At 40.1% G+C, this 144,179-nt stretch overlaps 3 protein-coding genes across 3 annotated transcripts; 2 read left to right on the top strand and 1 right to left on the bottom strand.

Moving 5' to 3' along the window:
- The first annotated feature begins 42,515 nt into the window (after window positions 1-42,515).
- On the top strand, window positions 42,516-95,087 carry LOC131446475 (filaggrin-2-like). Its single transcript, XM_058617721.1, has 29 exons — window positions 42,516-42,879; window positions 44,088-44,819; window positions 57,685-58,328; window positions 75,685-75,857; window positions 77,468-77,497; window positions 83,101-83,148; window positions 85,162-85,386; window positions 88,554-88,646; window positions 88,734-88,829; window positions 88,943-89,047; window positions 89,204-89,311; window positions 89,434-89,544; window positions 89,781-89,864; window positions 90,120-90,215; window positions 90,324-90,425; window positions 90,712-90,834; window positions 90,960-91,073; window positions 91,231-91,404; window positions 91,622-91,729; window positions 92,157-92,255; window positions 92,419-92,514; window positions 92,727-92,822; window positions 93,001-93,096; window positions 93,179-93,325; window positions 93,443-93,562; window positions 93,677-93,772; window positions 94,153-94,248; window positions 94,337-94,447; window positions 94,577-95,087. The coding sequence occupies exons 2-29, from the start codon at window positions 44,601-44,603 to the stop codon at window positions 94,774-94,776; spliced, it is 3,810 nt and encodes a 1,269-aa protein (XP_058473704.1). The 5' UTR covers window positions 42,516-42,879; window positions 44,088-44,600; the 3' UTR covers window positions 94,777-95,087.
- A 234-nt stretch (window positions 95,088-95,321) lies between these two features.
- Window positions 95,322-102,602, top strand: ntng2b (netrin g2b). The gene is made up of 4 exons (XM_058617722.1): window positions 95,322-95,789; window positions 97,572-97,739; window positions 100,111-100,245; window positions 101,285-102,602. Exons 1-4 carry the CDS (start codon window positions 95,672-95,674, stop codon window positions 101,506-101,508), a joined length of 645 nt encoding a protein of 214 aa, XP_058473705.1. The 5' UTR covers window positions 95,322-95,671; the 3' UTR covers window positions 101,509-102,602.
- A 31,143-nt stretch (window positions 102,603-133,745) lies between these two features.
- On the bottom strand, window positions 133,746-143,027 carry dolpp1 (dolichyldiphosphatase 1). The gene is made up of 8 exons (XM_058618247.1): window positions 142,881-143,027; window positions 142,111-142,211; window positions 141,899-141,983; window positions 139,883-139,982; window positions 139,557-139,655; window positions 136,954-137,082; window positions 136,745-136,834; window positions 133,746-135,145 (listed from the first exon to the last, which is right to left on the bottom strand). Exons 1-8 carry the CDS (start codon window positions 142,954-142,956, stop codon window positions 135,109-135,111), a joined length of 717 nt encoding a protein of 238 aa, XP_058474230.1. The 5' UTR covers window positions 142,957-143,027; the 3' UTR covers window positions 133,746-135,108.
- Between the last annotated feature and the right edge of the window lie 1,152 nt (window positions 143,028-144,179).

Genomic DNA, 144,179 nt, shown 5'->3' with positions numbered 1-144,179 from the left:
GATTTCTGGACTCGATAGTATTGATATACATCACTGATTAGGGTTTCACTGCTGTAGCTGCAGAGCTAACTTGCCGGGGCCCTATAGTACTCGAATACAACACAGGAGATATCAGACAGGTCAAATCTTCCCACAAATAAATTATCCTTTAAAGTACAAGTGTGTGAGGTCATAAAGAGTCCAGCCTGAGATTTATAACAGCTTCCCGAAGCAATGCTTCATTTTTTTTTTCTCATAGTAGCCTGCCCCTATTCATATAAATCCATGAACAACCAGTGCCAGCGATGCTTAACCTCACTGCTGTGATTCACCTGAAGCCATTTAACACAAAGTTCAAAAAGGCAAAGTTCAAATAATTCATTTAGATGATAGATATTATTTCTTTGTCTTTGACACAACATTTAAATGAATTATTTTGCTGCTTAAACAGAAGCAAATGGCATTATTTTTGAAGATGATTGTGGGACTGAAAGAATGCAATTTAAACACTGATTGTATATAAAAAGTCGACTTAGCGCTCCTGGTTGGAAAAAGTCGTCAGATTCAATGGAAGTCTATGGGAAAATGACCCTACTTCTCACTTGATTTATAACGCCAATAAGCATTTCCACGGTAGATAAATGGTCTGAATCTTCTTCAACCCATTTAAAGGAAAACAGAAGATAAAGCATGGCACATACGAGTGGACACCAGTGTGACTGACAGCTGGTATTGTGACATAGGTGCCTGGTGCACTGACACAACGCTGGACGAATCATGAATCCTGAGGCTCTACAATGGTCATTCATTTTGAAACTGGAGGACTTCATCAATTTTTATATTGAGTCTATGAATTCAAGATATATATTTCATGGACCAAGACTTTGTCGAGACCACACATAGTGATTTGGCGAGGCACAGCTGTGCTCAATACTAACAGCAGCATGTTAACATGACTCACAATGGCTCAGTGAGCAGCTGAGCAGAACGTCATTATTTCTGCATATTTGGTCATAAACCTAAGTGCGCCGATAAATTTTAACTGATGATGAACTAATTCTCTGAAAACCACAAAAGTTGACCTCATGGTGTTGCCAGAGGAAAAAGCCATAAATAAAAACGTTCCTCCCCATCTTCATTATTATCCGCTCAAAAAATTCAATGACCGCTTATAAATTAAATTTAAGTTTCCTCCATGTTAACTTTCATAATGTCTTTGTTTTCTCCACCAAAGAGGTTAAACCGTCGGTCTCCGTGTTATGAGATAATTAAAAACAACTGATCATCATGAAATTTTGTGGAGGGGTAGATCATGGGCCAAAGAGGAACCTATTAACTTCTGATTCAATTAAAAATATAATATGTAACATTTCAGCATTCAAATCTGACATGACTAATGACCATATATATACACAGTATATATATATGTATACATATATATATATATATATATATATATATATGTATATATATATATAGAACAACTTCAAATAACATCATCCGCTTAACCATCTCTATTATAATTTTCTGGTAGCTCTCTCTTCAAAGCGCAAATGAAAAGGGGAAACAAACCTGACAACAATTCCCATGATCCCGCACTGCTTCCCAACATCATCAAACCAGGATTGTTTGTTACTGTTTGTTTGAGACCTCATAGCGGCAAAAACGACATATTGTGGGCAATGATGCAAAATACCCTATAATGCAAATGAAAAATAAATACAAAAGAATTATCCACAGAAAGATAGATAGACTGATCAATCCCAAAAAACTGTAACAGTTTCACGGTTTCAGACACTTGACAATTTTTAAATATAAGAAATAGAAAAATATGAGCAAAATATACATGTGAGGAAAACAGAATGTTAAATAGCTTGTTAGATAAGATAAAGACAGCTATACAAGAAGGAAATAAAAGAAAATATTAGAATTGAATAGAAGATATTACAATAAAGTGTGGTGGCATAAAGTGTAGTTGTACCAGGAAGGAACAAAAAATAATAAAATAATCTCACCGGATAGAAATACCAAATCAACAATGAGTAATTTGTGCAAATTAACACCGTTCATCTCACCGCTCACTGTTTCTTCTTCAGAAAAATGATTCAATATGCACTGGCTTATAGAGAGATACAGCGCCAACTACGGAGGCGGAGTCAAACTCAAAGTGCTCTGTCCTCCTCCTCCTCTAGTCCATCCAGGTGCAGGTGGCACAACTCAGTTGTACTAAAAATCAGTGGTGTATAAGGTGAAAAGGAAGGCAGACAGCACAGGCCCCTGTGGGTCTCCAGCACCACTCACCACTGTGTCAGACAGTTCACTGCTCATTCAGACAAACTGGGGTCTGTCAATCAGGTAATCAGTGATCCAGGAGATGGTGGATGCATCGACACCCATCAGCTGCAGCTTCTCACCCAGTCGCAGAGGCTGAAAAGTGTTGAAGGCACTGGAGAAATCAATGAAGCTGATTCTCACAGTGCAGCCGGCACCATCCAGGTGAGAATGGGCTCTTTGCAGCAGGTGAATGACGCCGTCATCCACCCAAAGAAATGGCTGGTAGGTAAAATGTAGTAGGTCCAGTGAAGACCTCTACTCACTCACATATGAACAGGTACAAAATATCTGGATAATGAGCCAGATTTTAGCCTTTGGCAGAGATACTCACGTGGGACAGTTCAGGGCAGTGACTAGTTCTCACAGTAATTGGATATAATCAATGTTTAAATCATGGAATCATCCAATTATACTACTACCAAACAAACAAGACCCCCCATTTTTACTGGTCAAAAAACCTATTTAATCCCAGCTTCAAATGGGTTTTTGACCAGTGGGAATGTGTTAAATCAGCATTCAGTCCTGGTACAGGTCAAATGACTCTGCAGTGCACGCAGGTTTTTATCAGCTTTGGCCCTGATCAGCATTAGTGGGAAGGCAAGATCCTGTTGAATATGCAGATTTGAAGCAATGATGCAAACATCTGCATCATTTCCAGTGCAACGGTACAGCCTACATTCATTTTGGGGCTGTTAGCATAGCCACTAACAGTGCTCAATATTTTTTCATCAGTCAAATAAACTGAATCGTTGTTTTAGATGTGAAATACACAGAATAGTATTTACACTGAGCTCCATGGTGATGTTGATTTATCTTCCTCCTACATGTGTTTCCAGCACGTTTGTGACATCACACGGGTGAAGAAAGAAAACTCCCCAGTGCAAAAGAACCACTGACAGTGCATATGGTGTTGATTGCGTTTTTTTTGCAGGCACAACTGGCTTCACAAACCCTGGGTGTTACTCACTACTTCGAGTGTCTTTAGCCCTGCAGAGTGAATATAAACAAAGAGTTACTTTTTTTAAGAGGAACTCACTGAACTTCACACAGCAGTACAAACACGTACACACATTTATGCAGCTTTTCCCTGGCTGGGATGGTCATTAAGCCCTCATAGAGGCGTCTGTCAGCGTGGCTGAGACACCTCTCCTAGACGTCAATAAAGGTTTGGCACACCTTGGCCCACGGTGCCCTCCGAGACCTCACCACTGTCCTGCACATGTCAGCAGAAACAGAAGACACTGTGTCAGGCTGCTGTTCCCTCCGTCGCTGCCTCGCTCCAAAGTGCTCCATCCATCCCTCGCTCCGTCCGGTCCCAGGGGCAGCAGGTCAATCCTAATTGTATGCTAATCAGGACATTGCACACGTCTCTCTAACTGCTGACAATCGATGAGTGACATCAAGGTATTGTAGCCAATGCAAAAGAGAGCCTCTGGAGTAAACAAGGAGGACAGGATATGGATGCAGAAGTGCCTGTCAGTCTGTCTGACTTTGGACAGTCACATTTTCTTAACTGATATTGATCTGTCATTTTGTGTCTGTATGCATGATGGTGCTCTATGTTTCCACTTGCTCAGAGGAAATGTTTCATTTCAGCGTGAACTTGAATGCCTCCATGACTTAACTAAACCTCTTCACTTCAATGGATTTAATGAAGACGCCTTCGTATCCTCAATGCAATGACTAATACAATGACTAATGAGTGATGGTGCAGGTTTTCATCCACTACCACAACTGTAGTGTCTCTCCGATTGCCTATGTTCCCTCACTCTCTCTCTCGCTCTCTCTCTCTTTCTGAAACATGATGACTCCCCCTCATCACTCTGATAAATCTGTCCACGCTTCCAGTTAAACCCAAACTGGCACTTCTAAATGAATGAAACATCCATAAGCAGAGATGACACAGAATCTGATGCGAATCTGATGAATAAATCCCCCACGATGGGATGTAGATTTGTAATAAGCCACTGCGTATGGCTTGTGTGCATATAAGAGTCTGTGCATGTGTTATTGCTTATGTGAGAAAGTACATTTACAAATGGGTTTTTTCATGTGTCACAATGAGAATATGAGCAGAACCTCAGTGACCACCAGTGATATTTTTGATTTGGACTTTACTAGTGGCTTTCTAGCATTTACACACGTTGATAATGGTAAACGGTTTGTATTTATATAGCAGTTTTCCAGTCCTGATGACCACTCAAAGCTGCAGAAATGTGCGTATTATAGGAAAACAGAGCATATAAACATGTTTTGGCTATTAGTAAATGTAATGTATTTAATTATGTGCAGTACAACTCATACATTCTGCTTTAACCACTGGGATCTTTATGGTTCTTATCCTATTTCAATAACATCATACTCATTGAGCAGGGCTGCAGCTACCAATTATTTTAATTATTGATCAATCAGCTGGATATTTTTTAAAGAGTAAATAAAAATCACAATGTCACTAAATCACAATGTCCCAGAGCTCAAGGTAAGACCTAAAATCTCACATCCAAAAGATGGAAAAACATTAACAAAAGATCAATCGAGATGCCAAAGATGTTTCTGTCAACCACCAAATTGATTAATTGGATAACCATTAGAGATAAAGCGTTTGACCCTTTGCTGAGACCGTGCAGTTAACAACTGCTACTTTCCTTTAGCAGTGTGTGACACATGCATGTTACAGGAACAGTGGAGGCAGATTTACTGAAAGTCTCCTTCAGGCAAAATTTGACAAAAACAAGTAACTCATTTCTGTCAGTGACCATCACTTTAGCGACCGCAATGACAACCGCCCCAAGCAGATTTGTACTTTGCAAGCTTAAGTCTTTCTGAGATACTGTATCATAAACGTACTGTATCTGAAAAATACTGCAAAGCTACAAACCAGGCAAACATTTGCAGTTTAGAGTAGAGCAGAAGAACAGTTTAATTCTTATTTTATTACCCAAAAACAAGTGCACCTAATACTTAGGGTATAAATGGTTATAACAGGTTATCAATGAAAGTTTGAGGAACTTTTGCTTCAAACGTCATCTCATATTTCATGACCTGTGTGACTATTTTTAGTAAGAATTTTACTAACTGAGTATAATTTTAATGTACCAATTGAAAGGATATTTAATACTAAAGAAGTTAGGAGTTAAAAAAAACATTTACTGTCCTTTCATGTAACTCCCTTTGCTTCTCATGTCTGTGCAGTGAAATATTTGATTTCATCTCCCCACCATCTTTTCCATTCCTCACACATCATCCATCCCACAAAATCGACTCCCAAATCCCTTCCCATCTCCACTTTCCCTTTACTTCCTTTCCATCTCTCTTTCTTGTCATTTATCCACCTTCATCTTCCCTGACAAGTCCCATGGTTCTCTACCTCTTCTACATCCCTTACTACATCTCTTTCTCACTCACACTGTCTCAGAGGGCTCCCAATATTGGGGTCAGTGTGATCCCACCATTGGTAATCTGCAGCTAAATCCTTCCAATCTCTCATGATTAAACAAAAAAAGATGTTGGAACAAGAGCTGGAAAATTACAACAGGCTTCATGGTTGCTTTGGGAGGAGAACGCAGGGGTGAGTGTGAGGTGAAAGATGGGAGGAGAGGTGACGAGACGGAGAATTGGTTTATCTAACTGGGTTAATTATAAGATCTGTACAGTCAAACTGCTCTAACTTGTGAGTAAACACCTTGAACTTGTGCTTGTCTAAACAGAATATAAATATAAAGTAAGTCTTGTGTTGTAAGTATTGTGAGTACTACTGGGGCCACAGACACTTGGCTGAGGTAATGGAGTGAGTGGGAAGCAGCGTGTTGTGTGAGGTTAACAGAGATCTTCCCCTACAACTACTACTACTACTATTACTGCTACTACTACTATTACTACTACTACTACTACTACTACTACAACTCCAACTACTACTACTACTACTACGATCTCCTTAGTAATTGTAGTAGTATCTCCTTGTGTTGTTCACAAGGAGACCAGGGTAGTGTGAGGTTAATAGTGCAGCGATCTTCACCTACTACTACTACATACAGTATAAGATCATGAAAGCCCTACATTGTTCCTGTTTTGGTTGTGCAATGACAGTTGTAGACTCTTCCTTTTGTGCTTTAAAATGACATATTTGACACATAAGTTCATCCCGTTTGCAAACAGGGCTTACAGGATGGAGTGAGTTGTTATTTACAAGCCCTTACATAACAAGCAGTCAACATTAACTTGAGTTTGTGATACATCACTTTCTAAGTTGCACATCGCACACGCCATGATCTTTCACGAGGAGTAACCCTGGACTGGTACGTCTGGTTTCACTGGTGATGCGTATGTGAGATTTTCTAATTATGCAATTCAAAGGTTTATACATAATGACTGGTGACTGGGGAAGCGTTTTAGTGTTGAGGACCTCTGTGTTGTAAAGAAAATCCTGGTTGCACTTTAGCTAGGTTTCCATTAAAATGTATGCTACATTTTAGAAATTTGCTGTAAAGTGCTATAAAGTGCTTGGTGGTTCAGTAGTTAGTTCACTGAGATATTGCACTTTCCACTAACTTTCCAATACGGCAAAATTCAGAAGCAGGAGGGACATTTCATTGCTAAACATCCTCTTGTTCACCGAAACTGTTTCAATTACACTCATTCGCATCTACCTTTTATTGATACACCAGCTTTTCCACTAAAAACTTTAATGGAAAACAAGAACTCGTAAAAAAAAGTTGCACAATGTGGGCCTTCTGTCAATTTACAGGTGCAAACAAAAAACAAAGTCCTAAACAGCTGCAAGAACACACACACACACACACACAGTCAGCTACTATGATCGTGTGTGCTGATTCTGCAAAGATGACAGCGGGCCGCAACACATACAGTATGTTCTGGAGCTGGGTGAATCTGGACCCTGATGGTGAGCTGGGGCTTTACAACCAGTTCTTACTAGGAACACCTGGATTCCCATCTGACAGAAGCATGGCAGGACCAACCTGACAGTGCCACTCTGGATCGATTCAGCAAGGACAAAGTAGCTGCTGGTGGAAATGGCCTCAGTGATTGACCCATTGGTGATTTTCCGACCACACAACTTGGAAGCAAGATTGTGTTGTTTGTCTCTGGGTTTCAGCAGCAGCAGCAGCAGCAGCAGCAGCAGCAGCCCCCTGCTCTTTCTGAGATTTCTGCCTTAAAGGCATAGTATGTCATTTCTGCTTATAGAGATCTTTTAACCCTTCTGTGACCATCCTGTCGTCACTGACAGGATTTGGCATGCATTCTTCTCATTACCGTAACTTCTAGAGCGTTTGTGATATCTAGAAAATCAAAAAGACTATGGACTGGGGAACTGTCCAGGGTGTGACCCCGCCTTTGCCCTATGTCAGCTGAGATTGGCACATCCCCCGCGCGACCCTCATGTGGAGGATAAAGTGGTAGAGGACGGATGGATGGATTACCGGAAAGCAGAGAAATAGAGCTTTGCGCCCATATACTTGTTATTACGGTAGCCCACAGGACTTCCACGGAACGACCGGCCAATCACAGACAAGAATCACCAGCACGTCGCACGTTTGCGACGTCAGCTTCTCAGTACCGTTATTGATAAACGGTTGAATCACAGCCAGATGTCGATGACGTTATCTTGGAAAAAGGTCCTAGTTTGATGATCTCAGGAAGCAGCATGGGATCATGGGAAATGTTGTTGATGTGTGCTTTATTGGGAGGGGGTTTGCCCTGGAGGTTATAGCAGAGACAGTAAATGTGACAGAACAGAAATACAGATTTCCAGAGTGTTGTAAATGGTTAATGTCAGCACACTATTCAACAAACCAAGACATGGTATCTTTAACTGAACAACCCCGATGGGTTTGCTTGTATTTATTCTGACTATTTTGTTATTGATTTAGCTACAGGTGTTTCTTGCTTCTTCTATTACAGGGAATTTGACTGCTGATGGTTTTTTTTTTTGCTAACCTTTTGATTTAAAAAAACAAAAACAAAAAAAACAATGATAAGGTCAGAGGTCTTTATACATTTGTAAACAAATGCCATGACATTTGAGTCATACATATACATACAGTGTTCTGCTGCTGTTAGTACTATCTAGTGGTCCAAATGTGTCATTATCCACATCCAAAAATAGTCCTCAGACTACACTGGTTTTAGAGCAGTTTACTTAAAAAAAATTAAAAAAATACAATGCTCGGGTGTTTTACAAAATGAATAAGCTTCTTTAGAAAGTGCAATCATACTTACTGTATGTGATATGTGTCGTATCATACAGAGTATGGCGGTCAGAGAGAGCTGGTCCTGACATAGACGCTGTGCCGTCAGCTTGTGTAACTCGGTGCAATCTCTCCTGCTGTAAAAGGCTCCTTTCATGATACTTTCACATGTCTGAGATTTACCACAAATATTCTAAAAACTAATCACCGCTAGACTACAGCTGACTTTAATGTCATCTATCCAGGATAACACTTGATATACATTATTTAGATGATTTTCCTTGAGCAAACGTTTGTTTAATAAACATTAATTTATTATTGGAAGCTTCATTCTTCATTTATGCTGACTTGTGTGCCTGTTCATAGTCATTACAGAGAAACTGTTGAATAGTTGGACCTTTGGAATGAAGCGTTACTGAATACACAAATGGTGTATCTATCTTTTCATTTGCGATGGTCTCCGGCTCTGGGTAGAGATGGCCCCATAGCACTTTTCATGCCAAATTCCAATTCCAGTACCACAGCCTTGAGTTTCTCCCAATACCATTAGAAATCCAATGCAGTATTTTTATTTTACAGTATATTATTTTCTCCTTCTTTTATCACAAAATTAGTCCACACAGCTCATTTGATCACTGCAATGTAGCAAACATGTAGATTTCTTAAATTTTGGTGCACATTTTCTTTACATCTTGCCCTTAGTGAAGCCCTAAGGGCTATTTCGAATTTTTTGGATTGTAATGTAATTTTTATTTTTCCTATCTGATCAATAGATTTTGACCAGTATCAGATTGACGGTGACAATGAATATCATATCCTCCCTAGCTTGGGGATGTATTTATAAAACTGCTTTGATTTATAGGATATGAATGTCCATTAAAGGTTCCTAAAACCTGAGACATTACATTAGTCACTCGTACGACTGACATTTATAAACATCAGTGCGATTCTCAGTGAGGTTTTCGTTCCCCTGTAGCACAACCTGGAAGTTTCACTTCAGCTCTCTTTCTAGAGACACACAAATGCATTGTTGGTAAAAAAAAAAAAAAATTCAGACTGCAGAATATTTGCCAAACAACAACATGTCTTTCCACAAACTGTGTACGTGTGAGTTGAGATAACACAACCCGAGTGTTAACAGTTTTCCCATGGACTGTTTCGTCATGGAAAGCAGTTCCAGTGACAACTGTTCACATGGTGTAGATGTCCTTGTTAGCCTTGGAATATCAGAGACAATATTTCTGAAAAGCAACATAGTGGTTTTATTTGAAGAAAACATGTATTTATTGCTGTGAAAGGAGGAAAAAAAAAAAAAGGCAACCCCCCCCGCACATAAAGAAACCTGCACTGTAGCTGTTAGATAACACTGTTGGTGTAAAAATCCCATTTGTCTCACCCTCAGTGTTTGAATTACACCATGACATTTGGGGGAGCCCTATATTCAGGTGGCATCGCTACTAAACATGTCACATGTACACACAAATGGAAGAGTGTGGCAGTGAGGTCATTTGCAGAGTACCACAGACACAAAGTGTGTGTCTCTCTCGCACACACTTCACATCACTCTCCTGGCATGTGCCTCCCTACTGTCTTACAACCAAGACAAGCACAGCAAGCACCTGTGTGTCCATCAGCGCTGCTGACACACAACAAACGATGCTGTCCAACTCTGTGAAGATGAGTTGAAGAGAGAGGGAACATTAAAATGTAGGTGATTTGAGTGCAGTGCCACCACACATGGGTGGCAACAGCAGAAATAACATGAGGTTTAATAATGGAGACACTGACAAATGAGTAATGAGCGAATAAACACATATTGATATATTTTACTATTATTAGTAAGGCAGTAACAGAAAAACTGGTGTCAATGGGTCGACGTCTGTGGCACAAGTCAACAAGGCTTTTTTTTCTACCCTCTCTGTGTGCGCTCGATCGATCGAGAGTTGGGTACGGGTCAATCTAACCCCAGTCAAGGTCACCGCACCGTGGTTTTTAGTGTGGCAGTGGGCGAGTCCGGTGGGGGTGTGTACCCGGGGGTGGAGGCAATGCGTCGTGTACCATCGGCCCCGGAAGCAGGTACGACAGGGACACTGAGCTTTGGTGGGGGGTTTCAAACGAGCATATTGGGGGGAAGCACATCTCATAGTGTGGACGTAGCCCAGACTAGAGCTGGGTTGTGCACTTAAAATGATCTGAAAATTCAAGGTATTAGGCTATGTTTTGTCTTTGAGAAGGCATGTTGTTTATTTTTTTTTTTTTTTTTTTTTTTTGAAAGTGCACTTTACTAAGTGTTGATTGTTAATGTTACAGAAAACTTTAATAAAAGTTGCTTATTGTTGTACAGCTGTGCTCCTCCGCTGTGTCGATGTAATGACGTCATCAAACCACTTCTCGCCTCGACTTTATCGACAGATAAAATGAGAAGTCATCAATGCCCTAATTATTAGGCTATTTATTTCAGGAACCTCGTTGTACAGAAAATCAAAGTCTGTAACTTGTGACACCAAAAAGGGCCGATGTTTCAGACTGAGGTCCCCCCGAATGTCTCAAAGTAGGCTACGCTTCCCCGTAATTTAAACCATGCTCACAACAAATACACATCAGACCACATCCACCTTCTTAAAAACAAACACTGCCTAATTGAATAGTTGAATGGACGATGCTGGACATTTATCTCTCTCTATTTTTCACAACAACTTATGCTGAGGGACAGGTGACTAACCCGTAAGACTTCCGCTTCTCTTCTTTCACACACTTATGAGAATGTGATACCACAACAGCAGCACTGGCCTTCTTCCCTTCCTCTGCTCCAACACTCCATCCACACGTCAGTAAGAGAGCGGCACCACAGACAGAAGAAGAGAAAGTGTGTGCAACGTCAAGACAAACATTAAGAGATGGAAAAGGGGTGAGCTGGTGCAGCGTGGAGCAGAAAAGGAGAAGCGTGGGGAGCCTGGGGGCAGCATGCAGGAGCGAGCGGGGAGACGTGGAGTTTCTTTTTTTAGGGGGGGGGGCAGCATGATTTAAATGAAAAGATAGGAGTGTTTGAGATGAGAAGATGAGTTTAAAAGAGTGAAAGAGAGAGTTGAGGAAAGTCAGAGGAGGAATAGAAAACAGCTGGCTTAGAGGAATGCAGCGAAGACGGAGAATAACCCCCTCATGTGAAGACGAACCTGCATAATTCATGTTCTGCTCCTTTTAGAAATAGCAGCTTCATCAGGACAGGGCTGCTTGACTGTAGCAATGCAGCTTCTGTGTGTGTGTGTGTGTGTGTTTGTAGGAGCATGTTTGTTAGATGTGCGCTTTCTCTGTGTGCTGTAGTTTTCACCGTGCTGGTGTAAAATATGCTTGTGTGTGTGTGTTGAAAGTGGAGTTGTGCCCCTTCACCTTGCTCTGCTCTTCACCCTCACTCTCTCTGACTGCACTCAACAAGGCCATTAGAACTCCCCGTGGCCCACGGAGGCTGCTCGTCTCTGTGTCTGCTTTCATGTGTCAGTGAGTGTGTGTCCGTGTGTGTGTCGGCCCCACAAAGAGCGCATGGTAAAGTTGAACCTTCGTGTGTTTTCCTCAAGCCACTATCAATGGATGTACGTGGGTGTGCAGCCCATGTGTACCTTCATGCTTCTGCTTTCATTATCAGAATGTGGACAAAGACACACTTCTGTTTCTGTGAGTGAAATGTTAATACGTGTGAGTGCGAGAGTGTAAGTGCATACAGTATGAAGCCATGTGTGTGTGTGTGTGTGTGAGGGACTACTCTAGCAGAAGCAGCAGCCTGTGCCAAACAGTGTGTATGCAGCTGCAAACAAGCCTCAGTAGGGTTGTGAAAGGGCTCAGCAGGCAGCGCTGGTCTGATCAAAAGATCCCTGGGTCTCTGAAACACACAACTTGGGCTTTATCACTGTTGACTGCTAGATTAGTATGCCAAGAATAAACACCGCCATACAAATAGATGGATAAAACAATATTCTTAAGATGAGTCGGCGCTCCCACCCACTCTTCTCACAGCCAACATGTTAAAATGTGACAATGTTGTTACTGCACTTCAAACAGAGACAAAAGGGAGAAACAGAGGGGGAGAGAGAACGAGAGGAACATCTTTACTGCTGGGAAGACCAATGCTTTCGTCACAGTAGTCTCAGATATACTGTATAATATCAATGTGGGGAATATTGGGAGAATGTTTACAAGTTTGAAAACCAATGACAAAAAAATACACCCAGAAATCTGAAGGACTCCACAATGCACAATGAACTGTGAAAACTATGACTGAAACACACTCATAACAAATTTCAGTAGAACCAAGTGAGGAACTCCCTTTCAAACAAGTTATCAAGTCTGCGATTGTAGTCAGTTGGGTTTATCTGATGATTCATTTAAAATATACATCCTTTTTGCATCACAATCAGTTTAGCAGTAACCAAAGTACTGCCGCGGAAAATCCTACCATATCATCTGTGGCTCTGGATGAGCTTTGACAAGTCATCACATCTGTAGCATAGTGATGACATCACAGTAACCTCAGTTTGTGCACGGAGGCAGAAATAAATTGCTGTCGATTGCATTATGGGGATTTCGGGATTCACAGTTTTTAGAGATTGATCCACACTGAGGGGCTGAAAGTCAGGATATGTTTGGCATCTTCGATTTTATTCAGCTTAAATAGAGAGTCTGTCTCCTGTGAGTCCTGTGATTTATCTGTTTAACATTCACTGTCCCACACGTGAGACGCTCTGGCCTTGGTAGCGGCTACTTCAGGTGTCTTTTGGTAGTCTGCTGGCGGCAGCTGCTGTCACATAATTGGTTCAGATTTGTGGCTGTAGCTTTGTGTTCCAAATAAAAGGTTTCAAAAGTCTCTGCTTCTCTTTTTTTGCAAATAGAAAATAAAACACAGCAAAAAGGGTTTGTAAAAAGGTCTGTTATGCCAGGTTTATTCAAGTCATGCTTGAGCATTTCATAAACAATGGATGAGTAGAACTCATTGTCAGTTTGCTACCAACTTTCAGTCACGGCAACGATGACAGAATTTGACAGATATGAAAACAAAAAAAGCTGCTGGTGCCCGAAGACTTTTGCACAGTAATGTGTTTTTTAGCCTTGATTTATGGGAAAAATCAGAAATCATGCTAAAAATGCTAAAACAACAATAAATAAAGAGTTAGGGTTGGGTCATACTGTCCACAGAGGTCCGCTATACTCCGCGTGACATACATTTGTTTTGTTTTTCCACATCGACCGACTGTACATTCCAGTCCAGGGGTGTGCTCTTGCTTTGATCAAAAGAAATGAAGAAGACAGTAACCGTGGAAACTTGCTTGAGATGATGTGTTCCACTGGTACCCACACGTGTACAACTCAGTGCTCAAAGAATACAACAAATAGCTAATAGGGTGAAGTCCTGGTGAGAAATCACTGCTTCTGGAATGGAATGTGAGCAAGAGTAAGCATGCTGGAGCTGGAGAGAGTATGACCCGCCCCTTATTATATTTTTACAACATGAAAACATTTGTTTTTACAAACGGCATTCTTTAAATTCATGCATACAATTCTGTTACAGGATTTGATGCTAACAGTTAATTAAGATTACCTTATTGAGAACAGAGCCAGAAGTCTGAAGTGGAAGGCACTCACTTGATTTGCCAGATTGAGATGGTGAAATATTTATTCTAGCAGCTGAACTGATGCATTCAAAAAGAACTGTGGACTTTGTTCCCCCTTTCATACACTGGAAACACATTAGGATTGGATCTATCTAAGCTTGGCCGTAACGACCGCTGGGGTCTGGGCCTCTATATAGTTTTGGACATGTAAATAATAGAGGTCATTAAATAACTGTGTACTTTGGTGCTGCAAAACACATTATACAACAGCAACACGGTATACCACTTTCTCATCTGATCAATAGCGTCTGTGTCGCGTGCGCATTGGAGGACGCAGTGAAAGTGAAATCTTGTCATTACTACAAAATCTTTAGTCACCGCAGTGGCTCTTTGATTGTGTCAACAAACTTGACTAAAGTCGTTGAATCTGCTGAAGAGTGACACAGGTAACTAGAGAAATGTGCCAACAGCCCGTATGCAGCACAGTGCCTTTCATCCCGAGACACCCTCTAACGAACAGCTCCTATGTGCTTGTGCTATTTGATGCCGGCTAATTGGATTTGAATAAGTGAATTTGCGAGCCAGATATAGTTAACATGAATTCCATGCGTCCAATGTCAGACTGATAAACTTTGAACTTTTTTCATTTTCTTTTTTTTTTATTCATTTTGTGTAAAGGTTTGAATTGCATGTAATAAGGAGGTACCCTATATATTTTCATTTTCATTGCGAGATTATTTGAGCTGGGAAACATTTGCATATAAATATCAATTGACCCTGTGTTGCAGATGTGCCCCAAAATAACTTTAGAAAAATGTCCTTGTGCTGTTCTACACAAACCAAAAGTGTCTTGATCATATTCAAACAATGTAGGATAGTATACATTGTTCTTAGATATGAACAGAGTCATGTGAATGTGTAGAATCTGTAGGTGAGAGACACAAACTCCGGGGCTGGAAGTCTTTGGGTTTCTGTTTCTAAGCTGACCTTTCATTTTTAAGGCAGGCTTTGGCTGCTCCATGTAAGCACAGTGGAACACATCAGCTTTGACATTATTTTTACATGAAAGATTAGTCAAACATTTGCTATTTGTATAAAATCTGAGCATATGTCATCTCTTCAACACGACGTGCAATATCAGAGCTCGTCGGACTGCGAGCACTGTACAGCGGGCAGGTCCAAATTCAGGCCAAAAGTCAGATTTTGTGCGGCCCCACTCATTCCCCATTCAACAACAACTAGAGAAAGCACTCCGAGAGTAAAACACATCCACCAAGGCTGCTCAATTTCACACTGTGTCAATACACTTAAGGGGTTGATCAGTATCACCACCAAAATCCAATCTATTCTTCCTTGGGCCATAACCTACATCCTCAGAAAATTTTAACCAACCTGTCCTTTACTAGTTGTGCTTGAAAAACTTGAAAAAGTATACCTGTCCTTTAATCTAGCCACTAAACCTTTTTCTTTTAAAACACTGTCACTGTGGCCAGGTGTTAACACTTACCCCAGGGTTTTAAATACGTATCTTAAAGGTTGTTTTGGTTTTTCTTATTGATCAACACAGTGACCCGATGAGGAATATTTCTCAGATTCCATCCTATTACTCTGGATTATGTTTCACCCAAATGCATTCATTATGCGGAACCCTTGAGTATTGATCTGGGACACAGATTATAGGATATTTACCACTGTTGCCCTTTAACCTGTGTAACATCCATACATGCTTTCATGCTGCAGAGAGTGCAGTGGAGGTCATGGGAGAACACAGCGCGGCCCTCCTCTGGGAAAATATATGCACCAACCATAAAAATCAACAGCAAGTCCGCGCGCTAAACAAGCAACGTTTTGATACTCACTAATTATGAAATGGTTAAACATTCTATGCGTGTTTCTCCCCCTGCGCTTGAGTTGAGGTGCCACACAGCTGCAGTCTTCCACCGACCCTCAGATGAGGCTCGTCAATTAGAGCACAGGCCAAAGCCCGGCATGTTAATTCACGGTAAAATATTCCTCCTCTAGCGCTAATTAGGTGCTAGCTGTGGTCGAGGAGAACCGTTCACCAAGCGAGAGCAGTCTGTGCTGCATAGCAGTCCCCCGGTATCATTTGGCTGACCAAAGCAGCCGCAATAACAGGGAATTATTTTAATTAACCGGTCCCGCCTTCTGCAGCTAATGAGCCAAGTTAAAACTAACCCAACATCTTGCTGTGCCATGCATGTTCCCAGCTCCAGAACTGTGGATGATAATACTCAACAAACACATTTGCAGATAAATAAATTACAAGGTGTATAAAGAGGAGTGCAAGAGGAGTATATGCATCGATAAATAAGTACTGTACTTTTATTACAATGTAGAGAGCTGGTGCCAATGTGTAAGGCTGAGAGAAATGTTACAGTCAGTGCATTTACATGCATGTTAAAGGTCTGATTTAAGTTGGACTAAGACAATAATTAGATTTTCTTAATGTCATGTAAACACGTTAGTCTGATTAAAATTGAGCTAGTCTTAGTCAAACTGACATAACTAAGCATATACATGCAGGAGTAATCACACTATGAATCACATTATCCAGTAGAGAGATACAGTGCCACCTATGGAGGCAGAGTCACACGCGACCAATAAATCGTTTTCTTTCCTCCGCATGTATACTCGGACTTGGCAAGTGGTCCGACTGCCTGACTTAGTCGGACTACTGCCTTTGCTCAATTAAACTGTGCATGTACAGTAAACGCACTGACTGTAAGAATGTGTGCATCAGTGTGTGAGTGAGCAATCCTGTGAAAAGGTAAGAGATGATGACCATGAGAGACACAAAGTCAAAGTGCACTGAAGAAAAAAGACAACAGACTGAAGCCTGATTTATATCCACTCAACACTTGATAATTGTTGCTCAACTAAACTTCAATTTATGCTCCACCTGTTTTAGTTGCCAGTTTACATTATATTGTCTAAATTGATACTGGAAGCTTGTTTATTTGTATCAATATCTGTGGTTCTTTCCCTTCACTTTGCTAATGGACGGATTTGTCGATACAGTTGAAAGAGAAGGAGATTTTGAATTTACTTTTACTGAAACGACGGCAAGAGTACAAGAGGTGGTCAGAAAGCTTCAGAAAGAAGATGATTTGGTCCGACACTTGAAGACGAAGCGTCCACATGGAGAAGGTGACAGCTAACCACATTGCGTGACAAAATACGACAATATCTGTGACACAAGGCGCATGACATAAGATAAGGAAAGCTTTGAGAAACATTTATTTCCTGTCCATGTCCTTTGCTCAACGCATTTGTAAGTGTTGCATGACGGAGTATAACTCAGGCTTCACTCTCCTGCAATCATTTAACCCGCATCTAGAAAAAAAAAAGGATATATTTCCGTGAATGTGTGAGAAGGACACATTTTTGTCGTCCTGAGTCAGAGTGTGAAAAGAGAAGGCTTTGAAACTCTGCCCAGTTTCCTACGTGGAGCAGCAGATGGGGGGGGGGGGGAAGCGAGTTGGCCCTTACTGTGGTTATAACTCTTCAGCTGTGTAACAGCGACATTTGCCCCAGTCTGATGCACATTCATCTCCACTGCAGAACCACCTGCATTCTCAGAAGTGCTGGCTATGAAAATTGCATCCTCACCTACAAAAATATCCCAGTCACACACGGTTGACATTTGTTTTATTAACAGGATCTACCGCATATGGTTAGGGGAGCTAGTGTAGTACAGTAGGGAAAGATGTTAACAAAGCTGCTGAGCTGGCGAGAGCAGGGACCAGCAGTATCACACTGTGACAGTGTGTTTTAAGTGTCTATGTATGCATTCAGTGAGGTGACAGCACATGTGCAAATATTGCCTTCCTTTGTAATTCCATATGCCTGGGGATGAGACCTTGGCATTCAGGGAGCTGACACAGGTTCACACTGATGAGGTAATCACCATCAGGCTGTGAGTGCGGTGAACTACACGGTGGTGAACTACCCTCATGTCTTCTCAGACAAAGAGCAGATATCTAACTGGTAATCAGTGGCCCTGGCCTGTAGTGAAACTGCTGTAACTGTGCAGTGCCTCTCATTACCCGTACAGGGGAACTCGACATTAAATTAGTCAGCACGGCACACTAATTAAATTTACCTTCTCAAAACCTGCTAATGTGCAACGCTATACTTTATCTGCACATCACACGTCTCACTATCATACTTAGCCTCTCATCTAAAACCAAGCGATGCCGGCAGTGACAGCAGTCAAGGTCATTTGATGAGAGCTGGAGGTGTATGTGATGTGAATTCACTCACTGGATTGATTCGTCCGCTACGTCCTAATGATCAAACCCTGGCGGATTTAGAGAATAGTCAGGCCCCTTAATGAGAGTGTGGAGGATCTCGGTGTACAGGGAAATGAGACACTGTAGGTACACACCATTACAGTAGAGAGGGCCAAATGAGAGGCTCTTTCATGGTTTGAACTGCAGATCATGTTTGTGGTAAGAGAGCAATAACCTAAATCATCTTATAAATATGAATTTGACAAGCTCGCCCTGGGAAGGCATTTCAGGTTTTTTTGCTTCTGTTGCATGAGCATTTTCTGTATTTCATATTTTCTTATATAACTTGAGAGTATGTGATTAAAAAAGGTTAGATAGCAAAAACAAAAACATTGAATACTGATACTTAACAACTACTTCAATATCAAATAATAATATTTTTTGCACAATGTATAAAATACTCCACATATTTCTCAATTATTGTTTTATTTCTTTGGTTTTAAAATCAAAATATCTTCTAACAAAGCCCACTAAAACTGAAATGAAGGCAAGTGAAGTTGCAATACTACTACACTCACACTTACACTGTATTAGAATTGAGCTGTGCTTTCATTTTTTAAATTCATCTTCAATGAATAAACATTCTGCTTACTCAGATTTGTTACAGAGGCTTAAACAAAAATGCATATTGCCCTAATAAATAGTCTTAAAGTACAGGTAAAGGCCTGGGATGCCCTTGAGCAAGGTACACAACCCCTGTTGGTTCCTGGCAAGGATAAAAGTGTGTATTAAAAAAAGAAAGAAAAAAAGGATGGGTTAAATGCAGAGCTAGACTAATTGGTGCATGTGCAAAACTAAACTAACAAACAAATCTTTATTCATCATGAAGGAAACACTCATTTTGAAAGAAAAGAAAAGAAAAGAAAAGAAAAGAAACACATTTGGAAGAAGATGTTAAGATTACAGAAAAAGAGGGCAAAAAGAGAGAGAATGGAGAGGGAAAAAAACAATTTCTAAGCATAAAAAATGGGGGCACAGAGACTGAGGTCTGTGGTATTTCCTGGGTCGCAGCCCCATAAATCAGACTCCTCTAGATATGTGGACGTGAGCAGTTTGTAGCCAGAAACTCATTTTGGATTTAAACACATCTTTGCTCGCTATGATTGAGCAAGGGGACGCGTATGTGTGACAGTACAACACGGCCTTAATGAGATTCCAAACCAGCACCAAGCGACGCTGGAATTAGTGCCTTTCACTCTGCTCCCCCAACCACCCCAACCCACCCCACTCCACCCAACAGCCCCCAATTCTCCCAAACCTACGACCGGCTTTATTAAATCCCGGACATGAGGCAGAGTTGAAAAATGAGCTGAACTCAATCTCGGCTTGAGAAGGGTCGTGCAGAGGGAACTGACCTATGAAACACAGCCTTGTCTTTAAATACAATACAGATCTTGTTGCACATGAAGAGTTAAGAGTGGGCTGCATATGCACACACACACACACACACACACACACACACACACGCTCGTGCAATCCTACGCACACACGTGTATATGCCAACCCTGGAGCAATAATGTGAACAGTATTTGATGGGAGAGATGGAAGCTGACAGCGTGCTGCTCGATAACAAAGTCTTTGCTTGAGACAAAGCCTGATCAGCGCTGAATGCTATGATTCGCAAGATCACAACCGCGTAAACAGTGAGAGATGTCTAAAATAATGACAGAGTTATCAAAATTATACATTTTATACATGAGATAAATCAACACAACCTCCTGGTGTCTGCAGCCAACTCACACAGTAGGCCTGCCAGATGACAGAAGTAAAGCAAACACTGTAGCTGCCTATTATCAAAGGGCTCCTGCTGCATCTGACTGGTTTTAATGAGGATTTAGTGGTAAAAGACCGTAAACAAACTCATTTGGATTTTACTATCCACCCTGCTCATCCTCCCTGCCCATCAAAGACTCAAACAGATCTGAGTGATCCTCGCTTTTCTTCATCCAAAGTCTTATTGGTTTGTTGCACCTCATGTTTCGCTCTGTTCTGCTTAATTTCTTTCTTTTTTTCCTTTTTCTTTACAATACTTTTCTTGTTTGACTGGCCAACTTATTAGCTGTGGCTCATGGACCAGCAGGGAGTATGTGTTGCTTGTCATTGAGGTGCTTTGCTTGGTCATTAGCAGTGTAGCAGGGCTGCAACACAACGGATAACGATGCATAAAGTGACCCAAACGCTCACATTCACACACACACACACACACACACACACACACACAACACTACATACAGTAAGTGTAGGTGGATCACCGCTGACTTTTGTCCTGGCCTCGCTCCACACATGATTAAAGCCAGCGGTGACAAGAGAAACAAGACATGTGTACAAAAGCAGAGAAGTGAACACACACACACACACGCACACACACACGCACACACACACGCACACACACACACACACACACACACACATTCAAACAAAGATGACGTCTTCACAGTAGCGCCGCAACACACACAAGCAAATAAACAGCTTTTGATCAGCTTTCAGGAGAAACCTGGTCCACAATCTCACAGACAGTGACAGTGGCAGAACACGTTCTACCGTTGCTGAGATCATTGGTAAACACAGTATTTCAACAACTTTAGATAGCATATTTAATCAAAATCTGAAGCTAATCTGCTGTCTGTTTTTTTTTTTTCTTGTCCTCTCCCTGTCTTTCTCTCCCATTAGTCAGGCACATCCGCTTTCCTGCAACCCTTAGCACCAAAGAAAGGAAAAGAGAGCCTGCGGCAAAGTGACCTTCTAGGGATGGAAGGGGGCCAGGGGAATTCTCTGACACCAATGATCTCCACCAAGTTCAGTCTGAGCTCAGACAAAACTCTGATCTGATGCAGCCATCAGTGATTGGCAGGGGAGACGGGGTGAATTTTAAGCACCATTTCTGTGCAGGGGGAGATCATTTGACTAGGAATTGACACGTCACTGATGGCTGTTGGCAAATTAACCCTTGAGGAAATATCACAAAGAGAGATCTAAGGTGAAGAAACATATTAGGTTTGATTAAAGAGAGAGATGCACACACACAAAAACTTGGCTTCCTGAAGATCTTGTGTACAAAATGACGAGATTTACTGGCCCCGGAGATTCGGCGCTGCCAGAGGTAGCCGTGGCAGCATAATTAAAGGTTGCTGTTTGTGTATTTCTTCTTTCTCACCACTGCAGCTATATCAAATTATGTGGCCATAGCTCTCTGTGACACTTGAGAGACCTCCAGCGCCCCAGTATCACCGCTAAACCCTGTCAGTGTCAGCGCTTCTGCACACAGTATTGCTCAGCATGTCATATAACCTGCACTTCACCAATTCTGTGCGTGCAGCCTCACATCTGCATCACAAATAGACAGATAAACAAGCGGGTGACATATTCTAAGGGGCAACTGCGACAATCCAGCAAAGGTTCACTAAGTGAGCTTTTGTTCTCCAATAAAAGACTCAAATCAACCATGCAGCTGTTTGCCACTCGAGATTTTATCATAGCCACCCAGTGCATTTACATTAAGGTTAAAAAAACAAAAAAACTGACTTTTAAAAAACATGTAAACATGTTAGCCTCGCCGAAATCGTACTCAAATTTCTCAAAGTTGCACAAACATCCAGATATTGTGACTGGGAGTGAAATTACTATTACTTTTATGTTCGACTGGACTAAATCTGACTGAGGAGCTCTGCACATGCTCCACAGAAGAAGAGTGAGAAAAACTTGGTCTTGAAAATGTATCCACACTTAGCTCAAAAAATGTAATAATTTGACAATAATGGATGGTAGAAAAAGCAACGATGGTGCTCAACATGCTACCAACTAGTAGCCAGCTAAAGCTGTAATATAACAGGTCGACCTACTTTATTCAAAAAATCTATTCCCCAGTAGTGTTTGTATGTTCTGTAAAATGTAAAAAGAGTCGAGCTACAACTTAGACTTAACTGTGCATGGAAACATGCTGCTCTGTTGTCGGCTACGGGTGGACTACTAGACCAATGCCAAAGATTTTTGGATGCACGATTAATTTACACATGGTTCCACATTCGTAAATATAGGACTCAGGTTGAAATGTACTGTAGTTCCCCTTTGATTTTTTTCTCTCTCACTCTCTCTGATGTAAGGAATTTCCTTGTGTGTTCTCAGAAGGTGGTTATGGACATCAGAGATCTATTAAAATGCAAATGTGCTATAATTATGCGACTCGCAGTGTTCTAAATGAATCCTTATCCGTGTTAAATGTCTCAAATGTGTCTGCAGTGCTGCAGTTTCGAATAGCTCGCAGGTAAAATGCTTGCAGCCTCCACGATCCACCCATTCTCTGCAGTAGTGGCATCAGGTGCAACCACTGGCCTTGCAGGACAAAAAGGCCAGACCTGACCATCTGTCTGAAAGTACAAGTGGAATCCTTTGTACGATGTAGGAAAATCTTGTTCCAAAAAGAATTATTGCAGTATCTATACTGAACATAAACAGTACTGCATTAAGTATTGCATATAAATACTGTATGTGCTGTAGCAAAATGACATGTTTTGCTAAGCATAGAGTGCATGTTCATATTTTGCAAAAAAAACATATAATGAAGCAAATAAAAACTGAAATGTGTGCCCTGGTTTTTCTTCCTGCTGGCGGATTTAGATGAAGTCTGAAGTGAAGTCTGTGACATGAGAAACTCCTTCTCTAAACTAAAACAAACAATTGAAACAATTAGTATTTGTGTGCCTGGCGTCAGCACTGGCTACGGCCATGGTTTGTAATCTACAATGACTATACAGTCTCGTATTTGATCGCCTAAATTCAGCCACAGCTGGACCAGGATTGAAAGCAGTCGACTTGGCCTTCACGTTTTCATATTAGAGAAGGAAGACGCAGAAGGCAACACAGTATGTTACCCTTTCAGCAAAGATAGCCACGTGTATATAAGACATAAACAAAGAAACGCACATGTCAATAAGAAATAAACAAAGAAAATACAAAACTGAAAATAGAATTCATATCAAACAAGAAAAAGCACATACAGAGCCCAAAACTCTGCCAAGGACACTCAGTTTCCCACAGTGTTATTATGGATCAAGATCCAAATTTCACCAACACTGACATTTTTTTAGCAGAGTTATTAATTAGAATGCCAAAGCTTTATATCACAAGGTTACTTTTTAAAAAAAAGTCTGCATCAGCATCATCACCAAAATCTAAACGTTTCTTTCTCAGGCCCAGAACATTTTATGTACATTTTTATTTTACTTTCTGCTCACAGACAATGAAACCGATTAACACAGACACAACCAAAAGTATGTCATTATACTGTGTGTCCTGGAAATTAAAAACTAAATGGAAAATATCATGCTTGTATTCAGCACAGAATGCAATTCAGATGCACTGCTCCCGTCCTCTCCTTTTCTCTTACTTCTTAGTCTCTGTGATCTGACATCTGCTGGTTGGATCCCAAGCAGCAGAATTGAGTTAGACCGATTAAATCACTTCCCGCCGATTGATCAAGCCAATTGTTTCAGTTTTCTAAAAGAAATCAGCATTGGTTCAATTATTTTTAATTATTTGGCTGATTATTACTCATGAATGTAAGTTGTTGTTCTGATTTTTGTTCTCTGAAACTTTATCAAGGTCGCTAAGTGGCAAGAAAACCCCAACTGATTTTCATCTTTTTTTTTAATGACCTGTTTCATGTAATTACTACTTGGTTTAGACATTTTTTCAATTATTTCAAATATATAAGAGAACCTCAGTGCAGACACAAAATGTAAATCTAGACTTTAAGTCTTGTTTATAAATGTTTATCATCAGTTAAGCAATTGTGTGTATCATTTGTCATTATTAAACTGTGACATTTTACATCAAATATATCAGCCTAAAAATAATCAGCATCATGTACTGTATCGGTCAACCCATATCTGTCAATCTCTGGAACAGTGGTGGAGAGAGATGACACAGAGTTGCCCATCAATCTGATTAATGGCCATTTAAACAGATCAATTCCTGCAGAGTTCTGCCCTCATTGAGCGTTGAGTTTGGACAGGCGATGCAGACACACGGTCCCAGGTAGTTGCAGCTTAATTCAGCACCAGCCCCAGTGCGTGTGTGTGTGTGTTTCCACATTATGTATGTGAGTGTGTGAAGGAGAAGGGTGAGAACTGGATGGGTTTGGGGGAGTGAGGGTGGGGGTGCTGGGTGTGCAGGGTTTCACTTGATGTCTTTATTCTGTCGTCTCACTGGGGGGAATAAAGCAGGTGCTTACACGGCTCAGCACATCCCGGTGACTGTGCCAGCGCCAGCAGCAAGCACACATCCAGTGTTAATCACCACGTTCCCTGCCATTTCACTCAGACGCATGCCCGTGAACACACAATACAGACACACTTGGGGCACCCCGACTGCCTGCAGGGAAATAGGGGGCTAATCTGACACTGATTTAGTGATTGTGGCCAAACCCAGTGCACAGAAGAATGTCAAGGGGGGAATGTATGTGTGTGTGTGTGTGTGTGTGTGTGTGTGTGTGTGTGTGCCACATGCCTCATTTCAGCTTAATATCATGTTGTTTCCAGTTTAGCTGGCGGCAAGTTGTTAGCATGTTGGAAATATTAATTATTCACTTCTTTAAAGCTCTAGTATGTAACTTTTGCATATGAAGAAATGTACATTTAAACCATTGTCAACTGAGTTCAGACAATGCTACACGACTCTCTGTGTGTTTGTTCCTATGTCTGTGGTGACACAGAGTTTATGTGTTTCATATCACCTAAGAGCTCGCTAACCCCTGGTTCTCTGAAACATGAGTTTGGTCTCTGAAACAGGGGAAGCTCAGCTTCTCAGTGCTGTAATTCCTAAACGGTTGAACAACTGCCAGTTATCGAAAGTGAAAGTTATCTTGGAAAAATGGGCCGAAGCACTCACTCATTAAACATTTTTTGACAATTGACTTCAGCGATAAAATCAACATAAATCCAGGCGGCATGAATATCATGATGGTCTTAAGAGGGTTAAGTCTGACTCTGACTCAACAGAAGGTATTACACGCACTAGTAATTCGACTACCAATCACATTATATGGGTGTATTAGTCTCGCTTAGAGAAATCCTATTTAGTACAATTTTAGGCGGACTAACATGTTTATATGTATTTAGAATCTGGTTTTAGTCAGACTAATAGAATCATTTTGTCATGTAAACACAAGTATAACTTAGAAATATAGCGTGTTTGCTTTCCACCACTTAACACAGATTACACCCAGAAGTGATAGTTTGTTCCATTGACTGCCGTTTTAATGCAGTTGGACTGATTTGAAAGACTTATTTGAGGAGAAGCATCATTGCTGCAGCTGTACTGTCCTTCAGTCCGAGTCCCGTGGCTTCTCCTTTGAGTTGCCCTGTGTATGAATAGTGCCATACATATAAACCTGTCTTGCCTTGCCTCAGCACAGGTGCAACTCAGAGGCGACTTCCTTGTGCTTCTTCCTCTGCTAATTATGTTAGCGCTCTGGCTGATGTGTGCCCTCTGTGGGTGTAAATCCTAATTGCAATAAACTGATTAGTCATTAATATCCGCATGTTACATATTATGTTATTATGTATTGTATATGTGATATACACATATACAAATAATATTAGCAGCACCTAGGTCTAAGAAAAAGAGTATTTTATGAGCATACTGTACAGGAAGTGGCTTATTACACATTCTAGTAAGAAGTTCAGAAAATCCAGTGTGTTCAGCTTTGTCCAGGCTATCCCAGGAGGCAGACATGTAATAATACATACTTTCAACACTGCCATATTTGCATATCAACGCAACACATATTTCAACACGCCCTCATAAAAAGCAGCTTGACATGTTATGTGAGAGTGTCCATGCTCATTATTTCGCTGGTGTGGGTGTGTTTCTGTACAGACTCCGCTCACATGATTACAGGCAAACAAAACTCAAAAGACAGGATGTGGAAACAGAGTCGGGGGGGGGGGAAACAAAAAAGAAACACACAAAGATTAGAAAGATTAACCAGATGAAGAATTGTTTTTTTTTTTTCTTTTTAAAGTTGGCTAGTGAGAAACAGAAATGGCAAGATGATGAAGCAGAGAGGTGGAGAGAGTTGTATCAGGCAAACGGTTTGGACTCTCATGGGAAAGATCGGTTTATCCCACACATATCAAGGGATGAGGGAGAACAAATGTTCCTGGGCCCACAAGTCACATTAGAGATCAGACTGTGCCATAGCTCCAGAAGATTCCTCTGAGCTTCCATTGTTAGAGCACAATTACCACAAGACGCAAGAGAAAAAACGTAAATCAGCAGCCCAGCCTTCATAAAATAATGTACATCTGCCTTTTCTCAGATTAACAGTGAGTGGTTGTGACAGGAGGCTGGCACTGATCTTTGGTCGGACTGATGTCACGGCCCTGGGTGGCAATGACAGTCTGTCAATGAGTCCTCCACTTTGATCCAAACTGACTATTACTATGGGATGTGTTCCTCTGAAATGTTGTGTAAACGTTTGTTTGCTCATAGTAGAATAAATTGTACATTGACATTGACATTGATAGCCGTTCCACTATTTCCATGAATATTGGTACACACATTCCTGTTCCCCTCTTGATGAATTATATACGTTATCAGTTTGGTGATTCCTCACTTTGTATCTGTTGTGATTGGATCATAGTATTAGTGTGTTCATGTGTTTTTACTGTGATTAAACCAATATCAACTCTGTCTGTCTCTTTCACCACCTCACAGAGTTGGTGAAAGAGACAGAGTTGGATTAAATATCATATTGCAATTTTGACTGCGATTTAACTGGCAATTTTTCTTTTAAAGTCAATACTTGCAGATTTAAAACACGACAGAGCAATTACTTACGATACCATCAAATTAGTATCTACTGCACTACAAGAACATTAAGATTTCCAAAATGTACTTTTTTTTTTCTTATCATCGATTCATCTGTTGATTAGCTGCAGTGCAGGGCCAGGCCCATTAACATATTCCCTTTGTCATTTTAACCACTGTGTCGAAGACACAAGAGGCAGACAGAATAAAGTGGTCAGGGAACAGACAGGGCAGAGACAACTGCTGAAGTATCTGAGGCACTAATTGGAGATGAAGGAGCAGCTGTAAAGGAAGGCAGCAGATCACAACACGGTGATAGAGGTCACAAAAACAGAAAAGATGGATATTTCAGAAAAAAAAAAAGAACTGTCCAAAGACACAACATTAACATTCACATGGAGACATTAACACGCTGGGCAAATAATCGCTAACCTACCCCTATTGGGATTAAAGGTTCAAATTTGCTCCTGACCTTCAAACACAGAATAAAATGCCTGTGAGCTTGAGCACCAAAAGACAGAGGTGATACAACACGGAAGTGCTTAAGCAAATACAAATTGCGGTCGCAAAAAAACAGAGTCATTGAAATATCTGGAGGTTATCGGGACGCCATGAAAGTCGGAGATGAGCACAAGAAGAACATAGGAGCTGGAGCATTTAAAGTAAACTGCAGGAAGACTTCTTCACAAAGACAGATTTAAGAAATGCTGAATGAAAGACAGAGAGAGCAAGAGGAACAGATGGCATTCCAGATGGGAGAACAGGACTTCAACCTCTAAGGCTGGTGTGACTTAGTTTATCCTAACGTATCTGGCATATCTTATCGCATATCTTGAATTATAAAAGATACATTTCATACAGTACAAGCTGAATAAATTAGAAATGTGAATCTCAACTGAGTAGTTTTAAAATGAGAAAGAGAGAGAGAGTCAGTCAGTGTATATTTCCTTCATGGTCAGCAACCATAGGGAAAACTCAGTCTTCAAGTGCTTCACTTGCACTGTTTCACAATTTATTGGTAATGATAATGGCTGCTGCTTGGGAGCCAAACAAACACTTCCAAGGTGTTTAATCTAAATAATTTTGGTATCCACAGTCAATAATGTTTATGTAAAGCACTCTGGGTTATATTCTATATGTATGAAAAGTGCTATATAAATAAAGACTGATTGATTTATTGATAGAATAAGTACAGTTATAAGAAAACTAAAGGACACAGACAGACGGTTTCTAAAAAAGACGGTGAGAATGAGAGAGGACTCTGACCTCATGGGCCTGTGGTTTCTCCTTTTAGTTGTGCAGGTCTCACAACAACCATATTGATCGCGTTTACATTAATGGGTATGTGGGGAGTTGCACAGGAGAAGCTGGCCCTGTCTTTGCTGCAGTCCTGGGATCACTCAGAGAAGAGGAAGGGCTAATCTCTGGTCAGACCTCCACACACTGCGTGCTCCGTTCCCATACTGGAGCGGACATGAGAGGTACACCTACTAACACCTACCTCCTCTGGCCCATCACCCCACATCAGTATGCGGTGGGAAAATAGTCAATAATGGCACAAAAGTAAGTCTCTGACTACTCAAAGCAGACACAGAACAGACTGTACTTATACAAACAGCACGGGGAAAAAGGGAGACACAGAGAAGTGAATACACTTCTGTGGGGAAGTGAACAGGCTGTTGTATGTAGCATTGACTTCTATGGATAGCCTAAACAAGGCCTTATCCCTAACCCTAACCACAACCAGTTGATGCCTGACCCTAACCTTAACTTAACCACAATTTATATAAAAACCAGAGCCTCAGAAATGAGGTTCCATTCTCTAGGAGAACTACCGGTCCTGACAAGGTCAGTGTGTATTCCAGAAAAGGTCCTAAAGAGGTAACAAATACAAATAGAAACACATGCACGGGCATACTTTTTCATTCCGAGGGAAACTGTACACACTTTGACAAGCGATTACTCCAACAGACAGACTGAAGGATACATGAGGCATGAAGGAAATCGTCCAGTTATGGTGGAGCAGGAAAAAAATAATTGCATGAGAATCACAGTGTTCTCTGTCTGGGTCTAATAAGGGAGATATCAGAGAGAGGGAGAAGCTCTGCTTTTAAATACTGCAAACCTTTGGTCTGTACTGAAGTCATACATTGATCCCCAGCAGTGTACGGCTACTGTAGTATGCTGGATGTGATAATAATGAACAGCTTTCATCACAGACTGTCACTGGTGGAGCTGGTTGCCATGATGAGCTGCTGTTGGTGTTGTGTTGTTCAAACGGACATGTAAAGGCTTTTGATGCGCGAGTAAAAGAAAAAGCAAAAGGCCACAAAACATGACACGGTCAGGCCCTAATGAAGTTCAAAACACACAACGTGGCACCAAATGTTGTGGGAAGAAAAATCAAATGGGGAAACAGTAACTAATTGACCATTTCTCACTTTAAAACTCTTTTTACTATTTTGTCACAAGACTTCATTTTCAGATGTAGACTCAAAAATGTCAGCGAATTAGGCGTATTCTATTAACATACTGTATATAATGAACACAACAAGCAATAGTCCGGTCAGATGAGGTCACAACAGCAGGAGAACGTCCAGAGCATCCACATGAAGGTCAATCAGGACGCAGGACACTCATTCACTTACTCACAGGAAATTATCTGGAACTTTTGTGTTCTGTGTTCTCTCAGTCATTTCAGGAACAAATTCACAAATGAATAGAAGTCCAGTAATCCCTCTCCAGAAGCTGCAGACTGCAACCTTTGGTACTTATTGGAGTTGCTGATGTTTTTATTCTGCCTCACTTAACATTATTGCACGTTTGAATGTTAGACTGTTTGTTGCAGCAGAATACAAACGGTTATGTTTGGCGTCCAGGCTCCGACTAAATCACTCCCCATGGACATGTTACATTGACACATCGGGCGAGTGATGAGCAAACATCACCCGAGTAGCCTGCAGGTGGATGCCGGGGTGGCGGTGGTGCTTAATGCATGAGCAGCAACGCCAGCACGGGGCAGCAGTAGGGCTGACGAGATGGAGTAATATTGCAGCTTCAATAGCCCGCCAAATTGAGAGGGCGGTGTACGTGAGGCGTGTTTTATGGACACTAAAATGCAGCCCGAGTTGACTGCCTGAATTAGCTATGTTTTATATTTATATGTTCTCCGCTTATCAAAGACGAATTCTTCCCCGCTACGAAAACCAAAGAGGAGACGTGACTTCAAGTGCTGCTAATGTTGTTATTCTTGATATGGCGGTACATACAGGTGATGCTGTAGTCTGCTACCGGAAATCTTAGCAGAAGAAGAGGGGGAGGTGATGTAAGGGGTGGGATGACCGTGATCAGATAGCAATGGGATCTCGATGTGGACACAGGAAGACACATGTTAAAACCAGGCGAAAATACACGTGGTGAAGCAGCATTCTAACGCCAGGTGTGAAGGGGCCAGAGAGCGTGGTGTGGACAATGTGTGAACTCATTTGACAATGACTCGAATGTAACAAAGAATTGTTTACATTTACAAATTAGGGACTAAGGCTTTACACTTGTTCTTACTAAGCAATAAATCAAACTCTTCATATATCAAACACTTTACCGTGTTCGCCAGCTGGTTGCGTGTACATTCACTTTGTTGATTAATGCCTAAAACTAGTCATTTATGACCGTTTTCAAAAAGCATTAAAAGTAAACCCAAGCAGTTAAGTGTTGAACAAGGCACCTGCAAATCTGGATGGAAATTGCACAATAAACACCTTCACACATCTCAACAATACATATTAGTGCAGCTTAAATAATTAAAATGTGATCCGATCTGATTGAATAGTTAATTGAACGCAGGAAAAAAATCAGCTCCACTAATTATGCAGTGCATGTGTTTATTATTGGGAAATAGAGGGAAAATCATCTGGTATTACCAGACATAGAAGCAGTCATTTACCCAACAGATGGTTCAGATGAACTGTGACAGGACAAGTCAATGAGCAAGCTGCTTTTAAGTAAAACTGGCAAAAGGTAAAAACATGAAACCGGGAATTAAAGCCATCCGATCCAAACTCAGATAAGTCTCTAATTAAACTTCCTTTTCCAAGGAGAACCTAAGAGCTGCTCAAACAGGTGGTAGTCAGACGAGGAGTTATTTACATCTCATTTTGACAGAGGGATTATGTTTGCCTTTCTCCTCTTCTTTCTAATCTTTCAAAATCACCCCCCCCCACACACACACACACACACACACACACAAAGAATATATGAAGACTTTCTCGAGTAAAGGTTTTACTGTCATTTAAAAACTTCTTTCATGTTATCCTCTTGTCGATTGATTTATATCACACAATTGTGTGTGTGTGTGTGTGTGTGTGTGTGTGTGTCATGTTGTGCTGTTTTCGCTTCCTAACATTGTGTACTATTGGTTTTGTTATTTTGTTTTATGACATCTTACCATAATGCATTTAGAAATGATAATGATGAGCAAGGATAGTATTACAGGACATGATGCAATAACACATTCACACAAAGAAATATAATATAGTATAATATAATATAAATAGATTCCTTCGTCCTCATATCCATTTCCCCCGTATCACAGAGGCTGACCCATGACCTGTTGGATGTGGACCTTCCAAAGACACAGGCCTCATTACCCAGGCTCCTCTCTGGCAGAGTGGGTCTTATTTACCCCCGAGGAAGGACAAAAATAAACAAAGACCACCGCTGATCGAGTGATGGAAACAAAACACTGCTGCAGTGAAAGGTTACAGTGGACGTCAACTCCGTTCAGTGCCCACTGGCTTTCAATCATAAAGAAACTAATCACACTCATCCATGACATTGTCTCAATTATGACAGAAAAGTCACCCCAACATAGCATTATTTCATATTTGACAGTTCAGTTAATTACCCACAAGTCAAATGTTGCAAGGCAGCAGCGGTGCAGCAAAACTTGAACAAAACATGTCGAGCTATGAGTGAAATGTGTGAATTTCTTTGAGATATATTCTCTTAAGGAAACACAGGGCTAGCCAATTTAAATCTGGAGAGGTCCAGATCGGGAAAACAGATGGATACATGCAAATAAAATAAAGCTGATAGATAAATAAAGCACTTTGGATGCACATATAAAAATATCTCCAGTAGTTAGCTGTAGGCAACTGGACTGAACTCCATATGTGACAGACTCTGACATTGCGATGTGCGACATTGAAACTGTGGAGAAGCACAACTTTCTTTGTTCATGTTGCTGTGAAACACAAACAGTTCACATTAAAAATAGATGAGAGTTCTAATCCCAACGAAAACAGCGCGGCTCACTCAGCATGCCTGCTGTAATCATGTGTTCTGACCCAAAATGAGGTAAGATGTTCAGTGATGCAGGCACTTTGCTAAAGCATCCAGTGAGGGAGGCCCCAAACCACTGATATGATTGTCAACTACATTACAGCGCATGTAAATTGGTCCGTATTTCCTCAACCTCTCGTGCCGTAAAGGCTGGAAAAATCACAAAAATGAAAGGTTAGGTTGGATGAATAATTCAACAAATTGATAGTTTATTTCCAGTTTTCCCATCATCATGGATTTATTTAAATTACTGTAACATCATGACAAATATCCCATATGAGGATCTTGCTCTTAAAAACAAACAAAGTTTTTTTTGTTTAAAATGGTGACTTGTACATTTGCTGAGTTACCAACAATGAAGTACGATGGTGAAAACCTGAAGAACCACATGTAAATATAAAAGATACAGAAAAATATACAATTTCAATAATCACTGCCAAGTTCAACCTCCATCATCGTCCTCTTTTTTCGAACATGACATCATGAGACCTTGAAGAGCTGCTTTTACCTTTCAATGTCACCGTCTCCCATCAGTGAAATGGATAGGCACTATATGCAGATTGATGAATGAACAGTGTTCACACGTGACAGAGAGGGGTCAGCGGGGCGGAAGAACTTCTGGGTGGGACGAGGGCGAGGTTGTGTGAGCAAATCAATGAAACGAAAAGCTGGTATCGATCCTGCTGGATTTATCCCCCCAATGTCAACACAGAGCGCCAGCCTGAAGAAGAGACCGTGCCCTGTTTGCCCTCAGAGCACCAGGATAAATCCCATTCTCTCCTCTACAGCTCATTTAATGAAGGATATAATGGCGTGGGTAGGCCGTGCAACTGTTAGCAGACCTTTGAGGTGAAAGACAGTAAATCTTTTATCCTCCTCTAGACCTGGATTAAACGTGCTGCTGGGTTATTAATCTAAGTGGCTATGCAAACACATGGCAGATAATTTGTTCATTTGAACTTCTAAGATTTAATATTTTCTGATTCAGTTGCATTTGTGCTGAGTGGAGACCAGACGCTGTTGAATAACTGTTAAGATACAACAATAAATACTTCACTAAAACTGAGAGTCAATAAAAGATTGTGTTAGATCAGGTTCTCAACCATGTCTTTTTTTAACAACAATCATGGCGAGTTGGCGGTCAATCCAAGGTGGCGGTCCTAAGAGTTTTTGACTGTCTCAACCTAATAAATGCATCTACCAAGTTTCCTTCATGTACGTTAAACTTGTCACCAGATGACCTGATAGAAGTTTTTGGGGTCAGTTGTTTAGCCCCTCCCACTTTCAATTTTCAATGTATTATTATTTGAACCACTTTCAAACCTAGATTTTCACCAGGATTGATGCGGTCGCAAAAATCTGTGACTTTTGGGGCATGGGATTCATTTGGAGGAAGAAGAAAAACTTGTTCAGTTTCAATAGAGTCCTCTGCACCTTCTGCGCTCTGACCCTAAATATATGTGTCTCTAAATCTATAATCTTGATAAACTGAAAAGTTAAGCTCCACCGTGCGACTTCTGAGTAATTACTAAAGTGTTGCTGGTGTGTGACATATGTCAAGGTGATTGCACACCACCCACCACCTCCCTGCTAAACAGTTGTTTTTTTTTTAAGAATCCCCTTCTGAAACTTTTTCATGAGCGCTTCAGGGCCATTTTCTGCCATAATCCAACGGTTTGCAGTCGTCTCACTTTACAAGCGCAATATAGCTGATGTCTTTCAGCCTTGCCCCATCGGTCGTAACTTCAAACGAATGACTCCCCGGGTGCAGCATGCTACTGCCGCTGGCTGACATGAGAACAAAACACTGTTACACTGCGAAACACAGAGAGTCTCGTGGAAGTGAAAGGCTCCATCAGCATTGAGTCAACTCATTTGGTAATAGCTTGAATTCAACAGAGGTGTACTGAAATATTCTACTCAAGTAAAAGTACCACTATTTTACTGCACATGTAAAAGTTATTTAGTTAATAACAAGGTTGGGGCTCTTTCTTGTGTCATGCAAAAAGGACAAGGGGACACAACCTGACAAAATAAAATATATAATTCATTGCCAAAGTTTCTGGTAATTTTTATTTTTATTTTTATTTTCTATTAAATTTAGGCCAACTGTTTTTTTACTCAGTAACAGTTGTGATTTAAAACGTAGCAAAGTACAGTACTTCCAAAAACAGTAAGTGAAGTAAAATTACAAATTTTAAAAATGTCTTTAAAAAGTACAAGTACATAAAAAACCTACTCAATTACAGTAATGTAAAGTAAATGTAAACATTTTCCACCTCTGACATTCTAGTCATTAAAGTGCAATTCATTGTGTAAATACAGTTAAAGGCAAATAGAAGGCTACGGGTGAGAGTATAACCAGAAACGAGAGAGCAAAACAGTGAGGTAGAAAGGAAAAATTAGTTACAGATAAGGGAATTGAATGAGTACTCAACTAAATAGAACATTTTTAGCTATTTGTCATCTAATTGAGACTGAATAAAGTATTTCCTATTTTAATTCAGCATGCTTGGGCAGAGAATACTGTACATCCACCATGTTCTCACACATTCACTACAAATTCAGCCCAAGTCTGGGCATATAAATTCTTCAGCAACTCCTTGTAGGTGACAGGATGTCAGTGCATGACTGCAAACAGTTACAGTAAATCCACCTTCCTGCTTCAACCATTCACCGACTGCAAGTAAACCAAAAATCTCAACGCTATATTGACTGCCGAGCATGAGGGTGAGTGGGCACGCTCACCAGTCAGTGAACGGTGAATACTCACTCATTCACACGACACATGAATGACTAAGTGAGCAGTGTCTGCATGGCTGCATTCGTCGTGTTCATGTGATCTGGCGAAAGCTCAGAAGAGACCAACTTTGCACTTGAGATTCTGAGAAAGTGAATGACTAATTGATTCATCCATTGAATAAGAGGGTGAGTAAGAGGCTGTTACCGCAACCTCGGTGGTGACAGACATGTCGCAGTGTTGGAGAGTGGGGAGAAGTTTGCATGTTCTTGTATTTGCTACCTAAGTTTTGAATCGTGGTTAAGTTAACCCTTAGAACACAGAGCATTTAGACTGCTTTTTTCCCCCCATTACTATATTAAAACGTATATACAGAGGCGTTAAGAATGTGCAATATAGAGTGTCATATCCTTTTTTCAGCACAACCTACAGACAATCTGATGAAAAATATTTTCATTTTCACCAACTATAGGAACACACCTGAGCTTAAAGTACTCAAATTGTTTTTAAATCAGAGCTGAAACAATTACTCGATTATTAACGATTACTAAATGAATCGCCTACTATAAATAAAACAAAGAAATCTTTAAACTGAATCATTTTGGTTTGTGGACAAAACAAGACATTCTAGAACATCCTCACTTCCAGGTTTGTCAAACACTGATTAACGTTTTTTAACGTCTCCTGATATCTTATGGAACAAACGATTACAAACGTTTATTTTCATAATCGATTAATCTGTTAATTATTTTCCGGATGTAATCGTTAGTTGCAGCTCTATTTTAAATCGGATTGTATTTCTGAAAACAGGTTTGCTTTGTTCGTTTTTATGAAGAAAAATAAAAAGGAAAAAAAGTTTTTCTACAAAGAAAATATGCAATATGAAATTAATCGTACCTTTTACTCAACAACGCATAAGAAGACGAAAAAAATGCATTTTGTAAAGCCTGTAGATGTGACGATACACCCCCCGCCATTTTTTTTATTATTATTAGTGTATTATTCCCACGGTAATTCATCAAGGGTGATCTGTGCTGCATGAGCACTAAGGGTTAAGGTGAGGTATCAAGTGATTATGGTTAAGGTGAGGGATAATGCTTTGTTTAGGCTGTCTAAATGAATATTAGTCTATTAGACTCCTTCAAAGGATAGCTGTGTGTGTATGTGTGTGTCAGTGTGCGTGTGAAAGGCACCTCAAGTGTTGCTCATCGATCACTAGATCACACGAGGGCACTGAGAAGGTTCAGTCATGTAGCAGTCAACAAGCCAAAAAGAGGCCACTATACACACACACATTTTGTGCAGCTATTGTTCTTTGGACACACCACTGACTGCCATTCATTCAGAGACAGAGAGACACACAACACATGGATTCACCTTCCAAACCCCCTGCAACACCACATTCACACATAACACAGCACAAACGATGCCTCTTTTGTACGATCAATCACACACACACACACACAAACACACACACACACAGAGAGTGATTACACAAAACACACACAGAACACACACATCACAGTAGATTAGCTTCTCTGCAGCTGGCCCAGTGTGGGACATGACACCGACCGTGTCCTCCTCAGATGCAGTTAAGTCTGCAGCGTGTCATCCGTCCTTACCAAGTGACTGAGGAGTGATACAAACGGATGAGCCTTGTGTGTTATTTCTGCTCATTACAGCCTCTTTAAGTTCAGCAACAACAATCTACTACAGAGAGGTGGGGGAAATATCGGGGTGGGGGAAATTTGTGGTGTTAATACCGTTTTCACTCTCTACAAGGTAAAAGGGTTGTGGGACTGAGGTGAAATGTCGCTGTGTTTCAGGGTCACACCAAGGTTTTTCCTGGTTCCCTGGTGGGCAAACACCTGAGGTAAGTGAAAAGAGCATCAGTCCCAAGGTAGTATCACTAACTAGGAGTTGCTAGGAGACCATGATGTATGTGTGTGTGTGTGCGTGTGTGCACCTATTCATTGTCTGGAGGACCCATCTGGTTGCTTTAAGAGCATCCTATGTTCATGGTGACAGGTGCTCTGTAGTCTGAGGTTTTCTGACAAAAATAAATAAATAAATAAAATAAGAGAATTGAAATGTTAGAAATACAAACAAATAAAAACTTTGATACATTAAATGATTATAGCAATTTACTCAAAGCAGCAGAGCCATAAAATGTTGATATTTGATATTCTGTGCATTTAATTTTCCAAAACTTGACTGCGGCCAGAGATTCGGGTGCACAATGGCATAATAGCTGTGGAAAATCTAACCTTGAGCCTGTGCCCTTAAACATACTGCAGAAGTTTAGCACTGTGACTTCCTTTTTTATATGTAGGATTTTATGTAGATTTTTAGTTTTTAAACTATACAATATACACAACAACAAAAGTACAACATACATGGAACAAAAACACACTAAGTTACTTCCTGTAACTTCAAACAAACAAACTCGCTGGATAACTTCCCTCCATAGCTAATTCATAGTTAATGTAAGGGGTTAACAGCAATCCCAAGTACAGCTCTTGCTTTATAGCTGAGCTTTGGATGCCTGTGGGGTACGAGATCTGACTGTAATCATTTTATTCCCCACACTGACTGTGTTTACATTCTTTTGATCACTTCTACTTATTATCTGAGCGAGAGCTATGATCAGGGGTTTTTGTAACACTGAAAAATGAATGAATGCTTTTAATTGTTTTAGAGAAAGGGAACATTTCAATGAGCAAAGGCTTGAAGAGCATTTCTTTAACATATATGACTATAAATCTACACACCTCAGAAAAATTACAGAAACTAAATGACCTCTGCAGTTTGGTGCAGGGAAAACGTGTATATGTATATATATATATATATATATATATATACACACATATATACACATATATATATACATATCTTGGTATCTTATCAATTATCGGCCCAATATATATATAAAAAAAAAAAACAAGTTTAGTTTAGTTACTTTATCCTCAGTGTCAAATAAAAATAAATTCACTTAAATTTTATACACTGGACCTTTAAAGCCCAGCCGTGTTGTCATAGCACGTCATAATGGATAGATGAATCATTTCTGATCATGCACAACTTGTCTGGGACCTTTCCAAAGTTCTAAACTGATTTATGCAGGAGTGTGACTCCCCCACAGGTTGACTTTTACATCATCCTTTTGGCAAATAGAAAGAGAGGAGGAGAAAAGGAGAGAAAGTGTATGAGGCCTGTCCTGAATCTTGTCCAAACTCTGCAGGCTGCCATGATGAAGGGTATACGGTTTTTTGTTTCTTGTCAAGGTCTGCCAGCTAGACTACGCTAACAGTTCTATCCTCTGCAGAAACACAAACACAGGGAGAGTGAAAGACAGGAAGAGTATAGAGGAAGATGAAGAGTCTCAAAAATATAAAAAGTGGTCTCGTTTTTTTTTGCCACTCGCTGACACACATTTTGCACCACTTTCCAGATTTGGTGCGCACACTACAGTGAGTCAAATGAATTACAGAGCAGCTTTCTATATACACTGCTAAATAAATCGCTGAAGTTATATAACATTCATGTGCAACCGATTCAGAATTAAATAGCATGGTGTTTAGTTTTGGCTCTAATACACAGCACGGTCAAATCGCAACAAACGCTGCACTGCGGTGCTACGTACTGGTGTTAAACACATGGTTGTTAAGACAGGCTATTCTATTGTTATTGATGCTCTTATTGTGGTCGATATAATTGAATGCCTGCATATACAATCACTCATCGATCATGATGAGGCTTGACATTTCTCTCAGGTTACTGATGCACATCCAGGTGAGTTAAGTGTAAAATCACCCACAGCTGTAGTCAAAAGGTGTTGTTAGCTAAACATGATCATGGTTTCGGTTTATTAATCACAGAAGCTGCAAATGTAATCCTTACCCATTTGTGAAATAAATGTTTGCTGCTTAATTTTGCATCGCTAAATCTGTGATGACTGAAACCAATCACACTAGGAAAGTGAGTGGAAGAAAAGGAAGAGGTTAACAGTTTTTTTTTTTTATCAATCTCTGAAAAAAGCCTTGTAGTTTGTTTTATCTTTGACTCAGAAGCCATTTGACTAATTCAGCAGACCCCATTTCCCGCCTTTGTTCAAGTGCAGTGTCGATTAAAGGCCCCGTGTTTTTCTATATCAAAGGCAGTTTCATGAGTAAATGCTGTATTTGTACGGATCTATTGATCCCTGAGAGTAAAATCTGTCTTTCTGTCTGTCCCTGGTCAAAGTCCTGGGGAAAAAGGGGGTCCTCTCCTCTTAAGTGCCTCAGTACAGTACAAAAAGGGTTAAGACTCATCTCAAAGATGCGAAATGAGAGGAAAAGCCCTGCAAGGACAAACTATCGATCCTCTCCTGGGTGTACTGTCCGCATTTCATACAAAGGTTCACAATTTCCTGTGAATCATATGTCTCTTTCTTCCGCTGCCCCACTTGCCTTTTGGCCTCCTTTTTCTCTTGTTGCCATAAAACCAGAGGAGAGGTGTGAATGATCGAAGCCCAGATGGTTGACATTCACCTCTGAAGTGTGAATTACTGTGTCCTGGCTCACTGTGAGCTGATTATACACATCTGTTCACATGTTGGCAGTATAAGAGTGTTAGTTAAGTGATTTCCAAAATTAGGTGGGTTTGACTTTTGTGTGCCACATTCAGACATATAATCTACCTGAACATCCTCAGTTAGTCGGCAGGCAGAAAATTAAAACATATTCTGGTTGTGCATGAACATATCATAATTTGATTATAAAAATAAATCACTTAATGTGAGTATTTGTTATTTAGTTAAAAAGATACAAAAATACTATTACCTATTACTTCAAACTAATTTTATGGTGCATTATCACAAGGTGGCAGTTGCAGCAGCTATTTAGTGCGTAGACATGTGTGTATGTGTGTCTGCAGAAGTAATGACATTTTAAGAGGTTTCTTGAATGCATCTTGAAGCTGCTCCTCTGAGCTCATCGTGCCGTGAACCGTGCATTACTTTCACTAGCGCTCATGCACTGGAGTGTAGATTATTTCAATATATCGCGTTTGTGTTTTTGCTTGAAATGCCCATCACTCATAATCGATGAATGGCTTGAGTCATGTTTCAAGAAAAATGTCAATTAGAAATGTAATATCTTTGGGTTTTTGGCTTTTGAGGCAAAACATTTTGAATTAAGGTGCAGAAATTATCACTAAATTATTTATTCATGACAATAATTGTTTATTTCCTACCAAATTGCTGATTTATGACCACCTCTCATCAGTGTCCATTGGTACACGACTACATGAATTAGAGAGTAGTTTATTTCTTACTGTTTCATATAAATGTATAGATTAGAAAAACCTTTGGACTGTATACTGTATATAAAAATGGCCGGTCAAATCGCAAATGTGGAGACCTCACAATGGAGATGTGTTTAATAACCAGAAGACTGCATCCATTCTTATATCCAGTGTATGCTAAAACCAAGATTAAAGGGTTAATTCAGTGATTTAATAATAAACTTTCAACGTGCAGGTGCATGAGACTGTCTGTTTGCACGTTTGAAGCCTGTTTCATGTCTGACCTGATGCTGGGTGTGATCACGTGAGGTTAGAAGTGTGCTTAGTGGCATTTGTGACCACACACCAAACAGCAATGGTAGTCACTCACTTTCAGGTTACATGAATGAAACACGACGAAAAGTCAAACCACTAGAGGCCGGCAAAACATGATTTGCACTCTGTTCATTATCTCTGAATAAAATAATTTGCGTGTCAAAGTCGAAGCAGTAGAGGCCAAAGGTTAAATTCCAAGATGTACCTGAACCATGTCTCCTCAATAATAACTTCTCCCACAGGCCACAACTTAAGTATGTAAATAAGACTCTGCTAAGAAATGTTTACAGCTCAAACTAATGTCATGACAACTTGAGCAGTAGTGGCTGAAAACAAAACCCTTGTGAAATGTGGGGTCTTACTCACTTAAAAACACCTAATATTGTGTTTTAACTATACTGGTAAACCAGCCATTATCAAGAGATATATGATTGATAAATGAATCACAACTTTATTTTATGCATGTTGTTAATAAATGAAGTAAAACAACAAGTAAAAGTCAGGACATTGTTTTGGAAATGTATTTGGTGAACCACAATATGTCCAGAGCCAGTCAGAAAATGAAAGGTTCAGGACCATGGACAGCACCACTCTGCCACAGGATGAAAGTGTGGTACTTGAACATAAAGAATCTCATCTGCTGATGATTGTGCATAATAATCCTAGAGAGAACAAATATTTCATGCACCTCACACTGGAGAGAGCAAAGGGAAAAAAAAGTTAACAACATTGCAGAACATTGTGTTATTTAACGTTATAAGGCAATTTGAGGTAATTCTACAAGGAATAAACAATACAATAAAGTGGAATATTGAGCCATAGGTGCATTGCAAGTCTCAATATAACATTTAAAGTGTGTGTAGGACCCTTTCTGGCATAAACACTGATCTTGTCAGGACCAGTCCCCCTCATGGAGACCAAAACTTGGTCCTTATGCGGCAGAATATTATAAATAAAATAGGATTATTTCTGAGTTGAATTGTGGTTAGGTTAAGGTTAGGCAATAACTGGTTATGGTTTGGTCAAGCTGTCCAAATGAATGCAAGTCAATGCAGTGTCCTCAGAAGAATAGCTGTGCACAATTGTCAGTGTATGTGTGTGTGCATTTGTAATCCAATCTTCTTTATAACACATTATACACAATACTGAAAATAAGTTCAGCCTCCATTACGTGTTGTTTTTTTTCAGTCTGTTTTTTAAAATCTGAGCACATTAGGAGAAGGGAATACAACACCACCATCTCCCGTGTTTTATCTGCTGGTCCTTTAAGTCGAGCAGGCTGCAGACCGGACCTTGTGGGGAACACTTTGGAGCCGGAGCGGAGCAGGGAAGTTGCACCGCCCTGGTTCAGGCAGCAGGACTGGAGCAGATAAAAGCTCAGATAGTGATTGAAAGTGATGGTAAAGGATTTAGCCACGGTATTAGAGAGAGAGAGAGAGAGAGAGAGAGAGAGAGAGAGAGGGAGGGAGAGAGAGAGAGAGAGAGAGAGAGAGCGAGGGAGGGAGAGAGAGAGAGAGAGAGGGAGAGAGAGGGAGAGAGAGAGAGGAGGAGGAGGAGGGAGGGTGATATTTTCCATAAAGCCTCTTTATTCTCTCTCTCTATCTGCCCTTGAGCATCCCGGGTAAACCCGAGCTTGTAAAGTAGGGACAGTAGGAGGAGAGAGGGGACGGAGGGCGGGCACAAGCTTTTCCTCAAAGTCAATATTTTATACTTTTGATACTCCTGGATTTCGGTCCTCGTTTCCCTGCCGTTTCCAGATCTAGGACACCGATCAACGATCTGCGCAGCCATTCACGGCGTGATTTTATTTCTTTAAAAAAAAAAAGGGGGAAAAAAAAGTATCCAACAGAAGAGAAGGCAAAAAACAAACAGGCAGATCACGGGAGTACAGTGAGGACGGACGGAGAGGATTTTTGTGGCCGAAGAGAGGACGACGGTGTTTTCACGGATGCATGTTTGAAGTAAGTGCCTTATCTGATCAGATTTAAAAATAAACAAACATCCTGTAAGACGATGCATCCGTGCGAACACCGAGAAGCTACACACAATGTCAGGAGGAAGCACAGTTTCACACAAATCCATGCGTAATTGTGAGGACTTATATAAATATAAATATAGAAACATAATACTACAAATGTAACGTGCGCGATGGAATGTACTACTGAGGTGAGCTGACACACCCTTACAGTTACTGTCAGTGCTATGGAAATTGAATTTGGCGACTTCACTTGACAAGTGAAGTAAAGTCACAGAGTCCACGGGGGAAGCGTGGGACAGGGTTGCGCAAGGACCTGGCTTCTTCTGTGTTCGTGTGGGATGACAGTCGGATTGTGATCAATGGATCCACACAGCACAGAATGTCACCTTGTGTTTATTCATGCGTTAATATATTCAGTTTAAAACCTGAATTATAATTGCAGTGAACGCACATGCCAATGACGAGTCCCATTGCAGTTTGTTCTGCTTAAAGTTTATTATTAAATTAACGACAACAGGCTGAAGTAAAACGGAATATTTTTCAAACTTCACAGATAAAAGGAAGCTCCATTTAAAAACAACAAGTCCGTCCGGACGGTTTTTGGTGTTACTTACTGTGCCATTACGTCAAAAACAGCTGTACCTTCAGCAGCAGTGACACAGGCGCGATTACAACTCTCTCTCTCACACACACACACACACACAAACCGGCGGCGGCAGAGCACGTGTTTTTACGCACAAGTTCATCCACACGTTGCTGCGTCTTTCTTGCGTTTTTAATGTGGAGATCTCCTCATTTTAGCGTCAACGACTGCGCCAAAGGTTTGAGGGACAGGATGAACTAATCTCTGAGCTTTTGTTTCCTTTTTGTTTTTAACCAAGTGACTGACATAAAGTGAGTGACACGCATTTACTTCAACGATAACCGCGTGATCTACAGATGTTTAATTTGATGTACCAAAAAGACAGAGTTAAAGACGACACTCACTAAATAATAATATATTTATATTAACAATATATTCAAAAGTCTAACCTCAAAAAAGGGAAGCACTGTGCATGATTTCATCTTCACTTGTTCACCGACAGAGTATGACAGGATTATTCTTGCATTAAGAATGAATGACGAGTCATTAACCACCGCACTAACTCTCTGCTTCTCTCACGTTTGTCTCTTTTTTTTTTTTTGCTCCAGGACAATCACAGGAGCTCAGTCCAATGGATGCACCTGAGGACACGGCGACTTCTCCGTCACCCTGCCCGACCTGCTCCACTGTTTGTCCGCAGGACGCCGCTCTCTGAGACATGGATGCACGCTGACGCTCCCACACCCAACTCCCTGCAACACTATGGTGAAAGTATATGCCAGCAAGAACAATCTCTGTAACATTATCCGCCTCTCCATCCACCGCCCATCTTCCTCGGGAAGTCAGTCTTCCAATCAGCAAAGTATCTGGGCTCTGCATGAGCCGTCAATATTTATGAAGAGACACTGAGCCAAAGTTGCCGATACTGTGTTTTTCCTGCTATTTAGGGAATTTATCAACCTGGAGGCGAGTCGTGCCCATTCAAAGTATAGCAGTATGGTGGTATAGGGATGCCCACCATTTCCTCATGATCACCACTCCATGCGCGTCACCTCTCCTCTGAGCTCCGTGGCCCCCTCACCCTGCGCCGGACCTCGCTCCAAACACTCCCCCAGCCTGCCATGCTCCTCCAGGCCGTGTTACTGTTGCTCCTGCACTGTGTGGCCTCCACTCTAGGCCAGTACGAACTGTGCAAATCCCTGGTGAGCACGGATGAGGGCTCAGTGTGGGAGCATTACGCGTGCCAGCCCAAACCCGCGTCCATGAAAGACTACATGCGGATCAAGGTAGATCCATCCGGAATCACGTGTGGAAACCCCCCGGAGAGGTTTTGCACTCTGGTGAGTTCCTGCAGCTGAATAAGCATACTTTTTGTATTCTTCAATTATTCACTTTAAAATATAAACATATCATGGATTATATTAAATATATATATATATATATATATATATATATATATATATACATATATATATATATGTATGTAATGTAAACACGTTTCATGTGATGTGTGCAGAAAAAAAATGCATTTAATTTATAGTTACGAGCATAAAAAGCAACATGATTTTGGGAATCACAGTTGTGCTAGTGTGACGATATATAAAAAGTAGTGACAGATAAATGGTCAACTTCAAATCAGAGGAGGATTCACACTAAAAAAGCCTCAGAGATCTAAAAAAGGATGATGTAGTGTAAATGTAATAACTTGGCGTGGCTGTTAACACCCTCAGAGAGCTCTGGAGGTGTTGTTTACATTAATGTGGACTCGGCATTAATTGGATCCGGTTTGATTTGGGCTTTAGAGGACCTCACATTTCCTCTGGTTAAATAGCAGGACCTTTTAGTTCCAAGGACACTGAAGGGTGAGCGGGAGGAAAACTCATTAAAATGTCTGCCACAGCAATATTTAACACACACTTAAGCCTGCAGGCTAGTTCCCATCCCAGTTAATGTAGGTGTAATAATTTGAAACAAGGGTTATAAAATCATTGTAATCCTGAGAAGACTGCAATTAAGCTTCACCCTGCGTCTTCTGAGGAAAGTTTTATATTTGACAGCGAGCGAGCGTCCATATCCGCTCATTGAGTTGGCAATTACAGAAGGTGCTGAAACTCATCGTGAGCTTAAATTTCACAAGTGTTTAAGTCTGTCTACATCACATCACATGAATCAATCACACTGTGTTGTTAATTAGCTGTTTGTGTTACTTAAGATTTGTTATGTGAAAACAGATGTTACAAACAATCCTCCTCTCCAGTCTCCTGCCCTTCCTCTCACTGAGACTGATAAAAGTAGTTAGGGTCATCTGACAGGAGCAGGAAAGGATATTGTGCTCGTTGGATACCTAATGGTTAATGATTTGTTTAATGTAGAGGTAGCGGAAACCACTGTCGTCTTCAGAAAGCTTCTCCGATGACTTCTCTTGAGAGGGTAGACGGACGGAGGCAAAGAAAAGGGGGGGGTGTAGAAAGTGAAGAGAGAGGCTTGCTGCCATAACGTATTGACGTCTGCCCCCTAATGGCCCTGGCCTGGAAACTTCTATAACTATGTTTCTGAGTGAGCAATGATGAAATATTGATGGGCTCCTTAATGGGCTTCCTTACAAGGGTTGGCCAGCCTTGCTCCATCCAAAGGATCCAGGGTTTGCTGCCCAGCTGACGGGAGCGAAAGAAAGCGAGGTATACAGGGTGGGACAGGAAGGAGTCTGGTCTTAGTCAGCACTTTGAAATCGGACAGCGTCTTTATAGTGGAAAGTTTGGGTTCCTCTCAGGTCATTGGTGGCTGTGGGGATTGAACCAGGCACCATAGTGCACCAGCTAGGGATTTAGAGAGTAAAGAAGCAGTGAGATGAAAGTTTACTATAGAGAGGGAATGGATGTCAGACTCAAAGTCCAATATAATGAGTAAGCAGGGCAGGTTTAAAGGTGCGGGTTGTAACTTTTGGAGAATTGTTTTGTTGCTTTATGTTGTTATTATTCCGCCTGTTTGTATGCTGCATATTTAATCTGAAGACAGGCTCTGTCCAGCAAACCTGTTAGGCCCGACTGAGGGAGCATTTGTTTGTATGCACTCGCAGTGCAGGGGCAAGAAAAGTTAATCCCATCCATCTGCAGAACTGTAGAAGTGACTTGTGAACATTTTTGTGGGCACTTTTTTTTCAGTCATATTCCAACCTGTTAATATTGCTTCATTAGGGCAATGTTGCCCCCCCCCCCCCCCCCATCTGTCTTGATGTAAAATGAATCACTTCCTGTGTGCAGGGCGGGAATGTCGCAGTGTGACATAAGATCTATACACCACTATACGGAGAAACGCAGAGAGAGTCGCGTGGAGCTGATGGGCTTAATCAGCACTGTGTGAACTCTTTGTGACTTGGTTTGATTTGGTTTAAATGTAACAGATTTTAAATTTACACATGACAGTTTTAAGTCTAATTTAAAACACCTTTGGTACAACAATAGTAACCTATATTCTTTGCATGTAAAAAAAACTTTAAATCTCTACATTAGCTAGTGAAGCAACATTCCAACTTCTCAGGTTTAAATCATTTGAACACACTTCACTTCAGCAGAGAATCAAGGTTTTCAGCATCGTCTCTTCCTCTCTCCTCTGGACACACCGGTGAGGTAGTGGTAAAGGGTTATTGGTATACAGATCATTTATTTTCAGGCAAGCTGCAATTTTCCCCCTCTTCCTCTTGCCCCCGGATTTTGGCAGCTTTACAGAAAAGCCGACTTCTTATCTAATTGGTGTACATTTACATTCACTCACTCATTCGGCAATCCCATAAGTGAAGGGAAAGTCAGGGCACTGAAAAAAAAAAGACTGCATCACCCGGCGCGCAGAGCTGCTCATCCTTAATAAGACTTGAGACATACTGCGGAAGATGCAAAATAATCCCCCCCTCCTTCTCTCCCCTATGAGTGCTACAGTGTGTTACTAAAAAAAAAACTATGGGAGAATTTAGTTTTGGGGGTTCTGACGTGGAGGCATAATGAAGCTTCCCCTGCTTGCATTGGTTTACAGTAGTTTTGGTCTCTCCATCTCCACAGGGATGCATTTCTTCTACTCTATTTATCACTCTTGCTCCCAGGGAATGCAGCATCTTTTCTCCTCAGCCAAACAGGCCAGCACGTTGGCTTCTTTAAACATAACGGGCTTCCAGCACTTTGACAAAGGCGCTACTGTCACGAGCGCTGCGTTAGGAGCTTCTGTAGTTTCTTTGTAGTTTCTTTTTATGCTAGCTACTATAGTCTTAGCTTGCAGTTGAGGATGATGGAGTAAGGAGGGGGGGTGGGGGGGTGGGTGAGGCAGTGTGTTGCAGAGGGGGATAGCTAATGATGAGGGAGAGGTGAGGAAGATCCAAGCTTAGCTAAGCAGAAAGATGAAATCAGACCACGGTTCCACAGTACACACTGTGTCGATGTGAAAACGCTGCATTCAAAAAAAGGCTCTGCTGTTTTTGGTTTTGAACAGAAACCTTCAATCAATCGTCTCCCTTGAGGACGAGAACAGAGAGGAGCCAAATGCAAATGGGATGCGTGCACGTGTGCAGGAATGTACGGTGTGCGGTGACACTAAACAGGGAGCAGAAGGCGTGTGAAGCATGTGCACGGCGCACAGTAGTATGTCCAAGAAAGACAGAACACACACACACACACACATCTTCCTGTTCAACAACACATTTGCCCATTTTAGAAAGAAGAAATCAGCCAGCTCTAAAAATAGACCTGAGAAGGGAGAGAAACGGCGCAGCAGCGGAAGGGGAGCATGCAGGAAGAGGAGTAAATGGCAGCTGGTAGTGTGAATCAGTGCTTCTCAGACTGGGCCTATGCCCATACCTCATACTCCCTGCCTGGTGTAGTCCTACCACATCCAACTGCCCAGTGGTGAGGCATCAAGGCCGCCCAAAAGGGCCACCCACACCCAGCAGTGGGCCGTTGCTGATGCACCTCGCTGGTGTAAGAGATAGCTCAGGTGAACGTGGACTCACAGCACGAGCAGGTCTGATAGTGTCGGACATACTTAACAAAGAGACAGAGACGGGAGGGAACGAAACAGACAACCACAGTAAAGTGACAAAGAGAGACCAAAGGAGGAGGTGAATGCTATGGTGATGTAATGGCGTGGCTTGTTTCCCCATAAGGACACAGATGAAAGTGATCAGTGAGTGTTTAGATGCGTTGGCAGAAACAGGAGGACAGTTATAAGTGAGATTTATCCCCGACTCAGGTGATTCTAAGAGGGATTGACTGCAGTGGCTGAGACAGCGCGAGGTGAACTCGGGAAGCCGCCATGTTGCACCAGTCGGGATCACAGGACCGACAGCTGGTTTGCTGATACAGGTCATATGTATTGTTCGCTTTTGACTACAGTTCATGACAGCGCTTCAGTCGCAGAGATGAGAGCATAGAGGACAGGAAACAGGAAGTCGTCCCATGGCAGCCTCTGTATATATTTGAGATTATTTCTGCTGAAGTGTTTTTGTGCAATGGCACAATTCTCACTGCCACACTATGTCAACAACAATGGGTTAGGGGGAAAAGGACATGATTCTTTCCAAAAATACTTTTTGAAATACTTTCCTGCAAAGATTTCCAAGGGAATACATTGTGTTTACTTTTGGTCCGGCTCAAAAGCAAATGTTTGAGATGATGATTCTGATAATTTAAAGTTTGTGAGAGAAACTTGTGCTCTTTGCCCCGAGTGATGTTCTTACTAGAGTTCAAATTACCCAAGACATCTGTACTATCGGAGGTAGATACAATGTATCATGACCAAGGAACGACAAGGATTCTTCTTCAGTAACAAGTATGGAGAAATACCAGAGAGAATACCAGCGTTTTTCCTTAAACACCGTCAAACCAGTCCAGACACTCAAAGGGAAATTGCACTGATTTTACACATCAAAGTGTTTTTTTTTATAGACCTGCATGTGTGAAGAAACTCGTATAGAGCCGTGTGAAGCTCAATAATAACTGATACCGTCAGTTGCCTTAAGTGTTGTCACGGGAGTCAGAGCCACAGACAAAAACATTAAAAAATAATAATAAAAAAAAGTTTAGTGTGGGATTAGAAAGAAGTGAGTGTCAGCCAGATTTCTGTAAGTAACACTAGCTCAAAGCTATACATTTGTAACTATGATCGCAGAGTTTCTGACTGAACATTGACAATAACGGCAGAAAAAAAAACAAAAAAAAAAAACAGTATCGCTGGTTCATGCTAGGTCATGCCAAATCACTGTGACAAAATCATAATATAAAAAGCTCTGACGCACATCTCCAATCAATTGTCTCCAAGATTAAAGTCAAACTTCATAAACTCTGCGTCTGCCTTTATATAAATGGCCTCTCCTTTATGATTAGTTTAGATTCAACAACAGACCTCAATAAAAAAAGCTTTTACCTGAATTCAGTAACAATAACTCTCTCTGATATTTTGTTTGTACAGTGCACTTACTAATGTCTGGGCAGTAATTCAATAACGACATACATTTCTTCAACTGTACATAACACAGGTTCAATAAACAGCGATATGATGTTTATGCATTGTACAAACACATTTGGAGGTATAACACATGTAATCGCTTTCAAAGTTTTACCTCAGATTTGTGAAATGTTTCTGGGTTACACAGGTGTTTGTTTGTTTTCTGCCCTTAAAGCGTCTACAACCACAATTTTTCACATTTATTACACGTTTTTAAAAGCAAAAAAATCTGCCTTTAATCATTTGACTAAACTACTGATATTGACTAATTTTGTGATAAGCTTTGTAACTATTTTGTCCAGCCCGAGCTTAATCATGTAATGGCCCAACTACGGTGATGGTGACCATGCAAACTGTGGCCTCTCTCTCTCTTCTGGAGCAGCGTCTCGTCCCCCGCTCTGTCCTCCTCTTCTTCTCCAAAAGAATCATTCATTCCCCCGTTAACATTTACTTTGGCTTGCAGACACACACACACACACACACGCAGACACATTTACACTTGTCAACTGCTGCTTAGTGAGCAAGACATTTTACAGCTCGTGAATTCTTAGTGTTTGAGGTCATAAAAATCAAAAGGCAGATTTATAATTTACACATGTAGGCACACACCAAAATACACACACATACTGTACAGTGCAAACACTGGCACAGACACACACACACAAACACACACACAATGAATCTTCACGGGATAACAAGAACCTCCAGTATGATGGAAAAACATTCCAACATAATAAAAGATTAACGTTATAAGTGAAAAAGCAATATCCCTTCCTCTTCCCCTCTGTGGCCTTTTTAATGGGAAGGTCATTTCATTTGATGTTTCACCAAAACAAAATAAATTGTATTCTCTGAGTGTGCGTCCTTACCTTTATTCCCCTTGCTGGCAATATAACTTAGAAACTTATATAAGGGGAGGAAGAAATAAAGAGAGGCGATGACTGAAAAAAGTTTCGGGGGACGGGAAACGGTCATAAAAGCAAGAGGGAGGGACGGGACAACAAGGAGAGCACAGTTTTCTTTGTGCTTTATGCCTGCATAAATGCATTATGGCAGCTTTATATATCCATAAGCAACCAGTAAGTGCTTCGTTACTGCCATTGTGTTCAAAAAACCTTGAAATATACGACTTGTAAAGCGACAATGATTTTTCGGTTCACAGAGTCTCAAAAATCAAACGAGGTAGCCCGTGCTTGTGGCCGCACAGCGAGGCAACACTATCACACTTGAGAAGTTATTAATGAGATGTTTCCAATGGCATTGTTGCACCGCAAGTGATAACAAGGAAGTAACTCATGGCTGTGGGGCATCATGGTGGCCGTTGTCGTGGAGACGGGATTCCGGCGAGAATAATTGCTGGAGGGGCTTAGCGGCGCGGGCCACCTGCCGCAGCAGTTGGCTCAGGCTCTGTATGTGTGTGTTTGTGTGTCTGTCTGTCTGTGTGGAAGTGTGAGCGAGCGAGAGTGTGTTTACATGGAACAGATACACTGGTGCGGGGCAGAGTAGTGGCAGCGGACAGAGCGGGATAAGGAGGACAGGGCACACAAAGGGCTTAAACATAAATCTCTCAGGAGGGATCAAAATCATCAAGCCTATGTAATGTCACAGCACATACATGTCACCTCTACTGCGGCTACAACTCAGAAGGTCAGAGCAGAGAGATGAAGAGCAGCTTTTGGTCTCAACAAAGTGACGTGAGCGAGTCAACAAAAATGATCATATTGATCTCTCCTCCTTTAATGTTTAATTCAAACTGCAGCTGGAACGATATGGACAAAAGCGTTATCATGAAGAGTCATTTTTGCTCCTGAGTGAATGTTGAATAAAGCAGTTAATTGTGATTTTAAACTTCTTCATGGACAGTGACACATTTCACAAATCTGAGGCGTAACATTCACATAGTGTCGCTATAAATTGGACCATTTGATATTGATAATGAAGAAAACATGTGTTGTTGTTATTGAGTTACTGGCGAGCCCTACCTTCTACACACACACACACACACACACACGCAGTCTCAAACACACACTTCCCGGAGCAAGCCTGCCGTTTCCACTGTGTATGGAACAATGTGATCATTTTCAATAGGATTTGTAGGTTTTGGCTCACTCCAAGAACGACAGACGACTAATCCAGTCTTGTTTATGTAGACTGTGTCTGTCGTAAGGTCATGGGACGCCACGATAGAGAGCACAGAAGCAGCAGGGCCACTACACTTAACTACAGAGCAGCTTTTGAATAAAACCAGCTTCTCACTTTCAACTACACCCCCCTGCCCACTTATCTAATTATTATTATCTTTCCTGGTTGCACTTGCTTATGAGTATTGTAGATTATCATCCTAAGCGTGTTTGCACAGACAGTGATCTCTATCCGAGTCAGTGCAAGGGAGATAATTGTGTTATCCAATACTCTGTGTCATTCTGGTGAAGAAAGAGATAGATTATGTGCAGTTTTTGGTATAAAGATACTATAGTTTCACTGCACATGCATAATGGTCATGTATAGGCTCTTCTGTGCCGTACAGCTTCCCTCAGCAAAGGCTCAGGCTTTGCTTATGTTTGGAGTTTTCTCTCCTCTCTGTGTTGTCACCATATATCAGATGATTTATAATCGCGGCCTTGCAGGATTGTAACTTTTGCCTTTGTTATTAGATCACTACAGTGGGTTTGAGTGACTGCCCCCTTTCCCTAGGTACAGCCCAATGACTCTATTCAAAAGGCGGTAACGTCGGCAGATGCTGCTCCTTGGCAAAAGACGTGGAGGAAAAAAAGTGAACGACTGCAAAGAAGCGGTGACACATGATCCGAGCTTGCACAGTATATTGATATGATGCAGTATTGCTTTCACGTTAGAGCTTAGATCATAAAGAAGAAACTGCTGTTTGAGGTGATACTCCATCCAAAATCCTCTACAGGCATTAGAGTACTGCATACGCCGCATTTTTCTCTTTAACTTGAACTCAGCTAGACTAACCCAGTCTTACCAAAACCAGACCCAGGCTCCACTGAGTTTGTGTCACTTTTACCATGGTAACTGCTCGTTCTCCCTCGGCTCAGCCAACAAGACCAAATCCAACTAGGGATGAACAAATAATCACATCCAAATCAAATGAGAGGTGTCCTGCTATGGTCTGCGGTCGGCTCATAGCATAACCAACACTCACACCGCACACCCCTACTCATGACACGCCCCATTTATAATCCCATATCCTAATCCTAACCCTAATTGTCAGGGAGTGTGGCGTGAGCGGCGCGTGTGCAGCGAGTATATGAGCAGCTGTATATGAGTGAACCAAAATCACCATTTGAAAACAACGCTATTAGCAAATCGCAAAGGCTGCAGTTAAATCACGACATTATTGATTGTTCTGTGTTCAATGACACTTAATGTAATTTATAAATAAACAACTCATATATTTTAGTTCTCATCATTTTGATAGGGTCACATGTGGGAATGCTCCATGTCCTTTGAAATTCTATAATAAAGTTAATATTGTTCTGTTGCTTGACTCAAAACATATAACGCATATCAGAAAAATTGGAATTAGGTACTTTTCCCAAAACATTCAGACCAATTTCAAAATATTTGTCTGAACCCAAACCCATCAGGTTGGGTATCCAAGCTCAAATAGGTAAACAACTCACTGGAAAATTATAAAAACATCCAAAGAAAGACTTTAAATGACTTTTTGTTCATCTACATTCTCTGAGCCTGCACCACATAATATACACAGCTGTATTTGTGTGCAATACGGCTGAATACACAACTTGCAATCCATTCATTATGCACAACTCTCATTAGCAAGCACATGTGGGATTGCACATGTACAAGAGCTCGCCTCCTGCTGATGACATCAACCATTTTCCATCAAGCGTAGAAGTACAAACTATTTACAGCTAACTTTTAGGTCTCCCCCCCGAGTGTTTGCTGGTTGGACTATCACTTAAATGTCACCATGATCTAATTCTGCTATGCTGAACTAAAGCACTGGCAACACTTCATTACATTAATGTGTAATTCCAGTATCTCAGTCATGGCTTTAATTTAATTAATGGTTAAATAGGCAGTCATTATGGTTAGTTAATTTCCTGCATCACTCTAATAAGAGGATAAATGAAGCTGCAAAAAATCACATCCTTTTTAAATTGCTGCCGTTTCCATTCGCATTAAAACTAAAATGTTATGAGTATAATGACAAAGAGGTGAACACACACACACTCCAGTCATTGAAAATGGTCATTTAAAAAAAATGCTGGGGTAATATAACTAATTTAGGTTTGGGTGGTTGTAGCCTAATATTATCATTTGATTTGATTGATTATTACTCTTCAAGTGTCTCATCTTCTTTAGTGTTAATCTCTGCTGTCTTCCATTGCACACCTTAGTGATGTGCCCAAACCACTACTTCTTCTTCCACATCAATCAAGTGTGTACTCAGCAATGTTTCAACTAAATTCTTTACATTAGTATTTTGCTGTTATTATTTGCTGATGAACAGGTTTCCTTATTATTTAACCCAGACTTATTCACATTCATAGTTTAAATAAGTAAAATATTGAAGTGTTGTTGAGGAGGTGCTTCACAGCAAGAAGGTTGCTGTTTTGGATGCCGGTTCAACTAAGGACCTTTCTGTGTGGAATTTGCATGTTCTCTGTGTGTAGGTAGGTTCTATTTGGGTACTCAAGGCTTCATCCCACAATCTGAATAAATGCCAACGAGACCCTCAAGTGGAGGATAAAACTGTTGAAAATGAGTGATAATATGGTTCTCGGTCCAGGGTGCTTGTATCTCACCTGGTTGTAGCAGAAGCCTGAAGAGCAGTGAGTCCTCTCCAGTAGTCGCGGTTCAGTTCTGACCTCAGTGCTTTGCTGCATGTCATCTCTGACACAAGCTCGCCTCCTTTCACGTAAACTGTGCCGTGTCTAATAAAAGCAAGAAAAGCCTTGGTAAAATAGCTTGGAAAACATTCTCTCCCTCTCTCTCCTTGGCCATAATAATGTTCGCTGAGGATTCATGTTAAGCACAAGTTAAACACTATGTAACTATGTAGATACATAGTGTGTAGTAAAACGTAGTGTGCAAAATTGTAAAATGCAACAAGCTACATGTTTTTGTCATATGTGGGTCAAATGTTTTAAAGTGTGTGCCTTCCTCAAGGACTATTTATACCACTTCTTTGTCCTTTGTACAATAATACTAAAACAAAATCCCCAAAATTCTAAAAATATTCTTACTGCTGTCAACGTAATTAGCATCGTATTACCAATAAGGCATTACTGGTCACATACTTAAACTCTACGGTTAGAAGTAATATAAGACAGACACAATAATAAGAGCAAAAAAAGGAAAGGAGAGGAAGCCTGAGAGGAGGGAGGAGGTGGAGGTGTAAAAAAAGAAAGAAAAAAAACAAGATATTTATACTCTGCACTCCATCAAGAGCTTGTTAAGCACAATGCAGTAAAATCCAGAAATCCATTGGACTCCCAATAAATGAAATAATAATAACATAAGTTACTGCAAGAGAATAGAAAACACAGGTGGAGGCTGGGAACAAGTGAAAGCTCCACGGGGATCCGCAGCTAATTATTCGTCTAAATAAAATTTACCTCCTACATTTAAAGGTTTTTTTTCGAAATATTGAACAGATAAAAAAAATAGCTTTATTGTGTAAGAAATGACAGCTTTGGGACTTGGATTTTAGACTGTAATGCTGCGACTACATTATATACAGTAAAATACATTAAAAAAAGAAGTCAGTGGCTGTGTAAATGAATACTTTTGATATGATTTCAGACAATAATGAGCCCTGATCAGATAAATTAGTGCATTATTTGTGTGATACTATCTACCAGGTGAGATGACCGTGTGGATCTTTGGGTTTTCTTTGTGTATATTATATAATATAATATTAAAACTCTGAGGTGATGCAGATGTAAGACAGCTGTTGGCTTACAACAGTGAGCTACATCAGTGAGACTAAAATGTCTGAAAATGTGTCAACATGAGCAGGTACAGGAAACTGGAGTGATGGATTCTGGGACCTGGAAATAGAAACTAAATTTAGATGAAGGGCCATGAAAACTTTTGATAAAAAGTTATGGGCAGAACAAACACCACCCCCTCAGGCGTCTGTCAAAAAACATTGGACATTGCAACAATATCTGCTCACAGCATTATTTGCTTTAATATTTCCCTGTTTGCATGACTTTGATAAAGTCAGAGAAAGTTCATGTTCCTGTTTATTACAGAAAAAGTCAGCAGTGTCTTCAATCACGGTGGCTTTATTTTTACATTTAAGCAAAACTTTAACGACAGCATAATTGCTTCTAATCCTTGTACTTGATTGGATGTTAAGATGTTTTTAATTTATGTGATTACTTTGATTATAAAGCACTTTGTGGTTTTATGTCTGTCAAAGGTGCCATACAAATAAACTTCACTGACTTGTTTTCATACTCAACTGGAAGACCAGTTAATTACATACAGTATTATGTCTCGGGACAAGGTTAGAGGTACAGGAACAAAGGTTTTCTCTCACATGGATATTTGGGATTATTTTAATTTTGAGGGAAAGGACAATGTGTGGCGTGAGATCTCTGCACAGAGAGGGATCGAGAGGCAGGTGGAGAAAGGCCTGCGGCTCCCTGCGGTACGTGTGAATAATCCCGTTGACTTGTGAGTCGAGCAGAGAAACCATGGCTTGAAAGTCTTGGCATCCCTAAAAGAGAGGGATCAATTCTCTGGAGTTAAAAGTGCAGCAGCACTCTGCTGTCTATGCAAAGACAGTGATGATGCATGATCCTCTTGACCTTCACACTTCCTGTTGTGTTGTTATTTGGCAAGTTTCCTTTAAAGCTCTCTGTCCCTCTGTGCCCTTGGTCAGGAGTTAAAGTTACTTCTCATTTAGAAAAAAACACGATGTAGGTGTTTTGGAGAAGAACTAGACTGCACAAAAGTATACACACATCTTTTGGCTCAATCCCATTTCACCCATTTCCCCTGACCACCGAGCCCCACCCCTCTGTTTTGCGCGTTCACACGTAGGTGTAGTGTGACCAGATCATTGTTGAGGTCGAGGGGGGAGTGAAGTGTAAGGGCATATAGCCCTTCAAACTAAGATTTTTCAGTGGCAAACTTTGAACAGAGTGCAATGACATTTTCCCCAGATGAAGCAATTCCAAGGAATCTAATGTTACTGTGATAAAGCTGGCACTGGATGACCAGCTTTTTTTTCTCCAGAAAAACAAGGAGCAGCTGCTTATGACGTTTTACTTTCTGGAAGTGTCAAATATCCTCGGGGTAGATTTTAACCACTACTTCTTTTAAATAAGAGCCATGGGGCAGAGGAAGTTTACAGTTTTTTGACCATGTATAATGGTTTGTTATACTATATTTTGACTGAATAATTGTTTTGAGTTTGATCATGGAATTTTTTTTTACCGGTGTGGCCTTTTTTGATTGCCAAAAAAGACAGGGCAATTACATTATGCTTAACATTTGGTGTTACAGAAAGTCCTACAGGCTGCATTAATGGGTGGTTGATGCGTTGGTCATTTTACGGACCAAAACACCAAACCAAAACATAAACACTACGCGGTCCACAAATGATGGCATGTCATGGTCATTCTATGACTTAATATAATGAATGACTTACTGTACATATAGCAGCTTTAAAACCTGACTGATTGTACTTCTCTGTGTCCATCTCTATTTTAGGAGAATCCATACCTGTGCAGTGATGAGTGCGATGCCTCTAACCCAGACTTGGCTCATCCTCCTCAGCTGATGCAGGATCGTGAACGCAACGGCCTAATCACTTACTGGCAGACGGTCACATGGAGACGCCACCCAGAGCCCCTGCTGGCTAACATTACTATGTCTTGGAACAAGAGTCTGGAGCTCACAGATGACGCCCTGATCACCTTTGAGTACGGTCGTCCCACTATCATGGTGCTGGATAAATCCATGGACCATGGGCGCTCCTGGCAGCCCTACCAGTTCTATGCTGACGACTGTCTGGACGCCTTCAACATGCCACCCAAGCGTGTGCGTGACCTTTCACCTGCCAACATCACAAAGGTCATCTGCACTGAGCAGTACTCGCGTTGGGTCGGTTCCAAGAATGACAAGAATGTTAAGTTTGAGGTGCGGGCACGCTTTGCTGTGTTTGCCGGAGCTCGGCTACAGAACATGGACAATCTGTACACTCGCATGGAAAGTATGAAGGGATTGAAGGACTTCTTCACCTTCACCAACCTTAGGTTGAGGCTTCTCAGGCCGGCCCTTGGAGGCACATATGTCCAGAGAGACAACCTGCTCAAGTACTTCTATGCCATCTCAAACATCGAGGTACCAGCCAGGTGAGGGTCAATGTTGCCTTGACAATTAAAATAATAACTACCATTAAAAGCACCATATTTACACAAAGAATACCCACAACGACTACTGGAAAAACACTTGAACTGCAAAATTAGGAAATAGGAGCTACATTGTTCAGTTAAATCAATAAATGTGCATTGACAGAATCAGGGAAAAAAACATTTTTTAACCACTTAGTTGTTAAAAGCTCATGCATTTATCACCTACCCATTAGCGGCCATTTCAAAAAGATAATGCTCCAACTGTTTAACACATACTCTGCTCCAATAAAGATGAAATAAACAGCCCACAATTTTACAAACTGCTTAGTGGAGCCTTTATGTGATATTTAAAGTTTTTGGATAGTATCAGATTTTAGATTTTTGTTTTTCCGATATCCGATTCAGTGATTGTGACCGGTGTGAATAATTCTCCCATGAAATGTTTAAATAGCTTTTCAATATATGTCACACCCTGTGGGTCTAGTTTGATTGACACTTAATACTAAACATTAGAAGGGGCTGTCTTTCTCATGAATTAAAATGCCATGTGATAGTGCATTCCCTAAAATTATGTAGAACACAAATCACATTTTACTCACTTGTTCAGTTGAACAAGAATCACTGACATGAATTATGCAAAAGTTTTTTCTTGGCAGAAATATATCCCGCAATTATATTTAGTCCGTTAACATGGCTCCAGTTACACATCAGTAACATGAGATGTGTCCTGTATGCATCTATATAGTTTGAGTATTCTTGCCTCCATATGCCGGAGTATCACTTGTGTCTTTCATTACACTTAAACATGACAGATAAAAGAAAACCACCTGGTGGTGAACATAACCCTCTGCTCTGACATGCATGCACAGATACACACGTAGCTACTGTGATCCGAGGACGTTTAAAATGACCCTTTCTCTCTCAGCGTGGGTCTTGGTCTGCCTGTCACTGGCCTGTGAGGACAGTGATTAATGACAGAAACATACGGCCTCGGTGGTCTTAGCGTAAACCGCCATCCACACTTTGCCAGGGAGCTGGAACCCCTTACATGGCAACTTTATGACAGTGAAGGATGCTCAGGCCGTCACGCGCCCTGCTTAGCATCAACAAGCCATCTCTCCTACCTTTCAGAATTATTATTCCAATCAATACGGCAGGCTGACATTTGAATGGTATTTAACATCCTCGTTGGGATGGCCTGGAATAGAGGAGGGAGGCAAACTTTGTGTGCGCGTGTGTGTGTGTGTGTGTGTGTGTGTGTGTGAGAGAGTCAGAGAGAGAGAGAGAGAGAGGAGAAGGGGAAAGTGAAAATGAGCGGAGCATCAGCCGATGTGGGTGTGTGTGGAGTCAGGGTATGGGGGATGTTTGATGAAGTCCTGAGTGGATGCTGACACAGCACACACACACACACACACAGACACACACAAGCCCTCTGGCACTGGGTAAAAGGCCTGCAGGTACAGTATTGATCACAGCCACTTTTCAGGCTGAGCACAGCATCAGAAGCGCCTTTAATACAGGAATCTGGCTATATTGCCATTAAGAAGACCCCTCCTTATGTCAACTTTGTTTTGTTTACACTGAAACACACGAGCCGCCATATTGCGACCGTGGTGATTATAGACAGCATGCCTGTATTCAAGAATCAGAGGCATGACGAGTAACTCGACAGCATCTGCGCCGCCATGACGGCTGTCTGTTTTACACTGCTATTGATTCAGCTCTTTGACTGCGTCTCCTGCCAGCATAAAAACAAAATAACAATGTCTCTATTTCCATATTCATATCCTTAATGCAGAACAGTGAGATGGAAAGTGCAACATTCTTGCCCGGAATATGCTAAGGGTTCAGGAGAGATCAGGCCAAGTACCTTGGAGATGCAACATTCCATCACAGCTGGAAAAATTTCACCCATCCCAGTTTGAAATATTTGTGCTCCTTTCCTTTGTTTTGCAGTCTGCAAATGGCCCACATGTAAGAATTTATCAACTAAATTCCCTGAATCCCTGCTGTGCCACATTGCCTGAAACACCCCCTATAGGGCTGGTGGCTGCGTGGTGGCAGCTGGCGATAGTGTCAATATGTGCTGGATCTGGTAACAGAGGACCCAAATTTAGCTCTGTGGAGATGACTGAGGCCAGTCCATCTTCCGCCCCGGCCACCCTCACCTCCCGTAACATAATCACTAATCAATAAGTTATTCTGGGCAGCCAGCAGGAGTATTAGGTGATAGTGATGGGGGGTCCTCAACAGTACAGTACAATCAGGAGTGTCTGATGCTTATGGCTCGGAAATTGATTTTGGGGTCGAGATGATTAGTCAATGTTCCCTGGACAAAAGGCTAAGCTATTTCATCTCATCTCATCTGGCCTTAGTAACATATTGGGATTTCCAATGCTTAAAATTTGAATAATGAATATTCCACTCTGCTGGTGCTCCAGCGGGGACGGCGCACCGAAATGGGTTTTATATGATCAAGACCGAGTGGCAGTGTAGTGCAGGTCACCAAGGTAATGAGATATGCTAGTGTTATCGATGGAGAGAGGGCTGTAGTCACTTCCTGGCTGTATTGTATATCCCCAGGCCTTTAGCTATGGCTCTCCATCTGAACCCAGTTAAAAGTAATTATTATTAGTTAACTGTACTTAATGATCTGTGCCCGGACAGTGAGAGAAAAACAAGCCCTTTCCCCATAAGCTAATTTAAGATGTTAGCTCTAAGGGATAGGTCTGTTTTAACTGACGTTGCAGTGGCAGAGTGACTGGCAGGAGTCAAAAGAGCTGGTGCAGGTATGCGGGAAGCCAGGTAGTCAGGCCCAAATACTGCTGCTTTATCAATAAATATGTAACCTGATAGGCCAGTAAGTGCAAACGCAGGCATGCGATGTTTGATGGGAGGGAGATTGTAAGTTTAGATTTGTGGACGTGATGAAAACACTCAGCAAACTGGATCGCGGGGCAAGTTGTGAGAGGACATTTATAGTAGAGGGCAGCCAGAGGTGGAGCAGGAATCAAGAAGTTGGTACAAAAACAAGAAAGTCAAAAAGAGTACTGGAGGAAAAGTCAAATTAGACAGAGCTGATAGAATATTATTCTAATATTGAGCCTCACTCACTTTGTGCAGCAAAGTTTTCTTCCAAGGTTAACTGTAATGAGCTACAGTACCAACTACAATATACACTCTAAGCCAAGGTGTTTGGGGTTTTAAAAAGCCTCGGGCTTTATGCTCATTTTACAGGCGATATTCGAGACTTGGATGTGGCCATTTCCATATCACTGATGTGACATGTGAAAGTCATCTCCAACCATCAAAGATAGAGTAGCAAAGCCTCAACTCTATCATCATTTACATCAGTGAAATCATATTCACCAGGAAGCTTCACTCATGAGCGCAGATCTCAAATTCTCCCTCAGTCATTGGACCTCTCTCTCTCTCTCTCTCTCTCTCTCTCTCTCTCTCTCTCGTGCCTCCGTCTCATCTGTCAGGAACCCTGCTGGATTGTGAGGCATGGACTATAGCGGGCCTTGGCTTGCTTGTAGTCCACATGGATTAGATGTGGGGTCATGGACTAGGCCTTTTTAATGAAATAAGCAGCAGGTTGTACTGTGGGTCTTTATAATGGAATAAAGGAAAGGCAGTAAGCTCAGGAAGAGCCAACTAAGTGGATTAGAGCAAAGATGGAGAGGGAGGAGATGGAGCATTGGTTTTCTCTCCTGGCTGGTTATCTCTCCACCATCAGGTCCTCTTCTCACAGACATCTGAATTTGATTTGATTGGCTGATGGGCAAAGAATGACATTTAAAGAAAGAGAAGTATGTGTTGTCTATTTTTCTACGGCAGTCAGCAGAAGAAAGGGTTAAGAACACAGTAATAGGCTTTTTTGCTTTTTCAAGTCAGCTTGAATGGAGAATGGTCTCATTCGCTAGTTTCAGGTCTTTTTTAAGTTATGTTCCCATTTAGATGAAAACATACAATAAAGCACAGCACACATGAGTGGACACCAGCGTGATTGACAGCTGGTAACCTCAATATTGCACCGTTCTAATAACTTATATCAAGGCTACAAAATGGGACACCACATTTTCAAAAGCAACATCACTTCCAATGCCTCGTGCCCATGGGAATTTTGGAGGGAATGAGTTTGAGAATAGTGAGGCTATTTTGCCAATTATGGTCAAAATTCTTGACCACAGAATAGAATTGCTACCATACACAAACTATATTGTAAAAAATAACAAACAAGGAGTCAGACATTAGGCCGAACGCTAACACTAACCAAGTTTGACTGCACCAAATTCATTAAGTAGATTATGTTTAAGTGAGGTCTAAGAAGGTGAACCAACTGGAAACAACAAAGTTACCACACCCACGTCCCGATAGTGACACACTCACCAGTCATGAAAATGAGTTAAGAACAGTCCTGGCAGAAAACAAGCCATATGAATATAAATGATATTCAGATTTTTTTTTGTTAACATGGTCATGTTGTTTCATATCTGTTTGGCTCATTTGTCTGTGTGTGTGTGTGTGCGTGTGCTTCTCTCAATGCCATCTTGGCCCCCCGCTGACACAGCTACTGTACTTCCAGACATTGAAGAATAATTAAGGGGAAGTAAAGTGATGATATCTCTCTTCCTGCTTTATTATGTTTCACAGTAAAGCTGAGTGAAAGAAAACTGCACACAGCAACAGCTGAAACATAAAGCTTAACAGTCAGAGCCGATCAATTACACAATAAGAACTAAATTGCCATATAAACTACAGACTTACTCATTAAAACTTGAAAATCACAACTCTCCAATAACCCTGATCTGTACTGGCAGTCACATCGCTTCCTGAGGGATTGACTAATTAGACCCTGAACGGCTTACGTTGGCTAAATCCAGCTGTTACAAAGGTTTTTACTTGTAGTGGAAGCATGAATGAGGATGACAGAGCAGATAGAGAAAAATCTCTGTGGCCTCGAGGCTTGTCCGTCTTCTCCAGCGGAGAACAAGGCAGTACACATGCTTCTCCTCTGCTCCCCTTTCGGAGCCTTCGGTCATTTTGTGTATTGATTATTCACGAAGGGTGACTTTGACTTTGAAAGCTGTCACTACTATTTTTGAATCACACCAAAGTTTTCTTTTGTGTCCTTTGCAGAGTGAAGGTGAGAGGATGGGAGGTATAAGCCAGGATCAGGGGGAGAGGGAGAGAAAGAAAAGAGGGAGGCAGATGATGGATTAACTCCTAGTTTCATGGGACTAGCGGTGGTGTGTGATTTTGTGATGAATGATGGGAGGTGTGATGCTCTGTAAATATTATCCTCCAGTTCGCGCGGCCACCGCTGAGCAGTCTCTCCACGTTGTCTCTCCATATTTTCCACCCACAGTTGAAAATCTTTTCTGTTTCATGAGGAAAACCACTTTGCACGCGAAAATAACTACTTATACCTCCCATGCTGGTTGCGAGAAGAGAAAAATAGTGGCGGCTCATGTGTCGCACAGTATGTTGTGTGGCCCCTCCCACCACACTCAGACTCCACCCCTCCGAGTTATCTCCCTCCGAGGCAGCCGAGCCTCAGAAAACAGATCACTTTTTAAATCATTCATGAGAACTCTCCAGAAAAGAAGGGCATGCAGAAAGCTGAGGGACTGCAATGAGGAATGTGTGATTGTTCCTCTCATATGCGATGATTTATGACACAATGGATGTAACTGATTTGATAATCACAGTTTATTTCCCCTCAGAAGAGCAGAGAGTTAACGTCAGCAATTTTGCCAGTTTTCCTTTCATTCCCCTTCTTTTGTTTCACATGAATGTCTTTTTCCCCCATCCCCACCCTCTCCGATAGATTTTTCTTTTCCTCCTGCACCTTTCCCACCCCTCCTCTTACTCATCCCATAAATATTCTTTTAAATTCACAAATACAATAAAGAATTCTCCCCACCAGTGCCTGCACTGTGCCTTACCGAGCATCTGGCGAGAGGGGAATCTCTTGATACCGCAAGCGTGCTTTAAAGCTGAAAAGCATGCTGGGAATTGTAAGTGGGAGAACACGAGGTAGAGGGAGTGTGTCCTTGGAAAGATGGTTTGTTCTCAGTCAGCCACATCAATTAGCATAGCATTATTACTGGCATGGTGAGTTCAAAGCAAACCTGTGTCTTTACTGCGGGACTGTCGCGGTCATTACGAGACATGATTGAGCGCGAAAAAGACAACGCAAGAATTGGAGTGCGAAAAATTGCAAGATTAAATGAGTCCATGTTGACGAGAGACGCGGGTTCTCAAACTGTGATCGGTTGGTTTTTGATGTTAAGATACTGTAACATAGGAGTCGTCCTGTCATTAAGGGACAGAATCTTGCAAGTTTTTATTCCAAAAAAACTGTCCGACCACAGGTTTGGTGAATTATATGAAGAAAATCTTCAGCTGTACTGTATAGATGGTACATAAAAAGTGGCCATAGTCATAGACCGGAAAAAGATCCTACCTCTGAATTGACGTATAATAGCAGTCAACATTTTCCTGTGGAGTTAATGGTCTCAATCACTACTTTTAGGTCTTCTTCAATAGCACAAAACAAATTAGGTTTTTCCATTTTGTGACAATTGGACACCATGTCATTGACAGCTGGTATCGTCCAACAGAAAAAAACAAAAAAAAAATAGTGCAAGTCCATCCATCCATCTTCTACCACGGTGCCAGTCTCAGCTGATAATAGTCGGGGTACACCCTGGACAGGTTGCCAGTCCATCACAGGGCCACATATGGAGACAAACAACCATTCACTCTCACACTTAATTTAGAGTGTCCAATGTACCTAAATAACTACTACGGATGAACACAATGAGGAAGTCCTAATCCACTTTGTGCCCAGATTGGCAGCTGTGTGGAGCAGAGAAGAGAGCCAGGTCTTGACCTTCTCTCTCTCTCTACATCTCAGTCTTGACATAGCAGCAGCATATTTCAGTCACCTTCCATGTGAACAACACGGTAAATGCTAACCCAGGAAAGAAAGTGATATACTGCCATACTTTCAAGACAGCACTCTGAGACAGCAAAACACAGTGTACCAGATCAACCTTTTTGATGGCCATGTTTTAATTGTGTTCAGACATTTTATGGTAACGTGTTGCATGATTAATTGATTCATCAAAAAAAATAATTGCCCGTATCACGGGGTCATTTTGACTCTGTATCGCCGTATGAGTTGTTTAAAGTCATATGAAGTTCAGCACACTTGAAAGAGATAAAGACAGATGCATATAGCATCCCCTACCCATCCTAATGCGTTTCAAATGGAGTGAACTAATATGATGAATTATTTTGTGATTGACTATAGCAGCCCCTGATCTAATTGTTTTCAGACCTATGCTTTAATATCCATCAATTAATTTGCCGGTTACTAAACGCAGTCAGTTTATAAGAAGTGAGCAGAGTCCAGAGGTCGTTTCATTAATTGTTTAATAAACAGGTGAATCAACTTTCTGAACCATTTCATCACCCCACTAACTCAGCTATACGGACATTATTAAGGAAAATATAATTATTGCATAAATGAATCATTTTCCGCTCAGAGCACTGTTAAACACCGTCCTTTCAGTTTTTTTTTTTTTTCACAAAGACCCCAGGTTTTAGTCCTTGTACTAATTGTCTTGCTAACTGCACTGGTGGGGTTTGAAGCCCTCCTTTCCTACTTTCCTCCTCTCTTCCACTCCCCTCCTCTGGCCCGGGGCTGGGGATAGCTCTCGCCTCACTATATGACTAATGATGTTCCTTCTGTCTCAAGGTTTTAGCAGGATAATTATATTAACCCTTGTCCTCTGGCTGATCCCTGCTCAGCTCTTCTTCCCCAGGCATCCTCCCTTTCACGCTCTCCCTGGAATTAGACTCTCATGCACACATGCGTATGCAAGAATGCGAAGTGTGTATTTTGTTCTTGATGGGGTGTGTGTGTGTGTGTGTGTGTATGTCTGCAGGTATGTGTGTCAAGTAGTGGTGACTTTTAGGATACCTTTTCCACAGGAGTTTAGCATTTAAATTAGAGGACACAATAAGAAACAGGAGCAGGTATGTAGATGCAGTTGCGATTGTGTGAAAAACTGAGCACATGAGCGGAGATGGATAAAGGGTACAGGTTTAAAAATGTGTTATTTTACAATCACATCCAGTCGTTAGGGGGTTTAAAAGTCTCACTGTCTCAGGGAGAACTTCCAGATATCCAGAGTATTTTTGCTTCTTCATTCCAAAGGATTCTTTTATTCTAATATGCACAAAAACACAGACAAAAGATCCTACAAACATCCATACAGCCGTAGGGGGTGTGACAACTCTGTGGGGGGGTGCAGCATAACAGGAAGAACCTCCCACCAAACCCCATGTACAGTAGCTTCAGAGTTTTCAGTTTCTTCATCACTTTTTATTCATCCCTTTGCCTCCCACCTCCCTGTACCTCTTCTTTATTCATATCTCAAGTAACGTATAGTAAAGACCCCCCCAAATTGCACCCAATTTCCTCCCTCCCTAGGTGTAAGTCTCTGCTATATAGTGTTTATTAAAGCATATTCAGCAGCAGCAAGCACTCTGTGGGGAGGCCACACTCTAATATCCTGCACAGTTACACAGCGATCTCAGGACGATCGCAGGAAAGGCCAGCAGTCCTTAGCTGCAAGGAGCCTAACGATGCCGTGACGCGGCTGCTTCAGTAAAACAGTGTCAGCCATTCTGCACCTTCATGCTGCATCATTCTGCATGAATATTACAATGCTGCCGTGCAGAGTCTTAAATTACCACCCGCCAAGAGCCAAATGCCAGTAAAATATGTCTTGTGTGGATGAATTAATGAGGGTCACCCATCACAGTGGTCAGTGATGTTTGACAGTGCATCTGTTTATGGGTGATAAAACTCAGCATATGTTGTGTTTTTGGATATTAAATGCCATTTTTTTTTTTTTTTAAACAGATACATGCACTAATTAAGATCTGACCAATATGAAGCCTTAGCGAGGCCATTAAAGTACACAGCTTTAAATTATATGACTTGCATCTGCCTGTGTTTCTATTTTGGTCCAGTGAAAGTAGCACAAACATGAGTTTGAATTATTCCTACATGTGTTCATTATGACACAATTTTTACAAATATGCAACGTTATCAGGCTGTATTTTTTTTTCTTACACAGCTTGGTGTATGCAGTGTAGACTGTTTTTTAAAAAAAAAACAACAACAACACACAAAAACAGATGGAACTAGTAATTGTCCACGAACACACGTGTGTGCTTTACCTACAACGTCTCTGTGTCTCCAGTGCTGTGATGTCCTTACAGTACAAACACGGTATATTTAAAGTGAATTCAGACACGCTGCACATTAAGCCGCACCGAAGAGGAGCACATAAATCAACATACTCTGCTTGGTTGCAGCAGACTGGCTCACAGATATAATCAGCACATTTTAACAAGTCAGGTGATCTGCAAACAAATACAAGAAATCGCTTTGTAAAATAAGGACGACGCACAAACGGCTAAGTAAACAAGAAAGTTATTTACAAATTGGGTCTTATCCTCATACGCATGCAGCAGATCAGTGGAAACAGCCAGTGTGACAAAATCCTTTGAAAGCTGTAAATTAATTACCCCCGCAGTTTGAAAGGCCAGCAAAAATGCTAAGTTTCACACAGCTGGCATGTAACCCGCACCTGAACATATTAATATAGAGCGAACACACAAAGAGAGGGAGTTTCTGCTAGACTCATGAGAATGGTCCACCGAGGTCTGGACTAGAGAACAAGATGTGCCCATGTAGGCTGTATTATTTAGTCATTTGGTCCTGTGCATAAAGTATACTTACTTCACAGAGCAGGTAGCTCAAAGTGGACCCGACTTCGCCTGCTGCTCTTTACATGACCCAACCCGGCCAATCAGAGGGCTGCGCTCAGATCTGAATGCCAGCTAAGCAGCACGCAACAGCCATTTACTGTATCCTGTGTAAATAATTCACTCAAACGCTTAGTCTCATACAGCCTCCCCCAACCCTCTCTCTCTCTCTCTCTCTCTCTCTCTCACTGTGTGTGTGTCTTCCATCTCTGTATCCACCCCTCTATCTAGTGCATGATCCCAAAGTCAAAGTCACACTATTTTACACAGAGAAAACTGTGCTAATATAATGAATCATCTCATATACTCACACCAGGGAGCTCACACTGTGCACTGCACAGGAGATACACACACACACACACACACACACTCACTCAGTACAAACCCATGGTATGGATTTCAAAGTCAGTCAAGGTCATTACTGCACTTTGAATCATTTAAGATTTCTTCCTGTTGGACATTTTTGATATTTATTGTGTGTGCATGCCTGTTAAAAAACATGCAGATTATTTTTGATGCTCTAGTAAAAGGTTTTCTTCTAATAGGTGTTTTTTGGGGGGGATTTACCCAAAAACATAGAAAACTGAGAGGTGGGGGGAAAGACAGGAAGAGTGGAGTGAAGCAGGAATTGTATCTAAAATACACTTGCAGTTAACAGCTCCATCATTAAATATATCACATGTCTGAGCGAAGTGATTTCTAAAAAAAAAGAAAAAAAAGAAGTCATAATTCTTGTAATAATTGTGAGGTTGACCTATTGTGCTATTAAAAACGAGGCACTGAGTAATTCCTACTCACCACTTGCTTGCACAGGAGGCCAGTTATAGATTACCTGTTTAGCAAGGAGGGAGAGCAAGAGGGTGCACATGTGTGAGAGAGGATGGATGGATAGCAGATAGAAAAAAGGTGAGGAGGGGTAGAGAACAGAGAGGAGAGGGAACGTTTGAAGAGACTCTTGCTGCTCCCGTGCTACGGGAGGCTGCACTCGAGGAAAATCGATCCTCTCCCTTCAGAGAAAGAAATTTATGAAGCTGGAACATAAACGCAGTCATGTCCAATTAGCTGCTCTGAATTTACGAGGCGAGGCGAGGGGAGGAAGTGGGAGGGGATGTGGTGATAAAGACTTCAGCAGAAGCCGATAAGTTGTGCTGCTGATCAATGATCCCGTCGTCACGCAACTCCAACTCCTCCCCTGGTCATTGTACGCCGCCTCTGTTCGACAAGCAAGTTCAGTTGCCCAGTTTAACTAGCGTCTCCCCCGTCTCCCTCACCCAAAAACACAGAAACTATGAATATATGAATTTTGTTTATTTGAAAGGTTTAATTGGTAGACACAGCATTTCTCCTTTTTCATTTAAAAATCCACTCTCAATGTAAATGTGCTGAAAGCTTTAAGTTACTATATCACACTTGTGTAAGTTCTGGAGTAGTTGCAATGTCACAAACTTGTGCTCATGTCCTGAATTTTGATTTAAGGCGAGCGCAGCGATGCAATTGAATGCATCTGGTGTCACAAACAGTACTGTTCTGAAACTTAAGTGAAAATACTTGTAGTTCTCTTTAATCACTACTAAACCAAGTGCAGGAAAAAAAAAACTAATAAATCCAATCAATATTTGATTAATATTTAACTTAAACACTAATCTGGGGTAAAAACTTAATGTCTGTGAACAGATTTTTCAACACAATATAATTAGGAAAACATATTGCATAAATAAAATGTAATTTATAGGAAGCAGAGTTCCTTTAATTCATCCCCTCCATGTGCACATACATCTCTATTATCATTATTCTGTCCTGGTTTGGGTGTTAAGCCTCTCTCCCTAGCAAAAAAGCGTTGACTCTCATTGCCCATTAGACTCTCACTCCACTATGATTCCAGCATTTGTGCAGACGGCTGTGTATTTTGTGGTATCAAGAGAAAAAAAGTTGTTGCAAGTGGGCCTTTCCAGTGACGGCTGATCGAACACAGAGTAGGAGAGGAGGGAGATCGCTTGCTTGGTCGGCGCTGCATTGATGCAGTCTGTCATCACAGGTTTCGAGCACGTCAACGCAGACCCTCCCCCCGGCTGCTCCTCTTCATCCTCCTCTGAGCCTCACCGCTGAAGCCAGACAGGCAGCCAGACTGTCAGGGCTTTGACACAACTGCCCTACTCCCTGCTGCACTCACTGCTCAGCCTAAGCCCCACTATATTCTCCTCCACACACACTCCTCTCAAACGCATGTCCATAACCCAATTTACCCGACGCACTCACACTCAGTGAATGCTCGTGCAACGGGGCAGCGGTCAAAGAGCTAAAAGGAGACAGGGAGACACAAAGATGGAAAAGAGAAAGCAAAAGCCCAAAAAAAACTGGAGGACTGGAACGGCTACAGTAGTAGAGTTTGGGAGGAAACTGGGAAAAAATAAAGTGGGAAGAGAGCAAACCAGAAAAGAAGAGAGAACGAGTGATAGCCGCGTCTCTGGAGAGGAATAGAGGCATAGGAGTCGACTTCAGTATAGAGACAGATAAAGCCCCATTAACTGCTGCTTCCAGCTGCTTTCTCAGGCTCTGCCACCACATGACTCCCCCTTGATGTTTGTTTATCTTTCTTCTTATTTATTCTCCTAATTGCTGCATCTCAGCTGTCTAAAAGAGGCAATCCTTGTATCATTAACTACACAAAGGCCGACATGACTTCACAGACTGCGAGGAGAGTGGACAGATAAGCCTGGACAGTGATACAGATCGGATTACACCTATTTTAAATGTCTAATAGATAACTGCAACAGGCCATTAGTTACATCGTAAGTCATTATGTCATTTCATTTGATTCTGACCACGGGCGGGCCTTAGGAAGCTGCCTGCTGATTGGCTACTGAGTTTTGGAGCGATAGCTCAATGGACCGAAACTGTCTGTCTGGAACTTGTTCCCCAAGTTTTCCCCGTTGAAATCCATCAAAATGATCTGATCATTGCAAACAACAAGTGTATTTTTAACCAAATATAATACACTATCTTTGAATGATTACATCCATATTTTATTTGTAGTTTGTGTATTTTGATTTTGTGGCTCATTTTTGTCTGCTCAATTCATTGAGTGTTGCTTGCTTCTTAAAAAGTGTTGTTTGAAAATGTCAACACAAATCTAATTCCATAACCTTCGAGCATTTTTGTGCAGCTCGTTATGAATGGACTCTGGTCCTCTTAAAATGGGGTTCATCACTGGTACAAACTCCATCCACACCAGGGAGCACAGCATTTAAGTGGTATCAATCGTGTTAACTTTTGTGGTGTTTATCGTGGCAGAATCTCAACCGGTTTCTCTTGTAAATTGCTGGTAAGCACTCTGTATTATCTCTATATTAATTGCCTTTTCCGAATGTAAAATGAACCAGTGGAGATCACGCTTAAATGTGAACGCACTCAAAGAGCACTCAAAAACTCTTGTTCATTAACATTTACCGACATTTAATTTGGACATCCCCATGAAAACGTAAAGTGGCAATTGTTTTGCAAGAAAAGGAAAACTTGTGCTTTCCAAATAAGTTAACTTAAAAATTGTTGTCATTCTGTCATAATATAATTTTTCTTTTAAATGAATGCATGGGGTATTGCTTTACTCTGTTTATCAGTTTATTCCCTCGAGGTGACACAAAAACAGTAGCTTCTAGTAAAAATCTACACAAAAAGTAATGAATAGTAACTGATGGAATGTCTGGAATTGTATCTAATATACAGTCACCATTAAATGAATACTACAATTTTGATATTAGAAGATGTAAAGCAGTGTGCATAGGTCTGTTTCAGATACTGCCTTAGAACACATACAATTAATCCCCCAGGTTTTATCCTTTAGTCTTTGTAATTAAAGTGTTGTTTAGTGCCTGCAGCAGTGGAGACAACATAGTTTCCAGCAGAACTTGGGCATCTGTATTATTATGACACACCTGCTGTTACCACAGGTGTTGCCAGTTCAACCAGCTGAAATCCTCAGTGGTCAGATTTATAACTTTAACAGGTGTCCTGTGTAGTGGACTTGTAAACAAATAAGTTGTGTTTGCAGTCAGTGCTGAAGACATGTCTGTCCTCATTAAACGTTTAAATTAAAAGTATTGTTTTCTCTCTAGTTTGAAACACACCGTTTACATCCACGTTCACTAGCATGCGGTCTGTCTTTACTGCCTTTGCTGCCACACTGCTGCCCATCTTGGTACATTATCACCACCTGCCTGTCAGTGAAGTACTGTGAAACATCAGCAGAAACTTGTCTTACATCGTGAGTGTGTGTGTGTGTGTGTGTCCTCAAGAATAACCTCATAAACATCCGAAACGACAGCTTTTTTATGAACTGAACAGAGTATGTTTAAATGTCTAATGGTCAGGCTGCAGAATGTAACAAATGGAGGACTCACCCATCACTTTCCCAAATGTTAAAAAAGCTTATTCTAATGCCTCAAAAAAACCCAAATGATTTTTATTTTAATGATGATACACTTATAGAAACACACTTATGGGTAGTAGATTCAATTTCTGACAATAAAAACTTTGTAAATGGTACGCACTGGACGTTTAAGGTAACATACCCAACACACTGATAAATAGAAGTATTGACCCATAATTACAGCAGCTAATTAAAACACCACCTTGTTTGTGTGGTTTCTAATGCAGACTGGAATACATTTGCATGCCTTATCGTCTTGCCTTTTGCAAAATATACACACACACACACACACACACACTCTTCTCTTTCACATCCTGCCCTTCTTTGTCTTTTCCTTCGCTCACCGTCTCACATTTCAACCCCTCTCACTCTCTCTCTCTCTCTCTCTCCCACTCTCTCCACGTAAACAGACAGGGTTGAGAAGGATGCAGCTGTCCCATCTTAACTCAGCTCAGTGCTGCTACTCCCTTACTTTGATGACTGTGCAGTGAAGGTGGACATCTTGCACATTAACATATGGTTGTGCCCATGTATTATTTGTGTGCAGAGGGACTAAAGAGAAGGATCGGGAGAAATCCCAGTGCAAGCTGTCACCCGAAAGAGCAAGAGAGGCAAGGCACTTGAAAAGTCAGAGTGTCACATCACATCAGTCATGTGAAAAGAGTCAAAGGCTACAGTGCCCTTGGTCTTCCTGGACTGCATATGGCAGGAGTCCGAAAAGGCAGGTTACGGGGATAAGCGTCCACAAAGATTCAACCTGAAAGACTGTGCAGCTCAATATTAATGACACAAAAACTAGACGGGCTGGTTAACAGTGGGTGAGTGACATATCTTCAAGGTAAATTCAAGGACTCAGATGGATCTAGTCATGCAGGCTTTAACGTCAGTCTGCAGTTCACGTAATTGATAAGTGGAGGGCCATTTCCTCTACTAGGCTGCAGCCATTAAGGCCTACAAGACACAACAGTATGCCTAGAAAATCACTCCGCTCTTCAGTATTGATTTTAAACTACAACTTCCAGGCCCCCGCACTCAGCGGCGCTTCCACATTTGTGATGAGACAGATGAGATTTATCACCAAAGACGCAGAAGATGAGAAGCAGTGATATGTTCAGCGCTGTCAGTCACTCAGCGCGGGCATTAGTCACCGCGCTTCTGCCTCTCTGATCTGTTGTCTGTCATCGGCTCTCTCGGAGAAATACATCACAATCACAGCGAGCAGAAACACACACTCACACACACACACACACACCTGTCTCATTTCACACACAGTCACTCTCATGGAGGCATGCATGATTTTCTCCATGAAAAAGAGATGTTCAATTTCCCCCTTTGCTAAGTGGACAGCTCGTGTCCTTCAGGAAGCATGCGGGGAAACAAGGCCTTGTCTGTGAATGGATTCTCCCTTGCACATCCTGTCAGCTCATTCAAGTCATCAGAGAGAAATGTGGGTAATTTATAGGAGTGAGCGCAACAGTGTGATAGCAGACACAACTCACCACCAACGGCTGTCTCCACTTTTGTCCTGTGAAGACAACTCTTGTGTTTCTCTGCGAGTATTGTGTTAAGTTAGAAACTTTGGGCTAAGCTCGACAGGCTACCAGCGTAAACCAACATAAATAAATATACGGAAGCTGATGAGAAAGCGCAGATTAGTGTGAGGAAGGAAGATTGAAGTCGTCGTCTCGCCAGAATACAGGGGCCATTCTTTGAATATTTGATGCAGGCGGATAGCTGTTCACTCCAGTGGAACAAACTGGATTGGAGTCACTCGCTCATCTGGAAAAGGCTGTAATTTAAAGTCGTAGCTGCCGAGTGTCCTTACGATCCTCATTTCCTTCCCAGCTGAACTTAAACCTCTGAATCTGCCAACCTGGGGCCTGCGGTCGTAGTGTGTGTACGGTTATATATACAGAAGATAGGTTTATGTCTGTAAGCGAGCGTATATAAAAACACGCGCACAAGACATTTAAATTTCACTGGCATAACTGTCAATAATTAAATGCTCCCAATGGTAGAGTGGGATATAGAGCAGGGGAATACTGTAGATTATCAGTAATGTTAGACCCACTTACTTTTGTGTCTATTTGTTTTTGGGGGGTTATAACACAATGATATGTAGTTTCCAGAATTATTTAACAGTGGTCACACAAAAAATAAAACATACACAGCCTTTTAAACGTCCAGTGTGTCATTTATAATCAGTTCTACTCTACATTCTGTTCAATCAAGATCTTTGTCCTCTGGGAGATTTATCACATTCAGTCAAATACCGTTTAAATTCAGTTTTAGAGCATTACTCGGCCCAAGGGTTCAGTAAAGCTGCTGTAATCACATGCCACAGAATAAGATGTCGTGCCAACTGTACCAGTCTAGCACACATCAAAAATACAAGTGGACGCTTGAGCTCTGCCTGTGACTTCTGAGAGAAAGCTGAATATAAGTCAAGACACAACACTGTAAGCTTTATTTTGTCACTCTGATATTTTCCCTTTAGATAAAATGTTTTCCTAAGCAATTACTCTGGACTTAGAATGTCGTATATCGGTTTGTTTCACCTCATACATTCACCAATAGCAACCGGTCATGTCATCACTCATAAGAATCTGAACTTCCATTTGGAAGCCTCTAGACTTTGGCCAGTACCATGTTGCAGCTATGCAACTGGAAGTACAACCAGCTTAAGAGTCTATCTTCCTATAAATGGGAATTGAATTTATGAAATTGCCATCATGTGCTATTGAAGAAAGCAGTGATGCTTATTGATGTTGTGAATCAAGTGGGAATTATTTTCCCATAGATTTCCATTCAAATGGAGTCCCTTAAGTGGCTATTCAATATTATTTTGCCACGTATTTGGCTTCAGGAAGAACATTGACACATGTATGAGAAAATGTATGTATAGAGCATTTTTTTTAGTCTACATGCTCCTATATTTAGCAACATTAACACCTCAAAAAGAAGGGGGAAAAACAACTTTCACTTGCTGTCTTATGTGAGATGTGTGCAACCCCCTTCCACACATACTAGATATCACCTCACATGTGTTACCAATCTTCTCTCTTTTATTTGAAGGTGTAAGTGCAACCTACATGCCTCCCAGTGCCTGCTGCAGGATGGGAACCTCCAGTGTCAGTGTGAACACAACACCACAGGCCAGGACTGCCAGCGCTGCAGGAAGGGCTTCAAAGCCAAATCCTGGAAGGCTGGTTCCTACCTGCCGACACCTAACGGAACACCCAACACTTGTACGTACCCAGAATATGTTCATCCAACACATCAATATCACTCACAGAGACACAGAACTGCTGATTTATTTCCTACTGTTACACATTCATTCACTCTGGACTGAAAAATGTACGTTTCTAAGTAAGATATTCATATGACAAACTGCATTTTATAGCCCTTTTTCCTCACAGCTTTTATATGATTTAAACAAAGACAGAGTAGGGTGTTAATTGGTGGTTAATATATATTTTAATATGTTAATTAGTGACTTTTCATGCTTTTCAGAGCTTCTACTGTTTCTACTTAACTGTCATTAAAGCTTACTCATTAGTAATGAACTACCATTCTCATATTGATTAGTGTAGCATTAAGATATGTGATAAGCTAACATAAGCTAATAAAATAGGTAGACTGATACATTATTTTGCTTCTAGTTTATACCTATATTTGGGTTGTACTTGCATGGTGTTGTTATTTCGCATGAACAGTGTGTGCTGACACTGTTACCTGATGTGTTGAAACCAGAGAGTAATGATAGTGTAAAAATCTAACTCGACTCACGCTGCATGGCCATTAAACTGGGAAATATGTGACTGGCTGAACAAAAACTGTGATCGTCTTGACACACCATTATTCTCCCAGTGACACTGTTTTTCATATCATTGTTCATAGTGAGTTAAGTCCATCTCGGTCTCTTATTGCACTCCGTGTTTTTTACACGGCTGTGCTTTTATTTTAATATCAGTGTATTTGTGCATCGTTTTTTTCATCACTCCGAGGTCCTGAAAAGGCCCTGCTAAGACGAGGGATAGCGTTTGAAGCACAGGAGACAGTGGGAGCGACTGAGCTTTCAGAGTTGTCGTTAAATTACTGCAGAGAGCAGATCAGAGCTGTGTAACAACGGGAAAGTGCGTGGGGGGAAATCCTCTTGGAGAACTGGCTACAGTAGTGAGCAATGATAAAATAATAATCTAGGGCAGCCCCTCCCTACGTTCCTCCTTTAAAAAAGAAAAGAAATGGACCCACTCATGCACAGAGACATGCACACTCACATATACCTGCACCTGCACATTCGCTGCAAATACTGGCTTTATTGACAGCCTTTTTTTTTTTCTTTTTTTTTTTAAATCAGGCTAATGTTTCCAACCCAGTTCTAGTGGTACTGACACACACCCTCTGAGCCCACCACTACCCGAGATCCATTAGTGGAATTTAAAAATTTAAATGTTGGCAACCTTCTTGGCTTAAATGCTACACAAAAATGGCCATGGCTCTTAAAATAGTCTGGTCTCGACAGATTGCATTATGCATGCTAAGCTATGCTAACTAAAAAAAAAACAATAAAGAAAAATATGCAAGAGAGGCAAAAAGTTTAGTTTCAAGCACAGCAAAGCACTCTTAAAACATACATATATGATGAGGTTTGGGAAGTAGTAACAAGTGAAAACGGAAGGGAGTAATTACTGCAGGATATTGACAGGTGGTCTGAAACAAGCCGATACTTTGCAGAACAACTCCTAAGCTCTCTAGGCCAGTCTGATGAATGAGGCACAATCAAGTCTTTAGGCAAAGTGAATGCGTACATAAACAACTTCTCATCTCTGCTCTTTCTTTTCTTATTCTCTTTCAGGTACAATTGCTGGTTCCCCCTCCGGTTCTAGTAAGTAATAATGCAAAGCAGAAGTGGTGATAATCCACCGTCTCTCTCTCTGTCTCTTGTCTCCCTTTGTTGAATTATTTTCGCAAGTTTTAACCCCATACCTCACCTTGTGCTTGTCTCTTAAACTCCCCCTCTTGACTGTGATGTTCTTTAGTCAGTCATTTTTCTTTTTCCCGTTGTCTGTACTCTCAGAGCTGAGAGGCTCGGGCCCGGTGCTGTGTACTTCATTATTAATAGTCCTCTCTGTCACCATGTCCTTTCATCACAGCACATCACACTAACCTGCACAGGAGGAATTCTTCCACAGTTGTGCTTTTCTTATTTAGACAAAAGACAGTGGTGTTGATGGATTAAAGAAAAGGCACGTGAAAGAGGGTTGGGTGAGAGGAGGCGCAGGATGCAGCAGCAAGAGTCACAAAAAGAGGAAAGGAGAGAGAAGGATGCGGGCATATGTTAGTGTGTTGTAATGCAGTGTGATTCCGGGTGAGGAGCTCGGGGAGGCAGGAATAAAAGGGAATTTGATTAGGGATTCTCTCTGTGGAGAGGCTCTCAGCCTCCGAGCTGTTAGACAGAAACGATCGGCAAAGTGGCAACATCAACTCTGACAGCATTGGGCTTTTCTCCACATGGCCTACCAATAAAAGGCTGATGCATGGACAGACTGAGCAATTGGACTGCACTGCAGAGGTCTGCTTTTAAAAGATCTCCTCTCACAGTTAAATACAACAACTGTATGGTGATTTATAAAAACAGCAGGTATATACTTACATGTCTCAAAGAATGATGTTAGTAGTGGACCAATAGGTTTAGAGGGGAGTCTGATATTAGTTTTAGTTTTCTGATGAAGATTTAGTCGAAGATCTTGACTGTCTCTGCTGCTGAAGGTGAAACAGAGGGTGAAGCTAAAAGTAAAGCTGAGGATGTAGCCGAGGTGAAATACAGGTTGAAGCTAAAGGTGAAGGTCGACCCGAGAGTGAACCAGAAAGTGCAGCAACCAACAGGCTGAACAGCCTCCAGCTGTTTCCCATGAGCTATTTGAAGCTTCATGGGAAGCAGTAGCTTAGTTACAGCCAGAGGTAGAATGTATCCCATTAGATTTGTTCAATCCTGTACCAACTTCAGATCTTAACACTTAACTGCAACACATCAGTTTATTCACCAGTGAGTCGGGGAGTAGGACGTCTGTACACCACAACATGTGCTGACAAACAGGTAACATCAAGACTGACGGCCAAAAAAAGAAAAAGCTGCAGCAATAACACACATCTTATCTCTGTTACCATTAGGGGAGGGAATCGCAGGGTACCTCACAATACAATATATAGTCCATGATACCAATAATATCACAATACAATGATTCTGTGATAATCAGTATATTGCAAGACAATCATATCACGATATCCGTCTAACCGAAGAAAACAATACGTCCGTGAAAAATTTAAAGTGCACGATTCCACTATTTATTCACAACCAGGTAACTTTCCATGTAGTCCAGTATTTAACTCAAGTAAAGGATCTGAATACTTTTTGTATCGATGGCGACAGCTGAACAAATTAGTAGCATTAAAGCAGAGACTTTCCATATACTTGCCCGAGACTGTTGATGTGCTTATTGACGCTGACAAGCTGTGCATCTTTATCTGTGTACACATCATATATAATTTATCCTTCAACTATGACGTACATTGGTCACTTCCGTTGCTGCATATATCTCTGGTGGCAAAGTCAAATGTAGGTTGTTCAGTCTTGAGAGTATAGGCATCAAACTATATGGGCCTTCAGACTTTATTTGATCTGACTGACTGACTTTTAAGCAACCCCGGCATGATGTGAACAAATGCCTGAACGTACATTGAAGTGGTCCTCAAAACCAGCATGCTAAATTTAAACCTGCCAGTGAACCTCTCATGTTCCACCAGGAAAGCACTTAGGACGTAGGAGGATCTCAGCACGGCTGTGATGTCGATGTCGTCAAACTTTTTCTTTTTCTTCTTAAGGAAATCCATTAAGAGCACGTGTGCAGAACAGCACAGCACTTTTGTGTTTGGCTGACATCAGTAGCAAAGCAAGCAGAGAATTCACTGATTAGCTGTGATTTAGGAGGAGCTGACAGAAGCTTTAACACAGTTTAACAGTTACAGTGCTTAAGTTTTATTTATTTGCAGTTATATGTAATCATGTAATTTATAGTTTATATCCAGGGTTGCAACTACAGCAACTCCATCATTTGACATATGACATTTTCAAGTGTGTTATTCGAAAATAGACCAACACTCTTAAACCAAAATATTCTGTTAGCTATCCTAGAGATTAGTTAGATACTTGTATTATAATAATTGGTAATTATGCTTGGATATTCAGATATTCCTTCTGATCATTTTAGGTAAAAGTGTCACATATTTGCTGTTTTCTTTTTTAAATTAATAACAGAGAAGACTGTTATTATTAGTAACACTAAACTCCCATCTGTATTTGTTGTATTTGTTTTGAAAAGATCATCAGCAAGAGCAGACATTTTGAGACCAGACAGAAACAGTTTGTGTATGACGATAAGAACGTAAAGTGAAGCATGTGACATTTGCAGCAGCAGTTTTCTGTGTGTGGAGACAAACTGTTTTTTGTTTGTGAGCCAGGTTCATTTAGTTTAGTTTGAGGGAAATTGTTACTAAGTCTGAACTGGACGTGAAGAAGTTATTCTCACATAAGACAGAAAAGAAACACTAGGGGTGCAATGATTAGTCGAGGTTATAAAAAAAAATCAACTGTCCAATTTAATCTTTGTTAATTGTCTGCTACATTATCCTTCATCTTTTTTTTCTGCTGTGGAGCTGAACCACATCTTTTTTATGGTTTTTTAACCATCTCTGCTGAGAATTACAAACGTGACCACAGGCACTTGTATATGACGCCGCCGCTGCCGCCGTGTCTGTTTACTCTGGTAACTTGTTTTTTTCCACTAACCCACTATAATTCCACTGCTTAGCTAAACTGTTCCAGTGAAGCTCAGCTGTTCTGTTTACGCTTTACCCCGCCGTACAAATACACCAAATCAATACATTTTTAAGTACTCACATTGCTTAATGACTCAGACAACCCTGGGCTGCACCAAGTTGTTGGGTGAAGTGACAAGAATGCTTTCCAAAAACACACTGCTAAATCTGAAGAGATAGTATTTGGACTGTCAAAACGTTCCCATTACCATCCATAATGAAGAAATCAAAAGTACTACCGTATCCTGTAAATACTTGGGTGTAGTGATTCACCAGCTGTTGTTATGGAAAGATCCCATTGAACTGGTCTGCAACACAAAACAAAGGATCTATTTCCTCTGAGGTCTTTTGGGGCAAGTAAACAAGTTCTTCTTCTGTTTTATACCTCTGTGGTAATAATGAGTGTTCTGCAGTACTGTAATAGCGTCATGGTACAAAAGTCTGTCCATTGTTGTCAAATCAAAACTGCGTCAACAAATGAAAATCTGCCTCTGAACTTAACCATGTTAGGTTCAGAGCCAGAGGTACAGGGTTCCACAGTTCCACAATAAGGTTAGACTGAAAAACGTCAATCTTGGAACTAAATATGGGACTTAAAGGAGTCTTGTCTCTGGTTCTTGGCTGATTGTAATGTTTAATGTCTGTAGTTTTTTGTGAACAACACAGCAATCAACATGTCACTGTTGTGTTAAATGCAGGTCACAGTGTTCCGCAATGGATAACTTGGTTATTACTTAAAACAGTCAGATGGCGCTTCTAGGCTGACTATTTTGAATTTGAGGGGATTTTTAAGGTTATGTTAATAGTCGATTGATAGTTTCAATAGTACGTAACAGGCATCATAGTCTTTAGTTGGAGCCCTAAATAGCTCATACTTGAAAAGTAGCACTGTTTTTGTCTCTTTTATCTCAAGTTTAGAGAAGTGCATTTTGCTTGAACCTGACCCTGATGTGAGAAAACGCTTGTTATCTCTCTCTCTCTCTCTCTCTCTCTCTCTATGTGTGTGTGTGTGTAAAATCATGGTGGGGCATATGGTGCAGTTCAGTGAAACCAATAAATCATCTTGATCCCCTCCTTTTCCTCACGGGATCTGAGGTCTTAAGTTCCATTCTCAGAGTGGCCACCACCGCCACTACTGTGCACGCGCACACACATGCATGCACAGATAGTTTTATCATACCTGAAGGTCCTGTGATATTAAGAACTAGACTACAATGTAATGTTTTATGGATTACTAACAATATATAGTTTTCTTCTCTGGCAGCCAACTACTTCAAAAAGGCACATTCCAACTCGGTACATTTTCTAATTTTTGTTATTTGCAGCAGCATCAAAAAGAAATCAGTGATGTAATCTGTGAACTGTGTATTAGAGTGTCGAAGCAGCGCAGGATTAGATTTTGCAATTTTTCATCCATATAAAGTTGGTTATATAAATCATCATTTTCAGCACCGTTTCCAGGAACATGAAAATGCAAATCCCAGTTTAGATTAGAATATATATTGTTTAATTTCACATTGAGATCAGTGCTAAGTTCTTGACTGGAGTGTGTGTGTGTGTGTGTGTTGCAAAGACAGATGTTTGTCTATAAACATTACAACATCGAACAGGTTGGACAGTAGATCATAACAGTGGCATCTTTTGTCATGTGGCTGCCCCAGTTAAGTCAGTGAGCATACTCAGATGAGGATTAGCAATCTATTGGCAAGAAGGTCTGATCCACAGAACTCTCAGCCCATTGGTCAGCTGGACAGATGGGTGTTTGGCACAGGGGGGAGGGGAGGTCATAGAAACTAAATCCTAAAACCCAGTCATACATCTGCCTGTCCAGCCACAATGACCACACATGACCCCACTTCATCTTTTAATTTAAAATCAGATCCCAAAACGGCAAAGGAGTCTGAGCACAGTACAAGCACACAGAGATACGGTCACTTACCTGCACACGCAGAGACAGACAAATGTATGCAAACTCATACACACTAATGATGTTCGACACGAGGTAGACCACAATCCTATCTCTGTATGACCATCATCTCACTCCCGTCTATGGAAATCTTTGCATATTGATAAAGGATGAACTTGGCCTTGGACTGAGAGAGATTGGATCATGTCTGGAAAATCATGTGACACATTAATAACAATCACGCTGTTACTCAAACCGCCTTCATTAGGCATTCTGGCAAATGTTAACCAGACCCGAATTACAATGGCTTCATTAGTGTGGATCTAAATCAATGTCTTGCACTGTGGTAATAAACGATGAGAATGCCGAGACTGACGGGTGGAATTAAATATTATTGTTATCATTTTGCAGGCTATATTCATTCAAGAGACAAATTATCACATTATATGTAAATGCATTTTGGTGGAAGACACTTAAAAATGTGTCGGTGCAAAAAGAGGGTACGGGAACCAGCACTGTTTGCTGTGTGCCAGAGAGAGTGTCATGGGACAGTTAGTGAGTCCATCTGTACAGACAGACAGGCAAATGTTAGAGGATTATGTAATGAAGCAGCTTAGATTGCTGATGCGTTGTGTGAGACAGTGATGGTGCTGTTGCATGGCTGAAAGAGACCTTGACCCCTGCCTAATTGTTTTCTTTTAAAACAGACTCCATTGACTTCAGCAGCTCTGATCACCATTTTGATCACAGTGAAGGTAGGCACTTGCAAACCAGGAAGTATGAGACTCGAGGTCATTCAGACATGGTAGCAGTTGCCATATAAAATTGGACATGGCCTTCTGGTTGTAAAACAAACTCCAATTGCTCCAAATTCACAGACGTTACTCAAAATTTCAACATCATGAGCTATGGAAAAAGCCTGGTGATGGAGCCAATTAACTCCTCAAAAAATGATTATTCGCTTGTTACTTTTCATACCAGAAGACTACTTTCCAATTTAATTTACAGTCTATAGCAGCTGCACTGTACTAGAATACAGTCCTGTAGGTGCATCTTTATTAAAAACAGGAAAACAAAACATGTAAACTGCTGCCTTTATTGATGATGTAGTGCTTTAAAAAACATTGGATAGCATGAAATTAAAGGCTGCAATATCCTTCTTTCCTATGCCGGATTGATGCTTTCTCCATCACTGCTTTCCATCAGTCTAGTTGAATAATAAATATATACTTTACTATGTAGGTGGATAACCTGCTGTCTGTTAGTGAACATAATTATTTGTACAAAATACGTCACAGTTGTTTGGAAGTGGAGTTTGATTAGAACCTGTCTCCTGTGAGCTAATGGTTGAATAAAAACGTGGCCACCAAATGATTGTAGATTTGTAGATTGAAAAATCATGTGCATATTATTCATTTTTTTCATATTCTGCCACTCTGCAAAGCTAAATGTATAAATCAGTAACTGATTAATCACTGTTTTGAAAATCAAGATGAACATTACCATAATTTTGTCATTATTAATTTCATCAGATTTAGATTTAGTAAAACTCCATACACAATTACTGTGTGTAGTGCACATTCACAAACATTGTGTGAATCTTTTTTGACAACAACATTAACAATAGTCCCAAATGCAGGACAATAAAAAAAATATTTTAATTTTTAAAAGCTTCTTTACAGAGACTATAATGATGTACAATGTGCCTTATATCCCTTTTTTCAGCACAACATGGACAATCTAATGAAATTTTTACTTTTTAAAAATTATCACCAACTATATAAATGATATACAATAATCACTACTCCCATCTTTTTTATGTATATGTGATATAAAATGTATCATAACTTTTAATCAACAACACATTTTGTGAAGCCTAAAGATTATTCCCATGGCAAATTACCAAGGCTGCACCTGTGGCACAGAACTGTGCTGTGTGAGCAATAAGGGTTAATTAAATGGCAACAAGTGAAACATATGCAGAAAAATGGCTTGAAACACAAGGAACAATGACTGGAAAACCCTTAGGAACAAAATTAACCGACAAAAACACAGCAAAAGGGACTAAACACACTAGGGAGGCAGTGGTAATCAAACACAGGTGAAACTAATAAGACACAGATTAATCCCATTAGGGCGGGTCAAGTGATCAGGATGGAAGATAGGACAGGAAGTAAAACTACAAAATAAAACAGAAAAACAAGTAAAAGCAGAAAAACAAAAGGAAAGTACTAAAAGCCCAAGGTAAAGAATACAGACAGGAACAACATCCAAACAAAAGCACCTGGAGTGATCCAGGGGTCATGGCATCATTGTGTTGTGCAGAAGGAAAAAAAATGATATTCTTCCAGCACTGAAAGGGTTGTGGAGCAGCTTTTGAGTTTAGCCTATCTCAGCAGTGTGAAGTCACACTTTCATTTTGTGTTCTCACTTCTGTGTGTGTGAAAGTGCATACTTGCGTGCGTGCGTGCGTGCGTGTGTGTGCGCGCAAGCACATTTGAAGGGAAAAAAAGTAAAAAAGGAAATCTTTGGATAAACAATCTGAGGCAGCATCTCTTATGCTAATTTCCTAGCCTGCACATTCCTCAATGCATTAAAATCTTCTGTTCTCATGCAACTCATGCAACAGACACCAGCTCCTCCACCAGCAGAAACCAGAATCACGCAGAGCTCAGCCCCATTTAGAGATAAAGCGTTACCCGCCAGCCCTTTGTCTGCACCCTCACTCTCACCCATGGGACAACCTGACACATTTCTTCTTACAACAGAGGTTCTCCCTCCAGGAGAGGAGCACAGAGATGCCTTGACACCGGAAGAGTCCGCACCCTCGGACACAATCCACACACACTCACATCTGTCCCACCCAGTCCCTAAGGAGCCCGCACATCACGCAGTTGTTTTTGATCATCATCACCATCCAGTCACAGCCGACCACCATCACACAACTTTGGTCAAAACTGGGGAAAATCAGGCAAAGAATGGTCAGAGAGGAGGTAAGGCACAGCTATAGCTCTAGATGGCAGTAGATGTAGACTAGAAGCCCCAGGAAACAGAATAATCTAATTTAGGATCAGGAGATCGTTTTCATTTATAGTCAGTGTGATGATTTTTATGGTGTCAAACACGTCTGAAATGGACAATTTTCATGAGGTTAAAATCACTAACACGCTCGTATGAACAATCTATAATCATATTCTATGTCGGAGAAGCTTTTTCATGTTATGGAGGGACATTGAAATCTTGTTAATACGAGTGAGAGGCAGCTTTAGGGGGAAGAGAGAAAGCAGCGGTGTATGATCACTGGTAATGGAGGTCTGAGAGTTCAGTTGATATATTGTGACATATTGGGACACTATGAGCAAGGCAATATATTACAACCTTTTACCCACATTACGCCATTTTAAGAAAAGCTGTGAAATATCAATGTCATATGCATAAATAATACACACTTGATGAGGAGTGAGTGAAAGCCTGCTGGCAACTAGCATTTGAGGCTTAAATACGATATAAAAAAATGTCCATCAGAAAATGACTGCAAGGAATTCTTTCAATATATCAATACAGCACATCCAACAATTGATTATTGAGTATCAAGTCTTGAAATGTCACTATATTTGTGTGTATCAATTATATCTTACAGCCCTACTGGTAATGGAGAGTTTGTGAATGTCTGACTACAGCTGACGTTATTTTGACATCACTCAGAGACAAAAAAAAAAGAGGATTTGATCAGACACCAGATCAGAGCGATGAAAAGATATGAGAACAGGAGAGACAGACTGAAATTTAACTTCTAACTGCAGCACATTACAAATACTACGCCCTTTGGGGGGCAGCATTAATATGTGAAATGTTGAGATATAAATAAAACGATCGCATGATATTTCAGGTCACTTCTGGTTGAGGCATGCTGCCATTCTGCCAGTAAAGGAAGCAGATGAGGAGCTCCATCACTGTCAAGGTTTACTAAACCAAATAGACTCTCACTCTGTCTCTCTCTCACACACACAGCACTCTCTCGGTCAGGGTAGAGCCACGGGAACCCTGAATGCTCAGTTTTCTGATGTCTGATGTCAGACGGTTTGGGCTGAGCTAACTGAGATTAATGCCAAGAATAGTTCAAATCACTCCTGCCCCTGAGGCAACATGGATTACTGAGATTAAATGCATTTATGTTCACTACTGTGCTACATCAGCCTTTGAAACAACTGTTATTCAGAATCCTGCTTTCCCACTCCAGAGCTTTTCCAGCCAGGCTGTGTATACACATGTGTGTGTCTGTGTGTGTGTGTGTGTGTGTGTGTGTGTGTGTGTGTGTGTGTGTGTGTGTGTGTGTGTGTGTCTGTGTGTGTGTGTGAGAGAGAGACACATGTGTGTGAGAGTGGGAGTACGGGATGCAAGAAGTCGGACACAAGTAGAGGTACATAGGGGTTACTTTGATGAGATATAATGATGGCATGATGCCAATCGTGTGAAATGGTTCAGGGTGCTGTGAGAACAGCTGCTGGCGTCCTGTCTCACTGGAGCCTCTGGAAGGGGGAAGGGATGAAGGAGAAGCGAGTGGGCGGGAGGTAGCCTGAAGGGGGACACTCCGCAGGGGAACAGGATGCCCCTCTCTGAAGATGAACAACTGTAGATGTACATCGCCCGTGCACAGACACCACAAGGGGAAACACAGATGGAAGCATGCAGCACTGTATTCTCTAACGGTCCGGTGATCATTCGCCCCTCGATGACATACACGGTGTGGTCGCTTTGTGTGATTGGCTATCTGCATTTTTGTGAGTGAGAAATGTGGTGTTTTAGTTTCCAGAAATGTGCATGAGTTGCAGTAAATGGCAGTAGGTAGAGGAGGCTTGATCGACAAACTGAGCTATATCTCTTCTTCGTTCACTCCCGCTCACTTTTGTTCTAAAAGCGAAGCAAAAGGATGCTGGGAAAGGAGGAAAGCCCCCTGGGAAAGTGGAACATTCACAGAAACAGAGAAAGGACAGGGAAAAACTTTGAGCAGGAGACAATTAAAAATGAAGTAAAAGAAGGATTCTTCTCTCTCACACACCCACATCCTTTCTTTTGGTCAGGGTACAGTGACAGGAACCCCAAATGCTCAGGTTTCTAATGTCTGATGTCAGACAGTTTGGGCTGAGCTGACTGAGATTAATGCTGGGAACACTTCAAATCAGCCCTGGAACATTCACTGGAACAGGGAAAGGACAGGGGAAAACTTTGAGACAATTATAAATGAGGTAAAAGCAGGTTTTATGTGTTTTGCACTGTGCATACTGTGTAGCACCAGAATGAACATGGAAACTTACACCCATGAGCAGATATTACTTTACTATTATGATTGTAATATTATTTGTGGTAAATAGGGGTAGCAAATATAAGCGCACGCAGATCCCCTTTGTCCCTGGACAGGAACCAAGAAGCAAGAGGAGAATTTCATGACATGCAGATAAAAGGAAGTGCATGTCATTTCTTTTCACACCCAGTGAAAGTGTAGCAAGGAGTTTCTCAAGCCTCTCTTACTCTCACAGCTTTTCCCCAAGCCCAGGGCTGCAGCTCCTGATGGAGCAATCTGCTATCTGACAGAGAGAGACAGAGAGAGAAAAGGCAGAGAAAGATGGGAAGAGAAGCAGGTGATCAGAACAGTAATCTTTCCTACTGCAGTATCAGCCTAATTATTACGCCCCTAGAATTCAGGTTGCTGCAGGTAGGAGTGTGTTAGATATCTCATATGATGTCATGATGCCTGTTCTGTTAATGATGACTGTGTGAGAGTCTCCCACAAGTCTGAGGAATATACTCATGAGACTCAAGACATGGTCACAAAAGGACATCATCATCTGAGCTCAGAGGCGCAGAAGGGAGGCGGAAGAAGAAAAAAATAACTGGATACTGTAATTCATATACTGTAGTTCACTTATGGAGCAGTAAATATGCAGTAGGTAAACCTGACAGCTTTGAGTGAAAACTGAGAGAAATGTGTCTATATTTATCTCTGCACTGACACATCTGTCTGTCAGTCAACTCTCAGACAACGTCTGAAGGCGCAGAGCAAGAACAATACCAAACAAAGGCGGATGAAGCAAAGACATAATAACTATGGTAAAGAACGATTTCTCTTCTTGTAACCTCATTGATTATGATGGTGTTTCAGTCTCTCACACGTCTGAGGAACATGAGACACACTTTCACAAAACAACCATCTCGTCTGAGCACGGAGAGGAGGAAGGAAATGCTGAGAGCAGAGGTAGCTCGTAGTATTAGTGGCAATCTTTCGCAAATTGAATCTGAGAGATTTACTCGTCATGTCAATTATGGTGTTATGGCGTTTCAGTCTCCCATGATTTTGAGAAGCACGAGCCTCACAAAATTACACACACGTCTGACCACGGGGAGAGAGGAGAGGAGTTAAAAGAAGAAGAAAGAAAAGGTATCTCTTTTGTACTGTAGTGGTAGTTGTAGCTGACACTAGTTAATTGTAACGGTACAAATACTCTAAGAAGTAACTACATTTTTGCTTATATGTTTGTTTTTTACCATCAGTGTCCCATGAATCTGATCACCATGGACATGACACTCATGGAGAGAAACATTCAACCTCATTTGAACACAATGACAGGGGTAGAGAAAGAAAACCTGAGGAAATAGGTACATTACATTATTATTTGTAGTGGAAGACAACATACAGTAGAAAGATCTGCAGTACATATGTGTAGTTTACATGTTGGGCGTTTGAACATGCGTTTCTACAAAACTAAATTTCTTGCTTGTTATTTTAACGGCATGATTTGTGGTGTTTCCCAGTTGCCCACAACTCTGAAGAACATGAACACGAGAGTCATGGCCACAAAACTACAACTCTACATGAGCACAGAGACACAAAGTGGGAGCATACAGAAGCTGACAGGACAGGTATCTCCATCTATGTGCTGTGTTGCTGTGGATGTAGCTACCTGTAGTGATCCTCTAGTGATGGAAATACCAGCAACATTCAACTTAAGTTTTATGCCCTTTAAACAATTATGTTGAGTTAGTCTCCCACAACTCTGAGGGACACGTACACGAGACTCATGGCCACAAAGCAACCACCTCATCTACGCACGGAGAGAAGCACGACCACAAAGAAAGACAAGCTGAAAGGACAGGTATTCTGTAGTGGTAGAAGTGTTCTTGTAGTTTTTACAATTTAAATAATGTAGTTGTGTGCATTATTTAAAGCTGTTGCTAAACTTGAACCCTCAGTGATGTAAAATTCCATTATAGACCTCAATTTGGTAGAAAATGGCTGAGGTGGAAGAAAAAAATAGTAAAAAAAATATATTTCGAAGTTTGTTTAGTTCTGCTGCAATGGCATTTTAAACTGATTAAACATTTCTGTCAGACCACCACAAGACTGAGGAACATGTTCACGAGACTCCTGGTCACGAAACGTCAACCTCATCTGACCACAAGGAGGAAAAAGAAGGTACCTTCTCTCGAGGCAATAGATTTACACAATGTAGTTCAGGCGTAGTTCTCCATAAAAGTAAACACATTTGAAATAAAACCATATAAAAACCACAAATTCTCTACATGATCCCTAGGGTGATTATGATAAATTAGCAAGGGCATCAAATTTAATTTCCTTTGCATACTTCAACCACATTCACAGATTATGGGGTCATTTGGTGTCTTTGGTTATTTTGTGAGTTTGAAAAGTTTAACAATCACGTTGTGTCAGGCCTCCACACGCACGAGACTCATGGTCACAGGACAGCAGCCTCGTCTGAGCACGGAGCAACATGGGGGGAGGAGGGGGCGCATACAGGGAGGAAAGGTATCTCTCCACCTTTAAGTTGTAGCTGTAGTGAAATAACCATTGAATTAGAAAAGACAGAAATGTATTTGAGCTTTTTGTTGTTTATGTTCAATCATGTTGAGCCAGTTTCCCACCATTATGAGGCACATGTTCCTGAAACTCATGGCCACAAAACAGCAACCTCATCAGAGCATGGAGAGGAGCACCACCACACAGCAATAATGACAGGTATTCGGTTTTATATGTAGTTAGAGTAGAAACTTAAACCACCTATCAGATGGAGGGGGGGGAAACTGCCAAACATATCGGCCGTATGCTCTAATGTCTAAAGATCAACATCAGCCAGAGAGAAATCCATATTGGTCGCCGCTAGTCAATATCGTTCTTTTAGAATTGTTCATTAAGAAACTGACCTCGACTGAGTTGGAGGGGGAAAGAAAAGACATAGAGCAAGTGTTTAAGTGTTCCAAGTTGTTCTAAATGTTTGATTTTCATGTCAATGTTGGTGTGTCAGACCACCACAAGTCTGAGGGACATGGGCACCATGGTCACAAGACATCAACTTCATCTGAGCACTGGGAGAAAGGACAGGAGAGGGAGGAAGAGGAGCATAGAAACAGAAACACTGAAAGAAAAGGTATCGCTTTGCAGTACAATGTCTACTGTAGTGTTGGTTGTACCTGTAGTGTATCTGTTGTGTAGATGTGGAAATATACACATTAACTACATGGGCTAAACCACATTCTTGGTATGGTGTTTTAGTCCTCCATCAGCTTGAGGAACTCATGCATGAGACTCATGGCCACAGAACCACAACCTTGTCAGAGCACGGTGAGAGACAGGAGGAGGAGAAAGAAAGAAACGCCAAAACAACAGGTATCTGCTTTAGAAGAGAGGAGGCAATGTTCCACATTTATATAATCTAAGTCACTGTGACACCTTTAGGTCACCATGTCAAAAGGGCCTAAAAACAACAGGAATTTCTGCATAAACTTTCGTTCCATATGTCAAAGTATATTTATTGGTGTTTCAGGCCACCACGTGTTTGAGGGACATGAACAAGAGCCACACGGACACAAACATGTGACACCTGGCCATAAACATGACACACATGACCTCAAACATGAGATACATGGCCACAAAACGACACCATTTTCCAAGCATGAGGAGGAGACAGATGAGGTTGAAAGACACGCTGAAAGGAAAGGTATCGTAAATGTAGCAGAGATAATGTTTTCATACACTGCAGTCTTCACCCCGGTGCAGTAGATATCTTTTATTCAAAGATAAACTCGCAGCTTACAGTGAAAATGTGCCACTATAAAAATGAACTGGCAACTGGGAGCAGGAGAGAATAAAAATTCACCTCAGATGTTTTTTTCTTTTTTTTTCTTGTTGTGTTCATGACAATCACGCTGTGTCAGTCTCCCAGAGGTCTGAGGGGCATGTACATGAGACTCATGGCCACCAAATCACAGCCTCATCTGGGCACGGAGGGGAAAAACATGAGGCGGCACATGAAGACAGAAGAGGTGAAAACAAACGTAGAATGTAAAGTTATCTGGTAGAATTAATACAGTCCTTTCTCTTTCTTTAGTCAGGCTGTGAAAGTCTGGTGTGAATTCATTAAAACGTGCACATATTACATTAAACACAAGCCACATTGAACTGAGGACTTCCACAGGAGTTACATTTGGCACAGTACAGTGAGAATGTTCCCTTGAGAAAAGGAAACAGACATTTTCTGAATTTTGTCTCTTCATCAACATGAGAAACTGTCAGTCGATTTAATTTCCCACCTGTCAGAAACTAAAGCTACAGGGAAAAGGACAATGAAGTAAAAGAAAATGGATAGCTTTATTAGAAATACTTAGTTTGGTGAGAGAAAAAAAAGTAATGCACGTAAGCTTGATGATTCTGATTGTTATGTTAATAACTCTGGCATTTCGGTCTCCCAAGAGTCTGGGGGACATGTGCATGAGATTCATGGCCACAAAGCCGCAAGCTCACCTGAGCACGGACATGACAGGCATGAGGAGACGCATAGAGAAAGCAAAGGTAAATGGACAGGTATTTCTTTAAGTTGCACAGTAGTTTGCCTGCAGCAATAGAAACAGGAAATATTAAGCATGAACATGGCAGATCTCAATTAATGGCTTTTGTAAACTTAAAACCTGCAAAAGAAGTACATTAACTAAATATCTTCTTATGTCAATTGGAGTTTCCCACAAGCCTGAAGAGCATGTACATATGACACATGGTCACCAAACAACCTCATCTGAGCATGGGGAGGAAAGAGAGGACAGACACGTGACAGGTGAATGGAAAAGTATCTTGGATATTGTAGTACAGTTTATAGCAATAGTAGTGTCCTTAAAAGCTGCACCAGTAAAGTATTTAAATGTGTCTCCTCATAGTCAATTTAAGCTGTAGAAGTAAAGCTTCACTTAGCACTAAACTTTGTCTCATAGCGCTTTTGTTGAGGTTGCTGAACCTGCGCACATGCAAGTGACTTCTGTGGTGTTACAGTCTTTCATAAGTTTGAGGAAAACGAACACAAGACTCATGGTCATAAAGAAACATCCTCACATGGGCACGGGGAGGAGAGACAACCTGAAAGGAAAGGTAACGTTTTTACAGTAGTGGTAGTAGGTGTCTGAATATAGAGCTGAAGGGCAGTGCGAAAAGAAATGACATTTCTTGATTACTCTTTAGGTTGTTGGGAAATAAGGGAAATAAGCCCATATACATGTCCTGATATGATTTTCTGACTGTTATGCTGATGGAAATTGTGGTGTTTCAGACTCCCATGAGTCTGAGGAACACGGTCACGAGACTCATGGCCACAGACCAACAACCTCTCATGGGCACAGGGAGGAAAGAAAGCCTGAGAGGAAAGGTATCTCCGTTAGTGAGGGAAAACTTCTCGTACAATTAACCTCATGTGTTTGCTCATTGTGTCGACGACTGTGGTGTTTCAGTGTCCCATCATTTTGGCGAACACGTCCATGAGACACATGGCCACACACCAGCAACTGCAAATGAACACGGCCATGACACTCACAATCACAGGACTGTGTTTTTCGAGCGTGGAGGGACACAGAAGGAGAGGCATGAGGAAACACATGGTAACTCATATGTAGTGTTAGCAGTCACATGGTAGTTTACCTGTAGTGTCACCTGACAGTGAGAAACATCAGAACTACATCTCCTGATCCTTATGCTGTTGACTGTTTTTGTATCAGTCCACCACAAGGCTGATGGACACAAATATGAGACCCATGGCCACAAAACAACAACAACAACAACAACCTCTCATAAGCACGGAGAGGAGGAGCATAGAGAAAGAAAACCTGAAATGACAGGTATGGAAATATGTAGGAACCTAACTGTGCTACAAAGCAACTGGGCACTGAAAACTAAAATGTAGGAAGAGCAGAAATAAATTTGAATTGTTGCTCATTATTGTAAAGTTTCAGTTCACCACAGGTCTGAGGGTCATGTACACGAGACTCATGGCCATAAAATCACAACGTCTCATGAGCACAGGGAGGAGAAGCATGAAGAAAACAAAGGTATCTGTTTTATATGCAGATGTGGAAGTTGTTTATTTTTTCGCGGATTAACTCACCGTCGTATATCTGTCCTTATTAAATATGCAGTAGATAAACATTCCTCACAAGCTGAATTTGGCAACTTTAGCATTCAAACTGGGCTACAATAAACAGTAGTAATTTATCTAAAGTCACGCGTCGGCATCTGTTCATACATAGTGGCCAAGTCGTTAAATTTAGGGAATAGAGTAAAAATCTTAACATCTTAGAATATTATTACCTGGGTATATAGCTGAAGTAGTCTGCTAGACAGAACAAAACAGACATTTCTTGATTGTTGTTTAGGTCTTTGAGAAAGAAGCGTGTCTGTTTGTTATTATTGATCAAAATTGTGGTGTTAGTCTCCCAGAAGTCTGAGAGCCACGGTCATGAGACTCATGGTCACAAAGCAACAACCTCACATGGACACGGGGTGGAAAGAAAGCCTGAAAATAAAGGTATCACTGTTGGAAATATTGAGGCAAACCCTTTCTTAAATTTGACTTTACATGTTTGCTCATTGTGCCGTTGATTGTGGTGTTTCAGTGTCCCACGATATTGGCGAGCATGTACATGAAACACATGGCCAAAAAGCATCTGAACACGGCCATCAGGAGCACAGCCACAGATCAAGGGAGGGGCATGAAGACAAACATGGTATCTATAGTGTTATCAGTGATATGACCGTTTATCTGCTGTGAAAATATTTCCCTTTAAAAGTAGTAGAAATCTCATAAATTGACCTCATATTTTTGTTCACCGTGTCATTAATTTGTGGTCTTGCAGTCTCCCACAATTTTGGGGAACACTTACATGAAACAAACAGCCATAAAACCACCTCATCTGAGAAGGAGGAGGAGGAGGAGCACGCAAAAAGAAAGGCTGAAAAAAGAGGTATCTCTTATGTTTGTAGTGGTAATGGTGAAATACTACACAAAAAAAAGTATAGGCAGAAGATAAATTATCCCTGTGGGCTAAACAAGTAGCACCTCATAATAAAAAAAAGACTCTAAATGTATCTCTTCAACTACATGACAACCTGTCAGTCAACATGAGCTATAAAGCTAATTCTTTATTTGGTTCAAACAGCAGTGCCATATTTTTAACTGAGAAATGACAGACACTGAAGGGCAGACAAGGAAATTAAGCAGGAGACATGGGAAGAGTAGAAAGGAAATTTCTACCTTAAAATAGCGCTCACTGTTATATTGTTAAATACTCACATGTAGGACTGAAAAATGTATTGTTTTGTATCGAAATCACAACTTGAAACAACACAAAAGGCAGCATTTTGTGTTGTTTTACGTTGTGATTTTGATGTTTCAGTGGTCTCATTTTGATTGTTCCATGTTCTGCACCAAAACAAAAACTGCACAACATAAATGTTAGAAACAATTATTATTTTAGGTTCTTGTCCTAGCATTTGAGCATGGTACTAAATCATTTAATTTATATTGTGGTAATAATTCATCTTGTTTTAAAACTATAATAATAATTACTGAACTAATCAGAATAAATTAATCAATCAGTCCTGCCCTCATGATGTCACTGTCTGATCAATTGTTTATAAATAGTATGAAAATATGAAACAAAGATGTGAACAGGAAAACATTCTGACTTATATTTGAATACGTGTGTCAAAAGTCTTTGTAATACCTTCATTTGTAAAACAGCCTGACATAATCATGCAACGTGAATGTAGGTTATTTTGCTATTTTCCTCTGTAGTCATGAGGTTGACTGTTCCACGTGTCCTCAGCAGAAAAACAAGCCTGGTTATTTTTAGCCCTTGTTTTAAAAGTTCTTTTTAGAGTCAATTAATCTTTCCTCACAGACGAATTGTGACTATCTGTGTGAAGGTGTGCATGTAGTGCAGTGTGTGATGAGCAGACGACTCTTACACAAAGATTCCTTCATCCCTCAAGGGCTCCTGACTCTCTTGATCTCAGGAGAGCCTCAGGCCAGACAGTTGTTTGGGATCATATATGATGATTTCAAAGGTAAGAGGCCCACATGAGCAGCATGTGGTCTGTAGAATAGATACATAGAGGAAATAAGCTTCGTTAGATCCTCTGATCACTGGAGTGAAAGTCTTTTAGCCATTTGACTAAAGCGTAGATGCCTGTTCTTTTAAGGATAAAACCTGTGGAAAAATTCCTTTAATTGCATGTTTAGTGTTAGTGTTTTATTTTGCTCATCTTTCCCTATGCATCTGTTTAATCCCCCATTATTGTGTCTGCTTTATGCACATGATCAAGGTAAGTATTTGGACTTCATATAAACATTTGCATTTATTGATTTGAAAAAGGACGACTGTTTGTATCGTTTGTCATTATTCTTCCAACCTCACTTACTCTTTGATGCAGGAAAACATTCTCACTCTCTCTCTCGCTCTCTTTAACTGTCTTTCACCGTTAACAATTCACAATTGATGAATACCAATAAACCAGCATCTTGACTCGTAACATTAATTTGTGGAACAATGTCCCATTGCCTCTCTAGTCTGTGAAGTAATTTGCCATTTATATTTAATTAGGCAGTTCTTCCCCCACTGCTACCGCGGTTCCCTCAGTGCTGAGAGAGGCATTTTATGGTGCTCCTCGAGCCGGCTTCCTTTAAACCAGCTCATTAATATTTCAGCTGGCATCATCAACCAAACAATAATAAAATAATAATGTGACGGCTGATTAAACAGCTAAACTCTGACTTTTTAATGTGCATTTAAATGTGTATTTGCATAAACATGCCTGGTAAACGCCTCTTTAGAGGACAGTGATGCCTTGCAGCACACGATTGCAGCCAACTTCTAAAGCTTAATAAAACCTTAATTAGGTAGCAGTCTTAGCCAAGATAATCGTAGTGAGAATGTAGAGCAACAACCCTCCACCTCTCGGTGCATCCCTCTGCACAATGCAGATCTTTTGCTAAGTGATTTCAAGGTTTTTATTTCATTCCCTGAGGGAAAATTACACAAAGGTCTTGGGGGGCTTTTCTTTGGATTTTGGGTGTGAATGCTTGGACGAAATCTTATTTTTTCCCCCGACTATTAAAGCATGTACAGTGAAACTTGAATTTCAATCCTATCCTCTCAGCTAATTCAAGAATTACAAAGAGAAAATTTAATCACAAGTACAGATTGCACAGCACATTATGAAAGAGAATCTAAGCCTTTGGAAATGAAGAACAAACAGAAGAGAGGAGAAAGCTTTTTTCTCTGGTTAATGCGGGAACGAGAGGTGCAGGTGCAGTGTAAAAAAAAAAACTGTACCGCTGAACTGGATCACGCACCTGTAACTCCCCTGGTTATGATTATGTATATAAGCCACTCATCTGGTAATGTCATTAAATTCCCAGACAAAATGAACACGCCTGTTCTCGTACCCCTGCAAACATACACACGAAAACACACAAACACACACACACAGGATAGTGGAATTCCCATCAGTAATCAGTGCAGCACAGTGAAGCAGACTCAGCAAACCTGTGAGTGTAGTAATGGAGAGGGAGTGGTCTGTCTTTATTGAACCAATATAGAGTCAGAAAGGCAAGACATAAAACACACACAGAGCCATTAATTTGTTCGCTGACAGTTATAACTCTAACTTTTAGACATAAGTGTAAGTGAAAGTCATTTATCATTTCTGTGTCTCATTACAAAAAATCCTATGAGAACGTTCGGCTTAAAAAAAAGAAAAGAAAAGAAAAGACATCCTGCCACAGAAATGTATGCTGGTACTCTCCTCCTCCCAAAGACAAGCTGAAATCTGTCTGTTCTGTTGCAGACTGTGAGTGCTACGGCCACTCCAACCGCTGCAGCTACATCGACTACCTGAACATCGTCACATGTGTCAGCTGTAAGCACAACACCAGGGGCCAGAACTGCCAACACTGCAGACTGGGATACTTCCGCAACGCCTCTGCTGAACTGGATGATGAGAGCGTCTGCATCGGTCAGTCTACAGGGAGACAGTGAGAGTGTGTGTGGAGAGCAGTCGTGTGTGTGCGTGTGTGTGTGTGTGTGTGCGTGCTTGTGTTACAGCTTGTTAATGTCTAATGTTGCTCTGTACTAACTGCACATGGGCTTTGAAAAGAAACTTACACATCCACCATAAAGAGGCAACACAAATGTCTTTTTTTGTTTGTTTTAGACAAACTCAATAATAATGTTACTGTCCATAGCAAATGCATTTACACTTATTAAATCCTCAGTCTAGAGTTTTTGATTTTGTTTTATGCAAACAGTCATTTCTCCCAGCTATCATTCTACACGCACGTATGGTTGTGTTTACCCACAGTGCCCTGCGTTTGCCACTTCCTGCATTTGGTTCACTGGAAGCGAACCGAGACCTACGTTTTTAGGCATATCAGAGTTCGCTTCTGTGGTGCGCATCAGAGGTCGTTTGCACATTCACACCTCCCCAAACGAACTTGGGTTTGATTAAGAAGGGCAGTCATGCACACATCGTTTGCTACACAAGGATGTTGTATTTGCTCACTTTCACACACAAGAAAATCAGCCAGCAGTCCCAGCAGTCAGCCTATGTGCAAATGCACCTGCCTTTAAAAAGAAATGGCTGTCTAATTGGTTTATTACATTGCTAAAACACACCCATTTGTCAGCCCTACCACGCACCTGGTGCGTCCATGTTTTTACACACCAATAAATAGCAAATGTAGGTTTGACCACGCCGGCACAATATAACTACAGTTTATCATCATTGCTGTATCATGTCATATAACATGATATATATCTGCAATACACATTTCATAATAGATGTTCTCATATCACAGGGACTGCTGTGATGAGTGTTGATTTTTATAATTTTCTCCCAATATGCCAGCCAAGAAATCTTTACTTGAATCCTCCCTCATTCTGCAACACCCTCACACCCCAACAACTTAGTGGGCAGAGAAATGAGAAGAGAATTGGTTTAACAGTTGCATCAAAAGATATTGCAGTTGAATTTTTTTTTTTTCCATCTTAATTGTTCATTAAACCAAGTACAATGAACAATTCAATTTCTTAAATGTAAATGGATGTGTGTGTTAGGGCTGAACAATTAATTGAAACTGTATAGAAATCGCAATATGGTATAGTGCAATTTTCAAATTGCAGGAGGCACAATATTTTTTAAAGCCAAAATGTCACTGCGCAGCTACAAGAAGCCACTGCGCAGGAGCTGACCCCTGCCCTAGACCATAGGGCTGGACTTTTTTACCACGACTTCTTGAAACTTTGTGGGTGTTTGATGTCGCTGCCTCGCTGAACTGTCCTCATACTGGGTTCATTAGAGGTCCAGTACCATCCAACTAAAATGAATGCAAACACCCTCAAGCATGCCTAAAACTAAAAGTTTATATGTGAACCTTGCTTAAAATCCAATCCACTAGAGTACAGAGCCAACACAAAGACACACCGTGTGTACTGGTGATAAACACTCCGTCTACATAGCTTATACTCCTTAAACTCACTACCTTAATAAGGGCATGTCCTAGTAAGAGGTCACTGTGTTCAGATAGCTGTGGAGCGAAAATCTGGTGTTGATTTGGATCCATCTGCAGATGAACTGCAGGGGGTTGAAGGGTAAACACACCACGGTTGAGGACCACATTGGGCTAGGCCTTGGAGTCAGCACAAATAAGGCCTCATTAACTCATCTGCCAGCACACTGATACACCAAGCAAGGCACAGCAATGTCCCTAGAGCAAGAAATGATGTCCTTTCCAACACAAATGTATTTTGTACACACATTTAACACACACATTTGCTCTAAGCAGTTCACTTACACACCCGACACTACTGCAAATGATCCACAAACACCAACTGTCTGGCGGTGACTGTGGGAGTTTATTTCAATGTTTTTAATATTTCATAATACATTTTAAAATGAATAAGTGAATTTGATCTTGGATGGAGATGAGCTATCAGCATACATCAACGCATGACAGAAATTGTGGTTCATCACCAGTCAAATGCAGCAAAGTTCTGCCATTTCAGATCCATGACCAACGACTACTGCAGTAGTAGTATATATACACACATATATATATATACATATATGTACAACTCCATGCAGAAACATAAACAACTTATTTGGGAGAAATTGGGTTAAAAACGGTCTTAGTTCCAACTGTGAACTGGCAACTCTCTGCATTTTAGAGAAACCTCACATGTACAGTAGTCTTGTAACTCTGAAGCTCCCAGACACCAAAGACAAATGTTTGGTCTGAATACAGTTGGCTGAATGTGTTCCAACAAATAACTCACATCCCCAAATATCTAAAACAAAGCCATCTATTTTTACTCTCTCTCTCTTTCAGAATGTAACTGCAACCAGATGGGTTCTGTTCATGACCGGTGTAACAGTACAGGCTTCTGCCAATGTAAAGAAGGCGCCACGGGGGCCAAGTGTGATGACTGTCAGCCGGGCTACTACTGGAAGCAAGGTTGTTACCGTAAGTATAAGACTTTTTTTTTCTAGAGAGCGAAAAATCCAGGGTTTAAGAAATGTAGCCTTCCAGGTCCTTTGTGAGTAAATCTCTGAGTGTTTCCTTTACTCTGGAGGGAATAGATCATGTAGCTCATTAGCAGCATCACCTGCTCCTTTAATTGATGACCCTGTCACACCTTAACCCCATTACAGGGAATGGTCTTCCTTTACAATCTACCATGCATTAGACATACTAACTGACTCAGACATACACACAAATTAAACCTCCACAGGCAGGCATGCATTTTCAACGTCGATTAATTTTTTACAATATGGGACACATTGTAGAAGCACAGTGAGTTTGACATCTTACTCCTAATACTCCAATTCAGCAGAGCCAATTATCTTTGGTGTAATAAAAAATGTTATCTAATGTAATTATTTCTTGTCATGGAAGCCTGATCCTCTATTTTCCCTCAGAACATTTTTAGGTCAAGTATCCTGCACAGTACAACTACCTCTGCGCTTTTCCTAATGCCTTTTATAGCATTTTAATGATGCTATTTGTTCCTACAATCATTATTTAACACATCACACGTGCTGTGTATTTTCTGCTGGGCTTCAGACACTGATTTCAACATGACCCTGAGAAAGTGCAGGCTAAAGAAAAACAGACAGAGAAAAGGGCTGCAAAAACAAAAAAGGCAGGTGTTGTTGTTGTCCCTGAGGCAAACACTGGAGAATTTATCATCTCTTTCTTTCCTCCTGCTTTCTTTTCTACTGTGTTCTTTCTGCCCTGGATTCTCCCCTGTATCACTGTTTCCCCATCATGCTTTTTTACCAACATTGTCCCTCCCTCTCCTTCCCCACCTGTCTTTCACTTTGCTGTACATTTTCCTTTCTCCTTTGTGCTCTTTACTCCCACAATCTCTTTCTGCCGCCTGTCACTCTCCCGCACCCTCTGCATTCTCAACTTCTCGCTCTCCTTCTGCGATTCCCTTGCTCTCCCTCTTTCCCACTACTTCTCCCTCTGCTGCGCTGTCTGCTTTCATCTCTGCTCACAGCCAACATTTGTGATGAAGAGATGCTCCTGTGCCAGAACGGAGGAACATGCTATCAGAACCAGAAGTGCATATGTCCTCCAGAGTTTAAGGGGGTACTGTGCCAACACTCCCGCTGCGAGGCGGGCAAAGACTGCAATGCCGCCTCTTCGCCGCGCCTCTCTACAACCAGCCTGCTGCTCTGCACTCTGCTAGCCCACCTGCTGGCTACGTTATCTCCCCACTGAGCCACGACAAACGCCCCTCAGACCAAGGAGTGTGTGTATAATGTGTGTGTTTGTCCGTGAGGAAAGTGGAGACCCAGACTAGGTAGGGCCATCTAAGTCATGGACCTGTTGAATACACACACTCGCAGCACTCGCAAAAGAGCACACACTCACGCAAAACACCCAATATCTCCAATCTCTTTTCAGACACAAACACACACACACATACACACACTCACACACACACATCTCACAGAACAGTTATTATAGTGAGTGTGTGCTCAGGTGTGAGAAGTATGATGAACAGAAAAAAAAAGGGCCTCAGAGAAAAGAGGTGAAGGGGGCAAAATTATACCAACCACTGTTCCCTTTATTCCTGAGCTGGAGAAATGTGCATCAAACCAAAAAGCATTAAGAAAACACTTAAATCACCACTGTTTCACTTCAAAGGGAATGGCTGTAGTAACCACGAGGAACTGTTCTCTTTTTTGTCTTTGTTTTCTTTTCTTGGTTGAGTTAGTAACGTCACCTTGATTAGACTGACGGCCAAATGTGTGTGATCAGACTCTGTGAGAGGACGAGACGCACAAACAAGATGGACGGGTCAGGAGGCGGGGGGGTGCATTTGATCCTGTTGCTAAGGCCTATATAGTATATTAACCAGGTTTCATTTCTTCTCAAAAAAGATGGGACTTGATTTTACATTTATTCTACTTCTGCTGCATTTTTTTTTATTATATTGTCAGTCATTGTATCTAACGTGCCCACTAACAGTCGCTGAGATTATACATATTATATAATATCCAGGGGGTTACGAATTACAAAAAAAATAGTCACTATTATGGTTGTTATAGGAATGAGTGATTGTTGCCACACTTAGCGAGATTTAATCTTCACACAGTATTCAGGAAGCAGAATTTAAGAGAATTTAACTAAAAGAAAAGAGAGAAAAGATATCAACCACGTATCAATATTATATGACATTATTTGACTATTTTTTGTAGAAATTATTTTTGTTTGGAGTTACAATAAATTATAAAAAATGGCATTTACAGCTATTCCAAAAGAGCATTTTATTACACTGAGTGTAAACCTTGCAGTAAATATGACTGTTATTTGCCTTGTGTTTGTTGTTTTTTTTCCCCCAATTACTCCAAAGTCCGTGATCACACGTCGTTAATATTTTCAGTTTCAGCTCGGTGAAAGAAGGATAAATCAGGCAAGAGGAGAAAAGCAAGCCATCACTCTACATCATCATTTTGATGAATTTCAATCACTTTGACATGGCGTTCAATGAGTATTCCAACTTGCAATCCAACAGCCTGTTTGACAATCACAAATAACTGCTTTATTGTCCAAAGAATATAAATTATTTTATCCTGATAAACGTTTTAAAGAGCTTTTATATATCGGTCTTTGTCACTTGCAGAAGCACCACAAAACAGTAAACAAAATAATTCTCCACGATACAAACGTTAGAAATACTATGATTCGCAATGGTCCCTTAGAGACAGAGACAGACGGAGAGTAATGTCTCAAGGCCACATTTTCTCCTCTTTAACTCAACTTGAGATTGCTGATATTTACAAGGCTGTTCCACCAAAAAAAATTGTCTGAGTTTTATTCGTTTATTTATTTATTTATTTATTTTAAACCTGCAAAGTAATTTCGCTGAAAAATGTGCCATTGCCGAGTCTGCCCGGGAACACGGTGGATAAAGGAACAAGAACGCTGCACTACACCAGGATACAGTGAACGTCAAAGATAAAAGAGATACTAGGAGAGATGACAAGACTAAGATTCTGGTATACCTCGTGTAGGGCTTGTCCTCTCCGAGCCTGGATGTTGTCAAGAGTTGACACAATGTACAACCCGAGGAAATGATGTGAAGGAACGCATTCATTGCGGAGCCTAAGGTTACGCTTAATTGTTTCCAGAAGAAAAAGTGTAGTTTCTTATCATGTTTGCATGCAGAATAAGTACCCAATCTACGACTGAGGGGAAAACAAGAGTCTTTTCTGATGAATGTAAAATCTATCACATAGAAAGGGAAGAGAAAAGCACATGGACTAAAAATAAGTCTTCAAATGTTTTCAGGGAAACTCTAGTTTATATGTGTGAGTTCAAAAGCTTAAAATAACTTAAAACCTATTGACTACTTTAGGAAATAAACCTATTCACTTTCTAAATGAGTGTTTGATGAGAAGATACCGTTGTTGTGCATGTGTAGTACATATGAAGCTACATGGAGCTAGGCTGGTTATTTGGGTAAACAGCTAACTGGGCTCCAAGTCCAAAACCATCTAACTTCCATTAAATTCTCTGGAGCCCCCTAATAAAGAAATTAACAAACGCCTCTTTAGTTTCATCCTTACACAAAAAGTCAATATGTAAAAACATGTGTCCAACAGCAGACTGCAGTGACTAAATGTATTCATCTACAACCCTAAAATGTCAAACTCTTCCTTTAATAAAGCATAGGTTAAGTGAGAAAAAAATTATGCAACACATAAAATGTTAAATGGAACATGAGCAAACTGCGAAAGTTGCAATTTGACAATTGTGATGAAAAACTACACCACCACAGCATTTTCTGTAAATGTGCTCAACATGCTGCAGTGAAGATATTGTTAATTTAATCTGTTTAGTTGTGGACAGTGTCTATGACAGAATGCCTGAAACGAGGGAAATCTATCCCCATTACGACATTGTCAATCAGGATAAAATGTGATTTTTAATTGATTACAACTGATAAATAGGACTGAAACTACTACATGCTGCCTCAATTAAACACAAGACTGTCAGTAATCAACCAGCTCTGACAGCGAAGCTGGTTTTCCTTTTAACTTGTAAAAGTCGGACAAATTGAATGTACTACACGTAAGTACACGTTTGTATGTATTATCACTTTAAAAAAAAAAACTGTCTGGTTATGTGGCCCTAAAATAAGCTTGGAAACTTTGGTCAAGGGCCGCCATCTTCCACCGCCATGTTTCTACAACAGCCTCAGGTGGGCAAACCAGCCAGAGTGTGTATTTAGCATTTTGAAGCAGAAGCTTCAAGATGCAAAATAATTAGAATGCCATCCTTTCTGGTATGTAATGGCCACCAGAGTTCCCTCATGTGCGTGGGAAACGGAGGGGTGACCCAATTCCTACACAATGGACCTTTAATATGTCCGTGGACAGATTTTGTCAACAATGACACAATTTTGCAGGTGTGGAGTTGAGATCAAAATTTGGGTGTGGTTAAAAGTAATAATGTAGTAAAAAAAAAACAATGAGTACTTCACAAGATTGTCTGTGGATGTATCATTGATTGTTTATCACAGCAATGTGGCTGTTTATAATGAGTATTCAGAACAACCGACCTAATTAAACTGAAATGGAACAATGTGCTTTGCTGCTTTGGGATGAACCAGGAGAAATATGAAAAATGAAAAAATGAATGACGGTAAACTCTGAACAACACAAAGCAGCTGAATACTGAGTGCATTAGAAGATATAAATCACCTTTAGATGTTTTACCTGTGTATCTCCTTTCAGAGGGAGAGTAAGCATTTAAGGATAAAGTACATACCATGGATGCAACTGCTATCATCTGAGCTCATACGTTGCCCTTTTACAGGCAGACAGTAGCACCTGCCAATTGAAGTGTGTGTGTGTGTCTGGGTACGGTCAGAGATGTGGGAGAACACGTCGGCCGGATAAGATTGTCCTTGGCCTCCTGCATGTGACGCAGAATTGGCGGAAAATGTCTCAATTTGTTGCTGTCATATTTGTACTGCTTCCCAGCTGTACCTCTGCCTCCCATTTGGATTGTTTTTGGCAGTGGATTTCACATGGGTCCTCGAGGCCTCCTCATCTGATTGCCCTCAGATTCCCCTTTCACACAACCTTTGTTTTTGCGGATACACGAGCCAGCTACGTACATTACGTGTGCCCATGGGTCTCCACCAATCACACTTTCGCCACCTCCGCCGTCTCCTCTACCTGACCTGATTTTGCCACGGGTCTGCATTTCTCAGAGTGATCTTGTTTTGTAAAAAGTCAAAGTAAACAGTACAACGAACCTTTGTGACAAATCAGCAGAAAAAGCTGCAACAGATGCATGGTGTAGTAGTAAGTATGTTTATTAACCATGGGTAGGTTAATGTGCGTTCGGGCTGTGACTAGCGATTATTTTCATCATCGATTAATCTGTCAATTATTTTCTTGATTAATCAAGTACTTGTTTGGTCTGTAAAATGTCAGAAAATTTTGATCGTAGTATACCAAACCAGGAAATGATGGAGCAAAGAAACTCACATTTAAGAAGCTAACAAATATGAACGCTTGTTTTGATTATTGAAAAAAACACTAAAATCGATCGATTATCAAAGTAGTTGACGATTAATTTAGTACGCGATTAATAATTGATAGGTCAAGTAATCGTTGCAGCTCTAATGTGCATTAAACAATCTGAGAGCCATCCCTCATTTATCATCATTTTTTAATTTAGGTGCAATAACATTTGGGCAAATTGTTGTTGTAATAGTGCATTTGCCAGGTAGTAAATGAGAAAAAAACAAGACTATCTGTATGGTTACCAGGTAGAGTGCAAACAGGTTGTCCACTCACATACGGCATATAACATATTGTTATGATATACTGATTATGTGCTTTTAAAATAACAATATCATTTTATTAATTCTTCTTTCACCAGGTTTTATCTGGTCCAGTCACCATCATCAGTCAAATACGGAGAAACTATCTGCTCTCATGTTTATTCCATGTACTTCAGATCTTCTCGACAAACATTAATTCATTTAACAAGCACCAGTCTCTCAAAAACACAACACAAACGGAATCTTCCTCTCCTGGTTTGGGTAATGAGCTCTAGCTGGGTCTCAATAGTCCAAGTGTGGATTCATTGGCCAGATATTTGTCAAAAAGCATCACAGCACCACATCTGGTGTGTCCTTCACGACCGACCATGTCCCAGAATTATTTGCCTGTCAGTGGCAGAGCAATAAAAAAGATTTTTTTTTTGTAAACCTCACAACAACACGACACAAATATGTGTTTTTTGTAATAACACGACACACAGGCTTGGTGGAGCCTGGAGACAAAAACAAATGCAAAAAAATGAATACATAAATAAACTCTAAAAATAATAACAATACAACAAGAGCATGTAATTATGATATAATTAGATAGTAATAATATTGGCAGGGACTTGCTAAGTAATTTCAACTCATTCTTTATATTATTTAAACAAGGTTAAGCTCTGAAGAATTCACATGTGTAGATAAGATACGATATGAAGAAGCAGCTAAACCAGGTTTTTTTTACCTGTTTTTCCAAATCAGAAATCTGTGTGGAGTGGAGATAAGTTTTGCGTGGAAATCATATTCCAGGTTTTCTTATGGGATGAAGAGATTTAAGGGAAATTATGTGACCTATCCATAGTTGCTGAGATACATCCCACATGTTGATGCATCTTCATTTACTCCATTACTACATAAAATAATATCCATCAAAAAAATAATAATAATAATCATATAACTGGTACAACACAAACAATAAATACTACTGAGTAGAAAGATATTTAAGACATATTTATTTAATATCAGATTGGGACTTAAATCAGCAGTCTGGCTTCAAGGTGCAGGAAGAACTGTTTAACATCTCAGTTTACAGCCTGCCTGAATTTATTCGGAGAAGAAGAAGAAGGAGATTTGGTGAGTTTCGTCAGCTAGAGCGTCTCATTTCTCACGTCACCTGACTTCCTTCTCCTCTAAGTGTGCAGCCGACAGGGGCCACAAGGTTGCAGCTTTGATTATTGAGACACAGGATTCTGCCTCTGGTGGTTCGACCTTGGTCAAACAGCATGCATGCATGCTGCATGCTTATTGGTTCACTGATGAGACTAACTCCCTGTGTAAGGAAATGTACTATTGAATGAAAACACATATCTCACATTTGATATAAGGTAATATAGAGGAAGATAATAACACAAAAGTCTTAAAGTTCCATAACCAGCCCTAAAAATAAGTGGAAGAAAAAATGCTAGATAGAAATATGACAAGGATGCAGTGGACAACACCTCAAGTGCATTTGATATTCAAGCACCTCTGATGCTGGATGGCACAATGACAACTGTTTAAATTAGTGAAAATATCTGTGTGGTGTTTGATGTCCTTTGTGTATTTTGGGTGTAAAATACAGCCCACAATTTCAGTTCTCATTTATTCAAGACACTCATTTATATTTTAGGAAAAAAGGAACTTCTTTAAGGTAAAAAAAAATAATAATTAAACAAGGCTGGATTTGCTCTTGGGTCCCCCCACAGTTGGTAAGAGGTATTGTTTGACTTCTAATGTATGAACCATATCTTCAGACCAGGTATAGTAGCCTATGTCATAGCATTTTATGCAAATACGGTTCCATCGTTTTATTTTTCAATATAATAGAAATTTTAAAAAAAAATGATTTAAGAACAATTGTGCTTTCGTTGTGACGTTTACAGTAAAGGAGAATACTGTTGTTCAATTTGAGGTACAGACCCAAAACCAGAAGTAGTTGTAAATTAATGTATCATCAAAATAATCTTGGAGACAGTTCCAGCTTAACATTAAAATGCAAAAACTATGATCAGAATGCATCATAATTAGAGGAAAGCCTCCATCTACCCAACAGATTGGACCTGGAGCCGAGCTGTCCTGGACACCATCTACAGTTCAGATATCCACTAAACAACAAAACTGATTTATTGAGAGCATATACTGTATACACACACCAATAACGCACAACCAAACTACACTCGGGTAAAATCATGTGCAATGAAAACATCAGTTTTTTCACATTATCTGTCGTTCTAAGACTCTAAAGTCGCCTCCAGTAACTGAGACTCAAGGATCTGTTTCAAAAGTGAAATGTGGCTGATCCGTCATCATTGTGCTGTGACTGAGAAAAGACTGAGTGCCACTCCTGTGCAACTGTTCCACTGACATCTGACCGACGTTAGACTTCACTGCCCTTTGAAAGAGGCAAAAACCACAAAAGATAGAGAAAGTAGGAATCAAAGACATTTGATTTTGTGCTGTATGTCGAGCAGAATTTTCAGCATCGAGCAAATGACTACATACATGTAAATAAAAAATGATGTGGGATTTTATATTTTAATTATTTATTATTATTTTTCTACAAAATACCTAAAATAGTAAACATATGCTATATATTCTCTATGTTAAATAATGTAGACTGGCTGGATTTTTTTCTGTCCTGCTAAAACTAATCAGTTGTGTCAAGCAATAGAGCGATGGAGAGAACACTTTTTGTGCAAAGATGTGAATACTGAAAGCTGTTACTTTGTTAGCTGTCAACTATTGATAGAAAACACTAATTCTAAACAGTAGTTACAAGCGCAAGCCATTTTTTTTTGAATGATACAAATATGAAAAGCGAACTTATCAGCATGTACCTTGACCACTAAGTCCATTGCAGAGATTTGTCATGGTGTGAAAACTTGGGATGAGAAACTGTAAGTGAAACTATGTTTGCATGAAATGACACTTTCTAACTCCACCTGTCACCACCAGACTGGCGAGGTAGCAATGCTGTGAAAATCAATCCTGTGAAAATCACTGAATAAAAGTGCATTAATTTCAGGAATAAATCATGCTTCACCAGGCCAACAACTATACACAACAGAATTTCTGGTGCACAGTCCATGTACACACACACACACACAGGTTTGAACAACTATTCTTAAAAAACTTCATTGAATTCCATTGATTTGGACAGCCTAAAACAAAGTGCTATCTCTAACATTAACCATAACCAGTTAATGCCTAACCGTAACCTTAACCTCACCACAATTCAAATCTTAGCCCAAAACCCAACCAGTTCCTCAGAAATGAGGTTCTGCCTCATTAGGACCTGGTTTTGGTCTCCATGACTGATGACAAGGTCATCGTTTATGCCAGGAAACAGTGTTAACAAATGCAAGTACAAACAGACATACACACACAGATCTGACGGGCGGTAATCATCTCAAGCATGTCACCTGCTTACAAATGGAAACTAAAACTACATTATTGAAATACATATATAGTAAGTCAGTCTGTAGCTCGAGTCAGAAGAGTGAAATCCCACTCTCTGCCCTGTTAACTGGTCAACTTCCCATCACTCATATTGATGAGGTGTCGTCCTGAGGCATATAGCCTGAGGCTGAGCTAAAAGAAATCTGTAAATACACCCAGAAGCATGAGCTGGCAGTGCAGCACACACTCCCCTAAAGATTAAGTCTATATCCTGAAGACAGACTCTTCATCATGAATGCCAATAACTTTTAGGTGAAACTGATCAAATGTCAGGGTTTGGGGGGGTTTTTTGTTGGGTTTTTTTTAAAGAAAAACTTGAGAATGCTAGAATGAATGTTGCAACAAACATCTATCAAAAGAGACACAGAAAAACACAGGTCAGTCCTTTCTTTTCCATGCACAGTTAAGTAGCACAGGTGTAGCTCAACCCACGCCAATTAATTGGACAACTGTCCTTGTCCAATTAAACAAGCACTAGTGGGGAAACTATTTGCTGAATAAAGGGGCAATATGCCCGCATTCCACAAGTTATTAGACATTTTCCAGTTGACCTATTGTATCACAGTTGGTAGCATGTTGACCGCCATTTTGTGTCCTTCTACATCCAAGTATGGTCTCCTCTTCAGTCTAAAAAATGTACTGCTCTGGATTTTGCCATGTTTAACTCACCGCTGTCTTCTTCTTCCGTACTGGCATCTCTATAATTTCAGTTATAGTGTTTGTCCAAGTTAAATTCAATTCAGAAACATTTCAGTAGGACCATGATGTTTACATGCAATTCAAAGGTCCAGCAAATTGACTTTGTTCCTCAGAAACACAGAAGTCTGCAGAGAGGAAAATGATGGTTGAGTGTGTATGTGCTCACTCAAGTCTCAGATGTCTTTACTGCAGAAAAAAGGAAATACACATGCAAACTAAGTCTATCGCATGTTTCAATCTGCCAGCTTGCATGTCTGCAGCGATACACTGAACAGATATACAAATGGATTATACCAAACACATACAGAATAATTTTCAGATAAATTGACTGTTTCCCATAATTAGTGTGGCAGCCTGCCATATTCTGATTTGTTCCACTACAGTGTCATAATTACCCTGAGGTTAGTGTCTTGCTGCACTGTTGCATTGCCACACACATGCTCATGCTGTCGTTCATGAAGTTTTTCCGTTCACACTCTGTCAGCCAGACGCATGACTGACTCACTCACTCAGATCTGCTGCAAACCAACTCAACACCACCAATGACTTATCAAGACCTTCAATGTTTCTTGAATGCATTTACACCAAGCACACTCCATCACTGACCAGCACTTCCAAAAAATTATTTCACACCAGCATCCACATTTCACACCAAATGCATGCTTTTGTAATGACTCCTCTCCCTCAGACCAAGTACGAGTGCTTGGACATCAGTCGCTCTGAATTTCAACAAATGCATGAGCAACTAAAAAGTGGAGCCATTGGACTCCTGACACTTGTTCAATGTCCTTGTTTAACAACTGTATTGTAGAGTAACCCCTGCTATCAGGTGCATCACATTAAGTGATTGTCTTGAGTCGATGGTCAAACATCCGCAGTTGTCAACTGAATGGCAGGTTAAAGTGTGCTATCGTGCCTATTTGCCCTAATGCCTCCACAATCTAATGTACATGCATTGTTCACCTTGTTGTTATTTCCTGCTGAAACCTTAAAGGTGACAGTTATGTTGACAAGTGTGTTTGAATAAGCATTCAGGGAGTGCTTACAGTGAGATGAGCCCACAGTTTGGCTGTCTTCCATTGCCTTTGCTTTGTTTCACACATTGTCCTTTAGCAGCACACGCACATCTGAAGCATCAGGGCGCCACATTTCAAACATGTTGGCATATGTCAGAGAAACAGCGGCTGCTGTGCAGTATGTGACCCTCAAAATGCTTCTGCTTCGGGCCAAAAAAAGAAATCTTTGTCAGTTCTCTAAAGTTGTCTCAGGCTCAGTGTGGCAGTGCAAGTGGGGCTGATATCACAGCTCTGAATACCAGTTGTTACAACTTTCTGCTATTGCTGCTGAAGACGTACAGCTGTACGGAGACATGAAGCTGTGTGAAAGCCTGAGGCTTGAAACTCTTAAGCACGAATTCTAAAACATTATTTGGTAGAAACATCTGCAATGATTTTCATTGAATTCTTGGTGATATGCTTTTATAGTGTCTCAGTCAAAGTCCCCTGCATTTTTAAAGACTACTGTCACGGGAAGAGTTAACGTGCTGTGATGCTGCAAGAAGGATTTTCACTTGATGTTTAGGTAAATTCTGCAGAGCTTTTAGGGACATCGTGCTTTCAGGCAGAAAATTAAGTTTGTTTTGGAGGAGTGCTGTTCCGTTCTAATGTGTCTGAAATGTTAAGTAGAGCAGGCTTCTCAGACATAAATAGCTAAGCAGTTATGCAGACAATATCCCCATGTTAGAGATTGTTTTTGCATTTTAATACAATAGCTGAGTATATTCACCATATAGTGCTTTATTCGGTTGTAATTATCTCAGTAACTTCCTCATTCGCTGTTACTTTGCAATGGCTGAAAACAGAATGCTGTTGAAGAATGTGAATGTGCATTGGTGTGCATTTTTTTTTTTAAAGTCTTTGGCTTCAATAAATTCAAGTCTGGCACTGGAAAACTTTTACTGGGATTTACAAACTTAGCCAAACTTGTAAAAATATGTATGTAGGGTTCATGCTTTTATACATGTTAGACTTATGGTTCTTTTTCACTACACAGTTCAAGCATGACTTGGTTCAGCACGTTTCTTTGTTTTTTTTGCTTTTCCATTAGCAATATAAATAAATAAAAGTAAAGTGTCAAGTCGAGTCTCAACTTTAGTCAAGCAAGTCCTCAAATTTTTGACTTAAGTCAGAACCAGGTCAAGACACGTGACTCAAATCCCCCACCTCTGCTTAATAGTCAGAAAATGTAATGCTCTTGCTCTATTAAACAATTTATTTCCCCCATTCACTCATATTATATTTAAAGAAATAAGCTGTTACAGTTTGTGTGAAAAACAAACTGAAGGCATTTTTGATTTTCGAGCTTCTTATTTATACACCAATGTAGATATGGACAAACTAATCTGCAGATTAGTTAAACTTTACATTACTTCATCGTCATACTCGTGACAAAAACCTTACATAAAAGGCACAAACCCATATCTAATAAATCAGAAAAGGCCATCCAAACACCATACATGTACTGCACACATGACTGAGGCACACAAAAAAGAACCTACTGTACTGTATACATCCTTACAGTTCATGAAGCGGCAGCAGCATCAAAACAACTGCACAGATATATTCTATCACAGACAACCAACAAATGTGTAAACAACAAATAAGTGCAAAATGAAAACAGACAATTATTAGACCTCAGGCTCTGTCCCTACAGACAGCGACACAGACTGCAGCAATAAAACAACATGTTCTCAGTCCAGAGTCAAAGCAGACCATATTATTATGACTGTCTTTATGCTCACATTTCAAAAGAGACGACAAAAGATGAACTTGACTCACGTTAGTTGAAGAGGAAGTCCACTCTGCTTTGTTGAATGTGTCCCGTCATGTTGTCGACGTGATGGTCTGTTTGTTTACCTTCTCTCCCCTCAACGGCTGCTTCCCGTATACATAGTCTTACACAAACTTAGAAACATTGGCAACAGGAAAACAAGTCTAACGCTAAACTTTTCTTTGTTAAGTTTAATAGTGTTACAGGTTCCTGTTTATGTGTAGTTTGTCCTGCGTCTGCGACCCCGACGGTGTTTTTCAATCAAAGTAAGGTAGTTGCACCTGGCGCGGCCTCCATAGACACACCTGCTTTAGCTTTCACACTGCAGTACCGTCGTTGACCACACAGCCTGGTGACATTAACAACCATAACAAGCGAGGGAGGCGCTGTGGCACTCATTTATAAAAACTCAAACAGAGCCACTGAATAAGAAACAACCACAGAATATAAAAGGTGTCAAAGGTGATTAAAAGATGTTATTCATTTACAGTTTTAAAGGAAAGGGAAAACGGTTTTCTTAAAAAAAATATGATTGAAAACTGAAATGAAAGAGAAGACATTGGCAGCTGTATTGATTGTGATAAAAAACAGTTTTGATTATATTCTATTAATTACCACATTAAATCAAAAAGCAAGTTGCATTCCTGTCAATTGTGTATATTCTGTATCATGCTTTAATCTAATAATGCCCTCAGTTTGTGATAGATTATATTAAACAGTGACTGTAAAAACAATAACAAACTGGCAATTACAACACAAATACCAATACCGATATAATGAAGTAAAAATAATAAAAATATTCAATTAATACAAAGACTTCTCTTAAATAAAGCCTCATAAAATATTTTAATTCATGTTTGTTATTGCATGCGCAGGTTCATGCTAAATAATATTAATTTCTTCACTTACGATCTGTCTACTTTTATTATTTAGTGCTGGGCTGATTAAACTTAGGCTACAATGTAAATGTTGTAAATAGTAGACAAAGCAGACACATTTCACACTTTATACTTTATTCTTATTATATAAGCACTGTTGGACCTTTGCATATTTATGACGTGCTGGGTCCTGAATATACAGTATATTAACATACAGTTGATACAAAAGTAGGATGTTGTGTGAAGTAAGTAGGTAAATCTTCCAAATTTCGGTAAAAAATATCAGTGTGTGCAGAAAGTTGTGCATGCATAATTTTGTATATTTATCCCTGCTACGCCTGGTGAATTTTTGGCAATGATATGCCAAAACAACAGGTGACACAGGTGCAGAAGGCATTTCAGACTTTTATTCATATGCAGAAACTTTGGGACACGGGGGACCTGAACATCATTCCTTGGAGGCTTTGTCTAAAAACAAATTTGGGCATAAAGTTGCTGTCACAATGGAAGACTGAAAGAAAACATGCAGATTATTCTGTCCTTTGTATATATAAAAAAAAATACATGGGAGCAGATGAACAGGATTTTTGGATAACTCTGACAGTTATTCCTTTCAAACAGCTGGAGGTAATTCAAAAACTGATTTCAGCCTGTCCAACACCTGAGATCTGAGAGAGACACACACCACTCAGCAATATGGAGGTCAGGAGAATTTGGGCAAAAAAGAATTTAATAAAAAAGGAGAAATCAGGCACAAAAATAATACTTGGCAACTGAGTGACACAAGGGAAGGAAGCCGAGTTCACAACAAAAGGAGCACTGACATTTAAGAGATGCACAACTCTGCAGAGTAAACATCGTCTCCAGCAGTGACACACTGTACTTGTAGTTTGAGTCACCTGAAAACTGGGAGTTGTGCTTAGAAGAGTCAGCGGAGCAGCAGTTTCTGACACAAAAACTGACTAAAGTGACTGAGAACTAAAAAAAAAAGAGAACAGCTTTCTTTTGTGGAGAAAAGAGAAACAACATTCACAGTCACTGTAAATACAGTTTTATTTATAAAGAGTGGTCACAACTTATAGTTATATCGTGATTGTTGCTGAATTGATGCTCTAACTTTTCCTAGGAATATTTACTTATATGAATTACAAAACTTAGCAGCCCAACATTAGAGTCACAGAAAATATTAGATTTCCTCCTCATCTATAATATCATGAACTTCTGTGGATTTTTATTCTTTTTTTCAGATTTCAAAAAGCCTCTCCCAGTTGCTCTGTTTTTGTACTCTCTAAGTAGTATATTTCCACCTCTTCTGAGGTCTCTGCTCTTGTCTCTCTCAAACACTTGTCTCGCACTTATCCCGTTCCAGCACTTTCTTCATGGATGGCGGAGCACTGTGGCAGCTACTGTCACATGTCTGAACATCCAAGTGAAGGCTTCAGTTACATATTTACTGTATACTGGCAGGGGAGGAAGAAAAAAAAAACAGATTTTTGCCTGAAATGGGGAAATACTTTTTGTGAACTTTTCTCCAAAAGGTATATGTTTTCAAAAACCTTTATGCCTGAGTCGAGTGTGAGCCATTTAAATTTGAGATTTTGGGTCCCACTATGAAGCAGAGCTGACAGACAGGAATATACTGTATGAATAATGGGGGTAAAATGAGTGGTTCTCAATCCACAACAGCTGGTTGTACATTCTGTAATTACACATTTGGAATGTACAGATGTGAAATGGGAAAAAAAAAAAAACTCTGATTCGTGGCCACGAAATACTAATTTGTTCCCAATTTGTCGCTGTCATGTGTGGCCTGTGAGAACCTGTTGTTGCAGCCATTAATGCGTATCCCATAGGGCTTGAGTTTGTCGAGTCTACGTGCCACACGAAGTTTGGTCCCTGAGGAAAATATCGCCTCCTTCTGAGACGTCCGGTCTCTTTTTGTTTGCACTTTGTAGACGTCCACCGGTAACGGCGATCATTTCCACAGCCTCACAGTTGGTAAACAACGAAATCTAAACCGGCATCCAAGTCGTACCTCTGCCGGTAATGTAACCTGGCTCTTCATATTCTGTTTAAATTCCTCTTGCTAATAATGATTCCTTGCAATGCCATGCTTTTGAGAATCTCTTTGTAACTCATTCCCAACTAAAAAAATGAAACTCAATCACACTATCTCCGTCCATCCCGAAGCTTCAGCCCTCTTCGCTCGCTTTACTTGTGCAGCTCTCAAGGTAATTCATGTTAATATACTGTTTTTTCCCCATGTCATGTCTGGGGCTTTGAACCGTAGGAATGGACATGATACATTACTGTATACTATATGACACTATATGATAACCCTGCCTTTCGCCCTATGACATGAACCTCATGGGGAGGATAAAATGGTAGAAGATGGATGGACACCATATCATATATGACATCATATGATACAGGACCTGAAAAGACAAGATCATATTTATTTTGGTTTGTTTTTAATACTCAAAATGATATGTAAAACAAAAAAACTACCTCTGAATTTTAAGCAGTAAACTGAGGGCATATAAGCTGAAGCTAAAGCTTATTTACACCTTACTTAAATCATATTTTTTTCCAAAAAACATTGTTATGGCAACAACGAATGAAATGATGTGCAAGCTTGTGCGAGTACTAGTTTTTCAAATTTTCTATTTACATAAATTTGTGGCCCTGGTCTTGTAGCCACAGCCAAAACTATAATTCATTTTAATTATGTTTAATTTATGTTGTGCTCAAGCAGTGACACAGAAAAGCATTATTGGTTCGGTTTATGGGTGTTTGGGAATTAAGCTATCAAATATGTATGTGGGGGGTGCATGGGGGTCTTTTTTCTGGGGACCTCACATCAATATGTCATGAGTCAATCTCCAATTTTATTTACACTTACAGTGTAAACTTGGTGTCCAAGTGCTCACATATTTATACACATATTATTATTATACTCTTCAACTGGCAGGACTTAAGACGTCAAAACAGAGTCAGTGAGGCTTTTCAAATTTCTGATTGATTTAAGAATTTTTCCATGTAGCTAACAAGTTTGCAAAAGCCTTAGGGAGATCTGCGATAAACCTCCTTTAGACGCAACGTCTGGTTATAATGAGATCTGCCAAAAGCACTTTATCATAAGAGGGAGATAGAGACGGAGTCAATAAGGTCACTTTAAAAAGAGCAAGAAAGTGAGCCTGTTCAGTGTCTCCCTGCAGACGTGGGAACAGAAACTCCGCCGCAGAGTGCAATTATCCGTCACACAAAAGGTCACAGGTATCCTTACATTTCTCACAAATCTGGTTACGACTCAGACAATAGGCAAATCTCAGTGATCACACTGTGTGTTTGACACTATTTTTAGGTACATGGAGAATTTTGCCAGATCCCCAAAGAGTACGTCAGTGATAATTGTACAGAGCAGGAACCGACGGTGATGTGTGGTCAGCATTTCTGAAGCGGAAGCAGAGGGAGAGAAAAAAAACATTGTTTCTCGTGTAACACGTGTGACCTGCCAGCAGGCAGCCTATGGGGCGTCTAAATGTGCCATCTGTGACCAGGGTCTGCCATCATAACCCTGAACCTCTGCCACGGATGACTGATACATGACTCCTGCGTTCACTGCCAGATCTGGAGCCAAACAAGAAACAGCATCATTTATTGTTGTTTTTTGTTTCTTTTTAACTTGGTTTTGTTTAATACCAATAAAATAACAAGAAATAAGACAGAGCCACTCTAAAGAGGTCTCGTCTGCCCCTCTGACCACACTTTGTACAGAGCCAGACAAAACACATCTCTGGTCTGGATATGCTAAAATCAGATTGTTATTGATCCCCTCGTGTATCCCTGTTTAAGGCAGCAGACAAGTGTATTTCCACACACATAGAAGGAGTTAAACTGTCTCGTGTGATTCACCATTACCTTTTTATGGCGCGGCATGATACTAAATACTTTTCTTCCGCATCACGCAAATAATATAAGAGTAGTATTCATTTCTTGTGACAGAATGGAAATAACTCATACATCATAGGGGGATGTCTTCCCAAGTTCTTGATGCCTCGCTGTGACCAATGTGTCACAACACACACAGCAATATACAGCTGAACGCATCTATATTATTGAAGCTGTGAACCAAAGAAAAATCAACTCATTTGATGCTGGGTTTTGTTGCATCCAGTCTGCCGTCAGCCCTGGGGTATTGATGCTTCAGAGTGTCCCAGAGGGTGTGGTGGTGCTAAAGCGCTGCCAAATGTTATTGGATCTGCAATGCAGTGTGCAAAATGGAAGACATTTATTAATGCAAAAAAAAAAAAAGAAAAAACTATTGCCGTCGTAATTTGTGTCATTATTGATTTAACACTAAAAACAAAAAAGGAGGGTAGATATTGGTTTGTTAGATACAGTACGGCAACTATCGATCGGGGATCTGTCAAGCACGGGTGTGACCAACATCCTGCAGAGCAGGGCCCTGATATTGCACATGCTGGCTCACAGCTTGGCACATCGAAACAGAACAGTGTAATCGTCAATATTATTGATCACACTGATGCTTCATTTTGATATAAAAAGCAAAGAAAAAAAAATTATAAGCTGAACACACAGAATAACATGCAACCACCAGATCACTTCATCACAGCAACATAACATCTTGTTGTTGAATAACATGTTTCCAGACACATCCGATGAATATTTAATACAGCAATAAAAAGTGCAAAGCATGTGCCAGTAGTGAGTCCATCATTTGCATTACTAATAACAAATTAAACATGATTAAAAATCAGGGCCAAAATAACATTCACGTAGTGTTAAATATGACATGACAGCTAGCTACACTGTCTCCTACTTAAGCTGCAACTCTAGATTATCTGTCTCCAAGTGTTGACTGTGAATAACTAACATGTGGCAAGTCTCATTCTGGAATAATTTAAATCAACACGTGATCATTAAGTATCATTATTTTATCTTCAATCACAAAATGTTCCATACTGGAAATGTCATAGATTTGTAAATGTGAATGTTGTGGAAAAATGTGTCTTAAGATGTCGGATGAGGATATAATGGATTGTTGAAGTGCTGTTTATTTCTTTGCAAAGAGAGAAAGTTAAGATGAGCAACACCTCAGAGGCAGGTCAAAATGGCTCTGAAGCACAGAGAAAGAATTACATCGTTTTTATAACCAGTTTGTCATGTCATTAGCTTATCTGTGCAGCACACAAAAGACGCCTGCAAAAGAAATGTGGCCTTGGGCCACAAAATAAATAATATTATTATTATTATTATTATTATTGTTATTACTCAGTTTGGTGTGAATGTTAAATGTTAGATGAACAAATGTTCAAAAGGGTAACAGATGTTTAGATGTGCTTTTACAGCTCGTGTCTGGTCCTGAGCCATTAGTGGTGTAATTAAGCTACACAAGTCTATATGTGTTATAAGTGTTATTTTCCATTGCAGTGAAGCACAGCGAGTCCTTTTCCCTTGAGACGTCTGTGTGAAGTGCACTAAAATGCATGACAAACAACACAGGTGGGTTCAAGCAACTTGAACACTTTTAACTTAAATAGTAAGTCAATGACAGGGAGTGGAATGCGAAATTGTTTACATTTTACTGAAAAAATAAGTGAATGAGTAACAGGTGCAAGTAAACAGGGGCGGGAAGAGAGTAGGTGCTGAATATTTCAAAAATAAAATAGGATAGGATGGTTATTAAGCCATTTTAGTTTTTCTTGAGAACTTTGCAATAATAGTACAAATGTGCCTTTGTATCACATAACCTTACCTGTGTAAGAACTTGCTAAATTGTAACATCACCAGTCCTCTAAAATTTGCATCCATGTTGCGTTGCCTTGTAGCAGAAGCAATTTTAACACTTGAACACTTCCCAATTCATTCTCTCCTCAAAATGGCTTCATTTCATTTAGCCGTGTGCTTAGTGACATACACTATACCAACCAAACAAAGGCTGTAAATATAATTTGTCATGCCACTGATTTCTATGCAGCTGTGAGAAAAAGCCTGGTAAAGTCAGAAAGTTTTATTCTGCAGGAAGTGTGAACTACATGTTCTAGTGGTCTACTTCTTGAAAAAATAATCTTCTACTGTTCTACTTTAGGTTGAGGCTTGAATAAACTTCAAATTAGGGAATTAAATAAACACATACTGGTTTTGTTTTTGTATAAACAACATTAACAGAATGAGAGTAAATTTAAAGCTGACCTACTGTTGCTCATGTATTTTATTTTCATACAACTCCTGTTGGGTGATAGAATTTTGAGATCGAAGGAACCCTGAAAAATTGAAAAAGACAAATCAATGTTGCAGCAGTGAAGGGTATCAATTTTGGAAAATATTCATGATGCTGTCAGGAAGCTCAGGAAATCAGAAAAGCATGTGGTCTAAGCTCCCTGCACTTCCCAAATTGATCACTGCTGTCCATCACTGCACACTTGGTGCAGTTGCATCAGGCCAATGTGAAATGTGTAAAAGGCCAATGTGTAATATGTATAAGCTATTTTCATATGGCAGAAATTTAAAAAACAATGGGATTTTTTTAGAGAGTGTACAATCCCCTTTACTTGAGTATCATTATTTGGTGAAATTCCATATTTTGATTCCACTTTCGAGGTGAAATACCTTACAATTTACTGTAAACCTGCCGTTCCTTTCCTCGAAATGCCTTAAAAAATGGTGACAAGAAACACACAGAGGCAATGTTTAGTATGGTAAATGAGTATACTCCTTTTTAAACCTGGTTTCTAAGTCTCTAGACTTTAAACGTAAAAATGAAATATGTACCTAATCTGGTCCCCCCCCCCCCCTTCCTGTACATGACTTAACCAAGTAGCAAGAGTGTGATTATGAAGGACATAGTGAGACTATGGAACCATAATTACATGAAATAACATTTAATTTTGATACTTACATACATTACTTACGTACATTTGAAGCCAAGTACTTTTAGACTTTTACTCAAATCGAGTACTTCCACTTTTACTAGAGTATTATTTTGCATATGGTATCTCAACTTTTACTCAAGTATGTGGTTTGTGTACTTCATCCACCACGGACTATTATTGACTACCATGTTTTTAAAAACATGATGGTCAGACCACAGTGGGCAGACCAAACTTGTTTTGAGTTTTACTAAGTGAAGGTTGTATTGGTTATCCAACATACTGTAGTTGGAAGGGAAGGGTGAGGGACGCACCATCACCTGTAAATGTAAACACTACAACAAGAAAGGAGTCGTTCTTTAACCACATTATTCAAAGACAAAAACCTCATGACGCTCGCTGCATCTGTATTGTCTTCAATGAATTCTACTTTCTGGAAATGTGTTGGGGAGAATCTAGAAGGAGCCAGAGTTCAGTGACATCCGACCACATATCAAACACCAGACAACATGAGCAGGGTGAGGTGACCAAGGTCCAAGGAGCTGTGTCACTGATCCACTGCGTTCCTTAGGTGCTACAAAGGGATTTTTCTGGAGAGACGACAGTCAGTGCTGCACTTGATAAATCTGGACTGTGTGGGAGAGTGGCCAGATGGCAGAAGAAAGCAGCCTGGAGTTTGTGTATGTGCAATTGGTCGGGGTTTGCTTGAATTGACACAAAGACTCCGGCCATACTGGGAACAGGTATTTTTAGTGAGTGAAACATTAGAAGTGACAGTAGCCAGTTAAGCACCGGAGACATGTTATAGGATGTCGGGAATCAAGAACTGAGACAAAAATTCAATATACGGTAGTGCTTTGCTGATTCAGGGAACTACATGAACAATAATATTTATAGAACAATTTTCAAGCTTGAGCACAAATAGTTTGCAGATTTAAAAATATGTCACTCACATATATAATTATTTCCAAATATGTTATAACAATATATATAAATAATTTCATAAAAAGCATTCAAAACATGAACGTTCACTCATTTTGACATAAATATGGACATTGATATTAATCTGGCAACTGTGCAAAAACTATAAAATAAGAAAAACTATAAAACTAAAATATGAAAGTTACTTTGAAGATCATTTCAAAATAAAGATGAAAGCGTAGATAAAACCCCAAGTAAACTGTGCTAAAAATGCAGGACAAAAACTACAAACCGAGGATAAAACTAAATACATCACCAAGTGTGTCACTTCTGCTTGATGTGCTGTTCAAAACCAGATGAAAGCACATTTGTATCTGACCTCAGTTGAGCATTACTCTTGACCTGTCAGCTTGAGTCACTGGCTATAATTAAAATACACCCATTTTCTACATCAGACTGATTTTCAAGCAGTTATGTTATGCACTGCATTGGCTTAACATACAAGGCAACATAAGGAAGTAAATTAAAAACACTAAGTGATTATCAAGCCAGATTCAGACTCTACATATGGTATCATACCTCATCATTAAGTACACACTTGTCACTTGAACCAAATTGAGCTAAACCTGGTTCATCTTAAGCCAACCTCAGCTATTTAATTGAGCCGTTCCATTAATTTGAATTAACAACTCATGTTGGAGTGATGCCTCGGGGGCAAACATCAGACTTTACTATCTACATGATGGTTGAAATGATTCAATGACCTGTGAGTTTTTGATTAAAGAGAAAGAAAGAAAAAAAAAAGTACATTCATGCTGCCAAAAGAAATATTGTTTGATTTTGCAAAATCATTTTGTCAGACCATTAGCCAGTTTTGTTCAGATCTAAACCTAAACCCAATTTCACACATGAGTTATCTAACAGAACTGAATTGGTCTTAATGTAGCAACAGGATATAAGCGTGTTTGAGAACCTATGCAGCCTTCACTACTACGCCTTCCAGCTACTGCCCTCTGGAAGGCGCTATAGCACAATTGCCTCCAGAACATCCCACTTTAAAAACTGTTCATTTAAAAACAATTCCCACTGCAATAAACATTCTGAACACCCTTCAATTGTCCTGGGATAATAAAAAACACCATTTCATACAATCTAACAGTTATTTTACCTTCAATTTCCCCCAAATTAACAATTCCACCTACATTTTATACATTGCACCTTTAATGTAACCAATTCTATTATCACAGGATTTTTTAAAACATTGATATTCTAATCACATTTGCATCCACAAAACCTGGCAAAATCAGTACAATAATAATAATAATGATGATAATAATAATAAGCAGCTATATAGACATCCATATCCCCAAAGCAGAAGTCGGGAACAGATGACAAAGCACATGAACATTAAGAAGGATTAGAAATGATCCAGTCAGACTGACAGGATTATGAAGATGAGGGAGGCTCACAAACACCAGCAGCTCCTGGCTCTGATCCCAAACCGCGTCTCCCACGGTTTCAGCAGTCTTTTCTGCTGGTTGTTAAATGGAAAACAAAGTTGTTGCAACACATTTCATTAGGAGTGACATTGCCTGTGTTGGAGACGCCATACACTAACCTAACAAAACAATGTGTGTTTTCAGGCAGCTTTGCTTATTAGAATAGTCTTAAGTTTCTATTTATATTTACTGAAGGGTTTAGATTCATTGCGGCGTAAACTCTATAATTCCAAAAAAGTGATATTTGACTTGGAAATTATGATATACAGCTGATGCAGAAACTAGAGAGATACTGTAATGTACCATTTTACTGTAGCTCATATTTTCATCCAAAAGACAAATTAAACATTTATTCATCCATTAAACAATATAAAGATCATATCATTGGAAACAATGTAGATTTGTTGGGTTCCCTTGTGTCTGATCCTTGTACAGCAGATTTTATTTATGAGAGAAAAACAACCGACCTTCACCTGAAATAGTTACTGGCGGCTGCAGTCACCAGTGCAGGGCAGCAGACAAAAGGTCTGACAGTAAAATGGAAAATGCATCAATGGAACGGTGAAGAAAGAAAAGCTTGGGCCATGAAGGAAAGTGACAGCCTCAGGCTGTGTGTAGTTGTGGAAAAAGAGTTCACAGGGCAGGACGTTCAACAGCCAGTGGACAGTTTTCTGCAGGTTAAATACATCATTCATTCATTGTCTACCGCTTTATCCTCCACATGAGGGTTGCTGGTGCCAATCCCAGTTTACGTAGGGCATCACAGGGTCACACAGACACAACAACCATCCACTCTCGCACTTATGGTCAATTTAGAGTGTCCAATTAACCGTTGCATGTTTTTGGACTGTGGGATGAAACCAGGGAAAACTCACGCACACTTGAGTACATTTAATACATTTCATGCACAAATGCCCCCATTTCAATGATCCTTTTTGCTGCAAGGCAACAACACTAATCACTCTTCCATCGTGTGTATATAAACTTGTATTACTCACTTGTGACATGATAGCAAAGCATATTTTAAAATTTTCATGGATTCAAGGCCTGTTTATGGTTCATGGTTGGTGTTTATCAAAGTTATTTCTGCAACAGATTCAAAAATGCTATCCCAAAATATTATTTAGTTATCCAGGTATGGTTGATATTATGAAAAGTACACACAAGTGAATAGCATTGAAATAGCTTTACTTTGAAAACCATCTATTAGAATTCAAGCTGAATGTCAGGCTTTAAACCTTTGTAGACGAGAGGTGTAAGTGGTAATCAATGGGAAAAATCGTCTTAAGGGCACTTTGTGTAAAATTTAGCAAGATTAAAAGAAACTGAAAATGAAACAAATAAACACCAAAAAATGGTCAAACAATCCAAAACCTGAGGACATGTTTAACAGAAAATGTGAACAGAAAACTACCTTCAAACACAGGGAGCCGAAACATGGTGGACATGGACCAGAATGCATGAAAACAAACAGGATGAACTGACAAAGATACTGTGGCCACAGAGACTACATAAGGGGGCAGGGCTAATTAAACACAGGTGAAACTCATCAGAGAAATTAATGACATCACGGTAAGGTAGACTATTAGTGGAGGGACAACAGGACAGGAAGTAAAACTATATAATATACACACACTAAGAAGAACGCCAAAATAACACAGGAAATGTGATACGGTGAAAACAGAAACAAAGAACTAAAAGACAGAAAGATTCACAACTTGAGCAAGATACAACATTTTAAAATGATCTGATGTGCTCACATGCATACATACAGATAGATGATAAAGTGATGATTTAAATACATTAAATTCAGGGGTATTTCACAAGTGAAGCAATAATCAATGTTTCTATATATGTTCTATATATAAAAGACACAGTGACAGTAATACAGTAGAGCAGGGTTCCTCAATCCTGGTCGTGGAGACCCACTGTCCTGAATGTTATAGATGTTTCCCTGCTCTAACACACCCTGATTCAAATGAATGGGTCATTATCAGACTTCAGCATAGCTTGGTGATGAGTTTACCCATTGAATCAGGTGTGTTAAAGCAGAGGAACATGTAAAACATGCAGGGGCAGTGGGTCAGGGTGGGTCCCCAGGACCAAGATTGAGAAACCCTGCACTAGAGTAAAAGGAGATGCCCAGTGTCATAAACTGTTCAGCCATTTGAATCATGACTCGTATTCACACTCGTCACTGCCAGTCTATTGTTTTCAGCAGCAGACAGACACAGACATGGTTGGAGTCAGGGATGAGCTGGTGGATCCAGATTTCCCTCAGGAGTTTGGTAGAGGCCAGAGACAGAGCAGCTAAAATGAGCGACTACTGGATTTACATTCATTAGATGGTCAGAAACATGACTCTGCGTGAATGCTAATGATGTTTTGTATCGGCTGGGTGTGTAAACACACAAATGAGTGTTCACAAGTTTGTATTTGAGTAGGTAGTTTCTAAGAGTTGTAATTTTACTTTTACTTAAGTATGTTTTTTTGGGAGTACTGTACTTCACTACGTTTAAATCGCATCCATTACAGGTGAATTGGCATTAATTAAGGTCACTGAGTGAGTGAGAAAGTTAAAGCATTTGTGACCTTTGACCCATTTTGAAAAAAAGTTTAAAACGTAGTCATTATTACTGTGAGTACATTTTAAACGAGCTACTTTTTTACTTTAACTTGAGTTGATTTTTAGACCAGTACTTTTACTTGTACTTAAAGTAGTAAAAGTTCATCAAAAATAGTGGCACTTTTACTTGAGTAGAATAAATATATGAACTAATGGTTATGTTTCATTTTTATTTGTCATAAAAACCAAAAGTTTTGTTTTATTTTAAAGTGATTATATATCTATACTAGCATATCTACATGTTGTATATCAGATTTCTGTTACATCATCTCTGAAGCAGAAATCTCACCAAAAAAAAGCATGTGTACAGAAGCAGATGTTGTGTTTTAGTGGTACTGTTATAGATATAAATAGTCTCAGGCTACAGCTTTAGAAGTGTTTTTTTTTTATCCTCTGAAATATTAAAATGAGTGAAACTTAAGATCCATTATGGGGGGGGGGGGAGACACTGAACCAAGACCTGACAGATTCACTAACTACAATTCCTTTTCTATTGTGTCCACATAAATTATATTCTGCCATCATTATAAATATCTTGCACATTTTAAAGTGCAGAACATGTTAGAAATATCAGTGACATAAACAGGAAAGAACAACATTTACATACTGTAAGTGAGATCCCATTTGGGCTAAATTGTTTGTCCTTTAAACTGCAGTTTTGTCCTTGAACCAACCCATGTTCAAACCAAACACTACAGGTCAGCGTGTGGCGCCCCCAGGTGGAGAAACAGTGAAAAGGGGGAAAAGGACAAAGCTTTTGGCTTTTTATCACAGTTAAAAGTAACAAGCATTTATAAATCAGGGAGTGAACACAATTGTTTTTTACTACATCTCTCTGTACTCTCTTTTTTCCACCACACAGGAGAAAATAAATTGCACTTTTTAACCTTATTCTGAGGGCGTAGGTTATGAATTATTTTCTTTCAAAAAACGTTAAACATATTCAAAACAATATAAAAAACAATTCAAATTTAAAGGTCATTATTAATATGTATTTTATGATTGAACAGCAAGATTATTCAGAATGGCTTTTAATACCCAGTAGTGCACTGACAGATTTGTACTCTTTTTTTTTTTTTTATTCTTTTAGTTCACTTTTTATTCTTGTGTCTTTTATTCTTTTATCATCTGTTTTTAATGCTGTGTGTCTGTAATGCTTTTATTTGGTAAAGCACTTTGGTCACCTGTGGGTGGTTGTAAAGGGCTATAGAAATAAAGTGCATTACATAATTGAATCCTGGAACTTATATGGAAAGAAATCAGCAGGAAAAGAAAGTTTCCCCCTCTATTTTGCACAGATCATCATTGTAGAGCAGAACTTTTTATCCCAACTTGCAAAAATAATCTCACTCACTTTAGACTCAGGATTGTTGCAGTTAGAGCGGCTGTATTTGTGAAGTATTATTTAAAGAGAGTTGGTCTAAAGGCAGCAATAAATTGGAATTGGGACAAATGAATAAAAGGATTACATTCATAAATCTTACTATCCATCCATCTGTCCATCCGTCTGGTCATCCAGTCATCAGCTATACGGTTTACCTTTCTAGTGTCGCAGAGGTACGTTAAACCATCAAATTATGAAATGAATTATTTTATATTTTTAAATACCCAACTCCTCACCTTAATCCAACCCCCTTTTCCCCAAAAGCATCAGGCAACTATGGAGGTCTGATTTTAATCTTTGCACCAGCTTCAAATCATGAAATGTTGACTCAGGCTAGTTTGTGTTCGACTAAGGCGATGAAAAACCAAATTGTTTTATAGTTTAAAGCAATTATAGATACATATGGGTCGTAAATTCAGTTTCTGGCAAGCATCCCTGTGTTACAAACTGAATGTTTAACCCTTAGAACTCAGAGCATTTTGGCTGCTTTATTTCCATTACAATGCTAAAAAGTACAGTTTATACAGAGGCGATAAGAATGTGCAATATAGAGTGTGTTATGTCCTTTTTTTTCAGATCTCATTTTCACCAACCATATAAACACACCTGAGCAGGAGTACTCAAAATGTTTAAAATCGGATTTACGTCACAGTTCAAAGCTCACTTGGCTCATTTTTATGAACAAAAAGAAAATTGTGTGACTTCTGCACAATTATTGCTTCTTTATATCACCACTAAAAATGAAATGATGTGAAATGAATCGTAACTTTGACTCCACAACCCATAAGAAGACGAGAAAAAAAGGCTTTTTTTTTTAAAGCCTGTGACCTATAAACACACACCCTCCAGGATGTCCATATAAGGAGTTGTGTATTATTCCCATGGCAATTTACCATGGGTGCACCTGCGGCCCAGATCCACCAGCCATGTAGCACTAAGGGTTAAAAGTAATGAACTGCTCACTCACTCACTACTACAGGGAATTCATTTTTATCTGCATAGCAAAGCAAAGCAGCTGTTGTCGTGCTCAACATGACTCACCCCAGTGTCTCGTGTCCCTCGTCCGGGCGACAGGGCCACAGTCAGACACAGCAGATGCACTTGCTCAGGTGACATGGACGGGAATTGAGCGTCGTGACATTTCTGAGGACTTGCGGATAATGGACGGGAATACAGCTGACACTGGAAATCTGAGCATGTTACAGAGGATATGATGTGATCAGGCAATCCTTGGCTTCGTCTCAACTGCTCTGAATGGGGACACGTAGGGTGTGAAGAGCACATTCCAATCAATGTTTGTTTGGCTGAGTAAGTTGTAACATTTTAGTGTGACAAATACAGAATTAGCTGCTGGTAATGACTGTAATGAAGATATAATTAAGGTCTATGTTGTCTGTAAGTGTGAAGATGATGAATAGTTTTTTTTTTACTGTCTTAAACTCAGATAAACATGATTTCTGGGTCAACAAACTGAGATGCAAGATAATACAATAATAACAGAGTACAATAAAAATGATGAATTGGACATCTAAGGTACATTCTAGACATTCAAGAGATTAGTACATTCGAGTTCACTGAATAAGCTAAAAAGCTTACAATGATTTAACCCTTTTTAAGTATTAAAATTGAAGTTAATGGAAAGTTTGGGGTGTTGTTTTGTAGCAATATTGATTCGTAAGGTAAGAGCAGTCTTGTATAAAGTACCTGTGTAAAAGTACAAGTATCTGACCAGAAAATTACTTTGAATTCACTTTTTATAATATTACTGAAGTAAAAGTCTTAAAGTATATGACATTTACTGTACTTAAGTGTCATTTTCTGATATAAAATGTAGAAGTAAAAGTATTAAAAAAAGTGAGGCGTTAGGATTGAGCCATGGTGGAACAGTGGTAGGGTGAGTTGTCTTTCAAACAGGAAGGTTGTGGGTTCAATTCCTGGCTCTGCTAGTCTATATGTGTCCTCAAGCAAGACAGTTAACTCCCTGTGGCAGCGTGTGAATGGCAAAACTATAGTGTAAAGCAGTTCATCAACACTAGAAAAGCTCTATATAAATACAGACCATTACCAACTCTTCTTCTTCTGATTTTATTTGGTAGAAACGAGTAACGAAGACAGTTAGAGCAAATGTAGTGGAGTAAAAGTAAAAGTTGCTAGAAATATAAATAATGTACAGATCTGTGAATTGTGTACTTAAGTACAGTAACAAAGTATTTGTACTTTTGTCTGTTAAAAACCAACCACAATAGTTTAAAATCGATTGATAAATCAATCCATCTGCTGCCAGAACACCTCATTTATAATTGTACTTGTTTAGCCCAACATAGTTTTTGTATGATAACAAAGAGCTGGAACATAAAGGAGACATTTCCTCATTGATTTTTTTAATTCGATAGTTCCTTTTTTTTACAGCAGACATTTCGTCAGGTGCCTGTAGAAAACGCACAAGTGTAAATAATCAAACGAATGGCGGCTCAGTTCCATTTAGCTGCCTCAGTGTCACGCTGCTGTGACTCGCATGAGCTGAACACAGCCGTCGTGAATGTGATCAGAAACACCTGCACTCTCATGGATTGATTAAACGTGTCGATATTATGTCTGCTGTGGCTCAGGCTCAGTGATCTACAGCAGGGGAGGATTTTAGATTGACAGCTGAGTGTAAGATCAAGCTTGTTTGTGGTATTTTATGTGCAAGGAAAAAGAGAAAAAAAGCAGATCCTTATGTTACTGCTCATATATTTATTTAAAGAAAATATATATATATATATGTGTGTGTACTGTTGTTGGAAAAATACGGTTTAGATCTAAATCTCATCATTTAACTAATTTTCATCATTAATTGAATCATTCAGGTTAATTGAATCTCTTTATTGTTAACTTTCTGATTATTTCAGTCTGCCTTCAGTGGAAAAAACGTGTTTTGCTGATTAATATAATCTTCGATTGAAATAATGACCTTTATATTTAGAAGGTTGTTTTCACATTCATCTCTTTTTTCACATAAAAAATCTCTGCTAACCTTAAATCCAACTGTGACAGGCTGTTGTGAAACTAATGTTACGGTAAATCAATGCCCATGTTAGAACTTACACAAAATATGTAATGTAAAAAAACAACAACCCTGAAGCCGCCAGTGTAGACATGCAGGAGTTAAACAATAATTTACTTGTGTCCAGTGACTCAATCGACTTGACAGCTGGCTGAAGAAGCTCTTACTTGTGTTAATCAATACTCTAATATTGTGGGAAGTTGTTTGCTGAGTCGATGTGTGAGATATGCAGTGTTTTTCTTTGGCTTCACCAAAAATATGCATAACCTTCTACGTCTGAAGATGCTTCACTTCTCATACATATTAATATTTTTCCTCAATATTTTGTTTTCTTTACGGAAAGTTAAACAAGAGGAAGTATGCAGATTAGTTGTCCTGAAAATTCATCGAGGTAAGCAACATTTATTCTGGAGGCACAGAGAATGTTCTTAAAATAAAATGACATTACGTCATTAGCGTCATTATTTCAGTAATAGGCAATGTTATCACACACTTTTGATTTTAAAGATTGATTTCTTTAGAAGGTCCAGGCTAAGTTAAGCACAGCTAATCTGCAGCAAAGATGAGTAAAGGGTTATAGTGTTTGTGTGTTTGTTGATGGTGTGTGAGTTACAGGAAGTCTGTGCTGCTCCTGATCTCATTACAGTTACCAACTGCAGATGTAAACTGGACGCCATCTAGTGGCCATGCTTGGAAACTGTGAAAGTGAAAGCACTGACCTTCAAATAAAGTTGCCTCTGTTTTTATCACAGACACTCACGATGGTGGAGTGGATGCAGTGTCCGAACAACCAGCAGAGGGTCAGCACACACACAGCAAAGTCCCTCTGTAGTTTACTGGAGAGAATCCGTGGTTTTGTTTTGTTTTTTTACCTTCAACAGATATTAGATCAATGTCAGTAAATTATCACATATAAATGTATTTGCAGATAAAGTAGATAATTTCATAAAAAGGTTCAAAAAATGTCAATATGAAAATCAACTTCTAAAATTTGAAAATACATGAAAATAGAAAGTATACGTTTCAAATAAATATGGCACTTTATATCCATGAAATTAGATTAAGATTTTTTAATTTATTATATATATTCTTTGCTATTAATTTCATTTTCTACTCGCCCTGTTTAAAATCCCTCGTTTCTGATTTTCACCAGAAGAGGCTCACGTACCACTGGTGGTACACATGCCACAGTTTGAGAACCATGGGTCTAATCAAATTTGCTAGTCTACGGCCAAAGATTTTCCTTCACATTACATGAGAAAACTGCAGTAATAAGTGGTTTTGAGGTAGTTCTCTTCAAAAACAACATTTCAGGGATTTGAATTTTAAGTGAGTGTGTTTGTCCGAGCCTGATAAGTGAGCAGAATTCAACCAGGGGACTAAACAAGTGCAAATAACAACTTGTTTACATCATTAAAGAAACTCTCTCAAATCTCTTGTGAATATGTTTCATCCAAAATGCCAGTTAAAGCCCCTTTGGTTTAAAGGTAATAAACTGTAAGTATGTTGAGTTAGAAGAAGCAACAGATCCCTCAGGGGTCTATTCTTGGGCCTCTTCTCTTCTACCTGTACTCACTTCCTCTTGGATCAATTTTTCAAAGACACGGTATCGCATTCCCATTTTTACACCGATGACAGTCAAATGTCTGACTGTGCATTTTCAGTCGCTCTGAATCTGTGGAAGGAGTTGCCCTTGCACATCAGACAGGCCGACTCACTTCCTGTTTTTAAGTCCTCACTAAAAAACACATTTTTTCTCTTTGGCTTTTTAAAGTGCTTTAAAAATAAATTTGGATTGGAATCAAGTCCAGTTGTTAAATGTAATTCCAGGATGAATATGAATCTTCACATATGTAATACAGCCATGTCAATCTGCACAGTGTGCCTAGGAATCTTATATTTATTTTTAAATATTTATTCTTAAAATAATGGAGTCATGTCATATCTGAAGGTATTTCTTCACTGTTCATTCAGCCGACTCCCCAAAACCATATGTTTAAACAGATACTGCACCACATTATACAGACATTGCAACTTGTAATATTTATCACCACTAGTTACATATTTATTACCTTTTAAATGAAACATATTTCACCGCAGTAGAAAAATAACGGAGCAAGGTTGTGAACAGAGGAACGTTTCTGTTTTTACACACGATTACAGTGTGGTTATAAAGAGTTTCATCCAGAGGGCGGAAGAACTCAGCGACGTGTGTAATAAATGTATATACGTCATGGCCACACTAACTGTAACTTTTTATAACAAAGACAGAACAGAGTAACGAGTCACTTGACTAAAGAAAGACATCTGCGGAGTGACCACCAGCTTCACATCCACGTCCTGCTCAAGTGCTCACTGCTCGTCCAAACAATGTAAGTCAGAGAGAAAATGGCTTCAAGAAATTAAAAAAAAATAGGTCTTCTCCATTTCTATCTAGGCTACGCCTGCTCCCTGCGGATGTTTGGGGATAGCCTGAGGTTAGACCTGAAGAGAGAATCAAAAGTGGAATGGGTTATTAAAAATAGGTCAGATGTTTCTTTGACATCCTGGTCATCGGAAGGAGAGTTATTCTTTAAGCAGAGTTTAAAAAAAGAAAAGAAAAAAGAGCTTAAGGAGAACGGAGAGAAATACACAGCGCTTCATTCACAAAACATGGAACTTGTTCATTATTGAAACAGTTACATTTGTCTGTACATGTCTCACATGTCATGTTGCTGACAAATAAAGCAAGGTAGCTTCCAGAGGGGGAAATTAAGGAATTATTTTACTTTTACTTAAGTTTTTTTTTGGAAGTACTGTACTTCACTACGTTTTAAATCATATCCGTTACTGAGTAAATTGTCATAAACTATCATTTTACTCGGGTGTTGCTGACTGCTAGGGGCAAACATTTTTCTATTGTGCAGGGGTTTCAGTTAAGTTTTGATATGTTTAATGGGAATGGAAAGATAAATGGACAGTAGAAGAAAATAAATGGCGAATATCATTTCAGACACTAAGGAAAGATCTGGTTTAGATTTATACCTGAGTGCACGTAAAAACAAACAATCAGCAGCGCCACAGGACTTGGTCACTACATATGGTAAAAATGAAATGCAGCTTAGCATTTACATGTTACCTTTTCGGTAATCCAAAGCAAAAGGTGACACACTGGTTATTGTTTTGTGTACAAACCTATTCAATAACCTGCTATTATGCCAATTTGTTTCAAAACAAAAAAAAAAAAAATGGTATTACTCATCCTGATTATGGCTGCCATCCAAGCTTAAGTTATGGTTTAACGTGTGAAAATGTCACAAGTTAGGGTTACCAGTCCTGTGCACCATGTCACACTGAGGACACTACACTGATGCACACTAGTGGAAGACGCAGTGAGTGGACAAAGACTTGAACCATGTATTGTACATAAACACAATTTTATTCAGCCTGATATAGGTTACACAATGGATGGGGGAAATTCTAAGAGAACTACTTCCCTTTGTTGAACTAATGATATGATTTTTAAATCAGCTTCGGATCCTCACTGAACAGCTTCCACCATCAGCTGCTGTAAACTGTGAGGAATTAAGCATAATCGCATGCTACGACTGACCTGAGGCATTATTTTTTTTCCTTTCTTCGAAAAAACCATACAAAAGAAACAAAAAACATATTCTTCTCCTCAGCAGTCAATATGTACGTTTTCTCACTAAATGATATGGAATGTTATTTTGGAAATGCAGGTAAAAAGAAAACTGTTGTCGGTAACATCAGAAAACATGATAAGAAACAGAATTAAAACAACAATGATACAAAAACCAAAAAAAGGATTCCCAGAAGTCTGTTCCCAGGCTGCTACTGTGTGTGAGGCTTTAAGAAAACACCACCTCGGTCCAACATGTGTTCAAAAACAAAAAACTGAAACCTGCTGCAGTGATTCAGTCTTGTCGTCCTCCAACGTGGACTTGAGCGGAAACCACCTCGGCGCTCGACAGTACAGAAGAAGTACATTAAATTGACACTGCTCGCAGATCAGCTTTGAAGTCTAATATATTAGGAATGACAGTCAAAGATACAAAGCAAAGACAGAGGAGGGGAAGACAGGGAGAGGATCTTAACATTTAACTAGTGTTAGTTGTTTTTTTTTCCTTTACTTGTAAATTTCACAAAGTGCAAATTTTCATTTATATTACATCATAACCAATTTTAGAAATTGTTCTTTTTCTATTATATAACAATGTTAAATAGCTAAACCCCCCCACATATACCCAACCTAACCATAACCAGACCCCCCACCAGCTATTGAGAATATTTAAAAAATAAAAAAAAGGAATCACTAAATACATGCTGCAATGACGCCCACCAATTTTGCTTGAAATTTGACCAAAGCCTTTTTTTTGGCTCACTGAATCTCTTAAAGTACACTGTTACTGTCAGCGTGCGCTTATATTTAAAATCTATATATTAATCTATCGTTAAATATTATGCCTCTTGCACAGTCTTGCATGCACTGAAGAGCATTTAGAGCAAGCTGTACAAGGAGGAGAGGTGTGTGGACGGACTGGGTCAGGCTGAAGACTCTGGTCCAGGTCCAGGCACTCTTGCGCCACCTGTAAACGTTTTTTTGTTTTTTTTTGCCTTTTATTTCTTGTAACCGTGTCAGTCCAAAAGATGGAACTCCAGTGTGTTTTTGTCGAGTAAGCGTTGTGTTTGAGCATGTATGTATGTATGCTTATGTGTGTGCATGGTCCTAAACTCAGTCTCACAAAAAGATCTGCCGATCACTGAAGTTTTGTTCCAAGCTTTCGCTGTCTGTTCCTGAGAGAAAGAAAAAAAGAAAGTTAGAAAATGAGGCAACAAATCCACACAAGCATTAAAAACACAATTATTTCACTCTAATTGCATCAACAAAACTTTGAGAAGTGGCTGTGTGTAACCGTTGGAGATTTTTGTTGTTGATGACATTATTTATGGAATTGGATTGTGTCAATATTTTCAAACAACACCTTTCACAAATCAAGCAACACCTTTTAAGAGGCAAACACAATTGCAAATAAAATATCAATTTAATCATTCATAATATCAAATTTTATTTGGATGAAAACACTCTGGCTGGCGGTAGTCATCGTTAAAGTCGCTGTCCGTCTGGAACTCCACAAGTGCCCCAAGTTTTCCCCATCAACATCCGAGTCGGAGATCCAGACGGACAGCGACTCAAAGCCTGCGATTACTTCCGGTCCATTGAGCTGTCGCTCCAAACCTCAGTAGCCAATCTTCCTAAGGTCCACCCATGGTTTATATGCAGTTTGTGGATTTTTGTTTGCTCAATTCATGAAGTGTTGTTTGTTAATTAAAATGTGTTGCTTGCTTCGAGAAAATTCCATTCCATAATTATTATGCCTCTGTTAATCGTTTATGAACAGAAACGATGTAAAATGATTTGTCTGCTGTGTCCTTCATAAACAAATCACTTCCTGTGTGCAGCCTGGGAATGTTGCAGAGCGACACGGGACCTATAGTGAAAATGACAGACTCATGTAGAGCAGAGTGTCTTAATCAGTTTTGTATAAACTAATTTCATAGTGGTTTGAATGTAATAGACATTAATATTTAAAAGTTACAAGGAACAACTTATTTTATTTTAAAGTTTTAATAAACACATTAAAAAACAAAAATCTAATTTCAAATGTGACAGACAATTTAGAAATGCACAATCTAACGTCCAACACCGTTAGATGTAGTTTGACATAAGATCCAGCAGAGGGCACTCTAGAACCTGACCAATGGAAGGTCCTTTAGACCAACACATTTTTACAGTTGAGCAGTATGAAAATAATATTTGCCTGCAAAAGTGGGGGCAAAGCCACTTTTGGTGTGTTGTGTGTAACTTTTAATATTTTGTTAACATTTAAGATTTTGTAAAATAGTGACAGGCCTTGTGTTAGCCATAATCCTAACCCGAGTTGCTATGACAATACCAATCATGTAGTCTTAGGACATGTTTCTACGTTGAGCTGTTTGGTACATTAAATATATTTTCGCGTTTCCATTAGGAATAGTACCAAAATAACCACCCCAACCATTTCTTTTTTCCAGTACCCTTCCCTTGGGGTACCAGGTAGAACTAGACCCACAACAGTCAGTTGATTGGGCGACAGAAAGGCGTCTCTCCCCTGTGACCGGTGTTTCTTCAGTCTATTCTCATACAAAGCTTGATGTCTTCTGGAGACAAACAGTCACAAACCGAGCAGAAAATAACGAGCTGCTAGATGAAACACAAGCCTGACCGAGGGCTTTACCGCTACTGTACCAAACCTAACTGTACACATCATTTAGGTTAACTTTCTATGACATTTCTTTATGAAACTGTGCCGTAATGATGTAGTTGGTGATTACATCTCCAGAATAGTTCCTTACCTTGCCTCTGATCTTGTCACTGTATACTCAAACCATAGGATGTTAGGAATCAGGCTTGTGTCTCGCACCAGGAAGTACTCTGATATTGGCCTAGCACAGAATAAGAAGAGAAACCACAATGAACCAGTCCAGGCCACTTATATAAGCCGAAGATGAATCTTTGTTCCCGTGACACATGAGGGAAGCAGAGAAATTAGAGTACTACTTACCACGCAGCTATTTTGGGGAATAATGGTGTCAGAACCTCTTGTGTGAACAAGAACCAGATTATCCCAATCGTACAGCCAGCCACTGCACCATAGAAAACCTGGCCCCAGGTGTGATACAAAAGGTAGACTCTGAAAGCCAAAGCAGAGAGAAACACAATCAGACAACTTGTCGTTCTCAGAGTATCAAAAAAAAAAAGTATTGTTACTACAGATATTTGCACAACATCTTTGTTTTGTACACCTGCCTCAAGTACAACAGAAAAGGTAAGCAAGCAGCATGATAATGAGCTTCATGTGGTGTTAATTAGCTGACTAACAGCAGATTAAAAACACACTCGACAGCATTTAAATGGTCTGATACACACACTAGTTATGTAAAGCAGTTCATTCACATGATAAAACTTTCACAGACATTAAGATAGATATAGATATATATAAAAAGACATTTGGAAAAACTCAGTCCAACCACAAGGATCAGTATCTGGACCTGAATGAGCATTACAACATTTAATCGGTCAAATAATTTTTTTAATTTATCAGTCGTTTTTTTGCACCACAAAGTTTTGATTCATCTGTCCTAAAACTTCAAATGATGTATTCAAATGTCTTGTTCTGTCCACAAACCAAATTTATTACATTTTACAGATGTTGTTGTTATATGAAGCAAAGAAAACAGAAAATATTCATATTTAAAGAGGCCATAGCCCGGAAGTGCCAATTAACGCTGCGTTTGGGTCTGTATCTGCGTCATTACCTAGTTTATGAAGCCCTAAAAGACTCCGGATCAAATGCGTAAGGGATTACGGCGAGGGGTCGTGGCAACGGCATTACTCAATGTTTTGATAATTGCTAGCGGTGCATCCGCCTTTCCAGAGGGGGAACTGCGGGTCCGAGAGCTGACGTGCCAATTGCGTCACTTCCAGGTAACTGGCCAATCACAAGAGAGTCCGTGTTCTGCGGGTGTGGTTTTGGTCTGAAACAGCGCGGCTGACGAGAGCGTCGGTGATGAGACATTTACATCGGCTCGTTTGCAGCGAGTAGGAGGTTTTTGACCATATAAATGACTTCATGTTTGTAAGTACACCTCCATATCTCACATATAAGTGAGATAGGACCATGCTATGGCCTCTTTAAATAGCTGAAAATCTGTGTTTTTTTTATTATTGAAAAACAAACCCACTCCATTAATCATTGCAGCCCTACTGCGTATATTTTTAAAGACCCATATTGGCCAAAATAAAAGCAGTTAAATGCTGATCTCTCCTTTTCTGGAAATGTATTCATTAGTGTTTTGTCCACCTCAGCTTTTCATTTGCAGCAAGCTGGGCTCGAGAGTGCGAGTGAACTGTGATATACAAAAAGACTGGCAGGGGACACATAATTAACATTCTCAAGATACATGTGCAAAAGTTACCAAGCCATGAAGGTTAAGTTCTAGATACATCTCTTCTCCCCCCCAGTATTTCCACGACTAGAATTAAGAACAAAAATGTACAGAACATTTATGCAGCAGCTGCTCATTTTCAGCCTCAAGTGACAATTGCTTTTGCCAGATAAGGAACGTACCTGATGGAAGATTGTACGTATCAGCCGGTGCTAATTTATGTCTGTGGGTGATTTCAGATCCTATTACTGCAGTAATAGGATATGAGTGGCATCCTCACACACTCATTCGTATATCATACAAAGCTTCTTATCAATAATTTATGTCAATCAACTTAATCGTTTCTAACGAGGTCCTTCAATAGCTTGTGAGAAATAAAATGTGCCCCATATAGAAGGCTACATCTCTTACTTATGATACATATTAAATAAGCATTTAGGTTGATAAAGGTATTGGATCAGCCTAAGAAACTGCAGTAAAAGTTAAGTTTACTCATTGAATTTTTCATTTAAGCAGTGGCGGTTGCTAGTCTTTGAAACAGGAGAAGCTCATTTCAGGCCCAGTTATTTAGTTATTTAAATTCTGCAAGCAACTTAAACAAGGAAACGTGATAATTACGTTAAGCCGAGCAAATAACACAACGACCAGCCATTTGTCTACAGACTTCCCTCACAAAACCCACACAGGACTGAGGTAGAAATGCTCCGCTGTGCATGTTTCTGCAATGCTGTCAATCAAAAACTGGTTCCACTTTTCAGACAGTTCCTCCAATCACCATCGAGATCACCGCAGTGAAAAATCCTATTCTGTGCCGTCCCATAGAGAACAGTTGAAGCTGAGCTTCATGTGGATTTGAGTCAGAATACGCAAATCACATAAGACGATGTAAATATAACACAGTTCATATTTGACGACAGTTTAGATTAAGCTGAGCTTGCCTTGCCGTCTTAGAGCAATCGCTACTGCATTTAAGTGATGGTGAAAAGCAATTCCAAGGCCATGTGTCATGGACAAAATTTACGATGCGAGCCAGACATTAAATATTCAAATGTAGATCACACTGTACCCAGGTTCTTACATTTCCATGAATTAGATACCTCATAAAAACATGTGCACCACATTTTCCAATCTTTTTTCATGATCATCATCATCATCTAACAACTTGAAACACCTTGTAACATACTGCTCATTTGAAGTCATTTGGACAGGAGTCTCTTACCTGCTGTATGAGACTGATAAGGCCATGCCCAACAGGATGATGGACAGTATGTGTCTCCACAGCAAGTCCACACATCGAGCGTTGTTCGTTTGATGCATTCTGAAAAAGGAGACGAGCGTGAGCTCACATGGCATCCACTTCATGTAAAGATGGAACGAGAACATCCAATAAAAGCTTATGGAAAAACATGAATTTAATTTAGATAATAATGTAACATATTGTAGAATAAACATTACCATAAAAAATAAGATCTCCAATAAAACAGAAAATGAATTGCTGCATGTCCCACCCATAAAAATCTCAACTGTAAAAAGAAACAAGCTCACCTTAAATAAAGGAACAGAAAGAAGTAAACAACAAAAAACCAGATAAACTGGGAATGACTGGAGGGCATCCCATAATCTGAGGACAGGGTTCTGTGAGCCCCTGCAGAAAAACAAACAAACATTCATTTAAATACATATTTACATTATAGAATTTGTTTCAAAACCAAATACTGTGACCCAAGTGTATGATTGAAGTCTGTCGGAAGCACATATACAGTCAATATCTAATTCAAATGAAATTGCTTATATTTATTTACATACATTGAAGTATTAATGTCATAGTTACAATTTATATATAATTTTGAAGGGAAATGAAAAATCACATTTAGGTTTTAACACTCCTGAGACGTCGGACAGTTGATGTATCAATAAGAGTTAAATACAATTCAGTGCAATGGAAAAGTATTCAGCCAGTAAAGGATTATGATAAGAAATCATGTGACTAAAACATGACTCCAGCTTCTGCATTTCACTGCACTGAAAAATGATAGAAATGCTGTTTATTTTGCAGCTGGCTTTTTATGCACACAGAGCTCTTAAGGTTAGTTTTTCAAGCACACACAACTGGAGTAAAAGGGCTATGTCAATTGTGATGTTTTGATCTTACTTGGTGTCCTTTAAGTCATCTAAGCTGTGTTATTTCATCATTGTTCTGTGGTGACCCACAGTACCGTTTATCTGGTTAAATAACTCCCACAGTTGGCTTAACAGCAGTGGTTGGAAACCCAAAAATGTGCATTTTCTCTGAACAAATTGTTAAAAAAAAATATGGTCCAAAATGTCGTTTACCAGGTTAATGTTTGATCAGAAGTATCAGAAGATGATGTTGTGGCTGTTGTGGTGCTTTTGTAATATAGCCCAAAATCGTAAAAAACAAATAGTCCCCGTTCACACCTGCTATTAACACCCGTCCTGAGAAAACATGGGAATACTGCTAAAATCATCTATTGAAATTTGATAATTTAAAATGTTTCCTGTGGGCTCTTAACAGATTTCCTTTCAGCAGCACTGTATTCAAAATACACACCGACTTCATGTCTGATCGAGAGCACAAACGTATGTGCGAGTGTACATAGTGTATGTTTGTGCGTCAGCATGAGTGACAAGAAGACAGGAAACAGCTGGAAAGGAGCAGAGCGAGTCAAATCTATACTCACGCTGCTGTCACATAAAAATAAAAACGTATTTTTAGAAAAAAAATGACATGGTGATCACTGATCAGTGTTACTATGATGACAGATCTATCATTTAATGTATAAGAGATGCTTAGTGTGTAAAAAAATCAAAAAGAAACAATAACAGTTAGAAACTTCAGTTGGTCAGAAAACATCAGCTGAGGAGGCAGACTCTAATGCCGTGTTTCCTTCATGGTATGGTTCGGTTTGGTACGGTTTGGAAAGGTAAAGCCCTCGGTCAGGCTTGTGTTTCGACTGAGAACTGTATCTTTACTTGCGTGACATTGTACCGGTGTGACGACAACGAACGTCAACATCGAATGCAACACAACACACAACAACGGAGGACGTCCTGCAGCTCTTTTATTCTGTATCCGTTTGTCTCAACAAGACGTCAAACTTGAGAATAGACTGCGGGTGTTTGACACAAGGGTGTTACGTTTTTTTGTCGCACAATCAACTGACTGTCAGTGTAACTCCACCCAGACCGTACCGTACCATTTTACACTGCAACCCTAAGGAAAGGTGATATGGAACAGTTGGGGTGGGACGGTTATTTTGGTATTACTGATGCAAAAAAAAAAAAAAACATATTGTACCAAACCAACCCGTTCCACTCAGTGGAAACACGGCTTGATGCATCCTGAGGATGGATTGAGTTCATACATGCTCAGGAATGTGGCCACGTGTGTCCTCAAACCACATCCAAATGTGGATCTGAGGCTGCATTCAGGCCTGTACTTACTTAGTTCTGTCCACATGGGATCACATCACCCAGGACAGATGTTAATACCAGACATGAACAGGGGTCATAAGGCCAACAGCACAGTTACTCCCTCACCTGCACATGGGCGTGGCTCTTTGAGAATGTGCTTCAGCAGCCAGTTCACACCTTCATTCAGGATGAGCCCACCGAAGAAGGAAATCTGATTTTTTTTAAAGAAAAACAAACCAAGAACACAACAGACAACACATTAGCACTGACTAAAAACTTTCAGGCTGACAGCTGAGGCAGCCTCACAGACAATGATGCTCTTCTTGTGCAAGTCTCACCGTGTGCAGCTCCCGTTTAAACACTATGAGTGTAACAAAACCCACAAGGATTGCTATAGGCAGGAGACTGATGTAGGCCAGCACTTGTCCCGTAAGATCATCTGAAATTCAGTCACAAAGTAGTGATGTTAATTATAAAACCCCCACAGGATTGTCACCTGGTGGGAATGACACTGAGATACTCAGTAAACCCGGATGGTTAAAATGTCTAACCGTGAGCACTGTCAGGAAACTGCTGTGGTGGAGACGCTAACCGTCATAAAACCAAACACAACACACATGTGGCTCATTTGTTAAAAAAGCGGGTTATGATAGTTTTTACTAATCACTATGAGGCCAATGAGCTAGCTGCTGCGTTTACACTAGTCCTGGCTGTAAATGTAAATAGTTAGGAAATTACACCACAGTCGCAAATCATAGTTTAACTGCTTTAAACGCCTTTATTTTGACGGGTTATTCTCACAGAACACGACGTATATGTACATTCAATGGAAATTGTCAAAAAGTCGATATTAATGAAGCTAGCAGGCAAGCTAGCCTTCATTGTGGAAATTATCGCAAACTACGCATGCGCCAATGCCTCACAATTTAGCAGTCCGGCCAGCGTTCCCCCACTACACTCAGTCTTTACAGAATCTCACAATTTGGCAGCGTCACCGACGGCCGCTTCCATTCAGGAGCCAGAAAACACACGCACCGCTCTAAAAAAGACAAAGCGGTCGGTGGTAGCGGAGCTTCACCAGTAAGAGGAAGATGTTAAGTTTACGTACCCTCGGGGAATTCTACGCGTGTCAGAGATATGGACCGCCATCGAGGTAGTGCCGAGCACTGCTCTTCCAACGCCATCTTACCCGGACACAGCCGGGCAGTCCGAGTGAAACGCCCCACACACGCTCCCTGACCAATGACGAGCCGAGCTCCGATTTCAAACGAACCCCGGCAGTGGAGCAGTCGTCCAATCCCGGCCGCACACCGGAGAGGAGCTATCCTGCACAAACATACAAGAGAATTATTGAATGAACAAAAAGACAAAGTCATCGTATCTATAGTGTACCCAGCGAGCTGCTCTCATACAATTAATTAAAAAAAAAAATAAAATCAAGATCGAGATTTTACACTCACAACCTGCAGCATTATCCTGATTAGGTATTTGCCCATATCTGTGTATGAAAACCTAAATAATCACCAAAATGCTTCCAATAAACTACACTTTAAAGAGTTTAAAGGGTGTAGATAAAATATGCCCCTATTTAATAATTTCTAATGCTCAATTCACAGGTTATAAGCCATTCCAAAGAGTATGATTACAACTAATGACTTCCATCATGTAGGAGAAAATGAAAAGCAGGAGAGAAGATATCAAAGTGCCACAAAACAGAATACATTTGGAAGATTATGTGCATAAATAGGGAGGAATGAAAGCTCACAGTTATAAACCAAATAAAGGGAGTCATATTGCCTATTCAATATGACTTCATCTAAGATGTATATACATATTCTCCCTGTCTGTGGAAGAAAAAACAAAAATCCTGAAAGCTGCTTTAAGGATGAAAAAAGTGCAACTCCACTTGGACTGAAGAGCGGAAGAGTCATACTCACCACCACACCCAGAAGACAAATGCACACACTTCTTGCTCAAACTTCTGGCTAAAACAAGACACAGTAAACAGAAAAAACCTGAGTTTATTCCCCCAAAATGTACCTTTTTACCATTTCTTATATTGACACAATGAGACCCTCTAACTACAAAGGACACGACATGCAAGTGAAGGGGCAAAACAGGACAGAAAAAGTGAGAATAATGTTGTGTAAGAAGGATAAAACGTCTTAGCAACACCACAAACCAGAATGTTAATACCTCCAAGTCTATAAACTCTTTGAAATCAAATGGATCCCTGTTCCCAAGGGAGAAAAGCCTTAATCTTAACTTGCTTAACTTCAATATCTTAATACTGAATCACTCCTTAGCTTCCTATGCAGTTTTATGATCAAAGCATATGTAAAAAGTCCAGTCAACTCATGTATCAGTGTAACCCTGGCAACACAAATGTGTCTAGGTTTTGGGACCA

The sequence above is a fragment of the Solea solea genome, chromosome 19 (assembly GCF_958295425.1).
Source record: "Solea solea chromosome 19, fSolSol10.1, whole genome shotgun sequence".
In the NCBI taxonomy this organism is placed as follows: Eukaryota; Metazoa; Chordata; class Actinopteri; order Pleuronectiformes; family Soleidae; genus Solea; species Solea solea.
Note: the sequence above shows the minus strand (reverse complement) of the source record. Positions and strands in the feature narration are given on the sequence as shown.

What these genes read in the sequence shown, in the direction of transcription:
- LOC131446475 (XM_058617721.1), top strand. Translation starts at nt 44,601, where the DNA reads ATGCTCCTCCAGGCCGTGTTACTGTTGCTCCTGCACTGTGTGGCCTCC. An exon ending in GAAGCATGAAGAAAACAAAG is followed by an intron (nt 93,773 to 94,152) that starts GTATCTGTTTTA and finishes TTGTGGTGTTAG; the next exon opens with TCTCCCAGAAGTCTGAGAGC. An exon ending in AAGAAAGCCTGAAAATAAAG is followed by an intron (nt 94,249 to 94,336) that starts GTATCACTGTTG and finishes GTGGTGTTTCAG; the next exon opens with TGTCCCACGATATTGGCGAG.
- ntng2b (XM_058617722.1), top strand. Translation starts at nt 95,672, where the DNA reads ATGAGCAGACGACTCTTACACAAAGATTCCTTCATCCCTCAAGGGCTC. An exon ending in CATATATGATGATTTCAAAG is followed by an intron (nt 95,790 to 97,571) that starts GTAAGAGGCCCA and finishes GTTCTGTTGCAG; the next exon opens with ACTGTGAGTGCTACGGCCAC. An exon ending in TGATGAGAGCGTCTGCATCG is followed by an intron (nt 97,740 to 100,110) that starts GTCAGTCTACAG and finishes TCTCTCTTTCAG; the next exon opens with AATGTAACTGCAACCAGATG.
- dolpp1 (XM_058618247.1), bottom strand. Translation starts at nt 142,956, where the DNA reads ATGGCGTTGGAAGAGCAGTGCTCGGCACTACCTCGATGGCGGTCCATA. An exon ending in TTAAACGGGAGCTGCACACG is followed by an intron (nt 141,984 to 142,110) that starts GTGAGACTTGCA and finishes AAAAAAAATCAG; the next exon opens with ATTTCCTTCTTCGGTGGGCT. An exon ending in TTATCAGTCTCATACAGCAG is followed by an intron (nt 137,083 to 139,556) that starts GTAAGAGACTCC and finishes TTTGGCTTTCAG; the next exon opens with AGTCTACCTTTTGTATCACA.